Below are 138023 nucleotides of genomic sequence, written 5' to 3'. Positions count from 1 at the left end.
CAGAGAATGAAGAGACAGTAAGGAAGAGCTGCCAGCTCCAACCACGGGCTGCTCAAACCCCTTCTCAATGATTTACTTTAATTAACCAATGCCAATGAACAAATCCAAACACTGATACGGTTTTATTCTTTTTAATCGAGTTCTAGAGGAATACTGCAGGTTATAAAAGAACATTTTTAACCCCAAAACTCTTCTAGGAGATACACAGGGCAGGGCTGCACTGCATCCCCAAACTGAGAATTGGGAGAATTGGAAGAAAAGACAAATCCAGACTGACATTCCTGGGAGATTGGTGCAGCTTCTGCCAGCCAGAACAATCCTTGGTCTGAACACACACCTATGAATCCCAGGAACCAGGGACATCATCAAAATCCTCCTGAGCCTTTTCATTAAAAGCAGATTTCCACAGAGAATTAATGAAATACAGAAAATTAAATGGAAAGGAGCATCCCTGCTTTGACATTGTGACCATTTCCTGCATGTTCTCTCCTCTTTGTGTGATGTGTGTGTGACCCAGATCACCAAGAGCTGTGGCAGCCCCGAGCTGGCCCGGTCTGTCCTGAGCCCACTGCCTTCTAAAGACAGATTTCCTCAGAGCACACCTGACACCCAGAGAGAAACCTCTGGGATTCCCTGGGGGAGACATGGATCAGATCCAGGGGAGGACAGAGCTGCCATCTCCCCAGGCTCCCCAGGCAGAGGGGATGCTTGGATGCCCTGATGCTCCTGCTTCTCCCTGGCGTGTCCTCAAAGACACATTCCTTGGGAATGTCACCTCATATTCCCACTTTGTGTCCTAGAGCTGAGTGGCCCCGAGACACGAACATCCCCACCTCCATCCCCAAATTCCACAATGGCTGGGAACCACCCACAGAAATCCCTGGCACAGCTCCGTGGGAAAGAGACATCAGACACTTGCAAGAGGAGCTCAGTCCTGTGTCCCTGGAGATCCTCTCTTCTCTCTCCGCCTTTTCCAGAGGGATGGAGCGGGGGGGGGTGGTGTGTAACAAGTAGTTGGCTCAAAACTCCGTTGGAACTGGTTGGTCCAGTTAAATATGGAAAGCAAATGAGGCTGGAAAAGGGCAGCAATAATCAGCCTCTCCTGATCCAAGGCAGCAGGACCCTTGAATGAGCTCCAGGAACAAAGGCTTCCCTGAAGGACATCCTGAGCAAAAGCTGCCAGGCCATCACTCATCCACCACTGTCCTTCTCCTCTTCTCCCATCGGCTTTACCCCTTCCTGGTAACACTGGCCCCACGTCTGCCTTTCCAGCCCTCCTCAGCCAGTGGATATCCTGACTGGAACTCCTCACTCCAGCATGGCCAGACGGCTGAGCAGACACAGGCTGGGGATGCCTTCCACCACAACATCCCTCTGCGTGGAAATAGGGAATGGACCCACACCCCCAGAGCTTTGGCTCCCACCTCATAACCTCGTGAACCCATGGACAAATACAGTGCCACTGGGAATCCTGGAGAGAACTCCCTGCCACGATTGATAACCACCAAGAGAAGATAAAGATCAGCCCAGGGATTATTCCTGTAGCACTGCAAAAGTGCCCCTGCAGCTCTGCAAGGAAAGGAATCCCAGGTGGTTTCCACCACAGGAGGCAAAAATATTGACAGACTTCATCAGTCCATCCATAGGTCTTGCTCCCCAACATCAGCCCACCAAAGTGACATTAAGGATCAGGTGCCAAAGATGCTGAACTGTGCTTTGGTTCTCCATATGTGTAGAGACGTTGGAATCATGGAATCACAGAATGAACTGGATGGGAAGGACCTTAAAGATCATCCAGTTTCACCCCCTGCCACGACCAGGGACACCTTTCACTATCCCAGAGTGCTCCAAGCCCTGTCCAACCTGGCCTTGGACACTTCCAGGGATGGGGCAGCCACAGCTTCTCTGGGAAACCTGTGCCAGGGCCTCCTCACTCTCACAGGGAACAATTTCTTCCTAATATCCCATCTAAACCCACCCTCTGGCAGTGGGAAGCCATTCCCCCTTGTCCTGTCACTGCAGGCTCTTTCCCCAAGTTCCATTCCTGCTCTCTTGGAACCCCTTTAGGCACTGGAAAGTGCTCTTAGGGCTCTCCAAAGCCTTCTCTTCTCCAGGCTGAATATTCCCAGCTCTCCCAGCCTGTCTGTTTAACAGAAGTGCCCCAGCCCTTGGAGCACTTCCTGGCCCTTCCTGGCCTCCTCTGCATTCGCTTGAGGCTCTCTCCATCCATCCCAAAGCCACCATAGGTTGCACAGACAGAAGTTGCCTACAGGAGGAATCTGCCCTAAGGGAGGGAAGGGCACACAGAAACCTTGCCCTGATAGGAAACAGGGCCAGGGAAGAGCAGCCCGAGCTCCCAGCGCTGCTGGAAAACATTTCAGGTGAGGAAGGAGCCAGCAGCTCCCCCTCTGGTTGCTTTAGACACAACCAAAGGCAAACCCACAGATTAGAGGCTGAATAAAACAATATATTCCAGTCCTGCAGGGAACTGACAGGGTGCCAGGTTCAGATAACTGTTCTTAATGAGACACAATTGTAAAAAATGAGGGAAAACCCCTATTCTTTCTTCAGAAATCTTGGAAACTTCACTTCCAGACCCAGAACCAACCAGGCCACACCTTTGCCTCAGGTTGCTTTGTTGTTTTTTTTTTCTCCCAAGAAAAAGATGGACTTTTCAACAGCCTCAATGCTCCTTTTCCATCACCTGTTACTCTGTGGCACAAAACCTTCATCAAAGTACTTTTAGTTCAGAGGCTCCACCTGCTTCCTTGTCTACAGGAGCTCACACTTTGGAAATTGTCACATCTCCAAGTTCCATCCAACTCTTCCCAAACTCCACATGAATCCTCTGCTGGAGGAAACACAAAGTTTTCAGCTTCTAATCTTTCAAAACTGGAAGTCCAGACCAGCCAAGCACTTGACCATCCAATTTTCTGTAGCCAGCTCTAGTCCAGTAAAACCCCTTCAAGACAGGCTGCTTTTCAATGGCTTTCTGTTCTAATCTAAAGGATTTATAAGCTTTACTACAAAAGAGTTCAAATCCACAGCAAAATACCTAGAATCCAATCATATCACCAAAATAACTTATTTGTCTCATGCACCCCATCCTGGTGGGACCATCAAGTGGTACAGATGCAGCGTGGAGCAGGGAAAGAATCAGGATCATTTCTCCAATTCCAATGTTCTCGGTGAGGTTGGGAAAAGTAAGGAGAATTTAGTTTACACGAGAAGATTGGAGTCTGTTTTTAGTGACTGGCAGACAACACTCACAGGGAAACACTTTCACCTCTCTCAGCACAGGCAAACCATAAATAGCAGGATGGAATCTTGGAACAGAAATTATCAGGTGCTTTTTCCCAAGGTGGTATCTCCCCAGACAGCAGCCAGTGTAAGCACAGCTCGCAGGAGAGGAGGATCTCTCTTCTCCTGGGATAGATGTTGTCCCTGTTTCCCTGCCTTTCACATCCTCAACAGCAAATTTTCCTTACGGGAAACATGTAAGAAAAGAAAAACTCCAAGTGAATTGTTAATTTCCCAGGATGACAGCCCTGGGACAGACATGTTCCCTGCTGTGCTCACATGGCGGGAGAAGAAAAAAGTGAGATCTGCTAAATTTCCCCAAGCCCAGCAACACAACATAAAACAAACGAAAAACCTTTTTCAGGTTGGGTCAAAAAGAACCTTTCATTCCACTTTTTCACCATTTTCAACAATCTACCATATCTATTTTGTCTCTCTTCAAACGAAAAGCCAGTTCAACTTTGAGAACCATATATTCTGGTGTTCAAGCTAACACATAAATGCATTTTTCTTCCCCTGTGCCCCAAACACATCTTAGAATAGAAACATCCAAACTCCCTTTTCCTGGGAACCTGCAGAATTCTGTGTCAGCAGCTCAGCACTGCCTGATCAAAATCCTACAGATTTCCACTGGGTTGTGCCCGCTTGAATTTATAATTCCCCTTCTCCCGGCTCTCCCTGTCCTGGCATCTGGGGCATATGTTTGCACTGGGCAGGACAGAGTTCACACCTCATCTTTCCCTGAGCTGCCATGGGAGCCTTTGGGTCCCTGCAGAGCAGCATTTCCCACCTTCCACCCTTCCAGAGCTCCTCACAGCCCCCAGCAATACCCCTGCCCAAACCCCACAGCTCTGGTTTGCTTCTTTGTTCCCAGCCCCAAGGGATGTCCCTGAAACAAGGGCTGAAAGTCTTCCTCAGAAAGAGGAAAATATTTAAGTGTGTCTAAGCAGCCCCTCAGATTAAATCCTTTCTCTCCCTCCCCTTCGCTCATCTCCTGCCTCACACGGAGCACCGTCCATTCGGGCCGCCACTTTTTCCTACCCAGGGCGCCTGCGCACGATGCCGCCATCTTTGGAAGGCCATTAAGCGGCGTGCCGTACCGCCATCTTTGGTGTGGCATCACATGACTGCTGCCCTTTGCCGCCATCGTGAGTGCTGGCGAAAGCCATTTCCGGCTAAGCCGCCATCTTTGGTGCGGTACAGTAAAGGCCCCCCCACTACTCACACAGGCGTCTGTCTTTCCGGCTGCCTGAAATGCCCCCGCACCCCCCGAACTCCGACGCCGACCCAGCGCTTTCAGCGCGATTTTTCGCGGCGCTTCCCGGTGTGGGGACACGGGTAGTGGCGTCAATGGCGCCGGGCCCTGGCGGGAGCCGCGCGAGCGGCAGCAGGCAGAGAGGGGGACGCTTCTGTCACAGTCCCGCCATTTTGAGCGTGGCTCAGCCCCGACTGGCCATATGTGGTGCTCAGTCACGTGATTGCTGCCACTTTCGCCATCTTGGGAGTGGCAATCTGCAGCTCCCTTTTGGCGCCGCCATGTTAAGAGTGGCACACGGGCAGCTCTATGCGGACTGCGCCCGCCCGGTGTCCCCGGCCCGTGTCGCGGTGCGGCCGCGCCTTTGCCGCCCGGCACAACCGGGGCCACGGCTGTCGTTCTTCTCAGTCACCGCCCCGCACGGCGGCCACTTCTTTTATCGCCGTGGCCCCGCTCCTGGCCGTGACTGTTCGCATTCTCCTTCATCCCTCCACTCTATTTACAGCCATCGCCTCGCTCGGTCCCGGCTCTCGCCCTTCCCTTCTCGCCGCCGGTGCCCGTGTCACCCAGCAGGGGACAGCGGGGAACGGCAGGGAGGGTCAGGGCGCTGTGCCGGGGGCGGCAGTGCCGCTCTCTGTCACCAGGCAGCAGCAGCACCGCACCGCTCAGCCGAGCGCCGCCACGGTTTGGGGCGGAGAGAAAAGCTGGGGTACAGCCCTTTTAATTTCCTTCACCCCCATCATCTTTTCCTATGTTTTCAGGCTCTTGATTGTTTCATTCATATATTAAAAAGTTATGTCATTACTTTCAAACCCTACAGATCTCTGTCCAGAGTTTCTTACATTCCTGTATACAATATAGTAGATAGGGTTTATTTCGAAATTAATTCATGTATATAAATTAGTATTACTTGTCAATATATATAAAAATGAAAAACTTGACAGGTTCTAGTATTCTTCACACACCCCTTCCCTGTGAATTTTCTAGCAGGTTCGGGTCCCTTTGGGGGAGGACACCCTGCACGACCACCCTCATTCCCCACTCCCCTGCTCCTCCACTGCAGCGTGGCTCTTCCAGGGACACTGGGGAGCCCCAAAAGACATCAGAGCCCCCAAGTCTCCACCCCCCTCCCCCAGATTTTTTTCCTCACGCCCAAAGAAGTGTGAGTCAAAACGAGTCAAAGTGCCCTGGACAGCAGCTCACTGCTTTAACAAAGCCGTTTACATGTGTACATCCCCCCGAAAGGGCTCTGCTGCAATAATAAAGGCGGTCAGCCCTCAGAAGGGTTGAAGTTCCTCCCCAGCTCCGGTGCCACAAGGTGGTGGCCGCCCCACCTGAGCGGGCAGGGAAAGCCTGGGCTGCCTTGGTTCGAATCAACCCAAACTCAGGCCCTGTGCTCTGAAGGGGCAGAGAGGTTTCCCCACTATGGGTAACAGGTTGATCTCCATGCAAGAATTAATGCATCACCTGCTCCTGGCTGTGTTCCTTGCCTGTCATACAGCGTTTTCACTGGTCATGAACAAATGCATTTCAAGAGTTTTAAACTATTACTGACCAAGTATTTTTGTTTTGAAAAACAACCAAGAAAATACAACGGACAGGAGACAATTCCATTTGAACAGTCTCTGAATTTCCAGTATTTGAAAGGAGAAGTAATAGGGTAAGTGCAGGAGTACGTAGCCATTACCAAGAGAATCAATAAGTTTCCCAATATTGCTCTTGGTATTTCATGGAAAAAAAACCCCATTCAGCCCAAGATTTCTCATCCTTATGTTCCTTCCCTAACAAACACAATTTCGTAAGAAAATAGCTCAATCTGGGTCACTTTCCTTTAATTTCCACCTGTGTCCACAATCCTGGCAGGAGCCTGGGGAGCAGCAGAGTCACTTTGTCACTCTCTTTAAACAACTTTGGTTGTTTAAATCAGGCCAGTCCCTCTGCCAGTTCACACACGGCAGCTTTGGCCTCCCCTTCCCCAGCAGTGAATCCTCCCCTGGTCTGAGAAGCTGCACCTCCAGCAGAAACAGAAGGATCCACCCAGTGCTGTGCTGGGAAGGCTGAGACCGCTGAGAAGGATGACAGTGTCAGCACTTGAGGTTAAAAATATGAAAAACAAAGTGAGGAAATGACAAAAAGTCCAATTTGACTGGTGTTCCTGCAAGGTGGCATTTCATGGTTCTGCAGTGTGTACTTCCTCTGAGTTCAAAAATAATCTCCTCATAGGACTGTTAACTTCTCCATTAAGCCTCTTTTGTTATTATGATTTAGGGATTTATTACATCCAGCTTTAGTTCCTGTAACCTTCCCAGTTACTCCTCTGTTTCCAAAAAAAGGAGGGGGGTAATAAATAAAGAGACCAACTCAATTATAACCTTTTCCCTGCTTTTTAGTATTTCCTAATACCAAGTACCTCGCACTGGAGAAGAAAGAATAGCTTGTTGCTACACATCCAAATTCCTTCGAGTTTTAGTATCATCTGTTTCCTGGCATTATCAGAAGGGTCTCAGGTACATAGCAAACCGACACCATGGGCCCATCTCTGTAAGGACAAAGCACCTTTGCAGGCACCTGCCTCGTGTGACACCGCTCCCAGCAGAATGGGGAGATCCCCCTGTCCCTCTCAGCCCTCCCTGCCCTGGCTGGGGTGCAGAGTGTCCCCTGTGCCCTTGTCTGGCTGGGACAAACCCATGGAACACTTGCGTTCAACACCGACTGGTCTCCTTCACCTCTTCCTGCCAGGAGACTGAACCAGCAGACTGATGGATTCCAATCCTAAATTAGGTTCTCTGCATTCTTTCTCTGCCCCTTCTCTACAACCTTTTTCTTCAATTTTCTCTTCCAGCCCCCTAGTTCTGTCTCAAACAATACATCTAAACAATAATACAGATAATACATCAAGTTCAGATAAAGGCACTGAAATCGGCAGTTACAATGTTACAACCTTCTTACAGATAACAGAAGTTTCTTAAGAGCTCTCCTGGAACAGGGAAAGAGCAGAAACCACATAGGCTTTCAATGCCATACTCTAAAACCAGGAAGAGATTTAGTATTCTTGTATATTAAGTGTTAAAAAATCACATGCATAATTATAGAATACTTTGCATGCAGTTAAAAAAAAATTCAAAATCTAACCCTGACTGTTTACCTGCAACTGCTGTAAAATATCTACTTCATATCTATCTCTATATGTGTATACATACATACACACACACACGATGATTTTCTGTAATCTTCTTACAGGCATTTTAAGTCTGCTTTTCTTCACAGGTGCTTTTCTGCCAAAGGCATTCCCATCTTTTTTTATCCTAAATAAAGTTTTGGAAAGCCGAGTTTCATGAGAATTGATTCATATTTTGATTATTTGTAACTTGGAGTTTCCCTCGTAACCAAAATCAGTGGGTAAACCCAACATGTCCTTGAAGGGCCGTAAGATCCCAGATATTCAATCCCCAATTCCCTCAGGATTTGTTTATTGAACCTTTTCAGGGTTAATTTAGCAAAATTAAAGTTTTGGTGATTTCATGATCAAAACAACAAGAAATCTTTGAAAAAGAAAATTAACTAAAGCTGGCTAAAAGTGTTCTCTGCTGATGACTAATTAAAACAACTCATTAAAAAGGAGGTAGGGTTGATTCAATACTGACAAACGCATCTTGTCAAGATCAGAGTTCTCTGCCCACCAAGGACCCAGCAACAAGCAGTGACATTTCTCCCACTCTCCAGCAGAGACCTTCTCCCTCCACATCCAGGGAACTGCAGCCACTCAGGGAACACCAGCTTAGACCTGGGCTGGGAACAAGAGAGCGACAAGGAATATTTTTAAGTCATTCCAACCTCAGCGGTGTCCAGACCTGGGAGAAAGCACTTCCCACCACTCTTGGAATCTTCTTCCCTGTCCCTTCCAGCTTTGGAAGGTTTCTGTGGGACCCTGACTTGTGCTGTTCAGAAGCTGTACATCCCTAAAGCATTCCCTTGGAAACATGAAGCTTCCCTCATGCATTTCATTTCTTTATCCTAAATATTCTCCCCAATTATCCACAATCTAGAAAGAAAAGAAGGGAAAGGAAGGAGGACCAATTAATTCTGACACAAAGAATGTTGGTTATCCCAACACACTTCCAGGTGAAAAAACATTTCTGCCACTCTAACAAATCCACTTTATATTGTCTCGATTAAATATTAATCATTTAAATATTGTATTAAGAATCTAAGGGACACAACAGTTGGAATTCTCAAAAGCAGCTCAGCTTTGCTACTTGAAGGACTTTCACACCCAGGGAACTGAGTGGTCCCAGATATAAACACCACATTTGATTCAAATCTGATGTAAATTTGATATTGTTTGGCTACTAAGCTTTCCCAAAAGCTGTGTGGTCAAGGCTGGAAATCCATGTTGAGGCTTTTCCATGTCACATCTGGATTTACCCTGAGGACAACCCCACTCCAAGGACTTGGCTTTAAAGAGGTTGATGTTACAGACACAGAATTCCTTTGGGATTTGGCATTCCCTGCACCTCCAAACACAGTAAAAGAATGAAGTGCAGAGTCCTGAGGCTCAATTATTCCCATTCTCCTCATATCCCTTTTCTGAGCTCCGTGTGGATTTGGATCTCCTCTGAAGGTCTGGAAATGAATTTGGGAATCCCCTTCAGTTGGTTTGGTTTCCAGCTTTTCCTCTGAGGTGGCCCAACAGGGAAAGAAACAAACAAACAATCAAACAAACAAACAAACAAAAAAAAACAACCAAAAACAAACCCCCAAAACAGAACAGCAGAAATTCCCAGCCCCTCCTAAGATGCAGCTCCTCACACCAAACCTTGGGAGAATCCATGGTGGTTCCAACACGGCTCCAATCCCACCCTGAGCTGAGCTTCCAAGGTACTCTGTCTAATCCACATCCAAGATGGGATAGCCCAAAGCCTGCAGGAAAAGGGGAAGCAAAGTGAAGGGGAGAGGGGAAAAAATGAAGTTTTGGGGTTCTCCTCTGTGCACAACAGGATTGAAGGGCAGGATGGAGAGGTTTTATGGAAAAGAAGTACCAAAGGCTGCTTAATTCCCAGCAATTAGTGCTGCTGAGGTTAAATACAAGAGGACAAATCCACTGGGATCAAACAAGAGTGGCTGTCAGAATGGGTTATGACATAGACCTGCAAAGCTGAAGCCTTCTTTCTTCTCCAGGGCTCTCCCAGAAATTCTTCGTGTCCAGATGTACTCTCAGGCTCCCCACTGGGGAGGATGGACTTAGATATCCCAGGTTACTGGTTAGGCTAAAATAATAAAGTTATGCAAAATATTTTTCCCAAGGAAATGACGTATTCACTGAAACTGGGATAACCTATCCCATGGCTTTCCTCAGGAAGAGCCACAGTTGGATATGGTCTCCTATAAAGGATTCCATATGGGCTCACCTTTTTCTTGGAGTTTGGCTGAATTCCTCAGCAATGCCAGGGAATGTAGCCATTTGGGGTTTTGGCAGATTTGGCTCATTTGCCTTTTTAGGCTTTGTTTCTTTCTCTCAGCTTTCCCATTGGATTGTGGTCTCCAAGGAATATGTCAATGCAATTTGATTCCTGTTCTTCTGGACAATTTTTGTGTGATTCCTGTACAAAATTAGTCCCTCTATTAGGATGTTTTCCCCTACCATTCCCCAGCAGTTTTGTCTGCCAGTCCCTTCCCTACAGTACTTGGAGTCTTCCCAGATTTCCAAGCTTCACAAGGCAGGAGATTGACTTGACTTGCCTTGGGAACTAAACACTCCTGAGTAACTGTCTGATAACATCACCATGTTTGACAGCTGATCCTTGTGCTGTCCTTCAGACCATTCCAAGGCTCACTGTTTCCATCTTTTAACAGTCCCCAATCTGGATCTTCTCATGGAGTTTCCCTGCTGGAATCCTTCTCAGGAATCCATGGGTAGAAATTTAGCAATTAATTCTTCTCAACCCTGCCCAGTTCTAATTCCAAAGGATTTGGTGTCTGCCCTACCCAGCTGTAGTCTGTTCTTACTGCTTCTTCTGCTTTCCATTTCCTAGGAATTCCACAAATGGAAGGACAGCATTTTTCACATCCTCCAGGATTCCCTCTCTTGGGTTTGGTTGCTGGAAGAATATCAAAACCTGGGCCCCCAGAGCTTTACTCTCAGGAATTACATCCCCGGATTTGTTCATTTCCAAATATTATTTCTTCCCAACAAGGCACTGGGCATCCAAGGAATACAGAAATGGATGTTCTAACCACTGGTTACTCCTCTGGAATGTCAGAGCTTGAAAAAATGGGCAGTTTGGGCTTTTCCTGGTGGTACCCATGATGTGTATTTTACCTAAGAGCCCCTTCCCAGGTCTTCCCCTGTATCCACCAAAAATCCACCTGTTCGTTCCCCAGCTGCTTCCTCCTTCTTTTCCTTTATCCAATAGAATTTTAACAGGTGAATATTCCCCTCTGGAATAGCACCTTTCATTCCAAACCTAAAAACAAATGAATCATTTCCTTTGACCTTCATTATTAGGATTTCACCAAGAGTTGGTGGATGGAAAACGATCCTCTCCTGCTCCCTGCTGGATTGCTGGATTACTGCTCCTTGATGGAGCCTATCAAGTAGCAGTCACCATCGCTTATGGAGTAACATTAGTCCTAAACAGGAAAAAAATAAGGCGAGCTTTAGTGGCATGATGAAGAACCCACCTAATCTTTATTCATTTTCATATTCAAGTAATTTATGCCACTGGTGGGGCTAATTGCTATCATTGACAGCAGATCTCTGAGATGAATATCTCACTGATTCAAGACCAATCAGAATTTCACCTGGTACTCACACAGAAGTTCTTAACATGGAAAGAGCCTTTGTGCCAAGAGCCAGAGATGTGGATAAGGAATAATTATGCATTTCCATTTTATTTTTTCCTGAGACTAATTCAGGAATCTGATCCACTCCAATTCTTGAGCTGCTTTCAAAAACACCCTGGAAGGTGTTCATTCAGCATTGAAAAGCATATGGGTGATGGAAATTCAGGACAACCATTTGCTGAGGGGCAGTTTCCAACAGTGCAGCAGATCACCAGGAGTATTCAGTGTCTGTGGTGAACATATTAGTGTGGATGCCACCAGATTTTCACTGGAACACAGAAACCACTTCAAATCCAAAGGAGCCAAAGGGCACAGAGGATGAGGCCACTACTTGAAGGCAAGTGAGAGTTAGAAGAGGTTTCCTTTTATCCCAACAGACTCTGTAACCTTGTCATTGCAATGGCACATAAAGAGAATAATGAAAAGTCAGATGGCCCTGACCCATGCTTTACTGTTCTTGGAAAGCCTGGTCATAAATCTCTCGGAATGGGTACAAATAAAGATAAAAATAGAACATCAGCGAATGTTGCTTGTGTCAATATGAAAGAGACTAAATATGAAGAGACTCCACCTTCCAAAAAGACATTTTTATAAAGCAATAAACCAGTCTGTCAATAGAAATGAGCTTTTCTACAAGAGAAGGGTAAGACAACAAGAGAAGGAAAAATGCCATCACAAATACGTTTTGGCCAAGGGGAATTTTGCAAGTAATTTAAGCAAAGAGACACTAATTTACGCAAATAATGAGGTTTCACTCACAGTGGTCTCGTGGAAGACCATGAGGTCAGGAAAGGCTCAATTATAGTTTGCATTGTGCTGAAAACTCATTACTAGGGCTGTGGTTTCAGACTTTGTAGACTCCTGTACAAAAACTTATGTGACATAGCAGACAAGCTCTTGAGTAATTCAGATTTTTGTTCCTTCAACAAAGCAAACTCTATTTCCCCCAGGCAATTGTAAGGCTGCAGAAACTGTACAAGCAATGATGCATCATTTTCATTCTACCTTGACAGAGCAAAAACCTGAAGCAGATAACACCTAACAGATGTCTCTGTGAAAACAGGTTCAAGAACTGATGCAAAGGCTGAGAACTGAGGTCTGCAGCAACAAAGACTGAAAGGTTGCCAAAAGAAAAAAAATGAGCTGTGCAGGTGCAGTGGTAACTGCATTATTAATCAGGGTTTGAACACCAAAAGCAATGCATCCAGTGCTCAAAATCACAAGCAAGAAGGAAACAGAAAAAAGGTTACCAAACAATGTTCCCTGGAGTTCAGAAATTTGGGATGTAGCCGTATTGTTACCAGATTAGTGGGCTTAATTGTGGTTGCATTATTGCCCATAGATTGTCAACTAATCTAGCAGAAGAATACCAGCAAGGAAGTAACAGGAAGCTGCAGTGCTGGCAAAGCAGGTCCCACTGCCTTTGAGTTGTCTTATTAGGGGTCCCATCATAGCACTTATCAAACATTTTCCAAAAGATGTCAATATCCACCAAAAAAAAGCTGAAGAACCAGATTCATACAAATCAGAACCTGAAAGGCAGAAGCCCAAAAAAGACACGTCCAGTGCTGCATTAATGCTAATGTGGAAGTTAATAAAAATAGAAGAGTTTTTTTCTTTGCAAAATAGAAGGTCTGGAAATCCAGTTGCTGATGAAACAACCCAAAATACTGGCAAAAACCCACTAGGGGACAAACTAGGTTATCTGAGTAATCCTGTGAAGCATCATAGAATCATAGAATATCCTGAGTTCGAAGGGACCTGTCGGGATCATCGAGTCCAACACCTGGCCCTGCACAGACACTCCAATAACCCCACCCTGTGCCTGAGAGTGTTGTCCAAACACTTCCTGAGCTCTCATAGCCTTGGGGTTGTGACCATTTCACTGGGAAGCCTGTTCCAGTGCCCTTTTCCTAATATCCACCCTAACTAACAGGAAGAAAGATGTACAGAAAAATACATTACTTTAGCTCAGCACAAAGGTGGTGGAAAATTATTTTATATAATTCACTAGGTCTAATTTTAAAGGCAACAAATATATTTGATTTTAACATTTATTGCATTAATTAAGATGTTTACATTCAGAAATGTTTCTGAAACATTCTAACAGCAGTTTCATGTAACAAAGAAATATTCACATTTTAAATATTCTGAGTTGTTCATTAACATTTTTACCCATGTTGCTGATTTTCTATGGGTTCCAAGTACCCAACTCACAGACTCATTGAATCACAAAGATTGCTCCTTGAACAGTTAATCTAGTCCAAGAAACTACTTTACCAGAAATACTGAAACAGTGAATTTAGAAGACATGATAGAGGTCTACAGGATGTGATCTTCTTGAATGAAGAAATATACTTACAGGCTACAAGATTTCATATAAAATCCTGTCTGCTTGTGCAAGAAATCTTTAAATATTAAAGCAAGAAAGGCATTTATTTAGAAATGTACTAGAAAGCATAACGAAAATGACAGGGGTAAATACCAGTAAATAATTGTTCCCCTTCATCAAGATTTATGTCTATGTACTTTGCAGCTGATCCTGGCCAGTCATCTGTGCTGTTTTATGAACATTTGCACAGGCAGGAGATAAACGTTAAGGTTACAAAGAAGGCCACTGAATTGACAACTCACACCTTTCTGTTCCTTACAGCCTATTGAATGTGTATTTGCCCCCGTTTGAGCATGTCTCCATTAGCATTCCATCTGGAATGACTCTCCACCTTCACAGGGAAGAATCTTTTCCTAATACCCAACCTAACCCTCCCCTCTGTCAGTGTGATGCCATTGCTCCTGGTCTTGTCACTCCAGGCTCTTGTAAAGAATCTCTCTCCACCTTTCCTGTGGGTTCCCTTCAGGTGCTGCAAGGCCACAATGAGGTCACCCCAAAGCCTTCTCCTCTCCAGGCTGAACAATCCCAATTATCCCAGCCTTTCCTTGTAGCAGAGATGCTCCATCCCTCTGATCATATTGGTGAGACCCTGGCACAGGTTTCTCAGAGAAGCTGGGAAGCGGCTGCCCTATCCCTGGAAGAGTCCAAGGCCAGTCTGGATGGGGTTCTGAGCAAGCTGGGATAGTGGAAGGTGTCCCCGCCTATGGCACAAGATGATTTTAGGTCCCTTCCAACCTATTCTATGATCCTATGACTCTGTTGAGTTCAGTAAACAAACTGACCCTCTGCACCCTAAAGGTCACCGTGACAGACCTGGGGCCATAGTGGGTCCATATGGACAGGTTAGAGCTGTCAGGAGTCCATAGGAACATCCAGCTGGAGTGGTTAGGAAAGAACATAACAACCACAAAGTGAGTACTGGAGGCAGAGGGAATCAAGCTTATTTTAATATCTGGTAATGGACATTGAACTCCTGCCTAAAGTGCGAACATTCACTGTGGGAGTTCAGAGATCTCCCACGGAACAAACACAGACTTTCCCATTGCTGCCATCAGCTGCTTGGACTTGTGATTATGGCAGGAGCTGCTGAGTGCACCACTGACAGAATAGAAAACTGTGTTAAAGAAAACATTGACACCAAAATTATTGCTCCTGGACTCTGTGGAAATAAGTCTCTGAAATTAGACTGTTGTTTTTCTCTGTAACTGGGTAAAAAAGTGCTGCCACCCATATAGCAGGTGGGGTGTAGGATTCCTGTCATCTCTCTCTAGCCAGATTTTAAGGTTCCTTGCAAGGGCCTTGGAATTGATTGTTCTTATCGGGGGGTGAAGGATTTTTCCTCAATGGCTTTTGATGACCTTGTGAACAGACAAGTAGGGAAAAGAATTAGTAGCCAAGGCAAGTAAAAGAGACTATGTCTAATAATTTGCAAGAGTTATTGTCAATATCTGTGTATGTGGTGGGGTTTTTTGCCCGTTCTTCACGCTGCTTTCTGTGATTTATCTCATCACTTGAATTCTTTTCCACTTACTTGCCTAGTGTTTTCTTCCTACTACTGTCAAAATTTTTGAATATCCAGTATTGGTACAATTCTGTGTCCCTAGAAGCCAGCAAGAGGAACTTTAATCTTTACTAATGTCAGGGAGTCAAGACCTTGCTCAAACTGCGTAACTACATGTAAATTGCGGAGGGGTGGAAGGGTGCGTGCTGCCTTGCTCTGTTGGAAACAGTGTTCAGCCTGAGTGTCATCAGGCCGTATCTCCAGGCACAGCTGATGGTCTCCAGCTGAAGCTTCAGAGACTCACATTTTCAATCAAGGTATAAATCAGCTGGTAGACTTTTACCATGAGTGCTGGGGGATTTATTTGTGTGCCTCAGGTTGCAGCAGCAGCAAACCTGAATTTGGAAGTCCCAGCTGAGCTCCAGCTGTTACAGTGGTGCTTAAAACACATCTATCTGATTCACTGTCCTCAATCAGCCTGAAGATTCCTTTGTAAAATAAATGATTTCCAGGTTTTGCTTTCCCACTGAGGATATTATTTAGGATTATATTTCCCCAAGTATGTTAGCATGCATTTTCCAGGCTGAATCCTGTTTTATTTTCGGCCCACATTTCAAATGCCTCCGTGTTATTTCTCTGTCATCTTTCATTTGCAGTTCTTCATCTCATATGTATATTTTCTTAAACTTTAGTTTGTATATAAATGGATTTAAAACATTACTGCACACCTTCCCAAGTTTAGCATGTTCTTGGCTAACACTCCTGTTTGTAGGCACAGAATCCAAGAAGATAAATTTACAGGAGACCTGAAGAGATCTCCTGGTCTATTCCCCTGCTCCACCATAGCATCAGCACCACCTAAAATGTTCCTATCAAGCATTAGTCTGGTCTTTGCTTAGAATTCTCCAAAATTAGAAATTCCATTATTTCTCTAGACAATTTATTCTGAAAAAGTGTTGCAGTGTTTAGTTTAGCTTTCTCCTGAAAAATTTTAAATAGCTGAAGAATCACTTTGATCCTTTGTCTTAAGCAGTTTTCATTCCAGTGTCTTCCTTCAGGCTGAACCTAAAGTCTGTGTTTCTGACTAATTATCAGTGAGAGTGGAAACCAGGAATATTTCCCATTCCTTTACAGTCTCATTATTGCTTTTTGTTATTGTTGTTCTGGTTTCCCAGTTTAACTTAAGAGATGTTCATAACAGGAAAGTTCTCAAGGAAACACTCTGACTTGCCATTTAAAATTTTTCACAGCACATCAACTACAATAACTAATAGCCACACAAAGACATCTTGGGAAACATTTTACACAAAACTCACAGTGAGAGCAGATTCTAAGAAATCTCAGTTATGTTTGGCAGTGTAGTAGTTACAGGTCAATTCTTGGATTTTTATTTTAAAGCAGCAGTTCAGTGCTGGTAAAGGGAGTCAGCCTGACCAGCACAGTGACTCCAGCCTGCAGCTCCCTGGATCTTTTGGGAAACAGAACGGGGTTTCTGTCTCACTGTTCCTCCAGACCCCTTGGTGGGAGCAGGTGTGGACTGATAAATTCATTATTGTTGCCTTCATGCCTTCTCCTCCCTGATCTTCTGACCTCAGACCACTCTGAAGAATGAAAAATGTTTTGTGTCTGCAGCCATTGGTCACTGAACATGTTACTGCAACCATCTTTTTGCTTAATGTGAGCCTCTGAATAGTCATTGGTTGGTAGCAACTTCTGGTAACTATGGGCCTCAATTGGATCTCATCCAGTCCCTCGCAGACCAATTCAACACTCACACAGAGAAATCTTTCCATTGACTTGAAAATGCATTAGCTCAGGCCTCTCCATGGATTTCACCTTCTATCACAGTATTCTGAGCCTCTGAGCTGTTGCTTGCGGCCTTCTAGAGTTTATCACTTAGCCACAAGTAGAGCTAAAGACTTCCTCTCAAAACGTCTGAAAATTGCATTTTAATTTTATTTTAATCCATAAATATTTCACACCAGTGTGTTGCTGAAGACAGCCAGGCCCCAGAGAGCCAGAAGGTTTCAGCAGGATTACATTAGCACAGGTCAAAGATGACCCCTGGAGGACTAATAAATGCTGGCAGAGTGGTGTGCTGGGGGTATGGTTGTGCTGGGTCCTTAAGGAGAGATTTCACTGCCTTAAACCAATTGTTTTGTAAGTTTAGATTACTGAATGTTTTTTAGGAGTTCATGAACTGGGAACCGGGGTTAGCAGAGGGCTGGTGAAAGGCAGGATGGTTTCCCTGCTCACCTCTTTCTCTGTTTAAACCACTTTCAAATCTCCCTCTGGACAGTGGGGAATGGCAGGCATCAGCTGATTTTGGAATGACCATGTTCTGTCTGTGCTCTTCTGCTATTTGTTAACTCCCTTTTCTCACTTTTTTTTTTTTTTTTCCCCCATTTCAGGCCATTCTTTTCCCCTGTCTTTTCTGCTCCTTCACATTCTTTCACCCATATCTCTTTTTATGCCCATCTGCACTCTTCCACCAGCTGATTTGGTTGGTTTGTGTAAGTTGTTTACCATTATTATTTCCACTGCAGTAGCAGCAACAGGCCTGAACTGAGCTCCAATTGAGCAGTTTAAATGTAGAGTAAGGAACAGTCATCACCCTCAGGAGTTTATACTATGAATGGGCAAGAAAACAGAAGCAATTTGAGTTTCCCAGGTCCTGCAGCAGTTCAGCAGTGGAGCAGAAGTTAGTGCTGAAGTCTCTCAGCCTGGTCTCCTGAGAGACAAGCCTAGTCCTTGTCTATCTGTCATCATTCTTCCTCTTTTGTGGGTGAAAGTGCATAATTTGTTCCTGGCAGTCTTGATCATCTGTCCATGCAGGACCAGCCTGGGGAATTTTGTTGTTTTTTTGCTGTTTTCATGGTGTTGTTTTCCCAGAGTTTTTTCCCAGTGTTGAGACACCCTCCAGGATTTGCATACAAAAATGTTACACTGTGTGTGCTCCAAAGTCTTACAAGCTTTCAGCAGTCTATGGAGGAGCAGAATTGGAATAGTTTCTGCTCCTTAAGGTGTGTTATAGCTCCTCTGTCCAAGGCATGGGACACAGGGATAAGCAGGAATAACACAACCAAGGCTATTACATATATTGGATTCAAACCACAGAGTAGACAATCTATGCTTTTGTTACAATTAGTCTCGTAGATAAAAAGCCACTGAGCCAGGCCTGCTTAATGCTGCTTCTCACCTCTACAATATAGGTTTAACACCAGCTATTCCTCCACTTGTTACAGCAGCTGGGAAAGTCAGGAATTAACACATTTCTAGAAAGAGTTGTTTCCGAGCTGTGTTTCCCTTTGAGAATGAGGGATGACATTATCTTGTTAACCACTTTCACCATGCCCTTGCCACATTTGCCACCTTTGCCAGCTCAGCTTTTGGTGGAAACTCTGCAAATGTACTTCCAAGAGCTCCTGTGTGTCATAAGTAGGGAGGTCCATGCAAAAAAAGTAGCCCCAGAAGATTAATTCTGAGAGATTTTCCCCTTTCCCCCTTCCTTTTTCCTAGATATTCTCCCCACTATATCCAAACATTGATACAATTGCACCAACAGTCACGAGGTTAAAAAAAAGCCTGTATTTTCAGTCACTTGAACAAGTGTTTGTATAATTATTTTTTTTCCAGCCTTGTGGTAAAAAATCTGAATTTCTAATTACTATCTTTGTCAGTCAGTCTGGGCCATATTAGCATCTAGGAAAGCAAAACAAAGACAAACCCCAACCCCAGGACACAAGCTCACCTAAGAGGCAAACAGAAGGCATAAAATTAAGAAAAAAAATTTGTGTGGACAATCTCCTCTCCACAGAAAATCCTGATCTTGGAGCCATTTTGACAAGCCAAATGCCAGAGTTACATGATTTATAGGTGCTGCTGTCAGTAGATTTATTTTGTGGGTCTCTTCTGAGATTATCTCCAGTTCCGTGGTTTTGTATCCTGATGCAGGGCGCGTTTGGTACTTTGATTGTCTGTGTGCTGGAGATGTTCATTAGGCTTTCAGAGGGATATTCCATAGCTGTAAGCCTTTTAAATCACATACAATGCGTTTCTTATTTCCCTATGGCATTCTGCTTGCATCTGCTTGGTATGTGGGACGTCCAGGCCAGCCGCATTTCAGTGGCCTGTTTGTCTCCCAGGGATGGAGCACGTGGCCGATAATACAGGGACATGTAAGCATTCATGGTCCTTTTCTTTCAAAAGCACGTGCCCAGTGTCTAATACAGTCAATACTTTTAGGGACAAAAACAAGACAGGATTGTCCCCTGTGCCCAAGAAGGCAGCAAAATACTGGAGCATTTGCACTTGTGGAAACTTTGCATTTAAGGTTCACAGAAAACAGGCTAGAAATTCATCCTCCTAAGGAAAGGATGAGGATTCATAAAGAATGTTGATCATGTTCATGAGTTTATTTGCTTGCAAAAATCCTGAATATGTCTCAGAGGCTATGAAATCACTGCATTGCTGTTTTACAATAAAATTGTTTAGTGAGGGCTACAGCAGACGAGAAGGGTGATGCCTGAGGAATGCTGAAAGAATATCTGAGGGAGAAATCCTCCTGCTCCTTTTTTTTTTTTTTCTTTTCACTCATTGCAAAAGAGCAAGGAGAAAAGCCTAGGACATGGGCTGGAATTCCTTAAATTCCACAAACACCATGCAGCTGCCTAAGTGCCCTTGCCTCTCCCAAGTGTTTTCCCACAGGTCACTAAGCATCCGAACATCTGCTGCTGGATAGATGTACTTCCCTCCACTCCCTGGCCAGGGTGAGTGCATTGAACCCTGGTTAAGCTCTGTTAGTCTCTGCAGGAGCTCTCCGTGTAGTTCAGCTGCGGAGTTGAGTCTAATCCATGTTTTCAGAGCACACTTCCTACTAGGTGAGACTCCCCACAGAGGAGGAGTTTCTTTCCTTGCCTCCTGCTGGGCACTTGGATAAAGTAGTTAACATCCCGAGTAGTTAAAATCTCTCTTCAGCCCAAGCACGTGTGTTGGAAAACAGGTGGTGAATACTCAGGACAACAACTTCGGAAAAAAAGACTTTCTAGGTGCCTTCCTTGGTTAAGGATTCTGACTTTGGGAATATTAAAAAGCTGAGAAGCTTGTCATGGATCTAGCATGGAAAGCATCCCTACTGGAGTGGTAGTCTTGCCGGAAGAACTCACAGAGTTATTGGGACAGCTGTTCTCCCTGGCTTTCCTTTTCAGCAGTTCCCAGTTTTATGTAAAAGGGATGTTGGGTGTATATTCTGCTGTTTCCAAAATGAAGATATTTAGGGAGACAGAGACTCAGCTGCATTAAGCCATAGTACTTTGTAAAACTTTGGGAGTGTCAGTTCATATTCACTAAGGAACTGCCATGGGTTTTAGCCTTTTTACTGCTTATTAGTGTTATTCAAAGATCAAAAAATCTCCATATCATGCTTTTTAATGGAGAAAACTGTAGTGTTTTAGTAACTCAGAACATTAACAAGATATAACTGTGCCCATTTTGTTTCCCCACTTAAAATTTTGCACGGCCTGACGGAGCAGGAGGCGCCATCAAATGGGTTCAGTATCCCCTTTCACAAATAAAGCATGTACAAAGTGTGTCAGCATTTCAACTGGGGCCCTTCTCCTGAAGGCCTTTAATTAGCGCAGAACGCAGACTTCAGTTCTTTTGCCAGGGTAGATGAAAATGATTTTGGAAGACAGCCCAGACAGAGGAATTTGTCATAGGTTAGAACTGTTCCAACTCTAAGAACCAAGTGTACAGCTTATGCAAATCACTTCGCTAAACACAGATTCTGTGTTAATTTTTTTAAGGCTTTTTCTTTGACTAGCAACAAGAGCTCACTTGCCAGATCTTGTCTGAAATCAAAAAGAAGTGATTCCTTCTCTACACCCAGAAAAAAAAAATGTTTCTAGTCTAAAACATGCCGAGAAGGAGCTGGCATGCAAGAATAAGGCGAATGTTCATAGGAAGTAGAAATGGAAAAGTCGGATGACATCACCACTCCATCTGCCCAGAGCCCTTGGATTCCTCAGGACAATGTGCTCCACAGTCCATTGGGGATGAGGCTGGATGGAGCACTGAGCAGTGTCTGAACTGAAGAAATGGGCCTACAAATGGAATGTCAGACTGTTTTCCTAAAAACTGGCAGGTGCTGTCACCATTGCCCCCCACAGCCCTATTCATCGTGCAGGTAGGTCTGGCATCTGCTTCAAAGTATTAATGCCAAATTACATCAACTGGTATCAAGTTTTTTTGGTGCTTTAAAATCTGCCAAACCAATATTTGAAAAATCAACAAAATCAACAAGAAAGCAAAGCTTGACTGGGAATTGCCCAGTTTCAAGTTTTCCAAATGTGGGTGCATGCTTATACCAGAGACGAAATTCAGCTTCAAAACAAGACCTCACATACACCTTGTTCAACCACACCACTATTATACCTCCTTTTAGTAGTTCCTGAAAATGCCCCAAAATTGCAATTCTCCGCAGGGATTGGCCATCACCAGTGTTCAGCTCAGTACAGGGCATCAGAGAGACTTGCGACATTGTAACTTCCAGTAGAAAGCTTCTGCTCATCTGGTTCAGATGACATGTGCGATCAGAGGTCAGTGACTTTGTCACCCCAGAGTGATGCTCATTCAATTTATTTTGTGGTGATATTTCCACTGTACCACCTTAAAACTGCTTTTGAACCCTGAAGGTGGGTAAATTCATTTTGGATCCATAGAAAAAAAGAAATCATCTCTCTCCTTGGTGAAGCTGGAGATTCAAATGGGAAGTTGTCCTCAAAATATAACAGGTTTATATATATTTAAGGTTTACTGTGTGAATCACCTATCATAAGGATTTAAACAATTCTTGATTTATGACAAAACATAAAATACAGAGTAAAGATAGCTAGTAAAATTTTAAAGTTACTAAGAAATATTTATGCCATGATGTTTGGGAGTTAAGCTTTGACTATCCCATGTGATTATATTATACATATATAGTATATGCAAATATACAAAATATATGTAATACACAAATGTATTATATGTACTATATATTAAATACATATTTAATATGCACATTCTTGTATGTATTTTAATAATTATTTTAAAATTATGAGGGATACCACACAAAAATAAAAGGTATTTTATACCTTCTCCTAGTTTTACATTCCCAACAGCCTTGTGAATCTAATTTCTATAGTAATTCCCAGATTTACTGACTACTGTAATTTCCAGTTACAAGATTATATTTAAGACTGAAAATAAAACTTTTAAATTTTATAATTTAAAAATTATAAAAACATCTTTTCCAATTTGAGTCCCTGTTCCTGTGGTTCTCAGCTTGTTAAAATCTTGCTCTGAGATCTACAGAAAAAGAGTTTGGTTATATTGTCACAGAGTGATCCCTCTTTCCTGAATCTTACACAAATTAAGGAAGTGCTTCAGTCTTTCTTTGAGGCTGTTCTTCATCTCAGTCTTTTCCATTTAAACTCAGTGGCCTCCTTCACAAATAAAATCCATTTCTACAGTGCCTGGACTATAGGACTCAAGTTGATAGAATCATAGAAACATAGAACATAGGGTTCTTTGGGTTGAAAGGGTCCTCCAAAGGTCATCTAGTCCAATCCCCCTGCAGTGAACAGGGACATCTTCAACAGACCAGGTTGCTCAGAGCCTCCTCCGACCTCCCCTTAAATATTTCCAGGGATGGGCATCCATCACCTCTCTGGACAACCTGTTGTAGTGTTTCATTACCCTCGCCATAAAAAATTGACTTCCTTATATCTAGTCTGAATTTGTCTTCTCTCAGTTTAAAACCTTGTCCTATCACCTTCATTAATATGCTTAGTCTCAGCATCAAACTGTACAGAAGAATTTAGTTGCCTCCCCAAACCCAGGCAGGACCCAGGACTGCAGGGAATTTCTGAGGTCTGGTGAATTCCAGGTGTGAAAAAATAAAAATAATAACAAAAAAAAAGTAGCCATATGAGTCAAACTGGGAATATTTGGTACATTTATAGATGCAAGGACTGAGATCCTCACACAGGAGAAAAGGGTGAGAGAATTGGGATTGTTCAGCCTCGAGAAGAGAAGGCTCTAGGGTGACCTAATTGTGAGATCCCAGTGCCTGAAGGGAACCCACAGGAAAGATGGAGAGAGACCCTCGACACAGGCCTGGAGTGACAGGACAAGGAGGAATGGCTTCCCACTGACAGAGAATGGGTTTAGATTGGGTATTAGGAAAAGATTCTTCTCTGTGAGGGTGGTGAAGCCCTGGTACAGATTGCCCAGAGAAGCTGTGGCTGCCCCATCCCTGGCAGTGTCCAAAGCCGGGTTGGATGGGGTTTGGAGCAACCTGGATAGTGGAAGGTGTCTTTGCCCATGGCAGGGTGGGTAGAATGAGATGGTCTTTAAGGTCCCTTCCAACCCAACCCATTTTGTGATTCTCTGATTCTGTATTTAGTGGTTGCAGTGACAAATGTCCCAGCAGATGGTGCCAGCACTTCCCTCAATGAAAGAAATTAAACAAAGTTCCAAAACAAGGCACTGAGTGTTCATCAAAGAGAAAGTGGATAAATGCTTTAGGTTTTGTGGTCTGTCTGGTTCAGAGAAGCCATGCAGTAATGACATTGGTGCATATAATGGCAGGGTAAAACAAGAAAGATACATTCTTTTAAAAAATTTAAATAATTTCAGAAATATATTTGGGTCTGGGCTGTTTTTAAAACAGTTTCTTATTTTATCTTCCTTTAATCCACAGAATTTTGCTCAGAAAACTGCTGAGTTCAGTGAAAGGAGATGACAGAATTGGCTTTGAAGCAGAGGTATTGCTACTGAAAGTAGGATTGTCACCACAAGCAGTGTGCCATAAACACATCAAGGCTTAGGCCAAAAAAAAAAAAATAAAAATCACTGGTTGAGGTTAAACCTTAGACTTAACCACGACAAAAAAGTGGGTTTAAAGTTGATACTTTCACACTAGAAGCTGGTTAGCATTTAAAGCTCTATTAAGTAACAGTGCTTAACTATTGCAGGGGTTTATTTGTTTGGTTTTTGTCAAGTCCAACACCATCAAAACTTCAGAGCTACCATTTTTATACTCCAGTAAAAGCAGTGGGAGGATAAGAACTTTATTCACATTTAACCACAACTCTGAAATGGGACTTTAGAGGAATGTTACATTCCTTTCTCTGCTTCCCATGGTGTTTCCTACCAGAAGGGTTAAGTATTTCCTTTTTTCCTGCTCCATCCTTCTCAGATCAGCAGAGATCTGAAACAGAACCTCCAGTTACATCAGTGAGACTACAGTTTGTCTCAAGATCCTCTTAGAATGCCATGTGAACTTGCCCCATCCCTTACTGCACATAAACCATTTCAGCTGATTGAACCTACAGGCATGTCAGTAGAAGAAAACATAGGTACTGACTGCTGTTGGAGACTAAAAAAAACCCCAAAGCACACCAGTTTTGTCTTTTGCAAAGGAAACGTGTTGGCCAGAGAATAAGCTGCATTCCCAGTAGGATCTTTGAAACTGACACAAAGCATTTCTAGGAATTATGCATGTTTCTTTCGATGGCAATTCAATGCATTTTTCTCCCTCTCTCCCCCACCTGCCCAAATCTTTAGCTTCAGTTCGCCAGAGTGGCTGAGAACAGCGGCTGACACCCTTCCCCAGACATATAAATGTAAGGAAAACCCCAAGGCCTGATTGTATCTGTCATTTGTACCAACAGTTGTGGGCTGCGACGGCTGAAAACAATCGTCCCCCCTCCTGTGCCAGGGCCGCGCAGTTATTGTTGTTCCCACTGTTTTGTCCTGCGGCTGTGACCCCGGGATCCCCGGCACAGAGCGTGGAGAGACAGGGAGCAAAACCCAGGGCAAACCGTGAACCGCTTCCAAAGGGGTTCAGTAGATAAACAAGAGGGGGATGATATTTGTTGTCCCCATTTTGCAGTCAGACAAGCAAGAGCCGGGTCAGTGACACCAAAGGAAGCCAGAAAACCTCTGGCTTGTAGGTCTCAGCCATCTCCTTTGGTCAAGGGTATCGCTGGTTTATCCCAAAACATCTGCTGCCCCTCCAGGATGGCTGCTGCTCCCAGTTAGCACCTCCCAAGGCCTCAGGCCTGGTGGGTAAAGAGTGCAAAGTCACAAAATCATGGAATCATAGAATAGAATCACAGAATCAGAGACTCACAGAATGGTTTGGTTTGGAAGGCACCTTAAAGATCATCTCATTCCATCCCCTGCCATGGGCAGGGACACCTTCCACTATCCCAGCTTGCTCAGAGCCCCATCCAGCCTGTCTTTGGACACTTCCAGGGACGGGGCAGCCACTTCTCTGGGCAACCTGTGCCAGGGCCTCGCCACCCTCACAGGGAAAAATTTATTCCTAATACCCAATCTAACCCTCCTCTCTGTCAGTGTGATGCCATTGCCCCTGGTCTTGTCACTCCAGGCCCCTGTAAAGAGTCTCTCTCCATCTTTCCTGTGGGTTCCCTTCAGGTACTGGAAAGCCACAATGAGGTCACCCCAAAGCCTTCTTTTCTCCAGCCTGAGCAATATTAATTCTCTCAGCCTCTCCTTACAGCAGAGCTGCTCCATCCCTCTGATCAGCTTCGTCTCCCTCCCCTAGCCTTGCTCCAGAATCCATGCCTTGTACTCCTTGCCTTGTTCATGACTGCAGTTCTCCATGGCTGCAGTGGGAGCATTTCTGCCCTGCCCCATGACCACTCACATCTGTGCCTCCATCTCTACTCTGGTCTCATTTTTCCACATATTAGCCATGCCTTCCCTTTTTATCTCATTTTCTTCTCTGCTCTTTTCAACTTTCTGTCTTGTGTGTATCTGATACTTTTATTAGTCTCTTTTATTTTCTATTTCTGATCTATGTGCCATTTAATTCCTATTGTGACTATTTGGTTCCTACTAAAAGTGAAGTTTATTGTTGGGACTGATCCAAACCTGGAAGGAAAATATCATCATTTTTCCCTCCCCATCAAAATTTGAGGTTTCACATTCAGCTGTCTGAGAGGGTGAGGGTTTTGCTATTTTCGGAAACATTTCAGTCAAAATCTCCTGTTGTCAAACAAAATCTGAAATCGTGCTGAAAGTTTTCACTGAAGCTCTGAGTTCCAGCCAACTTTGTCCCACTGCTGGAGCTCTACTATAATGACACTTTGTGGCCATGTTCTAATAAACAGCTGCCAGTATGGGGGGAAAACAGCCTATTCTCATGAAAAGGATTCCTTACCCTGCAGAGTCCATCTCACAAAATAATAAGACACTTAGAAGAAATCGGAGAGATGCCCCAGCTTCAAGAGACCCAAATTTTGAAGGGCATTTCTAGTTTGTCAACAGAGAGAAAAAGGCTCTTTGCAAACAGAGTTTATTCTGCTTCCTGTCATGGCCAACTCTGCACATTTAGCACAGGAAAACACTGATATGTCAACTTGAAAGATGAAGCAGGACTTCTAAAAGGTACCAACAGCAAAAGCAGCATGAGTTCAGAGCGGGTTCACAGCTCATACCATGGGTTAAACCTGTATTTTCTGCTGTATTCCTATCCTTGCTTCATTACAGGGTGGCTGAGATACCCAGAAAATGGTTGGGAAGGTATTTCCCAGGATTTGGGAGGATCACTTAGGGGTGTACCACAGTTGGCTCTGGTGAGTTTTGTTACCTCCTGGCTGCACCTCCCTGAACTGTGTTGCAGCTCTCACTTCCATGGTTCAGAAATGAGTATCCCATGTGGCAGTGTACAGGATGATGTTCCTGGTAGACACCAACACACAGGCATTGCACAGTGGATCATTTGAAGAAGTGTGTTCCTTTGTACCCTATTTCCAAGCAGTCCAGAAGAAATGAGAACCTTGGTTACATCTGGTGTAATATCAGGTTAATACCAGATATTAAGGTAAGGAGTGACAAGCATGTAAAGTATGATGCTCTCAGTGCTTTTCCTTGTGGAAAAAACAATGTGTGTGATACTGCTTACCTATATAATGCTGAAGAGATCTGACCACAGCAGCAATGAAGGACTCAGCGCAGCACTTAAGCACACACTAAATTTCATGAAGTTCCTTAATTGTTTTCTGCTGGCTGGATTATGTTTTTCAGACCTCTGGATCGCTCTGCCAAATGGAGGGACTCAAACCACACCACTGAGGTATCCAGAACAGAGACAACAAGAGCACAGTCCCACTATTCCTGTCTATAGAGAAATGGCTGGAAGGGAAACAAACCCAGTGGCTGTCATTGTCATGCGAGGCTCTCTCTGGGCACAGCAACGTCCCAGCTCTGCATTCTGCACGCGGCTCTCAGGGCAGCTGCTCACAACAATGGGGCCTCTATTCCTTCTGGCCCAGGCAGGGAAACAGAAGCATGGTGAAAACATAAGCTACTCAGACAAGATTAAATGCAACCCATGTAGTGATGAATCCCACGAGAAGCATTTAGGTTTCCATCCTCGGGTCTGTGCACTACTGCCTTGAGTACATGCCTCTCCAGTGCTCACCTCCACCTCTATCTCCATTTGTGTTTTCACTGTCCCCAGGACAGACATGGAAATGCTGGAGTCCTATTTGAGCTCAGCTAGCAGAAACTCCTTAGTAAGTCTGTGAGCAGTTTTGCAACTGAATGCAAAGACAATGTTTCCACCACTACTATCATAAAAGAAGTCTCCAGGACAGACCCCAGTACAGGTCCCAGAGCTCTGCCAGTTCATACCATCTAACTATGCTTTCTTCTCCATGAGAAGACAAACCAGAGGGGCAAGAGGAAAAAAATCCAACAAGGTAGAAATTTTCAGAGTATTTCGTATTCCAGCTTTTGTGCAGATACAGTTAACAAGCAAATACGAATGTTGTATGTCTGATCCTGGAAAATTCTGTCCCAAATCAGCACAGCACTGTGATTAACTGAATGGGTTACACTGCATAGTCTGTCTTGTAACAGTTGGAAGAACAGTCTTTTCCCTTGATAATGCCTGAGTGTCAGGTTCAGGGAGCCGGTGTAGATTTGGTGGCCATGCCTTCTCCCCTGACTGAGATTAGCCACCATCTGGTAGTGCTTCAGAGAAGAACCTTTCCCCATTGTCACTTCCTTTGTCTGATGGTCTGTAACATCTGACCTCTGCTTCACAGGTCGTGGCCTTCACCTCCTTTCTTTCCAACAGGAATAACGACAGCAGGGTTAAGTTTATATGATACCTCTGGTAAGTGCTACTTCTGAGCACTGGGCTTTCGCAGCACTCCTCCTTTCTTTGATGCTAAAGTTTCTGTTTTGACCTCCGTGCAACATTAAATCAGTCTGCCCTATCTGCCACCAATCTGGCTCCTTGGTTGCAGGGCTCTGCACTCCTGTTTTGCTCTTCTGGCTCATGGTCTGTGGAGAGCTTATAAGGTGTGTGCCAGTTGTCTTTGCAAAGGTAAACATATTTTTTTTCTTTTCCCATAATCAGAGACTTAAATTCTCTCTCTCGTTCAATTATATAGCTTTTATTCTTGTTGCATGACGGAGTAAAGGTCCATCAACTATCAAAGCAAGAGACAATCTTGCCCCAAAGTGCTTCCTCTTGATGTCAAACAGGAGACATTTTACATTTTTCTTTATTAAAGGACTGAATTCCATGGCAAGACTCCCATGAGCTGCTCTGAAAGCAGGATTCCATGTTAAGTGATTTCCTTAAATTCATGACAGAATGTTCTGGCAAGACAAGTATGGAGCCCTAAATTCCTGAATGTTGAATCCTATGCCACACCACTAACAAGAAGAGCACTGAGGGCTTCAGTGATAAAAGGACACCATGATCTTCCAGATGTGTGACTCTTCCTACCTCTGTGGAGTGTCTTCCCATTCTCATTCCCCAGACTGAGAGATTCAGGCTGACAAGTAAGTGAATTTAGATTCCATATAAATGACAAACTTGACAACCTTGGAAATAAACAATTAGCCACATTAGCCTGCCGATTCCTGGGCTTGGGATGGAAGCTCTCTCTGTACAATAAATAGTACTTTCCCTGAACATTCAGACACATGTTTTTGAATAATTTGGACAAATGCTGGTGCTTTGCCCTCTTGGAAAACAGTTCAGGTCAGATACTTGATTACTTTTAGGTCCCCTAACTGCCATGAGAGTGTCAAGAAGAGATGCTGAATGCATGGGCAGGTTGGTGATGCACCTGGCTGTGTCCTGTGTGAGGCCCACAGCCAGTCCCTGCCACTGCCTGGGACCACCAACCAAAAGCCACCTTTGGTTCACAGGCTCTGCAAGCACGTGGTTTCACAGCATGACCAGCAGCAAGAATGTGATTGCATGGGGGCAGCTGAACAATCTGAACCCTTTGCTCTGGGAAGAGGCAAGGAAGGACAGATCACCCTGGGAACAAGTCACAGGTCCAGCCAGACTTGCCTCAGCCCATGATGGAACAGGAACCCTCAGGAATCCCTTCTGTACCTCTGTGTCTGATCGTGCCCCAGGGCACCTCTTCCCTGGCTCTCCAAGGTGTAGTTTGCTATGACGTTTTCAGGCACACATAGATATTGATGTGCAGTTCCTGGCTGGGAAAGGCTTGAAATTCCTGAGATACAATTCACCTCAAAGATGCATTTCAGACATAGGGCCAGAAAATACCATCACCGTGATCAGGGACTGCTTTGGGTGCAATTTCATTTGTAGGTGCTTTTCAGTCTGGTTCCTCTGACAGTCATGGAAGTGACATACAGGCAATTTAGAAAGGGGTTGTCACCACTACTGTTTATCCAGAAAGGCCTGGAGTGATAGGACAAAGGGCAGTGTCTTCAAACTGACAGAGAGTAGGTTTAGCTTGGATACTAGGAAGAATTTTTTCCTGTGAGAGTGGCGAGGCCCTGGCACAGGTTGCCCAGAGAAGCTGCAGCTGCCCCATCCCTGGAAGGGTCCAAGGCCAGGCTGGATGGGGCTCTGAGCAAGCTGGGATAGTGGGAGGTGTCTCTGTCCACGGCAAGGGGGTTGAAACTGGGGGTCTAAGGTCCCTTCCAACCCAGGCTATACCTTGATTCCAAGATTTTTCCAACTCCTCCAGAAGGCTCCGGGCGCAGCTGCTGGCGGTGCCGGCAGGGGCCGCGCGCGGGCCGCGGTGCCGGAGCGGATCCCGTGCCCCGCATCCCCAAGCGCTGCGGTTGGCGCTGGCACCCGGCTGCTGCTCCAGCAACAAAAATTAGCAACAACCCGTGGCTGAGGCTTTTCAAAACGCGAGTTTTCGATGTTCTTTTTTACATCGGGTTTTGCTCCTTCTCCTCTTTCACTTAACTGTTGAAGCTTGAGCTGCTGGGATGGATACTCCCCTGCAACCACTCTCCGTTCGGCAGAAGATGCCGGCACAAAATACCCTGCCTTTCCTGGAGGGCTTCTCTCTGGACTTGGAGAACCTCAACTGAGAGTGAAAGCCCTTGTTTTACGGTTTCTTCAGCCCGATGTCTCAGAGTAATGGCCAACATAGACATGCAGAACTGCTGGAATTGTGTGCAGGTAACAGAAGGCATTCAAAGATTCGCTTGTCGTCATTCCTAGGGGATGCCCACTTAAGAATAATTATGTACATTGTACTCAAGATGCTTTTTCTTTTTCTTCTAGACTGAATAATGAGACGTTTTCTTTGCACATCGAAGGAAGGCACATGACGTGCTTCTTGGACTCGATGGGACTCATCCCTTCCAACTCAGCATATTCTGTAGTTCTAAGAACCTGGAAAACCTAGGGAAAGATATTCCAGAGCATCTCACTTTGGATTTGGCATTGACGGTAGCACTCAGAAGTTAACCACACAGCTAATACGAGAATGTGCAGTGATTAATTTTTAATTATTGTTTCCTGGGTGTGGCAAGTGGTTTTGTTGCTTTAAATTCTTATGCAAATAAAATCAGGTTAATCTTCTTAAATAGGTAGCTGTAGCTGTGTCAGCCTATTCCGAGCTGGCAGGAGTGCTGCACAATACTTGGAATTCTCTAAATTGTTCATGTCAGTGGGATATCAACTATCAGCACAATAATAATGATAATAGGCATGTGTTTGCTTGCAAAGAAGTTATTGCATAATTAAGGACCTCATTAAGGCTTTTCAGTACCTCAGAAGAATGCCCCTAACTTTCTGGTTGTTTTCATCCTATTAATACCAACATCACACAAGCCACTCCCCAAATGACTTGTTTTAATCACTGGTCAGCTGGGAAATTCAGATGCAGCAACATATCTGAAATGAATTAACGGTGCAATTGTGGCCAAAGTGCTTTCATTAAAAGGGGTGGGTGCCTGCTTTTGAGACTGCCATCTCTCCAAAGTGATGCTCTCACATTCTGGCTTTCTTGGATCGTGCAACCACGCTCCTAATCTGATTCCAGTCATCCCACATAAGTGGTATGAGAACAGTAATTATTAAATGTAAACCTTCTACTATTTTCAATCCCACTAATAAAGAGGGAACTGTACCAACCATACCCCACCCCAGCAACACAGAAAATCAAATGACAGTGCTGTGCCACCCAGAAAAGGTCACCCACATCCTCAACTCCAGGGCATTGCAATCATAAGCATCCTGCAGGCTGACAAGTTCCAGGGAGCATCCATATCCCAGTCCTCATCACAAGGTGCTCCGTCACCCAAAACAATCTGAAAACCTGCTGCACCACAGGGAAAGAACCAAGAGAGAGTTCCAGCATGCCCAGATTTCCAAACTGCACACACCCAGGGATTCTGTTAGATGGAGATGTCCAGACCACAGGGCATTCTGAAGGATGCTGAGAGCCCTGAGGATGCCTTGTGCTGGAGTCTCTGCACAGGGGCCCAAAGTGGCTGCAGTCACTCTCTGAGGCAGGCCTGAGACCTGCAGGGTTGGATCTACAATTCCACCTGTGGACTTAAAGCCTGGGTCATTAGCATTTCTTAAGATGGCAATAGATAATCTAGGAAGCCAACCACAACCCACACAGCAAAGCAAGGGAAACAAAAACAACACAATCATCCCTGCCAATGTGACCTAGGGCAAAATTCCTTCCTGACCCTAGATCTGGCGATTGGTTTAACCCAAGTATGTGAGCCACACCTGCCCACAGGTACTTGAGAAATTTTCCAATACCACTACAAGCATAAGCATGCTTGTCCAGCCTCCTTTTTTTTTCTGCCAGGGCAGTGCCGGTACTTCAAAAGTGAAATTAAACTTTACGGTGTGGGTGATAAATCATAGGAGTTGTGAAGACTGTTTTCTTCCTAGTCCTCGGGCAGCCAGTAGAGCATGAAATCTGTGACTAGCACTAGATAAATACAGTACAGAAAATGGCATCTGAGTCACCTTCAAACTCTTTTTGCTAATCCTCATTACATCCTTGAGAATAACAATACATCAACCCCAGCATAAACTTCAGCTTTGTATGCGAAAGTGACTCTAATGGTACAAAATCCTCAAAACAGTCTTTAGCACAAATACTTCTGGTAAAAAAAAAAAATCTTCAACCACACAAATACTTCTGGTAAAAAATACCAGCCTACCTAAGCTTTTACCTCTCCTGCTGTGGGATGGAAGGCAGCTCCCTTTTTCCCTCTGAAATTAGAATGGGTCTATGGATTTTAGCATAAAACAGTGCACAACAGACAAGGAAATCACAGCACTTTGTGATAATTGGAAGGTCTGTGTTCTGCATTTTAACCCTGTCAAACTGTACTAAAAAGAAAAGAAAACTGGCTGCACCTTTGTTTTTAAACTACTATTCTGACAGCCTAAGATAAGGTCAGGGCTGGAAGTAAGAGCAAGGCTGGGGAAAGAATTATGGTTAAGGATAAACACACCCAGGACTTCAGAAGTGAGGCAAAATGAGCATGTGCAGTTCTTCGGTTTTCCTGAATCCTGGTAGTCCTGAATACACAAAAGAGATCAGGTTGCCAGCAAATAGAAATTGGATCACATTATTTATGAAGCCATAATTTTCACATGTCTTACAAACCTGGTTGTGTGTTATAGCAACAGGCAGGAAAATCATAACCTGATCAGTGCAAGGTGGGCTGGGGAGCAGCTTCACCCTGATTCTTACAAGGAAGGTGTGAGGTATTTGGACTAAGTTCCAGCCTGGGCATAGACTTGCTGCAGGAACTCCATCAAATCCCTCATTCATGCTTCTGCTTCCCCCTCACCTTTGGTTTGGTGTTATTTAGTCTAAAAACACATGTTTTCTTCAGTGCCTGGCATGACAGAAGCTGATTTCACAAGACTTTCCATCCTACAGAAAAGAGACAAAAGCTGCACTAAAAGAATGTTGTTTACACTGTGATTATCTGTAACACTGTGGTCCAGCAGTTAAAAAAAAAAAAAAAAAAAAAAAAAAAGTGGTGAAACTCATCTGCCAGGCAAGAAAGGGGACAGACTCTGCCTCATCTAGGAAAATATTAAATCCCCTGCCCTTTCCATGGCTTGGACAATCAGGATGTGTCATTTCCTCACTTTTAGACACACGGCTGTGCCAGTTCAGCAAGCCTGGTTTTGCACCTGTTTCCCTCAGATTTATTTAGAGATAAAACCCTACAAGAACTGTTATGTGAGAATCCTCAGACTCATCAACCTTGCCAGGGAAGAGTTTTTTACCCAGAATACCTAGAACTGCAACATGCACCCCTAGGGCTTTGTCTTCAGGCCTGTACTCAGTCTCAGCAGAAATTCTGGGAGCTCAGGAACGGTATCTTCACACACTGTCAGTGGGCCTGCGGTGAAAAATAAAGGCCAGGTGCCTCTGTAAGAAGCTACCACCATATATTCCCAAAGGAACACTGGTCTGAAGTGACATTTCGTGGGGGGGCCTCAAGTGTCCATGTCCAGTGGTATTGTGGAGATTTTCCTAACAATCACAGGGAAAGAGCAAAAGGATTTTTAAAGCGATATCAGCAGTTAAATCTATCTGGAGTTTCTTAGGAGACAACAGGTTTTCCCATGTCTAAACTTGCTGTGGGTACATTTCAAAGGTACACCATAACAGAGGAAAGCACAGATAGGGGTCATCATTGCTCCATCCTGTAACCTCAGCAACAACACCAGCAGAAGACAGATCCAGCAAGGTCAACAGACCTGACTTGGAGCTAACAGGGCTACTCTGTTGACAGCAGTGGAGTTATTTCCATGTGAGAGGAGAAACCAGGCAGTGTTTTGTCCTGTGGAGCTGAGGCACCACCACCACCACCACCACCACTGTTGTCTCCTGCTTTTTCTGCAGGACCACAGGTGACATTGCAGTGGCAACAGCTGAAACTGAACCCAAATACTTAAAATTTGACAGCAGAATGAAACGTGTCTGAAAGAAGGCTCCAGCAAGTCAGTCTTTCAGGCACTGCAGGAGTAACAAGCCATCGAGGCAGTGCCTTAACATACCGAGATGTTTCTGAGATAATGGCTTCTGAGAAAGAGATCAAATGAGAATTTTGCATGGCTGTGTTTTGCACCACTGCCTCCAGAATTGTGCAGCTCTTCTTTCCTTTTGCTCCAGATTGTACCAAGAGTGTCCCGCATCAGGTGCTTCTTAGAAGCCCTTTCAATAGGAGCAGGATAATTGAGGCATCAAATTGCATCCTGTGGGAGTTTCAGGATTAGGCCATAGAGCAGGTCATGTTATATGTTCAAAAGGACAAAGAGCATTTTATGTTTTGTCTGTTCACTTAGCTATGAAATGGTGAATTTTGGCTTGAAATACCTATAATTTGCCTTAATCTTATTCTCCTAGACTGCCACACCCCAAGTGGTTTTTGCTAGGATGCTATATTAAACTCAACATCTCCTGATGCAATTGAATCACAGAGTGGTTTGGGTTGGAGGGGACCTCAAAAATCATCTCTTTCCAACCTCCTGCCATGGGCAGGGACACCTTCCACTAGCCCAGGTTGCTCAGAGCCCCATCCCACCTGGCCTTAAACACTCCCAGCTTTTGTGGGAGCAAGAGCCTGGCATAAGGAACTAAACATCAAGGATTCAGTGTCTGGTCTTTTCAAATTCTAGGCCTGAATACTCAGTGGGTTGGCTCTGGACTTCACTCTTTCCTTTGCACACAGTTCAAAGCAGGAAAACCACGATCTCTTTGGACCACTACAGGACTGCCCTGGAGAATTTCTATTTTCCTCTTATGCAGCAAGTTAAACTTCTGCCTTTTACCCTGCCAGACCAGAGGCTGGTGGATAGTTATGGTAATTTTTGTGGCTGGTGAATTATCCTGTGGAAGAATTCTTGTACTGTTGCTATTATTTAGTATTTGCTGAGTGTTGGCAACATGCTTCCATGCCGAAAGAGAGACTTTAGGCAGGGAAACTTTTTTTATCTGCATGTGCACAAGTACATGAATATGTCCTCACTTCTGCCCTTGATCCTTCTGGACTCGGGAGCCACAGCCTGAAAGCTCTGGGGCATCTCCCTTTAAACTCAAACTAGAATCCAATATGAGCATGAAAAATACAAGCTGCGCATTAGCCTCTATTGTTTATTTTGATATTGAGGAACATTTATCTTAGCCTTTCCCTAAACATCCTCAGCAGTCTTCCGCTGAAGTGGGAAGAGCAGCACAAGGAATACCACAAATACCAAGGTAATGTTATCTGTTTTTTCTACAGCAAACTTGGCAGATTTTGAAAGGATACCCACTGTGGCAAATTCAAGGCTTCAATAAAACCTTTTGATAATGAAAATAAGGAATGTAAGATATCAATATCGAGGCCAGATTCTATGTTTTGTGGTGGCCTTTTCAGACTAGGGCAGAAAAGGATCCATTCAGCTTTGCAGCAATGGAGTGTGAGAGAGACGCTCAGGGATGTGCCCTCCCCTAAAGCATCTGGAATAAGGGACTCACCGGGGAGATACAGGGATGTGCTGGGAACACATAGCTCCAGCTGGTAAAACAGCACGGAAGGCCGGGTCAAACTGGCTAGGGAGGCATCAATAAATGTTCAAGGACAGATTTGATGGGGCTTTGAGCAATCTGGAATAGTGGAAGGTGTCCCTGCCCATGGCAGGAAGCTGGAATGAGAGAGATGGTCTTAAAGGCTCCTTCCAACCCAAACCATGCTATGATTTATGAGTAATATTTTCTTTTTACATCTCTTTGCGCCTCAACCAACCCAATAATTTCTAACTGAACCATATGTGGACATTGGGCTGTATGGAGAATCTGGCCGTTGAACTGGTATCTAAACATTTCAGGAAACTTTAAACTTTGTTCACTCTGCCATTTACTGTCATCATAGGGTTGCTTGTGAACACTTGCTCCCTCCTCTTTGCGTAAGCAGATGCATATTCAGCACGTTATCAAAACAGAGACAACTTAAGGGAGAACACTGAGGAAAATATGATGATGATGATGAGACATATTTGCCTGCTGAGTAGCATCAGTGTTTAAAGAAGATGCTGTATTTGAAGCACTGAGGACTTCAACGGTTTAAACCCTAGATCCCACATGTGGATGGTCATGCCATATGCCCTAGCAAATTTTTCTCTCCCTGAATGTGCAATGTAGATAGCTCTGAGGAAGAAACCTCTATCTCTGTTCCCTTTTGTAGGAGGACTTTGTATCCAGGCAGGAAGTAGGCTCTGTTTGTGTTGGCTGGAGATGAAGCAGTCCCATTGCATCCATCGGTGTGCTTGTTTTCACCTCTACCCATACCCGGGTACCACAGCGAATGTTTCAAAACAGCACATTTATCAGAAAGCACGAGGTGCAGCTGCAGCCAGATTGTGGTTTCTTCTCTCTCTCTTTGAGGCAGAGAGCATTTGTAACCACTTTCCTGTCTTCACAGAGCTGCTGATGATCGCATCTTCTTGGAATTTGCTGCTTGTGCTGGCGCACAGCACAGCAGAACCACGGCGGCCGCCGGGGGCTCGCTGATTGTCTCTCTTCTCCTGGGGCTTGCCGGGGTCACTCCAGTTCCTGCTTCCAGGGAAGGGGAGCCCGGAGGGGGCGGTGTGTGATTCGGCTCCAGCTAAATTCACGGAGGAGAGCAAAGTCGGGGTGAAAGGAAATGGAAGTGAAGAGGGATTAACTCCGCTGGAGGAGATGAAACCCTACAAGGTGCTGAGACCTGCAGCGGCAGCTGATGGGCGACAGGGCGGGTGTGGGACATTTGGTCGTTACCTCTCCACATCAAAGCTCCTGAGGGAAAAAAAAACACCCCAGCATTCTGTGAAAAAGGGAGGGCAATTCACCAGTGTGACAGTGCCTCTCCTAGGGAGAGCCGGCACTTCTAACAAAAGGCAGCTGATCAGGTCAGCGGGGACTGAATGCAGTTTAGGGAAGATGTCTTGGCGTTGAACTTCTGATGAAATCTTTGTGTGGCCTCAGAGGACCATGGCCCCCTGACCTCTCCCTGCGCAGGGGTTGATCATGGGCTCAGACAGAAGCAGCAGCAGCAGCAGCAGCAGAACACCCATGTAAAGTTTGTATCTTGCCATAAGCATACCAGGTCGGGTCTCAACTGGGATGAATCCTTAGCCCCACTGGTGGGAGAGCTTTCCCATTTCTCCAGGTGAGGATTTAACTCACCTCCTGTGGTAACCATTCAGCAAAGCCACATAGCCAGTATTTGGAAAATAAAACTCTGAGGAGTTTCCCCATTTTTGATGAAATCTCTCTGCCTATAATCTGTCTCCCTAATCTTGCCTGCCAGGATGTATCTTTCTATCACTCCATTTAAAACTGGAAGCTGCTCATCCTTTTTTTTTTTTTTTTAATCCCTTTTTTCCTTTTTGCATTTTTTTGCTGCCCAATTTAGTTACTTCCAGTCAGGAACATGTGTGCTTGCACTAGTGCTGCTCCCTCTTGGGAAGCTGCTGCGGGGTGCAGACTTGATACTCGGAGCAGAAATGAGGAGGTTGGACCCTGTGGACCACCTTTTGCAGCTCCTTCTGCCCAGGCTGCCTGTGTGACCTCCTCGTGGGCTCTGCCATGACTTGTGCAACACACGGTCTCTGAAGAGCAGCTGCTTGAGGGAGGCAAGTGACTACTCAGTTTTGCCCAGACCTGCTCAGGCTTTAAAGTATGTTTTGCTTGTTTGCAGCCTCTTTAAGCACACGCAGCAGGGTGGGTGCCAGCCTCCTCGTGCTGATCCATCAGCTGTTTTGGCCTGATGCTTCCAGGGAGGGAGTGCTGGAAATTATGTGGATCTCCCCATCCCTCTGGCAGATGACATCCCCTCCCCTGTGCCAGCATCCTTGCTTGAAAAGCTGTGTGACTGTCAGATTTGGGACCCAGTGAATTGACAGATAAACCTGGGATAGTAAATTATTTGTTTTCAGCCAGTTTAGCTCCCCCATTCCCCTGACCCTGTCACAGCCTGAGATCCCACAGAGTTACAGCACAGTGGACATAAGCAGCCGGAGCAAAGGAAAGAAAGAGGGTGCCATCACTTTTAATGGCTTCCCAGTTAAAAGTCATTTTATCTCGGCTGAGAAAACCACATCCTTGCTATTGCCTTCATTCTGAATATCCTGAGTCCTAAATCCTGCTCCCAACTGCTTTCCAACTGTCCTCTCCTATCCAGCTGTGCTAGATGCATCACTCTCCCCCAGGTCTGGATCTTCTGCTTCCTCACCTCAGACCTTCTGATGTGCACTTCTCAGCCTTTCCCCAGTGATTTGCTCCCTGATGGTTGATTATCACCATGGCTGACACAATTAATTGAAGCTGCACTGGCCAAATCTTCTACCAAAACCATCCCCACGCTTTCAGAACAAGAGAACACTTGGTCCTACTGCACCAAGCAGAGGACAGTATGAGCAATTAATGACAAGAAACAAAACAGGAGGCTAAAAAACCTGACCCAAACCCCAGAATACTGGGGTGAACACAGATCTGCTACATCAACAGTGTCTGTGTTTCTATCAAAATCCAGGGATGACATATATTGTTGAGAAGGGCAATGGGGAAATCAAGATGTAGCCCTAAACAGCTCTTGGGAACTCCCTCCTGGAGGAAAAGGGGAGGCAGAACTAGGGGAAAAATTATTCTCATGCTTCAAGAATTTTTTCTGGATTCCTTGGGGTGTGTCAGGCTCACAGCATGCCAGCAGCTGGAAAGTGCACACTCTGAGTTCTCTCCTTTGCCATAAACTCCCATTGCTAATCGGACAAATTAAGGACCTTCACTTCATCTGACTTACTCTGTAGCGCTATTGGAATATCCCTCCTAAATTGTAAAATCACTGCCCAAAGGGCTCTCAGCCTGGAGAAAAAGGGTGTTGTCCACTAGATCAAAACACTGGGATTTCTTTTAGAGGAGTACATTTGGGTCTTGAGAACAGGAATGACTGAAGGAGGCATTCACTGCTCTTCCTCTTTTGATTCCATTTCAGCCTTAATTCAGAATGATGGCAATGTGTCTGCCTGACTTAGGGGCAGAGCCCAAGTCTGGATACTCACAGAAAATCCTCAAATTGGCTGCCTGCTGGCACTGGAAAACTTGAGATTTTTGTTAGAACACATGATCTCTAGCACAAGCAGCAAAAGCAAATTGAAAAAAAAAAAAAACCAAACCCCACAACCAAAACCACATTTAGTTTAAGAACTAAACAGATAAATACAGAGCAGATTAAATGTAAAAAATGTGCCAGGTTGAAATATCAGACAGATCTATGTCCTTTGCACATCAAAGACTGTAATACCCTGAAAGGCAACAGTCACTCCAATTCTATTTAACCTCAGTAGTGAGGAGAGGAATTCAGGTGTGACTCACGCACGTGAGTTAAACCACAAACCAAGAGCTGTTCCACATTTGGAATAAAGTGATTAGTAAAGACTCAAGTGCTGGAGGAGGGGCACACAGACACCACAGGGGTTTCAGAGGTGGGTGCTGGTTCTTTTTGAAGTCCACGATCACTTGGAGCAATGACAAGAGGCTGGGAACACTGATTGCATTCTTGAATCCTCCTAAAAAGACTTGCCTCCTCAGGATTGCTCTAATCTATAGCCAGAGCACAGGAGGTATAGCTGAAGGATGCTAAAGGATGCTCAGGACAGATAAATGGAGGAATTTCAGTTCAGGAATTTATAAACAGAGAGCTGAGAAACAGCTAAACATAAAGCAGAATGAGACTGAGCTCCTCCACAACTGCCTGCGTGTGAGCAGGAGGCACTCAGGGTCACCACTCTCATTAGGGGTGCTTGGCACCTTCTGTGTTTGTTCCTGTGTCTGTCCTTCCATGCACACCTTCCAATTTAAGAGAAAGACCTCGTGCTAACACAAGCTCAATCCCACCAGACCACGGCACTTCTGCCAACCCCAGCACCTACTCTGCGAGAGGGACCAGAGAAATGACGAGGCAGCAGAACCTGAGGCTGCGACTGCCAAAGTGACACTGTTGGGGTGTGTAATGGGCTGCACATATGTTGTCTGCTTTGTGTGTTTGTGTGAGTGGGCATAAGACATGCCTCAGCCTTCATGGTTTTGTATGACTTTTTTTTGCTTTGGGCAGCATGGGAAGGCTGCCTCCCACTGCTCACCACAGCCTCTCCCCCCTCCCTGGCTGCTGCAAACCTTTCAGCTGCATCCATCGAACCCATGCGAATATTAAAGCTGTTAAATTGATGGGCTGAGTAAATAGGATTAGCTCCGTGTGCCCAAGGGGGGAGGCCGCTGCTTGCACAGACTGATAGGGAGACAGGGGGGAAGGCTGAGGAGGAGAGGGTTGCTTTCAAGCCGACAAGAATATGCTATCTGGGAGGTACACGGATAGCTTCCAATCTGCCCCTGATTGGATTAGACATGCTCCTAAATGTGAAGTGCCTATACAAGTCTGGGGCTTAGCTGGTGCCGGGCTGCTGAGAACCTGCCGAGGTGCTCCCCAAGGATTGCTGCCACCCCAGCAGGCCCTGGAGACGTCTGACTGTCAGGGGGCAGAAAGCCCCTGCTGCTGGGCCCTGTCTCACCCACCGTCCCAGGCGTCGGATCTTTAACCCGCTCCCGTGAAAGCTGAGATCCTTTGCCTCCATCTGTTCACATGGGATGGCTTTACAATTCCCCTCTAACCTACCAAAGGGAAGCGTGAAGTGATCTCTCACTGCCTGGTGGAAGGAAATCTCTCCCTCCCGCCATCTCCCCCTCCTCTTTTTTCTCTTCCAGATGAAGAATTTGAATGTCTTCATGGTCTGTTTAAAATATAAAGTGAGTTCTTGACATTTTTTTTGAAGCTGTGCTTGTCTGGGCATTGATTATTGTCACTAACAGCGATGTGAGCCAAATGCTTTCCTTTTCCCCCAAGCTTTGATAATATTTCCAAGAACTTTGGCTGCTTTTTTGCAAAGTTAGTTCCAGAACCAAAATACTAATAAAGAAGTTTACACCTAGCCTGTTGTGTAGGATAGCAGGGAATGGCAGTGGCTTAGTTAGACCTTTCTTGGGTTTATAGAAGAATAGCTTCAAATGTTTTTAATTGGAACAGAAAAAATCTGAGCAAAAATATTGTAGTTGCTGAACAGAGGAAACTGTACAACTGTGATAACTGGGGTTTATTCCATGGATATTATCCTTTACTTATTTTCTAGTCACAGGGAAAATAATGGCAAGGAAAATCTTTGTTTAACACCTATTTTGACAGTGGTTAGGCAGCACTCTAATGTCTATGCACTCATTCTAAATTAAACACTGTCATTGTTTTTGAAACAGATGCTTGCCCTGATATTCTATAGAGGTAAAAGGTATCCATATTTATTTTCTTTTTTTCCTTATTTTTGCTTATTCTGGCTGGAAATAACAGTAACTCACCTGTGATGTCTAAGCTGCAAAAATAATTTAGATTAATAGGAATAGCTGAGGAAAATACAGGAAGGACCATGAGCTCTGTACCCTGATGCAAAAACTATTCCCATTTTATCCAGGGAGATAAAAAGGAACGAGGAAGTAATTTCACTCCAAGAAGTGAGTTGTGGAGCCAGAATTCAGGTCCTGGTGCTGGTACTTACTCCTAACCTGCTGCTCTTGTTACTTACCCTGATAAAGGCAGGTAAAAGTGTGAGGCAGGAAAAGAGCATTGGGAACATCCAGAATGGAATTGCAGCATTTATCTCTGCAGGAAAGGTCTAGGGTTCCTTATCATCATCCAAAAGCTGACTGAGAAATGCATCTAAATTTCAGGGAGACATTTGTGTCAGAATAATACCAGTATGAATACAGCTGTGACACACCACATAGGTACTCTTAGTAAATTATAGTAAATGATGTCATCAATAGGACGCAAGAACATCCATCATTGTTAGACACTCTGTTTTCCCCCAGCCCTGCCCACACGAACACCTGAGAACATGAATTATCTCCCCATTAATTTAGGAGTTGTGGTGACAACATGTTTGGTTGTGCTGTTTTCCCATTGGGCTTGGGGGTATCTTGAGTGGGCCTGATCACATTACCTTGTGTTGGAAATTGAATTGCTGTGTCCAGTGCCCTTGAACTACTGTGTAAATCAAAATTTCTGTCTAACAGGCAATGGGATCCTTCGCCTTCCTCTGGAATAAGTGGATATTAACATACACTCTTCATAGGAGATGAAATTCCCCTTCTTTCCCATCTTTGTATCAGGTTTAATTTTAACTGATAAATTAATAAAAGTGCATGCAGAAAATTGATGCTTTCTGTACAAATGTGTGCTCGTCAGCCACCCCAACCCTCCCTGGCCAGCATCAGTCTTGGCCAGACCTCTGTGTGGATGTGGCCGTTCCTCTGTGGCCATCCATCCTTCCTTATCTGTGTCACTCCCCTCAGTCCCTCCCCCTGCAACAGACACATCACTCTACAGCAGGCAGAGGTGCATGTCTGCACAACCGGATGTTTGCTTACCCAAATTCCTCTGTGTGTTCCCGACACCATCTAATTTGAAGGCTCCCTGCTGAAACCACTGAATGCTCTGCTAGTTCCAAATCAACCTTCTGACTCCACCCAGCTTCTTCTGTTTTAGCAGTATTCCCATTTATTGGCTTGAATAGCACCAAAAGGACCTTGAAGTTCCCCTGAGCTGATTCCGTTTTTCTTCCTTTTCTGGCCTCATTAAAGCTGTTCTTGATTTTATCACTTCTTCCTGCACTCCTGCACTTGAATGTTGTGTAATTATATCAGATAACCTATTCAAACAAAGGAAGGGGAAATTAGAGATGGAAAGGCTTCTTTAGATTGAGGAGACAAGCTTCACTCCCTAGGGAAAAGGACAAGAAAGGACCATGCACTCCTCACTCACCCAAGTGACATGAGGTTCATGTCTCCCTTGAGATCCAGCTACACTTTCAGACCTCACTGCTAGGAGGAATTTCCTGATCCTTTCCTTAACGGTTCCACTGCTTAATTCCTTGGTCCACACCTAGTTTTGCCCCTCACAACTCAAAATAGTTTCTAAGAGGTTCATTTTTCACATTTTGTAGTTAAGAAAAGTGACACTGAGTAGGGTTAAATGACTGCTGTAGACCCACAGTACTGCAGACAGATAGGGATGTCTTGGACACTTAAATTTGCTCACTGAAATCCCAGAAAACATGTCCTAACATTCATTCCCAAAATTCACCAAGCATCACCTTAATTAAACATCTTAATTAGCCCTTCTGCCCCCATGCCTTTAGTGTGGCTGAGCCCCAAACTGTAGCTCATATGCAGCTGATATAGGGCTTGTCCTGTGTATGAAAGTCACTGGTTTGCTGTGCTGGGTTTCAGGTTTCCTGAATTCAGGTTTGCCATGAATTTGGGGAGGTTTAGGATTTAATCAGCCGTGTCTGCTCTTTACTCAGCCACAATGAGGTGACATTAGGACATGGCACTGCTCTCCATCAGTTGGCCGCAAGGTCCAGCATAGCCTGGCTGAGTCCCTCCTGATTGTTGAGTCACCCTTGGCTTGCTGTGTGGATCCCTGCCAGGGCCACCTGAACTGCTCCTGCTCTCCTGGACAGGCACTGCTGCCTCCTGCTCCTCAGCGTTCACATTCCACACTGCTGCAGGCATGTGAAAAATGCATGGCATCCCTCGGGTTGTTCCCACCCAGCCTCCCTGCTTTTACTGGAAATGAAAGCCTTTCCAGGAGGAAGGAATCCCTTGAGATCCAAGCAGAGGTTCCCTAGGCTGGCTGCTGTTAAGAATAAAAGATCTGAGAGCTATTTCCGTTCCTGGCTGCACAACATAAAGCAAGTCACCTAACCCTTCCATGCCTTATTTTCCCTCTGGATGAACTGAGATGTAGTATCCCACTTTTCTGGGGGGAATGCTCTGGTGTAATAACAGGGCAGGCCTTCAGATGCCTCTGAAGGCTGCAACTGATCCATACATAAGTTGGCTGCCATCCTAGGGGCTACGAAAGACCCACATGAGGGATGAAGCAGCTCTGCTGTGATGAAAAGCTGAGAGGATTGGGACTGTTCAACCTGGAGAGGAGAAGGCTTTGGGGTGACTTCATTGTAGCCTTCAGTACCAGAAGGGAGCCTACAGGAAAGATGGAGAGAGACTATTTACACGGGCCTGGAGTGACAGGACAAGGAGGAATGGCTTCATTCAAAGTAGGTTTAGTTTGGATATAAAGAAGAAATTTTTCCCTGTGAGGGTGGTGAGGCACTGGAACAGGTTTTCCAGAGAAGCTGTGGCTGCCCTGTCCCTGGAAATATCCAAGGACAGGTTGGATGGGGCTCTGAGCAAGCCGGGATAGTGGAAGGTGTCCCTGCCCATGGCAGGGGTTGGAACTGGTCAATCTTTAAGGTTACTTCCAACTCAAACCATTCTATGTTTCTAAGACTGTGTGTCTACTCTGCCCTTATCACCCTGGAGTCTCAGCACTGAACATTTTCCAAATTCCACCCTCCTGCTGAGTAGTTCGATTTCTGAGTATTTTCTCCCAGATGTTTGAGAATCTTATTTTTGTCAAACAGTATTTCCAGCTCCCTCTGTACTGTCTGTCCATCCCCACCACAGTGCAGCTGTATAATATGCCAACATTTTGATCTTCTTACTCATGTCAGCTAGCAATTTCTTGCAGGAGTTTCAGCAGCTCAATCTGTCTCTCTATTTCCATTCTGTACCGTAAGAGCCTTGCAGTACTCTTTAATCCCCCCCCCACCTCTTTACAGATACAGATAAAACCAATTTCAACAGCAGTCTAACTCTGACCTCTATCAGACTCCTGTACACTCTCAGAACTACCCCTTGCACAGCAACTTTCAGTTCCCTCTACATATCTGACTCTCCAGCTGGGCTGAATTTAGTTTTCACAATTCATTTCACGGCTCTGCATCTCCTGCATCTTTGTTCATTAATTAAGTGAACAGGCTTGGACAGGTTTATCTAACAGGCTGAGGCTTTGAAAATTGTCCTTCGATTATGAATTTTGCATGATTTTAAAGCTCACAGGTGAGGCTTTCTTTGGGATTTATCAAAGGAGAAATAAGCCCACACAGAGTTTTCTATAGCCAGCCAAAATGCAGAGGGGCTGGTTTCATGGGTACATATTGTCACTGCAAGAGGCAGCAAGACAGAAAGGGTGTTCACAGAATCATAGAATCATTTAGGCTGGAAAAGATCTTTGAGTACAACCTGTGACCAATCACTACTGTGTCAACCAGATCAGAGCTCTGAGTCTTGAACACCTCCAGGGTGGGCAGCCTGTTCCAATGCATGACATCCCTCTCAGTGAAGAATTTTTTCCTGATATCCAGCCTGAACCTCCCCTGGCACATCTTGAAACCATTTCCCCTTGTCCTGTCCCTTGTTCCCTCGGGGCAGAGCCCAATCCCCCCAGGCTGCACCCTCCTGTGAAGGAGTTGTGGAGAGCCAGAAGGTCCCTCCTGAGCCTCCTTTTCTCCAGGCTGAGCCCCCCCCACCCCAGCTCCCTCAGCTGCTGCTCATATAACTGACTCTCCAGACCCTTTCCCACCTCCATTCCCTTCTCTGGATATTCTCCAGCCCCTCAATATCCTTGTCATGAGAGGCCCAGAACAGGAGACAGGATTTGAGATGTGGCCTCACCAGTGCCCAGGGCAGGGGGACAGTCACTGCTGGCCACACCATTGTTGACCCAGTCCAGGTGCCTTCTTGCCCACTTGGGCACAGCTGCCTGCGTTCAGCTGTTGTTGGGATCCCCCAGGTCACTTTCATCTGAGACAAAGTTCTAGGAAGTATAGCCATGGGATGCATAAGCTTGCAGTGCAACTGCACCTTCCCAGCAAATATACACATCCACGCTTTCTTCACTCCATAAGGAAGAAGCAAAACTGCATTGCCATCCCAGAGGGTGCTCTGGGATAACAGCAGGACACAGCTGATTGCAAGCGGGTGTGATGGAAGCTCATGCTCAACCCTCTCGAGAAGCCCTTCCATCCCTGCAGAAGGTGCTCCTCCGCTGCTCTGCCCCTGGACTGGAGGCACACAAGGCGGTGTCCGGCTGGCTGAGGCTGTGGCAGAGCTCAGGGAGCAGGGACGGTGCCGGTTCCTGCCGTTCGTGGGGATGCTGCGGGAGGCAGTGCCCGGCGGGACGGTACCCAGCAGAGGGCAGCGGTGCCCGCGCTACGGCAGCTGCCCGACCCGCGGCTTTCCCCTACACTAACCCCCCCCAAAAACACCCTGCATTGCCTCTAGGCTGACAAACAGCCCACATGTGTAAACCTGCTCTCCTCCCCTTTGCAGCTGTAATCTCGACCACCCAAGCATCGACATCTGCCAGCGCTTGCTGACCAACCAGCTGGGGTCATGGCTACTGGTTGTTCAATCACAACGTCATGGAATGGCCTGGCTTGGAAGAGACTTTAAAGATCATCTCATTCCAACCGCCTGCCATGGGCAGGGACACCTTCCACTAGACCAAGCTGCTCAGAGCCCCACCTAACCTGGCTTTAGTCCTCCTGTCACTTGAACAGCCATGTATAAGAAAGCTTTGCGATGGAGGAAGATACAGTGGGAGTACTTCTAAACGCCACCCCCCGCTTCTGGGAAAATTTGTTTTCTCAGGGAAAAAAATTAAAACTGTGACCTAGTGGTTAATTTACATGCAGAGGAGTCAGGAGTCAATTCTTATGTGGTTTGAACCGGTTCATTCATATCTAATTAAAACAGTAAGAGGAGGAAGGCTCATTTTATGCTCAGTTAATCAAAAGACTGCAGAAGCTACTTCTTTTCCTCTGGGGATATTGATAACTGCTGGATTCAGCCCTATGGAATTAGCTTGGTTAAACTATTCCTCTCCAAAATCTATGAAGCTTAAATCCACTTGAAGTCTTATTCCAACATGTGGCGTGAAATACAACTGATCTGAAACACATCTGAGCCCGGCCCTCAAACCCATCTCTATTTTGATACATTATAGATGACTGGTCCTGTGCCTACAGGCATATTGTAGAATCAGGGAATAGCCTGGGTTGGAAGGGACCTTAAAGATCATCCAGTTGCCACCACACTGCCATGGGCAGGGACACCTTCCATTATCCCAGGTTGCTCAGAGCCCCATCCAACCTGGTCTTGGACATTTCCAGGGACGGGGCAGCCACAGCTTCTCTGGAAAACCTGTTCCAGGGCCTCACCACCCTCACAGGGAAGAATTTCTTCCTAATATCCAAACTAAACCTACTCTCTATCAGTTTGAAATAGACATATCAATACACATCAATTCAGAAGACAGCTAGAGAAGACCCTGTTTGTTTTTTTTTTTTTAAAGACAGAAATTATCTTGGCTCTGTGTGGGGCTTTGGACTTCACAGATGTCTGTGGACCTCAATTATTCTGTCACCTTCTGAATTTATGGCTCAGATCCTGCTATTCAGGTATATGCTGGATATTCCATGTAGGATGGAGGTGGTGAGAAGGATCTTCAGCCCTTCCTACCCTTTCTGCCCAGTCTCCTCGGACTCAGAGTGTAGTCAAGCAAGCACTGAAACCCACTTCCCTGTTGAACAGCTCTGCATTTTGTGATCCTATTCCAGGACAGGGAACTCAAGGTGCTCCTTCATAAAAGACTGGCATGTTGCTGTTCTTATTCTCCTGGAGCTAGACTCAATGATCCTTGTGAGTCCCTTCCTGTTCAGAATATTCTATGTTTCTGTGATTCTAGTTGAATGGGAATCATATGTCATGTTGGAAATGAGGATCTTGCGGTGTTTCTACAAACCTTCAAGGACCTGCCAGACAGTAATTTCCTATTGACAGAAGCAAAAGAAATCAAGATCTTAGGGTCTTAAAAACACCAACCTGTAATTTCTTTTAAACTATAACATAGATCAATAAATCCTTAATTGCTCTTAAAATTTGTCTTGAGAAAAATGAAAAGGAAAAAACTTTAGGGGTGCCCAACTTGTCTGTTTCTTCCAATGATACCATCTGGACTTATAAAGGGCATTTTCCTTCTCTATAAAACTGACCTCACTTACAAGGACAATCACATGCAAAGCAGCAGAAGCGATCAGTAGACCAAAGTAAACTGATTAACTGACCTGATGAAAAATGGGCTCTAAATTCCACTATATTTTCTTAAAAGCTGCTTCTCTCAGGCATATGCAAACAGCTTAGTAGAAATAGTTATAGAATCACAGGACCTCGTTCTGCTTTCCCATCAGAGCAATTCTGAAGTAATTCCACTGAAGTGAGCAGAGTTACACTGATGTGAGATCACAGTCAGTCAGAAATGGAAAATTCCTAATAGCTTATCCAGTTCATAACCCTAGGGCTAGCGTACAGTTATTCCTTGCACTAAAACCGCATTTAATTCTTCCAAATATGAATAGTGGAAAATGGTGCTTGGGAGGTGTTTTAGTCACTTGGTGGAGTTTCTTTAATTCCTCATCCAATTTCTCTCCTTGGGAAAATCCTTGCTTTTGACTGAAGGCCAAAGCCTCAGCTACATTGCCCAATAAACGAAATATGGAACAAAATGGAAACACCACATTATAAGAGTGTAATTCTGGGTGCCTCATGTGCCCGTCCTCTACCCTTATGCTGGTTGTGGATTCTCATTAGGCTGGTGACACATGGAGGCTTTAGAGAACTTATTGTAAAGACAAAGAAACAGGCCAATGCCAGACACATTGGGGTGTCACCTCCAGGGCTCTCCGGCAGAATTCCTTGTGTATAGCATTGAGTTAACACATGGAATTCCTCGTGTATAGCATTGGGTTAACAAATGGCACAGCATCTATCCTTTTGTCAGAGGCATTTCTGCTTCCCAGTGAAATGTCTAAACATTCTGTAGCAAGATCTTCCCCAGCGAATCCACTCTTCTGTGAGATGTGTTCTGTCCGAAACAGCTTTTCCTGCCGAAGAACAATTTCAATAGAAACATTTTAATCAGACGTCATGGTAAAGAGATTTCAAACAAAAAAGAAAACTCTCTTTTTCTTTATCCTAGTACTGCCTAATTTTATCTGTTTTGTTGTTTTCAGGCACAAGGGCATTTGCTAATGTGTCTGACACAGGAACGCTGAAGTTGGGCAATGTCCCTTAGCATCAGAAGTGTTTTCCAAGAGCCATTTCTGTAGAGGCACCTGGGACAGCCCGTGGTTGGTGTGCATTGCTTCCTGCATATAAAGGGATCCATATCAGCTGCTCTGGAAAAAAGCTGAGATGCTAAACAAGGTTTCAAAAGTAATTTTTTATGAATGAACCATTTGTCTTCCACCTTTAAAAGCTGGGGTCTAAAATCAATCTGCTTGTGCAAGTCCTTGCTGAAGCATGTGAGATAAATGTGACAGTAAATCACACAAGCCACTAAGCAGAGTCTGATACCATTTCCCTGTGAATGAAAAGCAGTAAGAAATCTCACAGCTGCTGTTTCTGCCCTTCAGCAACTTTTAATTTTTATTGATTGACACAACACCTACACGCCACATCATCCGCAAGAGGCATCAGGTCTGTTTCAGGAAAAGCAAATTCTTTGGTATTGTCAACAGCTGGCAGAGGCCACCAGGAACTGCTTCTTCATTCATTTGTTTTTCTCAGACACCTATAAAGAGCTGTCATCACATATCAAAAGAAGCAAGTATCAGACAGCATGTGTGTCTCAATGCTGGCACACAGCCTCCATCGCTGGGAGGCATGAACTGAGGCATGTCAGCCATGGCAAGTGAGCAAAGTGGGGACAAAGTGAGTCCTGGGGCAGTTTGGGGCACTTCAATATAAGAAAAATATAAAGTTATTAAAGAGTGTCCAAGAGAGGGCTACGAAGATGCTGAAGGGTCTGGAGGTGAAGCCACACAAGGAGCAGCTGAAGGCATTTGGTCTGTTCAGCTGGAGAAGAGGAAACTGAGGTCAGAGCTCACAGCAGTTCTGCAGCTTCCTCATGAGGGGAAGAGGAGGGGCAGGCCCTGAGCTCTGCTGTGTGACCAGGGACAGGACCTGAGGGAACGGCTGGAGCTGTGTCAGGGAGGGTTAGGGTGGATATCAGAAAAGGTTCTTCCCCCAGAGGCTGTTGGGCACTGAACAGGCTCCCCAGGGAATGGTCACAGCCCCAAGGCTGCCAGAGCACCAGGAACACTTAGACAGTGGTCTCAGGGATGCACAGAGTGGGATTGTTGAGGTGTCCTGAGCAGGGCCAGGAGTTGGACTGAATGATCCTTGGGAGTCCCTTCCAGTTACGGATATTCTGTGATTCCAAAGTGAGCTCAAGCACAAACTTTGCAGAATTGGTTGCCTTCAAAAATCACTGTTGCTGTGGATGGAATAGCAAGAGGACATGGTGAATAGTTTGGACCTTCTGAGACCAGGAGAAGCCATTTGTGCTGAAGGCTGTTGCCTGAGTGACATTTATCCTTGCACTTCACTGAGAACTGATGGTGTTAAAGGACTTTGCATCATTAAATCAATAGCTACCCCCTTGGTATTATTTGCCCTGAGAAAACCAGGCTGTGAGACATGTCATGGCTCTTTACCTATGCAGATTCTTGATCAACAGCTGTGGAAGCACTGTGCATTTGTGAGCAGGATGAGCAGGATATCCCTTGATAAGCATAAAAGAAGCATATGGAAAAAAAAAAAAGTTCTGCAATGTGTGTGCAAGCCATTTTGACCAATGTTTAAGCCGAAAGGCCACATGAAATACTGCCTATCCTTACTGATGCGTTGTGCTGCAGTAGTGAAGAATGAAGTGTTTCACTGGGGTAACAGAGGGAGCTGGAGGCAAGTGAAATACATTTCCACTGTAATGTGGTCAAGAGAGTGGGTAAATGCCACTGCTGCTGAGGGAGGACCACAGATGTTCTTGAAGAGATGGGTGGTTGGGAGTTTGGTTTCTCAGTTGTGTCCCAAACCCAGCAGCTGGAGCAGCACAGTCCCCCTTAGCACCCCTTGACTCAGCCCTGACTCAGAGGGAAGAATTCTGCCCACTGAGTCACCAGCCCAGCCTCCTCCAGCTCTGCCTCCTTCTCCTGGTGATCCACTCAAGCCCAAACCTGCGCAGCAGATGGGAGCTGATAGGGCTGAGCCCCAAGCAGGATGGGTGGCACAGAACAAAGCCTTGGCAGAGCCAACACGTCCAGACGACCCACAGGAGAACCGTGTTTAGGGGGTCTGCTGTGGGATTTATGGCATGGACACCATGGTCACCTCAAGGAGAGCTCACTCTGCTCTCTGGGGCCTCCACAAACATGGTCCGGGTGCTTTGGACAGATTGCTGAGCCCAAGCTCATGCCCTGCAAGGGCAGGACTGAACAGCCTGAGGAATGTTACTGTCTCCCACCCACCTCCTCTGGAAATATCTGAGCTTCCCAGAAAAGATGAGAAAAAGCACAAAACTCACACTATGCCTGATCTGGACTGTGCTTGGCCTATCTCTTTTCCTAGAAACTATACTGAACTCATTTTGGGGTGCTGAGAAGGGAGCTTGCATTAGAAATAGAAGATCTATAATTAACACATGGTCCTAACACAAAATAAAATCACAGAGGCCGCTCAAAATTAGTAAACTTTGCTTGGAAGTACATTCCAAGTTTTATCAGATTTCTCTCCTCTGCAGAAACAGAACTTCCTAGATCTGTTGTATTTGCAAGCCCAACAGTATATGTATATGTATTTGTATATGGACCCAAATACATACTTCAGTTTTATGATTAAAAAAATCCACCATATTGTGCACATGTAAGTAATTTGAAGTCTTCAAGTACTAATCCTTCCCACCCTAGAGCAGGGACAAATTTGTCCTCTCTTCTCACAGGCCTCCTACCATTATGCTAGATTTCATTCTGAAACCCAAACTCATGTGAAAAACACCCAGGTTAGTGAATCTGAAACTCAGCCTCCAACCATTGAGCAACCCAAATGAAAATGTTCTGTGTCTCTCAGGGGCAGACTGCTTTTTCTCCCAGCAGCCCAGCTCATCCTGCCATTTATGAAGTTTTCTGCGCGTATACAATAACCTGCACACTTGAACCAGTATAATCTGTATCTTTGCATGTCTCCAAGGAGGAATGTATCTGAAGTTCAGCAAGGGCAAATGCAGGATTCTGCACCTGAGGAGGAATAGCCCCATGCACCAGCACAGGCTGGGGTGACCTGCTGGCCAGCAGCTCTGGTGAGAAGGACCTGGGGGTCCTGGTGAACAACAGGCTCTCCATGAGCCAGCAGTGCCCTGGGGGACAAGAAGGCCAATGGAATCTCGGGGTGCACTGAGAAGAGCAGTGCCAGCAGGTCAGGGAGTGATTCTGCTCCTCTGCCCAGCCCTGGGAGGCACATCTGGAGAGCTGTGTCCAGTCCTGGGCTCCTCAGCACAGGAGGGACAGGGAGCTCCTGGAGCAGGGCCAGCAGAGGCTGCAGAGATGATTTAGGGGCTGGAGCATCTCTGACAGGGAAAGGCTGAGGGAGCTGGGGCTGTCCAGCCTTGAGAGGAGCCCCAGCTGAGAGGGGCCTCAGCCCTGCGTGTCCCTGTCTGCAGGGAGGGCTCCGAGCAGGGCCCGGGCTCTGCTCCGGGGGGGCCCAGCAATGGCAGCAGAGGAACAGGCAGAGACTGATCCAGGAGGTTCCACCTGGACATGAGGCAGAACTTCTGTCCTGGGCAGTGACTGAGGACTGAACAGATTGTCCAGAGAGGGTGTGGAGTCTTCCTCACTGGGGATATTCCAGAACTGTGTGGACACAATCCTGTGCTCTGGGATGGCCCTGCTGGAGCAGGGAGGTGGGACCAGATGACCCTCTGTGGTCCCTTCTAACCCGACCCATCCTGTGAATCTGTAGTTCTGTGGAATGAAGTTTCCTTGATCTTCACAACTGTATTTTCTGTATTTCTCACTGTATGGCCACAAGCAGTGACATCGGATGCTGCAAGTGGTGTTTTCTTACCCAGCTCCCCTCAGGCCCAATGCTTCAGCTGCTGCTGCCTGGTGATCCCCACATGAAAAAGTTTATGGGACAAGTTTCAAGTGATGGAAGACAAAGAATAAAGTAGGGTTGAAGCCTGCAGAAGTCCTGACCACAGAACAGGATGAAAGAAATATCAGATCTATTGAAGAATTAATCAATATTTCTGCCTTTAGTTTTTCCCACATATAAAATTAATAGAATAATATTTACCTTTTGAGCTCTTGTAGTATTGTGATTAAAAACTGCTTATTTTTTTTTAAGCCCAATGGAGTATGTGCTATTCAGAGATACAGGTGGGAAAGACTGCCAACATATATTAATATCCAGAGAGAAGACAAAGAAAAGAAAGCACAGGTATTAAAGGTGCCAGAAAGAATTTAAGATGGAAGCAGGAAGGAACAAAGATTATTAGAGATATCTAACTGCTGCACAAAAAAGGGAGGGGATGAATATGATATGGAAAAGATAAAGGAAAGATAACATCTCATAAAGATAAATGGACGGAAAAAGAACAGTAACAAATAAGGACGAAGAGAAAAACCAGCGAGGGAAAAACTGATGAAGATGAAAGCACTAGTTTCCCTAAGCAGTAAGTACCATCCAGTGGGCTGCACACGCACAAAGACAGGGCAGAAAATAGAAAAATGAAAGAAGGAAAAAAGCAGATTAACAGGGCCTACATCTTAATAATTTTTTAAAATTATTTTGCCAGTAGCTGTGGTTTCCTTTGGGGAACCAATATTAAAAAAAAAAAATCCCAACAAAAATCTTCAGCGTTGGTCAAAAAGAAGAATTTAAAACCTAAGCTTGGTAACCCAAAAGCTCTCTGCATTATACTTAAAACTTCCATGTTTTCAGAGTTTTTTATAAAAACCTGATGTTTCTGTGGGAAAATCATCACTTCCCAGACACATCTATTTTTAGGCCTGTGTTCTCAATTAGCCTGGTACTCATTTGCAGCACCACAGCAATAGGGTGTGTCAAAGGGTTACAAAGGAGCCAGCTTGGCACCAAAAACCCACCCCAGTGACTTTATGGTAGCTGCCAGCCAGCCTTTCTTTTTGTCTCTGCATCTCAGAAGAGAAGTATGAGGTGTCAGATATTGTGGTGAGAACCTCTCATGATGTGAAAGAAAGTGAACTCTAAAAGCACAATGTAAAAGAATTTCAGCATCATGGAATGGGCTGGATTGGAAGGGACCTTAAAAGATCATCCAGATCCAACCCCCTGCCATGGGCAGGGACATGTTCCACTATCTCAGATTGCTTCAAGTCCCATCCAATCCAGCCGTGAACACTTCCTGGCATGGGGCAGCCACAGCTTCTCTGGGTAACCTGTGCCAGGACCTCCCCACCTTGACAGGGAACAATTTCTTCCTAATATCCAATCTAAACCTCCCCTCTCTCAATGTGAAACCATTCCCCCCGTCTTGTCATTCCAGGCCCTTGTCAAGAGTCTCTGTCCATCTTTCCGGTAGGTTCCCTTCAGGAAAGCCACAGGTGGGTCACCCTGAGGCTGAACAATCTCAGTTCTCTCAGCCTTTCCTCACAGCAGAGTTGCTCCATTCCTCTGATCACCTTGGTGTCCCTGCTCTGGACTCATTCCTTAACAAAGCTGAATTCTGAATTGCACTTTGGAGATGTGATTGATCCCAACATCATCTGTAAGTAATCCTTTTGCTTCTGCCTTTACATGTCTGAATCATCAGCTAAACTTGCTCTGGGAGAGAACCTGTAGTGGCTCTGTCAGAACAGACAACTGCAGTGCTAGATGTAAGTCACCTGACCAGAAATTTGTCCTAGTGGCACTGTTCCCATTTACAAGCTTTGTGCTTGAGGGGATGAGAAAAGCTGTCCAGATGATCCTGGGAAAGTTTGTACACACAGCGACTCAGCCAGCAAAGTGCTGGGTGTAGCACACTGCCCACGAGTGGGTGTTCAGCCTCAGAGCAGGTTGGATCCTGGATCCATGGATCTGCTCCAGCACCTGCTTCTCCTTGGTGACCAGAGCAAAGCAGGCCTCCGAGGGGCAGGAGGGCACCATGCAAGAAATGAGCCACCAAAGGGCTCTGGAATGTTTTGGTGGACATATGTATCTCCTTCTGCTGTGTGGCTGAGTGTTTGGAGTCCTGATGGGTCCGGCATCTCTCTCACCCCACTGACTACCTCGAACCTCTCCACTGGGCAGCCCCCAGGCTCTCTGGCACTGCCAGAAGATCACAACCCGGCACCTGTGAGGGAAACCCAGAGACTGCTTCTCTGAGCTTCATCGACCTGGCACAAGGGAGCTCTTGTATTTGTCATCACCAGTGTTGCTATGGCCACGGCACACAGGTATAAACCTTGCCCAGGGGACATTGTTATAGCAGAGCAGGGTGCAGCTCAGGAACCAGTACTGCTTTACTGACATGATTTATCTCTGTGACCTGTCCAGGTCTCTGGAGTTTATCCTTTGAGTTGCTTTTGCAGGAAGTCTCCTTACGATACAGCCCTAGGTGCATTTAGTAATAATATTTTACATCTATATTAGGCTCTGTGCATTCCAAGTGCAATACAAACTCATTCATCTTATCTTTTTATCTCATGACAGTTGCCTGCAGTGCTGAGTTGGTTTGATCCCAGCCTCACAGGCTTTTCAACAGTGGAATTGTTACCTGACTAATTATCCGTCTAAGTCACGATGAGGGACTGGTGGCTGGGCTCCACTCTCAGTTTTAACCAGCAGCTCCTGCCCCTCCCGCGAGAGGGCCCTCGGTCTTTCTCCTGCTGAAGAGAGAGAAAAGAAGATCTTGGAGGCGATTTTCATTTAGTTTGTTTTAGGGTGTTCACTAGGGGCAAAACTGTTTTTCAGAAATAGAAATACGCTTGCCATTGATCCATGGGAAACACAGTCAAGCATCTCTGTTTTAATTTCACCCACATGAAATGAGGCCAACATAGGCCCAGCTTGTATTGCTCCTATCCCTTCTCCATTCACTTCACTAAATGATGCACTAATTCAGTGTGCAGTCTGTGGTCATGCCTTTAGAGATTATTTATATTAAACTCGTAGGTCACTGGTTATAAATAAGGGATAATATTTTCCATAGTAGGCACTCCTTTATGCTGCATGCAGCTCAGGTCACTCAGTCCAATCGTGATGAATCCAGACTGGAGGAGCTGCAAAAAGCATTTTAATGAAGGTGTACAAGGAGTGGCTGCAAAGGATTGGAGAAAACTCAGCAAAATGTTCAAAATTGTCAAAAAGAAGTAGGTTCTAAAAGTTTCAACTATCACGAGGTGATAATTTTCAAAAGCTGAAATGAGTTAGCTCTATCAAAGGAAATTAAGACAAATGGAACAAGTGAACTCACACTAAAAACACAACAGAAAGTGGCTTATTTAGCTTTTTTTTTTAACCTAGGAAAAAAATCTCAGCAGGTATATGACTTTTTCAGGTTAAACATGTGATTTGAAACTTTAGTTTTTAATATTAATGCTGACCACTAGCATGACAGATATGAGTAAAAAGAATGCTCCAAGCTTAAGTTTTCAAAACTTAGTCTACCCTAAGGAATGGGAAAACACACAGGAAGGGTCTCTCACTGGGCATCATCTCTCCCATCATGTTGGCTGCCTTCAGGACTCTGCTTCACTGCAGCAAAATGAAACACATCAGCACCATAGTTACTGCTTTTTAAGGGACTTCCAAGAATTTTCTTATCAGGATTAAAGTGAAGCAAATTACATAAGGCTGTGGAGCCTGGATTCAGCAACTCTTAAGGCTGCCAGAAACATCATCTGTGTAATACAGATGGGTTGTATTAGGTGAGACTAAAACACATTTAGAAAACGCATTAAAGGTTGGGGGTTTTTTTCTGAGAGGGCTCTTCCAACCTGCTACCCCCAGTTTTTGCTACCTCAAGCTTCACTCACAGACTTGGAAAATTGTTCACCAGGAATTTTATATTCAATTAATATATTAAAAGTTCCTTAAAATATGTCAAGCTACTTTTTGCATAGAATCACAGAACTGTCTGGGTTGGAAGGGACTTTAAAGATCATCTCATTCCATCGCCCTGCCACGGTCAGGGACACTTTTCACTATCCCAGGTTTCTCCAAGCCCTATCCAACCTGGCCTTGGACACTTCCAGGGATGGGGCAGCCACAGCTTCTCTGGGCAGCCTATGCCAGGGCCTCCCCACTCTCACAGGGAAGAATTTTTTCCCAATATCCAATCTAAACCGCTCCTATGTCAATTTAAATCCATTACACCTTGTCCTGTCACTACAGCTCCTGATGAAAAGTCCCTCTCCAACTTCCCTATAGCCCTTTCAGATACAGGAAGGTGCTCGGAGGTCTCCATACAACTTTCTCCTCTCCAGGCTGAAGAGCCCCTAGTCTCCAAGCCAATCTCCATAGGGAGGGTTCTCCAGTCCCTTTATTAATTTTGTGGCCTCCTCTGGACTTGCTCCAGCATTTCTGTGTCCTTCCTATGTACATTTATCCAGCACATCATTGTTATTTTGCAGTGGAATGGTAAGTTTGCCACAGAACTTGGTATTTAAGACCGTGTGGGATCTTGCATCCTCTCCTGATGAAGTCCTTGTGACCCAGGGCAAATATATTTTTATGCTACTCTTGCCAGTTCAATATCTCCTGTTTTGTATGTTGTGTCTTCAGCATCTTCTTTGTGGATCTCTTCCTTCCTCCAACTGAAAACCTGATCTGTGGAGAGGAACTCCAGCACCAACACCGCACTCCCAACTTCAAGGATTTGTTTGACCTACCTACTCAAAATAATATTGTCTTTCTGGCCTTCACTGAGTAATTCCATGACAGAGCACAATCTAAAGCCACGTTTGCTGCATTGTGTAAGACAATTTGTCAGGTGCATGTAGCCCTAGTTCTTTGGAGACAAGTATGGACAAATTCAGTGAGCTGGAAAAAACCCATTTCATGCAGCCAACAAAGGCTGCAGTGATTCAATACCTCTATCTCTTCTCAAGAGAGGCACTGTTTCTTTGTCCAAGTTTTTGATTCAAGTCAATTCTATGTGTGGGAGTTCTCCCCTAGAATCATCTGGAAACCAACCCTATAGCTTCAACACTGTGCTCGAGGAAGCTTGAAGTTTGAAATGGTCACCTCTGCTAAAACACAAATGTGACTGTTTCCAAGTCCCATCCTTCTGTCACCACTAGACATTACTGTTTTAACACCCATAAAGAGGATTGTCCTCACTGCCATTCGCTTTCAGCCTGAGTTGGGGCTGATCTGTGAGACTCTTGGTCTCAAAATGATTTTCCCAGTCTGGCAGAGCTGGGTTCGTGACAGCTGAGCTTCTGGTGGCCTGAGGCACATGTTCTGCCTAGGAGCATTCACCAGGTGCCCTGGCTGGAGAGGCAATTCCCTGCCCATCCTGTCCTGGAGAAGGGGCTGGCCCCATGGTTGGGCACCATCTGCTGCAGCCTCTCCTCAGCGGCCAGTGCTGTTTGGGTGCCTGTGGGGATGTGAAACTGCTGTTTGCCCACGAGGTGTAACTGTTTGTCAGCCCAGTCTACCACGTCCTTGTTTCTCCCTCAGCACAGTTATTGCTGTCCCAGCCTTTGATAAGGCAAGGGCTGAGATAGCTACTGTACTTTCAGGCAAGGCTCCAAGTCAGCGGCTACCTTTCATCTTCCTTTTATTGCCAAGGACAGGGACAGACAGGCCAGACCACTAGCTAGCTAATAAGTAATAGGGAGCTTTGCTGAGTCCCACAGGCCTCCTCATCAGGTGGTACATTTTTTATCCATATAGATTTATATACATTTTTCGGATATCTACAGCTCCCACAGCGTGAGGAACAGGAAAGGGCCAGCTCACAGTGTGTGTGTGTAGGTCAGTGGAAATGCACGTCTGCAAAGGGATTTAGCTGTAATTGGGTAACTTGACAGGTAGAACAAACTTTTGCAGCCCTTTGCTCTTTTCAGTCCCCAAATATGACAGCTTAATCATTTCCTAGATGCAAAATGTCACAGAGATAAAGCAAAGTTTATAAAGGACGGCTGGTCACATCACAGAAAAATCTGGTGATATATAAAAGCAAAGAAACTCAAAGTTCAGGAAGCATTTGTTTTCCTCTGAACTTCCCTGTTTCTTCTCTCTCAGCACTCACAAAGCTGGAAATTTGGCCTGAAGGTTCCTTAAACAAATATAGCTCTGTCCTTTGCATCACCATACGGTTCACCATCAATGCCACATTAGGTAAACTGTGAAAGTTGAAACTCAGTTGCTTTGTTCCAGGCCTTCAAATGTACAGAGGTGCTGAAATTTTGCTAAAATAACTGAAATAGGAGTTTCCTGTAATAATTACCTTGTAGCTTTATGTGTCTTATAGTATAATCAAACACATTCAAATTTAGACATGATTTTCTCCCCACCAAAGTGGGAGCATCTTGGTGCTTTCAAAGGCATATTTCAGCTGACAGGAGAAACACTTTCTCACCATGAGGGATGGGGTCACAGCCTTTCACCTCCTTTCCAGGGACATCACTTACAACTCCATGGAGGCTCATCACCCTACCTTGCTCAGATTCCCAGCCCACTAATCTCGGTTGTATCACTAAATTTCAGCTTAAAGGGCAGGGTCTGCTTTTGCCTTTGTGTGTGTAGCATGGCTGAAACCCTCCACATGAAATGACATCACACAAAAATCAGCATGGGCAGGGGGTAATTTGGATCTTTCACTTTTTGGTTTCTGCTCTTTGAGTTTTGTTTTTTTGGGGGGGTTTGGGGTTTTTTTTTGTTTTGTTTTGTTGTTTTTGGTTTTGGTTTTTTGTTGCTTGTCTAACTATTTTACCAGGTGTTGGCAAAAAATACATGAGTAGGAAAAGGAGCCCAAGAAGGAGAAGTTTGTTTTTCCAAGCACCTAATACCATTAGCACAGCAGATATTATTTACCTTGAGAGGATAAGGGTTGGTTTTTGTGAGATGTATAAATGCATGTGTTGACTGCACAGGACTGTCCCTGAGCTCCAGCATGATTAGTCATTGATGATTAGTCAGGTGGTTTCTTGTAAGTGCTTTTTGGGTGCCTGGATGAATCACCCCAGTTTGATGTTTGTCAAATTTTGGTATTTTGGCAACACATCTTAGCCAGCAGAATGATTATCCATATTTGCTTTTGATTTGACATTCCTTTACAAGAAGAGCTTGGGGAGGTTGGTGGCTTTCTGCAGCTCACAGTCTGAATGGCAAGATGGGGCTCACTCACTGTTTTTATTTGTAATGTCTTAGCAACCGTAAAAACACCCTGGGGCCTTCACAGACATGCTGGAGGATGTAGTCCTACCCCTGGGCAACTTTCATTCTCCATCAAGAGCCACAGGGTGTGGAAAAGCCGTAAGAAAACCCCTGAGAACAAGAATAAATTTGACCCCATCAGCTGTGGCTTTCCAGAAGGTTGTAGATACAACAGAATCATGGAATGGCGTGGGTTGGGAGGAACCTTAAAGATCATCTCATTTTAACCTACCTGCCTTGGGCAGGGACACCTGCCCCTATCCCAGGTTGCTCCAAACCCTGTCCAACCTGGCCTTGGATACCTTCAGGGATGGGGCAGCCGCACTTCTCCGGGCAACCTGCTGTGCCAGGGCCTGACCACCCACACAGGGAACAATTTCTTTCTCATATCCAATCTAAACCTCCTCTTTGTCAGTGTGAAGCCATTCCCACTTGTCCTGTCACTCCAGGCCCTTGTCAAGAGTCTCTCTCCATCTTTCCTGTGGGCTCCCTTCAGGCACTGCAAGGCCACAATGAGGTCCCCCCAAAGTCTTCTCTTCGCCAGGCTGAACAATCCCAATTCCCTCAGCCTTTCAGCAGAGCTGCTCCATTCCTCTGATGCCCTTGGTGTCCCTGCTCTGTCCTGGCTCCAGCAGCTCCCTGTCCTTGCTGTGCTGGGCCCAGGGCTGGAGGCAGCCCTGCAGGGGGGTCTCAGCAGAGCTGTAGCCATTGTCTTTTATTTAAAGTGGATCAAATCAGGACAAGTAGTGAGATATCACTGGATGGTGAAACACTGTATTTAGGGTTTGAAATTTCTATAAAAATAAAATATGCTTGGTTCAGAGAAGTCCAGTTTACGCAGTATGTATTGCAGCCACAGAGGCAGTCCTTTCCTTTAAAATCCTAATTTGAAGCTACCAAACGTGCTCTCCACTTGGATTATTCTGAATGCAGCTGTGACAGTATGCAGGACTTGGCCAGTCAGCCACTGACTTTCACCTCTGGATGCTTTCCTGATCTCTTATAACTCACTGCTGACAACATTATTTTGCCTTTCTTTTTTTCTTTTCAGGAGTGTGGGTGCACATTAGCTGTTAAAAAGCAATTTACATACCTTAGCTGTACTCAGCCAAGAAGCAGCCACAAAACCCAACTCAATAAATCACAACAAGAGGAAAACAAAGAGAAGGTGCAGAACAAGGGTGGCAGGACACTCATAGTTTCAGCCCAAAGGAAGGGGAGATGAGTGTTTCCAGCAGTTTCCAAGAAACAGTTCTCCCTTATTCAAACTGTCACAGTTCACTGATGTAGTTTCTGTTATCTGGCCACCTCTCATCAGTAGTTTCTTCTGAAACGATGAGAAACCACACAGAACATCTAGCTAAGATGACAGAAAACTCTTCGATTACTTTTTAGAAGGGTTTGCTGCAGGTTTAATAGGATGGATTTACCTTGTGGATTACAGGAAGGTAGTGAGAAGGGGTAAGGTTCAGATCAGCTGCAGTCACTGTGGAAGCTCAGCTACAACCTGAGCCCACAGCACACTCTAAACAAATAATGTCACTCAGGATTCACCCCCTTCATGCTGAGGGGAATGTTGGCTCTGGAACTGTGTGGTAGTAACACAGATAAGCTATCTGGCTGCTGGGAGCTTTATTACAAGCATCCATCTAATAGAATAATCCCAAATTCAAGCAGCTCTCCCCCCGGTCAGAAGCCACAACTATGCTCAGCCCATACAGAAGAACCACAGGTTTTCTCCACAACAGCTTCCTGTAAAAATCACACACTTGTCAATATAAAAATCTGCTGGATATTTGAAACAGAGAATCTGGAGAGAGTATGACATGGAACATAATTTAAAACAAATAACACAGGGACTACCACCAAGTGTAATATTGGCATTTATATACAGCTGAGTGAAACCCACTGGAGTTTTCCTGTTTAAAAGAAGCTGCCACATAATTTTGAGATTGTAATTCCAGTGCCACATATTTTAGGAATGTCAGAAGAGACTTTGCCTCTATTTTGGCAGAGATCACTTATGAGCTTACTGAAAACCCGAATTCAAACACAGAAATGAACTTGATTAAATACAAAGGAAAAATGACAAATAACTTAAGCCCAAATATTACTTGAGGGCAACCAGTGATAAGAAAATGGAAAGTGAGGGGCAGATACCCAATTAATAAAATGTCTTCTTGAAATGCTCTGAGTTGTACAACAGAAGTCTTTCAAAGAAGTATTAGAAACAAAGCAGAAGCCAACTGGAAACAGCAAGTGATGTTTTGCTTGCTTCACTTTCACTGAGCAAAAGAGAAGAAAGTAAACAAAAAGTTCACGGAGAAAATGCAAAGGTTAGTTCAAAATCCTTTTAAATTTAAAATTTCAGCAACACACTGGCCGGAAGCTTCAACTCTCTGTGTCTCTCTGAGTGGTACAAAATTCTGTCTCTATTTCCATCAGTGCTTTGTGGGTTGTTCTGACTCTTTGTTCAGCATGCACTTGCCTTTCTAACAAGCCAGAGCAGCTAGAGGATGCAGTCCTTGGTAATATTTAAAGAGCAGAAAACCACTCCAGAAACACGTGGCAGGGATGAGTAAGCAAAGCCTTCCTGGTTGTTGATCAGTGACAGACTCAGCAACTCCAGCAGAGGAAATATTTATCTTAGAAGGGTGCACAGCTTCCGTTAGGTTTTCACTCCAGCACTAAAATCTGGTGCTGAAAGCTTTCATGATCAGATGATTTTATTTCTTTCTTCCTTTGAGTCACAGCAGTGCCTTTTGCTGTGCGCTGTACCTGCTTAAGCAAACACCCAGTGCTGTTTGGTGAACTTTGGGGGCCAGGCAGGAAATTTCTCGCAATGGTGCAGTGACAGAGCAAAACATTCACCTCCACTGCAAGTTAGCAACACAGATAAATAGCAGAGCAGATTGGCTGGGTCACAGGTAGGAGACCTCCCTTCCTCCAATAAAAGCTGCCTTCCGAGGCTGGGTCCCTGGAATCCTAACAGTGCTGTTAGGCCAAGAGCAGAGATCCTCATGCCTGTGGTATTTGCTCAGAGGGCATGACCACTTTGGGCAAGTCTTTCATGTGAGTCAGCTTTAGCTGATCCATGGGAAAATTCCTTTGTGTTGTCAGGCAGGGTTTGCTCACAGTTTCAAAGGATAATCCGACTGAAAGGAAAATACATCTAAATTTTAGCATATTTTGGTCAGGTCTTTGACTAAACATGGTGCAAAGCAAAGGATGCTCAGGTTTTTTGACGGCCACTTATAGTGAGGAAAGCCCTCCATAAGGAAGATGCAGAAATACTCCACCCTGTCTCTGGATTCTACATCATCTCTGACCACACCAAATATCATATGTGCAAATACTGATGAAATAGATTCAGGTGAAACGTGTAAGTTCCAGTAATGATGCCTGGAGAAAGTAAGGAGCTAATCCTGCAAGCATTTATTTGTTTGGTTACCCTGTGTCTTGTCAGGTTCCTCAGTCACTCAAGAAGGGGCAGCAGGTTCAGGGCAAAAGCAGGGCAGAGCATCTTCCAGCCCCCTTCTGTGTCTCTGTGTGAGGAGCATCCAGAAAACTCCACTGCCCCACTGCAGTGGAAGACCTGTTCATTCACAACTGAACAGGGGCACTGGAAATCTTTGTGTCATTTCATTGCCACATGGCTGTGACAATCAGGCCTCTGTCAGCTGAATCCACTGCCAATAATGTGCAGCATTAATGAGATGGCAGAACGCAGGTCTGCCTTCTTCCAAAGTCTTCCTGTACCTGAAGGGATTCTGCAAGAAAAGTGGGAAGAGACTTTTTGCATGGGCATGGAATGACAGGACAAGGTGTGATGGATTTAAACTGACAGAGAGTAGGTTTAGATGGGATACTGGGAAGAAATTCCTCTCTGTGATGGTGGGGAGGCCCTGCAACAGGCTGCCCAGAGAAACTGTGGCTGCCCCATCCCTAGCAGTGTCCAAGGCCAGGCTGGATGGGGCTCTGAGCAGCCTGGGATAGTGGAAGGTGTCCCTGCCCATGGCAGGGGGTTGGAACTGGGTGATCTTTAAGATCACTTCCAACTCAATCCATGATTCTGTGATTCCATAACACACACACACACCTCCCTTGCTCATCCTTGGTGTCTTACTGCCATGTAAACAAATTATGGTCTCTGTAAGATGGTGATCATGTCCTGAGCTTTCAGAGCCATGCTGTACCTGCAACCTGGCTGAATTCTCCTCTGGTTCAGGTATTGCTTCCCTAAAAAAGCCAGTTTCCATGATGCCTCAAAGACAAGTTCAGTGACTAGAAGGGATTCTTCATATGTTGGCCAGCGAGAAATCCTGCTCTTCTAGCACAAACAACTTGAGGACAGTTGCAGGGAACGAAGAGCTTGCAAACTGGATGCATGGACACACTACTTTAGTCACAGACCCCTGGCTAATGTAAATTCTCATAGCCTTTTGCCTTCAGTGGATGAAACTGTTGTTCTTCACCAGCTGAAAAGGGCAATACAATGCATTGTAATCACTCAGCCATCAGTAGTGTCAAGAAAGAAGTTGCTAATCACACTTTTGGTTTTTTCCAGTGTAAGTTGCCAGTCCTTTTTTTATGAAGATAACCTTCAAAATGCCTTCAACCTCACTGCTGCTGAAAGTCTGTCAAGGTGAGCTCTCTGACAGAAATCAGATTAGTCACTGCTCTTGCCTTTACTCACAGCAGGCTGTGAATCTTCAGAAAGTATAAACACATGATCCATAGCCTGAATCACAGTCCAGCCCCAGCACCCTCATGAAGTGAAGGATCTGGGTGCTGCCCTGAAGATGTGTCACAGGTGAGGTGAACCCTGTGAGGAGATTTCTGGTGGCTTGCAAATGCAGAGAGAGTAGAGATCCCACTAGATGTCCCTCTGCCCCTTTATGCTCTTCCAGAGCACTGGCATTATGAACTGTCCCAGCTGTGATCAGGTGCTGGACCTGGAAAATGGGATGGATAGATCCCTGTTACATGGAGCTTAAGAAGCAATGCATAAAACAGCTGGGGGATGCTTGGATACTGCAGCAATGGAATTCATAAACATTCCTGAATGCACCCAATGTCTGATGGCTGCCCGTGCAAATAACTACACATTACTCACTTTTTGCTCACAAGAGTCTTACAAAGAAGGAGGAGGAGCCTCTAGTCCTCTGTAGAGGATTTCCTGGTGGGTACTGAAACTCTTCGTATGATGCAGCCCTTCTGGGGATACATGCTGACTAAAAGGGCTTCAGTGACTGCTGATATTTTCACCATTTAACAAAGGCTTTATGAAAATCTGTTTCAGCTTCTTGGCTGTTTATGAAGAATTTGTTGTGGCTACAATTTGCATATTTGGTGTCCCCACAGATGTTTGCAAAGACCTTGTGAGAGTGTGTGTGTGTGTGTATGTTACTTGCTACAACATGAAGAGCTCGAAAAGTAAATACAGTGAGAAACTTCAGTACATAACATTCCTCAACACAAGCCACTGGAAAATTGTTTGGAGTCTGTGTGCCATGTACTCAGAGGTTTCCACAGGTGTTCCCCATGAACTTGATTGAAAGTCCATGTTTTACAAAGGCTCCTGTACAACTAGTCTCAAGTCCCATGTGCTCAGACCCTCATAGTTGCATGAGGCCAATCAGGATATTTATTTCAGCACTGAATTTTAGAAGATGACTCAATCAGTCTGAAAGGTCACAGGCATCTAAACCCCATTGAAAATACTGACAATTAGACACTTAACCACTCTAAAGAGTTGGGGGTTTGGATACTGTGTCAGGTGGAAGGGGACACAATATTCACACTCACAAACAGTAAAATACAAATGACAGCTGACATGTTTTTACCCTAGAATTGGGAACAAAATAATTTGCAAAACAGCTGGGACAAAACCCCCAAACTAATAAATAATGTTTGAATCAGATACACCCCACTCTGCTGAGACCCTCCTGCAGGGCTGCATCCCGCCCTGGGCCCAGCACAGCAAGGACAGGGAGCTGCTGGAGCCAGGCCAGAGCAGGGACACCAAGGGCATCAGAGGAATGGAGCAGCTCTGCTGGGAGGAAAGGCTGAGGGAATTGGGATTGTTCAGCCTGGAGAGGAGAAGGCTTTGGGGGGACCTCATTGTGGCCTTGCAGTGCCTGAAGGGAGCCCACAGGAAAGATGGAGAGAGACTCTTGACAAGGGCCTGGAGTGACAAGACAAGGGGCAATGGCTTCACACTGACAGAGGGCAGGTTTAGATTGGACATGAGAAAGAAATTGTTCCCTGTGAGGGTGGGGAGGCTCTGGCACAGGTTGCTCAGAGAAGCAACCATCTTTTCAATGTGATGCAGCCTTTAGACAAGATGTTTTCTGTGATAATCATTGCTCACTTAATTAATTACTGAAGGGACCGTTCTCTTCCTGGAAACTTTAAGCCACCTGTTGTGTTTTCAGTAACTGTTGAAAAATATTTGGAAGTGACCATAGTGTCATTATGAAAACACAATAACTCGGCTACTAATACTGCAAAAAAGGCTGTGTTACATGTACTGTTCATCTGGGGAAAAGGAGACTGAGGTCAGAGCTCACAGCAGTTCTGCAGCTTCCTCATGAGAGGAAGAGGAGGGGCAGGCCCTGAGCTCTGCTGTGTGACCAGGGACAGGACCTGAGGGAACGGCTGGAGCTGTGTCAGGGGAGGGTTAGGGTGGATATCAGGAAAAGGTTCTTCCCCCAGAGGGTGCTGGGGCTCTGAACAGGCTCCCCAGGGAATGGTCACAGCCCCAAGTCTGCCAGAGCACCAGGAGCATTTGGACAATGCAGGGATTCACAGGGTGGGATTGTTGGGGTGTCCTGAGCAGGGCCAGGAGTTGGACTGGATGATCCTGGTGTGCCCCTGCCAACTCAGAATATTCTACAATTCTCTGATTCCACTGATTTCTGTGTGACATTGTCAGCCTTAGAAACTCTTAGTAGTGCACTAAGTCAGGTAACCCAAGCCCCTTTCACAAGTGTACTCAGTGTAGTTAAAGCTAATGAGTGTTTATAGGTACATGCTTACTAGTACTTTTGATACCAGGGCTAAGAATAATTTGCATATGGGATAGAATCCAGTACTCAAGTTAAGGCCTGTAGAGCACATGACTTTTCCTTCAGTTTTGAAAGCAGAGATTGCTTTCTGAGGTACCAGGATTATTTGCACAGAGGGTTTCTTGAAACTAAAAAAGCCACCTGACTGCTAAGGCCCAGCCTCTTTTTGAGACACTGTTTGCACACAGAACTGCCCAAGGGCTTTGCTATGGGGCAGAGCCTTGGGTTCCTGGACCCAGCAGTGAAAATGAGACATGGGAGGCCGGGCAGGTAGCTGGCAGGCCAGAGAATCACAGGGTAGGGAAAAGGACACCATCTCAGCATCTCTGAAGGAGGTGGAGAAGAAAGAAGCAATGGCATCAGGAGTCCCCATTGCTGAAGAGCTGTAGACAGAGTCCTGAGCTTGCCATGCAGCTTTTGGCATAGCTTTCTGTTCCTCAAAAACTCCACAGAACAGCTGTATCCAGCCACTAAGGTACCTAATTAGAGAGTACTGTGCCCTCTGCAAGGTCCCTGACCCCACAAAAGCATGTCCTTGCAAACAGGCGCCATTCCACCTGAGCAGAAGAACATAGGGAGAAGACAAACTTCTGGCACTAATAAAGAGCATTCTGGAAATCTGTAGCATTTTTCTTTCCCCTTTGCTTTTCACTTAGGTCACAGCTTGGGCTTTTCTAGCAATGGCAGGGAGCCAAATTCCCTAAAACTGCTAGAAAGGCAGTTCCCATACTATTTACAGCATAACTGGAAGCCAGAATTAGCAGATATCTCATGAGTAAGCTCATTCTCATGAGATTTCTGGTCCAACTTTGCACAAAGGGGGAGACAGAAGTGTTATGGCAGGACCCTCTTAAGCTTCATACAAATATTACACACCCAGATGGGTGCACTGTGCTTTAAACTGAAGTATTTTAATCAAAGGTGTGCCAACACTCCAGAAACAGAAAAAGGAAGTTCCCTAATGACACATTTATCTCATATTCTGGCAGGGAGAGCTTTTCAAAGCCTCTGGTCTGTGTGCTACACACAGATGGGGCCAGGAAACAAGATGTTTACTGGCTGGTTTTGGCGGGGCTGTCCCTTTTCATGAGCTTTGGATTTCTCCCACTTTTCCCCAAATAGACCTTCTCCTTTCTCGAGATGAATCGTTAATTATTGGGCTATGAGGAAAAAGAAGACACATCCCAGAAAAGTCAGGCTCTTGGGCTTCTGAGGATCCTTCTGGTTTGGACTCAAGAGTAGAACAAGTTGGGGTGAGAAGCTCCAGGATGTGGGCGTTTGCTGCATGTCTCCTACTGTAAAAACGCCAGTGCCAAGGGAACTTCAACCAAGCAATGCACCTGGAGTGTTCAGGCGCACTAGAAATGAGTATTTCAGAGCTTCAGGGTGCCTCGTGTTGCACTTGAGGAGCAAATAAACACATATCATGGGTTTGGACCAATGTGATTGTCCCTCTTCTAGTTTCTGGATTTGCAGATTGGTGTCTGCATTTAGTTTCAATTTATTGCCAGGTAGCAAAAGTGAAAACGACACAATTATTCTAGGTAAACTCCCCATCTATATTATCACTTCCTTTACTCTGAAAACACAAGGTAAACCTCAATTCATAGGAGCATCTTCTTGCTAAGCAGCTATTTATTTGATGATTCAACAACACTTGAGGTTCTCATGTCAAACTTTAAAGCAATTAGAAATGATGATGTATGAAATAAAGTTGTACAGAAACCATATGTCAAGAGACACATGGAGCTTCATGGGTCTTCCTCAAGAGCACCAGCAGGACTTCAATTTATTTCAGTGTGTTCAGATGTTAGATTTAGCTTTTAAATTGGGTTCATTGACAAGTCCTTTTCTGTTACTGTTTCTGTTAGAAAGGAAGATCTGTTCCTATGCATACTAGAGGCAAGACCAAATTCTTTTTTTAATATATATTTAAGAGCAGGATCAAACCACTATTTATTTATACACCAATTAAGAAGTTCCATCCTTCCAGCTGGGAAAATGCTGTCAGACCACGTTTGTTACGTACTGTACATTTTATTTTTGGAGCAGAGAGCTAACAGTAAGTTGAGATTTTTTTTTCCCAGCAGAAAAGATACAGTGAATGTTTTCAGGCATTCCTGGAATTAGATCAAGTTTTGAACTGGAGGCAAAATCAGTGGCTCACATCATAAAAAACAATTTAAAAACCCCCAAAAGAACAGAAAAGAGGAAAAAAAATCAAAACCCATGTAATTATATTAGTTAGACTAGTATTAACAGCAATTAATGTCACTGTTATTTATTGATCAATGCCTATTGCAATTGGCATTTAGGAATCAATTCCCAGAGAAGCTGTGGTTGCTCTATCCCTCGAAGTGTCCAAGGCCAGGTTGGATGGGGCTCTGAGCAAGCTGGGATAGTGGCAGGTGTCCCTGCCCATGGCAGGGGAGTGGAACTGGATGATCCTTAAGGTCCTTTCCAACCAAAGCCATTCCATGATTCCATGATAGCTGTGGTTCCAGGAAAATTGTGGTAATTTTTCAGCAAATTCTCATTCACTGTTTCCAGCACATCAGTCCCACTTCTCCATCCTGCTCATGCTTGGTCTTCACCGCAAACAGCCCAGTGAACTTTTTATGGAAAAGCTTTTCTGCTTCAGGGTAAATTCTACCTAAATCCTCCAGAACAGCTCCATGAAGCAGCTGGAATGAACATTTGTGATTTGCTTTAGAAACCTAACTGCAGAATTTACATTCCTCAGGGAACAGGGACATTAGCTCTGATGACATTTTTTCCAGTAAACTGGCTGGAACTTCAAATATTTGCAGCAAAATATTTCTGTTGACCACTGAGATATGTGTATGGATCACAACAGCAACACAAATAAATTTTAAATAGGTCAATGAGATAATTTCTAGGGCTAGTCAGGAAAGAAGGATTCCATTCCACACCTAAGAAAAAACTGACACCACTGAGAAATGTATTACTCAACAAAAGCCAAAATTTCACGAAGTTCTATGATCACCATTTGCAAGTCAATTGAATGAAGGTTCATCAATCAAATTATTTGTTTTATCTCAGTCTTACTGAATATAACACTCAAATCATGTTTTTAAATCACATTCTGGAAGAAGTTTTCTCCATCTGAAACAGCTGCCTCTCACAGCAGATCTCCCTTGAGCTCAGAACATAAAGAGAAGAGGGGTCGCTCAAGAAATTATTCTTACCGACTATTTTCTGTAATTATGCAGAATAATACAGAAAGCATTCTTTTTCTTTGAAAGAAAAACAATCAAAAAGCAAACAGTTATTTAATTTTCTAGTTTTCTCATATAGAAAAACCCCAAACAACCAAAACCCCAAAGAAATGGTCAAAACAGTTTGATCTAGAAACTCCAAAAACTTTTTGTACCATGGGATCAATGCACCATCCAAAAGGATTTGGCACCAAGAGAATCCCATGGTTTGGGAATACCTGATGCATGAGCAAGTGCTCAGAGGGAGGGATGCCTAAAGCTTTTTATAATATCTACAATAAACCCATGTAAACTCATTCCTCTGGCTCTGATTTCATTGGTACATTGGGCCATCATATAAACAACCTGATGCTGTAAAATTCTGAGGAACTCCCAAATTACTGGCTGGGACCTGCTAGAACTGGTGGAACTTGACAAAAATAAGAACATCTTTCATTTTCCTCAGGAACTGATGCTGAGAAGGCAAAACTTTTAGCCAAGGACAGGCAGCAGGACTCTTCAGATCATCTTGTGCTCCACCAAAAACAAGTCCTGCAGGAAGATTTGTGTGTATGACACTGTGCTAGTAGCAGGTTAGTAAAAAGAAGACAGTACACCTGAAAATGTCTGCATTATGAAATATTTTGCATCTTGGCTAGTTTTTGCTATTCCCACAGCAAAAGCAGTTCATTCTGTCTTTTTCATTCAAGAAGGAAATTTTTTTTTTTTGGTGCAAAAGCTTCTTACAAAATTACATGTTTGGGATTTGAAACTTCTAGAAATTCACCTTTTTCCAGACTAAGATGGGAAAATATCCTTCTCAGAAAAAAAAAAAAAAAAGGTGCTTTGAAAAGCTGTAAGCATCTGAAATCAACATCTTTTAACAGATAATAATTTTTAATGTCAGCAGACCCAAAAGAGGCTGGCAACAATCAGGATGAAAGAACAGTGCAATGCAGGTTTACTCTAGCAGACTTTTTTCCTTTTTAAAATCTCCACAAGTTGCTTACTTTGGCATCTGAGAAAGGCCTTATGGCACACATATCCTAGCTCCTGAGACTTTTTTCCAAAATATTAAATTTCTTTTATAGGAAGCATGAGCTGCTGGTGTGAGAAGGAGGAGGAAGGTAAGCAGGTCTGATTGGGTTCTGTCCATGTCATTTGTGCTCTTAAGTTCTGGTCAGTTTTGGATGTTATCTCGTTTTGTCAGTGCCAGACATCTCTGTTTATCAGTTTGATCGAAATTAACCTGTGTGGTCCTTAATCTACCCAATACCTCTGTGCTGGAGTCCAGGGACAGAGAGAAACCCAAAATGCTCAAAAACTTGCTCATTAACTTCTCTCAAAGCTGAGCTCTGCTCTGAGCAGGAGTTTGGTTCTGCTGCTTTGCTGGGAAAGACAAGGATGTCTAGTTTGTGATCTGATATCTCATAAGGAAGCAGCAGAGGAGTTGCTTAAATATCCCAGCCTGTAATGTGTTGAATGGGCACCGAGGCTGCTCATTCCCTGCCATCTGTTCCGTGAGGAGTCAGAGCACTATGGAGTTCTTCTTTCAGCCTGACAGATCCAAAGACACTTTTATCTGGGAGAAAAGTGCCCTCAAGGGGGAAACGGAAGGAGATAAACCTTCTGCTAAGACTGTGCTTGCTGGCATCGTGGCCATCATTCAGAAGCACTGAAGAGAAGTGGGATTAGAGTAAAAACTGCTGACATGTTTGAATGAGACCTATGCAAGCCTGTTGGTCAAGTGGTTCCCTAAATCTGCATCTATTCCAGGTGCATGCCATGATTGGTCTCCACAGGGGGTAGGGATGAGCCAAAGGGAAGCAGATCACAGAGTCTGATTTTGGCATCCTTGCATTTTGGTTGCACAGCCACACACGAGCATGACCTTAGGCTGCCATATGGATGGGGCATCCTTGTGAGGCAGATTTTTTGCAGCCTGGGTGGGCAAACGGAGCACCAGGAAAGAATGCCAGCGCAGGAAGCCAAGGGCTTGCTCAGCCCAGAGTGTCTATAGGGGTGGCTGCTTCCATTGTAAAGCTCTGGCCAGAGAAGACAAACACTGGGCAAGCAAAGCATTGCTGAAACTGCCTGGGAGACAGAATGGGTTCCTTGTGTCCATCCCACCATTTCCAGTGAAGGGCTGTGGGAGCAGCAGAACAGTGTCACCTCTGCACCCATCCAGCTGCTTGCTAGACCCCAATGCACACCCCTGGGGTTCAGCTGCCTGTGTCCCAGCCCAGCTGTGGTGCAGCTGTGTGATCTGACTGCTGGGAAAGAGCTGAGAAAAGCCTCACTGGGAGACTCTCCTCTTCTCTTGGGAGCCACCGTTAAGGCCCTCAGCCTTGATGTTTGCATGAGCTACAAAGCAGCTGTGCCTGTGCCTGGCCATGCACCTCACTGATCCATACTGGGGGTCCTGCCTCATTCCTCCAAATTTTCCTGGCCATCACTGACCACATGGCTGCTCCTGCTCACTGGCATTCAGGTCCTGTGACACAACTTGCATTCAGGTGCTGCAGGGCTGCACCCTGGTTGGTGAGACACCACCCTGGCCACCCTCTTGGTTCCCAGATTACCTTCCAATGGGGAGCATCATTCAACTCCCAGCTGTAGTTGCCTACTCCATCACACCAGTCAATGGTAGCCACTCAGGGGAGGGAGAATAGCTAAGCCATGGCTATTTATCACTGATTTAAATCAACTGAATTTAGGGACCTGTTTCTGATGCTTGGTAACCAGAAGAGAACCACTTCATTAAGGGTGGAAAGGCTTGTGCATTTGTTTTTGCTGTCAGGAAAATATTGTCCCCTGTAATCTCCAGGGGACAATGTGTCCTGCTTATCTTCACATGACTGAGAAACTGGAAAATTCATCATTTCCTACAAAGACTATCATACAACCTGAAAAATTCTTAGCATTAGGAAATACTAAGAAAGAAAGCATCTTCTGGGAGAAAAAACTTTTAATCAGAGGTCTGTGAATTGAGCCACTGACCAAGTAGCAGATTCTGTGCTTAGCTCGGAAATATTTTCTACCTTTGAAAGCCATGGACCACTGGAAGTGAGACCCACAAAAGTCCCAGAGAAACCAGACAACCTACATGTTCCAGGGACCAGCTTTCCCAGTGCCAAAAGCACAAGGACCACCAAAAGTCAGAGTAACTGGGACATCTGAGTTGACACATCTTACATTCTCACCCAATGGAAAACTCCCCATGGCTCCTGAGCAGCCTGGGGATCCCCATGGATCTACCTGTTGCCTCGTGGTTCATTGCAATTACAGTAAAGCTGCCAGGGAAGATTCCATGACTGTTCACAAAGATAGTCGGCTGTTTATAGAGAACTATCTTCATGCAATTCATGGAGACCTGATCTCCAATGATTTTTTTCCTGTGGGTTGACCTGTATAAAAGGTCACTATAATATAAAAAAATAAAGTTCCACGTGTACGGAAAATCACGCTACGAAAAGCCAGTGTCCATAAAGGAGACAAAGGAGTCCTGCAACTTTATTCGAATAAAGAGAGCGAGTCCACTGGAGCACGGACCCACGGTGTTTTCTCTCTCGAGGTTTCGGAGGGTGCAGCCTTCTTTTATCCTGAACTCCCGGCCGCATGTTGCCCTCTTCCTTTCCCCACTGGCTGAGGTACTGGGAAGGTACATCCTTTCTGAACCACCTGCCACATATCCCCCCCTTGAACCTGTCATTTTATCCCAGAGCGCAGAAATTCCGCCTTGTGCGGCCCCATTTGTCTGCTTCAGGAGTCCAACTGTCCGCGTTCTGAAACAAACCTGCGGCTTGAAGTTGGTAGAGACATTAAGACCCATTTCAAAGACGTTAACACCCATACCTTCACCCATGGAATTGCTTGTCAAGACATTACCACACCTTTCCTTTCATATGGAACCACTTGTTGTTGTCTCTTTTCAGTGACCACCCCAACCTGACATGGTTGTCCTAGAATATCCTTCCCCTTTCAAGGCTATAGATTTATTATCTCCTACTGGCACAGTATTTTTTAAGCAGTATTGCTGGAAGAAGCAGGGAGAAAGAATATTTATTTTAAAGGCAGTGCAGTGCCTGCCTGAAAACCCCTTTCCCAATCCCGATCCAAGTGTGGGAGGGTATGTTTCTTTAAGGCTGGTTATGTGTTCATGTAACAAGGCAAGTGCATACGTGAAACGAGCTTCTGCTGAAGCTTTAAGTCTGCAGGGAATTTTCTAATGATCGTTTTTAGTTAATAGGCACAAGTTGTTAGCCTGAGCTGGGAAAGCCTTTTTTTGTGTGAGCCAGTTCCACCCTCTCTTTTCCCTCTCTCTCTCTCTCTCTTTTTTTTTTTTTTTTTTTTCATGGATTTAGTTCCCACAGCTAATGTACCTAATAATGAGACTGGGCAAGCGAATGCCAGCGTAATGATATGGAGCTTGTTTGGCCCTGACAAAGAACGCAGAGCGGCTGGATGGCCTAAACCACAGGCCAAGGGCTCTATTCATCCCGAAGGATCTCTCGCCTTGCGGCCACGGCATCGCACAGAAGGAAGGCCGCACCTCAGGGCGGGCGAGGGTCCGGCAGCCCCACAGTGCCCCCCACGCCGCCCCCTGAGCCCCCGGCGCGGGGCCGCCACTAAATGGGGCGTGAAACACAGAAACAGTCAAGGGTTAGGCCCTTGGCTGAATATTTTAATTGCTGTTTCCTAACACACATACGCACCAGCCAGTTAGAGAGAGGGAAAACATCCTTTAAAACTTACCAGACAGGTTACAAGGACCTCGCTCAGCCCCAGCTCCCCGAACTCCGGTGGACAGCAGGGGGTGGTGGTCTGTCTTTTTAACCGGCATTTTCCCCTCAGCAGTTTTCCTCTGCCCTTCCCCTCCTCTTGCAAGCTGAGTTAATAAACACCTAGCAGCTTACTCCGTGGCGTCTGTGTGCAAACAGCTCCCACTGAGCCAGTGAAAACTGTCCCTGCAGGAATTCCATTAGAGCCTTTTCCACCTTGGCCTCCCAGAGCACTGCACAAAGGAAGGTGGTGGTCCTGCATTGAGTCCATGGGACGCAGCAGGCCAGCCCAGATCCCTTCCCACCGTTCGTGTCCCGCCAGTTCAGTCACTCTATTTCTGTGGCTAGGCTGCAGTTTTCCACTTGTCAAATCCTCCTCAACTCAGGAAGTACCGAGCATGAGAGAGAAGCAGGTTAAAATCACTGCGGGCATGAGAGACATTGGGGTGGGATAGGGCTTGCATCAGATGGAAGCTCAGTGGTGTTCTAGAAGATCCCACTAGGACTCCTCTTTAATGCGGATCAAACCAGAGGAAAAGATGGGCTAAGCCTTGAGGGTTGTCTTAGATTACAAAGATCTCTTTTTAAGTAGCTGTATAGGTAAATAATTTGAGAGAAACCATTTACTTTAATGTATTTTTACCTCTTACAGAATTTCTGCCAGCAAATTATCAGATTCTCACTACTCTACAAAAATATTCAGTACTGAGGAGATTTTTTTATAATTCACATAATATTGCATTATTTAAAACAGATTTCTCTCTTTTCTAGAGGAAATAATTTGCTTTGGTGTAGCTGAGTCTGTGACATGTTCTCTGTCCTGAGCTGGATGACCATGAACTCCAGTATCTATATGTGGAAATACTGACCCATCCAAGGCTGAAATGTGTATAGACCGGTTGTTGGTGATAAATAAACTGTGAATGCTTACAGAAAGCTGAACTGAGGGGGGCATTAGTATGGCTGGAGCAAATTCCTGTATGGATTTTAAGGAACTCTCATGGAGAAATGTTTGCAGAACCAGTTTGATCTGAAAGTGTCTAAAGAGATGCTTCTATATACAGTCAGTACTTGAGATATTGGCAGGATGTCCATAAAAAGGCCTTCCACACTCTTTATGATCTTGTTATCAAGCACAGGGGAGATGCCATTACACAGATACATCTTCTTTGCTTCCCTCTAAAGAAAATTACTAATCTGGCTTTGCCTGAGGTTATGATAGGCAGGGAAATGGCACGTGAGGTTATGGATTCTGCTTTGCTACTGCAGGCTCTAGAAGGAAACTCTCAAGAAGCAATAGTTTGGGTTAGAGGTAGCATTGAGGTGTACATTATTATTTTTTTTAATCAGAGCCTTTTACTGTACACTATAAAAACCCCCATTAGCATTTTCTTTTCAGATGCTCTGCTGCACCACAGCTGCTGTGACTCTGCAGTCAGGAAAGCAGAACTGGTGTGACTGCAATTCAGGAAAGAAGCTGAAAAGAGAGAAGAAAGAAAAAAAATAAGGCTTTCTAAGACAGCTTGAAGAAAGCATGCCAATTAAATTTTTAAAGAGAGACAGAGGGTAGGAAAAAAAAAAGAGCTAAAAATCTGGAGGAACCTGAGAAAAGTTGGGGAGGGGAGAGGGGAAGGAGCACAAGAGAACCATAGAAATGAGAAATGGGATGAAGGATGAAGTGAGGAAAGTTAAGGCATTGTACAGTAGTAGCTCACAGATTGAAGCTAATTACTGAGTGAGAAGAAGGAAAGGAGGACCAGAAGAGGACATATGACGAAACAAGGAAAGAAGTCCTTGCAAGAAAAGAAGGGAATCCACACAGAAACAAGAGAGAAAGCAAAGAGGAATATGACCAGGACAAGAAACCTTTCTTAGAGCAGTGCTGTGTGACTAAGCAGGAAGGCAGGGAACAAGTGAAACAGGATGTGTGTACAAACATATTTTCCCATTGTTCCCTCCTGCAAGCATTTGAATTTTGCTGCAAGCAGTGGCTTTGCACTTGGTGGGGAACCTCAAGTGTCACATCCCACTGGTGGGGGTAGAAACAGCTGTTCACCAGCTCAGGTGAGTGAGGAACCCTCTGGCACCATCATGGAACCTACAAGGAAAAGTGTCTCCAGGTGGGGTGGGGTCAGCCTGCAAGCCTTGGATGTTCACTGCACCTCTCATTGCTGTGCTGTGTGTTCCACATGGGGGTGATACCATCCAGCTCCTCAGAGAGTAATTCTTACCACACTGGCTGTGCTGTGACATCTTTTAAAGCCCAGGATTTAAGTTGTGTTTCCTACAAATGGTATTTCTGAGGCTCCTTTGCATTTCTCACCCCGCTCAGTTTGATCACATCCTGGGATAAGAGAAAGGAGAGCAGCTTCTGTGTTCCCTGTGCCTCTCTCAGGGATCCTCTGTGTCACAGCTGCTCTGAAAACATCTCTTCCAGCCAGAGAAAAAGTCTTAGGAACAGGTTGAAGGTGGGCACCTAAAGGCACTGCCAAACACCCACAGAATTTTTCAGGAACACCTCAGCTGCCTCGGTGCTTTCCTGGTGCCTGTCATCATCCTAAGGTGCCTACACGCCTTTGAAAAGTTGGCCTTTAGCCCCTTATAAAAGTATTTCCCCTGGAATAAATGACAGGCAATTAGTTTAAGAATGAGGCACTCCCTTTTAAATCCAGTACAAATAGTGAGAGTAGATAAATCACAAGACCAGTGACTCCAGATAGATATTTCACCAAAGTAAATCATAAGACTGTAATTTTTAAGCTGCCTACATTAATGCATGGATAAAATGTTTAAATCCTGGTACAGAAGTTTTTTAAATATAGTTCTCACTTAGCAACTATGTTCCAAAATAAAGGTACTAAGGTCAGAATTAAGGTGTGTTGAAAAAGAGGTTTTCTGAAATCTGATTATGCGTCCTGAGATGCAGATGTGAATGCACAATACATGTTAAAAATACTAAAAATCTTATATTTTTTTTAAAAACCAAACACAAAATCTATCAACTAGCTAGGCCAAGGAAGAAAATTCCTTCACAGGTACAATGGTGCAAAGTTTTTCATTATAAAGTGCTTGACCAACCACTATCAAAGATATGAAAACAGCGACATAAAATGTGATATTACCCACAGAGATGATTCTCATGTCTTTCTCAATGCATTCATGTCTCTTAATGCTGATTGACAAAGATTCTCAGTGACCACCAGTTATAGAAAAAACCTTTCCAGCTAATTCAGGCATTCAGGGTTGAATAACTGATGGGTAGGAATGAAATCCATTAAGAAATGAGGACAAGAAGGAGGAAGTTCAAAAGAGCAACAGTGAACTCCTTCTCAAAATGTTTCATCAGAACAATACAGAGTTCTCTGAGAAGGAACGAGTATCCTGTGAATATAAACTGTTGGTAAATGGCAGGAAAGAGACCTCCTGGCACTTGTGAACATGCAAGAAACATCTGGTGCTGGCCACAGTCATCCCAAACCTCAGCTGACACACGGAGCATAGTGACACCCTGCACTTCAGATGGCAAGTAGCCAGGGGGCATTTCAAAATCAGAGGATGAGAGGTTGCAGGAGATGTCTCTGGATTTTAGTCTCTAATGTGCTTATCCAGCAAAATAATAAAAATCAATCCATCAAATCTTCAATTTTGCTGAAAATCGAATGGGTTTGACTAGACAGAAAACCGACTGAAATCTGTTGAGATTTATTTACTTTGTTGTAATTTTAATCTCTTTGGCTGTAAAAAAAACCAAACCAAAACAAAACAAACAAAAAAAAACCCAAAACAAACAAAAAAACCCACAAAAAACCCTGATGCTGATTTACATCTTCTGAGGTACCAGCTCCATTTCTAGAAGGTGTTCCAAAAAATAGCAAAATGCTAAGCATGGGAGGAGTCTAATGGGTTGATTTGGGTTTGGTTACATTTCAGGAGTGCCCAAGGGGGCTGAGGAGGAAAACTGATGCTGTAGTATGAGTTGTGAGTCTCTCCACACTAGGAGAAGAAGGGATGAATAACAGAGGAGAGAGGGAACTAGTCGAAAGAGGCAGTGCCATTGAAAATAGAAAGGAAATAAAATAACTTTGTTTAGAAACATGTTTTCTTCAATCAAGCCCTTTCCACATTTTATTTTGACTGATTACATTACGGCACACCATACAATGATCACAATAGTATCTTCTGACCTTGTATCATGACTGTAAGACTTTTAGCCCTGTTGCTGGGAATGACATCCTCAGGTGACAATCCCTGACAACCACACTTCCCAGACCCACACACTGAAAGCTCTTGTGAAGGAACAGAAAACTGGGATATCTCCCAGAAGAGACCTCCTCTGAGAATACCTATACCATAAACTTCTTGGTAGGTGCAGAAGACACAAAGGCAAGGGCTGAAAGACAAAGACACCGTGATTGGTGGCACAGCTTTCAGCTCCCTGTAGTGACACCATGGCTCTACCTATTGAAATTACTGCGGTTTAAGCAGTTAGGACTCTCAAAAGAACATTCCTTCCCATTCCTCAAGCTGTTGCCAAGATCTTCTTCCTGCTATTGGAAAGGCAAGGAGCATCACCAGTGTGAAGCATGTGCCAAGCGAGAAACCAGAGTTCTTAGGTTCAGTCTTTGCACTCAGAAAATAGGACAGCTGCAGAGGCTCAGCAGTAAGATGTGGTGTGAGCAGTGGTGGCCCCAAGCCACAGGGGCTGGTGACAGAGTCACACATCAATGTAGAACAAAGCATGGGTGAAGAATTTTCACACTGGAAATGTGCTTCAACCTCATAACAAAACAATAACCTTTTGTGAAACCCAAATATAGGTTTGAACTTGCTGTTCCTGCAGAGCATGGGTATGTTCAGTGAGCTCCCTATTTCATTTTGGTATCATTGTCTGGCTAACAAGCACTGGAAAGGAGTATACGTTTATGTAAATACCTGGGCTGCTTCTCTGATCCTGTCTTATGAAGAATCCCAGTTTATTAATTCATTTTTGTGGGTGAGAAAATGTGTCCCCAAGCATCCTCATATTCTTTAGGAACACTGGCTCAGTTCTGCCTCACCTGCCAGCAAGCACATTTGGCTTCCACATTGCAGCTGCAACATTTATTCTTATTCTGTGGTTGTCTTCTTACCAATTTAGCCCAAAGTATGATATTCCTTTGCATTTGTACCATGTTTCTGGCACAAACACCATGGCCACCAGCAGAGTCGTGATCCAGAGCTCTGGAGACACAGATCCTCATCAGTCAGGCTGGGGAATAATCATAGAATCATGGAATGGTTTGGGTTGGAAGGGACCTTAAAGACCATCTTGTTCCCTCCCACTGCTATGGGCAGGAACTTCTTCCACTATCCCAGGTTGCTCAGAGCCCATGGACACTTCCAGGGATGGGGCAGCCACAGCTTCTCTGGAGAACCTGTTTCACGGTCTTCCCGCCCTCACAGGGAAGAATTTCTTTCCAGTATCTTGCCTTAACATACTCTCTTTCTGCTTGAAGCCATTCTCCCTTGTCCTGTCATTATAGTTGCAGATGAAGAGTCCCTCTCCAGGAATAACAATAACAACAACAATAACAATTAATAATAATAATGGACGGGCTTGCATCCATGTACACTTCTTACACATAGCAGTGCCTTGTAAGAGATTTTCAGACCAGGAAGTTCCATTATGATCATCTAAGGCTTCAGAATCCAGGCAATAATGTCAGTATTAAGGCCAGAGTTCTGACTAAGATCAAAACATTTACAATACTCCAAAGAGGCAATGAATACCCCCCTCAATGCTCCCCTGAGAAGCCATGCCAACATTTCCTGCCCCTCCTTCTTATTTCAGACATGAGCTATCTGGGGAGCTTTATGACTGGATTTTACTATGTTTTTGTCTACACAAATAAATGGTTCCTGTTCAGCTGTAATTATCCCCTCACATGGAGGCACTCTCAAAGAGATCACAACTCCACCTGCAGCAGGTGGCTTGAGGGTTTGACCAGCCCAGATCACATGCTGGCACCAGCACCTGTGACTGTTGATTATCTCACCTGAAGCACCTTTTTCCTGGGCTTTCCCTGCCAACACTCCAGCTGTCCAGCAGTGCCCAGGCCCTAAACAGTGCCATGCTCCGGACATGGCTGCGGCTCAATGGGCAGAAAGACGCATGAGTGTGTGTGTGTGTGTGTGTGTGTGTGTGTGTCCATGGGATCTGCTGCTTAAATGTTTTCCTTTCCCAGGGGATATATTTGACATCAAGATAAAGGGGCAGCGTAGAAAACAAACTTACTTTCCACTCCCCCCGCTTGGAGTCTGGTATTGTAAAACAAGCTGCGCTAGCTGGGATTCCTTTTGAAAGCTCCCGGTTATCTTAGCAGCTGTAATATAAACCACAGTCTCCTTGAAGTATATCCCTGCCACAGATCCCTTCCTGGTGCGGGCTGGAGGGGCAATACATACCATAGTATTCACAGGGAATAATGCTTTTTTTTTTTTAGAAGGTCAATCATTTTCTGAAGCTGGCTAATGCAACGCCTTATGTTTTCTCTGAGAGTTCTGCTAAACCCGCTCATTACAGATGTGCAAAGTGTGATAGCGTCCATCCCCCTGCACCTCGTTAACGCTATCTCCCTTGCCTTTTGTTTTGGCCAGTATGAACTGGAGTGGGAAGTAAAAGGGGTGATGGTTATGAAGTGTGCGTGTGAAGAGCATAATCAGAGTGGTTGTGCCCTGAGTGTTGCTTGTTTTGGTGTTACGGGTGTTTGAGGTGCCTCCTGCTGAACCGTGTCCCATGCAAGCCAGCTCACGTCTGTGTGCTGCAGAGGAAACATTCCTGTCATTCTGACACCCTGCAAGGAGCATGCCTGGAGTACAAGCACCTGTATGGTTGGCAGTCACAAGACTTTCAGCTGGTACCTCTTGTGGTTGCCCAAAGGGACCTTTCCTCCTCTTGCAGCCTCTGACCTTTGGAGGCGCGGGGCCTGGCCCCGTGGGGAGGCTCTGGGAGGTGTCTGGGCTAGGCACTGATGTCCACACTCGTGTTCCTTAACCCACTTAATTTTCCTCCTCTCCTTCTCAGTTTCCTTCTGTGCAGGTGTGAAAATGACTGGAGAGAAAAGAGGAAACGGGAGGTGCCAGGCTGGAGAAGACATGGGCTCCCTCTTCTGCAGCTGATTTGCCACTACAAGCAGTAGCCAAAACTTTCCCCCTCCTCTGGAAGCCCCGGGCTCCGTGCAAGGCTGAGCACGATGTTCCCAGCGATGCAGCCGTGGGAGCCCTGAGCCGGGTCAAGCCAAAGGCTCAGCAATAAAGGAGGAGGAGGTCACGGAAACCTGTTTCCATTATGGTCCTTGTAAATAGCCTTCCAGATTATCTTCTTGATTATCGTGCCCTACCTGTGCTGTTTCCACCTCCGAGGAGCCGAGTGCTTTTAAACCTTGCAGCCCCACCCATGTGGCACAAAGTACCTGCAGGGGCAGAGGGCGAGCAGGAACCCGGCTCGAGGGTTTCGGTGCCTCTGGAAGAGGGTTTCTGCCCCTCTCAGGCAATGCCTGACTTCCTAAGAGCACTACACGAAGGACGGAGGACAGACCTGGAGACTACACCTCAATCGTGTGTGTTGTTGGTTATCCTCTTGAAAGCTATCTCTGTGTTATCCCATCTCCACCTTAAACTGTGTCCTGCAATTGAAACTCTTTTTCTCTGGAAAACAAATCTGTCACTCATTCAGTTCCTTCAGAGAAGGAAATAAGCGAGTAATGCTTTCAAAGCTACCCAATTAACTCAGGAACTCGTGTCCCATTGTTAGCAATTCTGATTGATTTTTTTTTTTTTTTAAACTTGGCTCAAAATCTAATTTCCCAAAATAATGAAGGCACTTTGGAGCCACAAAGTCTAACTGTAAATTGAATTTGGTTTCAAAAGTCACCTGCATGCTTTGGAAATGCTAACCTTGATGTTCATACAAACCCAGTATGACTGCCAGCACTTGTTACACATTGTTGCGTCCTTCACATAATTCAAGGATGGGGCTGAAGGGCTCAAACAACACCAGATTAAAGCACCCCAGCTGAACCAAGGTAGCTGGGTAGGTGCATATGCTCTTACTGCTCAGTCAGTATGAGCTGAAAAGTCCTTAACTTCTGCCACTTTCTTCTGAGGTTTCACATAACCTTGTTTTCCTCACTTCTGCCATCGGCTGAGCGTGCACACAGACACCACTGAGCAGAAGACAGCCATAAGTCATCAAGCACCAGTGACTGCCATGTTCTTCCCGTCCAGTCTGATCCTTGGGCTGGGTCCCTCTAGCCCTGTGGAACTCAACTCCAATGATCTGCTGGGACTGCTTCTTCTGGCCTCAGCCAATACATCATGCATGGGTGTGTATGCATTTCAGTAATGAAAAGCAAAAACCCTTTTGTCAGCTCCTCAAACCCAGGCTCTTTTTGGTGGTGCCAACCACTAGGACAAGAGGAATGGGCAGGAACTGATGTGCATGAAGTTCCACCTGGATATGAGGAAGAACTTTTTAAAATTCTCCCTCCCTCAGTTAATACTTTAAAATTAGAAGTGTGAAAAAGAGGTTGGAGAAGACCTCTAAGACCAGCAAGTCCAATTTTGATTAATGCCCACATTATCTGTCATCCAGACCTGAGCACTGAGTACCACATCCAGTCATTCCTTTAATACCTCCAGGGACGGTGACTTTGCCATCACCTCTGCCACTCAGGAGTGATAACACTACTTAGGATTTATTTTACACAAAATAATCATGATTGTCAACACTCTAAACCCAAAATCTTTTATGGAAATGCCAGTTCTGACAAAACCGTGGGAATGGTTTCTAAGGTCCTGGATGGAGCCCATTGCAGCAAGACAGACCCAGGGCAAGAGTGGGCAGAGCTCTTGTGCTGTTCTTCTCCCCTCCCAGAGAGCCATGAAATCCCACTTTTTCTGGCAGTGCCTCTTCTCCTGAGCTACCCACTTCCCTCTCAACTTTCAGCTGAAGCACCTCCACAGATATCTGCAGACTGAGGAAGCCAGGTGACCCTCTTGACAAATGGTGACTTTAAGTTTCTGCCATTAAGACCAAGCAAATTAAGAAGTGAGATCATTTTTAGTACAGGGAATGATTGGTAATTGCTTTTTTCTCACTTCAAAACTAAACCTTTCACCTTGCATTGAGTAAAGCGTTCCAGGCTTGAAACAGGAGGTTCTCTCTTTCCAGTTAGAACAAAGCCAAACCTAACCAAGTCAAACCAAACCAAACCAGGGCAAACCAAACCTAACAAAAAACAACCCCCCCAAAAAAATCAAAGACAAAAATAGATAAAATTATTAGTGAAGGCCACTGATCCTGGAGAGAAGGTAGTAATGTCCCCTCTTTCCCAGTTCTGAGTGATGGGGCTCGTTTAGAGCACTCCTTTTGCCTTAGGAGACTCCCCTCAGGGAAGTGACATCACTACCTCAGTGCTTTCACCAGGAGAGGAGGAATCAAAGCTGCTCTCAAACCCTTGGCTGACCTGAGTCTCCTTTGCCTGAGCAAATACGCAAGAGATTAGATCCTCTGACTCAGATGCTCCTTCTCTTTGGTAAATGTCTTGTGCACAGACTGGCCATCACTTTTTTCTCATTTCCAGCCCTCCCTCCCTGCCCCTGCTTGGTAAATATTTGAGTATTCCATGAAGAATTGGATGCCTCCCTTAGAAGAGGCCATGAACATCACCAATCAAAATAGCCCAAACATGATGGAAAGGTAAGATCATGTCACCTCAGGAAAAAAAGAGGATGGAATTTGTCTATCCCACATCCTTGATGCTAAGAGAAAAAAAGGGACACATTTTTTTTCCCTTTGGTTTTGTCAGTATGCCTTAATGCATTTTTTATCCAAACAACTTTTCAATTATTACCAAATTTGTGAACAGTTTCTAGATAATAAAACCAGCATTTTTCTCAGCAAAATTCCCATTTGCCACCAAGAGGAAAGAAAAATCACCCAGCTCTGCCTCACTACATGTAGGTGAGCTATGTTCCATGTGAACTCAAATCCTAGCCTGACAAAAAGCTGCAATGTACCAAGACCAACACATACACTTGACCTCAGCACCATGGTCTGACTGTCCCTACACACAAATCTCATATTGAACATTTCCTGGGACAAAAGGTGGGGATTCAGGGCAAGGGAGAGAGTTGTGTCCCTGCCATTTCCTGGAGATGTGAACAGCACCTCCCTTGCACATCCCCATGTATTATATTCTACTTGTCCCTGTCACGCTCTAGATAATGTTGATTCTGTGCTGTGAAGGGTGTCTGGCTCTCCCCTTGACTAATCCCTGGGTACTGGAGGGTCCTCTCTGGAGCTTGAGAACTTGACCTCTGCTGACACAAGTTTGACAGGGATGCAGATCCACGTGACTGTCCTCACTCATCCCCACTCACCCCAGGAGTTCTCCCCTGATGCCCTGTCAGCACAGGCTTTCAGACAAAAGATACGGGTGAAATCAACAACGCCAAAGGAATGTGGCCTTCTGGCCTTTGATTGATACTCCTTATTTCAACAAAACCTTAACTCAGTTGAAAATATACTGAACAACCTGTTATGGCATTTCCAGACAGGACATGTCTGCAGAACTTGCAGGGTCACTGAGGCAATATGTTTCAAAACAAATAATGGGTCTCGCTTTCAAAATCACAAGGTCACTTTATCTGTACTTCATTCTGCAGTCTGCCGAGCTGCTGCTCTCAAACATAATCAGCCCTTAGTTACTACCTGCCTTACAATGATGCCTAGAAATTAAGAGTTTCCTGATGCCAGATGCATAATGGGACACATCTCCTGCCTTACAGAGCTTCCCATCCCACCGGGCTGTTTGCAGACAGGGATTTGGGGAGAGCTGAAACTGCAGAAGCAAAAGCTCAGCACAGAAGCCTGCTTTGAGAGCCATGCCCCTCGCACATCCCTCTCCAAAACAGGAGCCCATTTTCCCAGACAGTGACCCTCTCAGTGCCTTCCTGCTGGGAGCTTTCTGCCCATCAGCTTGGAGCATCCTGACCACCATGCCCAGTCTCTCAGAAAGGGGAAAGCAGCACCAGCTAGAAAAGTCAGGAAAGCAACTGTGATGTCAGACAGACATCATACCCTTCACAGAACGACCCTTTGAAGGGTGCCTTCACATACTCTTCCTGCTGTCCACAGGGAATTTCATGGTCACTCCACCTCTAAGAAAAATTGCAACTCTCTCACATAAAATTGGAAACATTTAAATGCTCAGGCTAAGGCTGGAATCTACTCTGGGCCAAATTTTGATCCCTTTAATGGAGAAGGGAGAGAATTTCCACAAGGGATAGGGAGTCAGGAGAGATTCCACATTCAGAGACCTCTGTCTTAACAACAATATTTTACTGAAATATTAACTATAACATCGAGGTATTTTATAGCTCCACCCTTTGGAAATGATTTTCTTAGAGAGGAGGAAAAATGTTTAAAGCCCCAGTTTTCTCAGAGCTATTCAGCCCCCACTTGCAAAAAAAATTTTCAAAATATTTTTCTTTCCTATCACACCCTCTTAATTTCTTTGGGTGTCAGCAACTTCTTCCCTCTGATGCAGCGGCCCTGCCTTCCACCAGCAGGCCTGGCTCCTGCTGCTCTCACATTAGGAAGGAATCATTTGTTGTCCTTTGCAAAGCTGCCAGGTACTCCTACATGACAAAAAGCCCCAACTGTGCTTTAGGCAGAGCAGCCACCCCCCTCCTGCTCAGTTCTAGCTGGTTAATGAATAGAGTGATCCCAGGATATCCCAATATTTGAAAAAGACACTTCCAAAAACAACAGACAAGTGCAGTGAAATGTGGTTGCAAATCAGGAAGGTGGAGCAGGTTTCCTTGCAAGTCTGTTTTTAGTCCATCCTGACAGACACCCTCTCTGCAACCTACAAAATGCAGGCTGCTGACAACCTCACACAAGCAGAACGTAGGCCTTTACCTCTGCAAACGCTGACACATTCACAGAACCACACAGAATCACAGAATCATTTAGGTTGGAAAAGACCTCCAAGATCGAGTGCAGTCTTTGACTGATCACCAGCTTGTCAATTACCTATGGCATTGAGTGCCACATCCAGTTGTTTTTTGAACAAAGGACTGTGACTCCATCACCTCCCTGGGTAGCCTGTTCCTATGCCTGCCACCCTTTCCATGAAAAAAGTCCTCCTGATGTCCAGCCTGGGCCTACCCTGGCTCAAACTGAGGCCATTTCCAAAAAGGAACACCAATAAATACTGAAGTAATGAACTTAACTTGTCTTTACAAGACTGCATCTGCTCAGCTGCCCATAACATGTTTTAGCACTGGGGGTTTTTAGCTGGCAGGACCTTTTGCCCACTTTGGTACCACTAAACATAACCAAATTGTCTCAGCTTTCCTTTGAATAAATCAGACTTGCTCTTCTCAAGTATAAACATTACAACAGATAGAAGGAATTGTAACATTCATTAAGGCACATTAAATACATTGTTTGCACTGATGATAGTCCTGTGTGAGACTTTGGAGAAGACAACAGAATTTACATGTGAGAAATATATCAAATGAGGCAAAAGCTGCAGTTCAGTAACAGCAACCTGGAAGTTTCTGCGATTTAAGATCAGTGAAGATGTGAGATCTTCAGGCAGCACAAACTACTACTAATGGGGCTAAAGCAATTTGTATAGTTTGAAAATGATCTGGCCCAAGGTAGACATCATATTTTAGCAATTCTAACATTTCAAAAAAAACCAACACCTTATTAGCCAAGCTACTCCTCAAACATACTACTAAAAACGAAGCCTGTATTTACCTTCGATGAACTGATCTTTATAGCAGTTTCAGGGCACAAAAATGGCCTTCTGCTCAGTGTAACCTGAGTATAAATACCCTCATATTTTACTCTTCCCCAACAGGTAACTAATTATTAAGTGAAATACACTGCCCCACAGCCTGGGAACCAAAAAACAGAGGACACAGCCCCAGGATCATTATTCTGGGATGAGCACACCCAAAATCAGTGCAACCTCAGGTTATTTTGTATGTAGAATATCAGGGTCTTTTAAAATTACAGCCACATTGAATATAAGAGAACAACACTCTACATTCCTCCTCTCAAGGTGCTTAAGGACGGGTGTGATGTATTTTTTCACATCTATTTACCTTCTCTGCCTTGACTGTATTCAGAGAGCTGTGCCAGCAGTCAGTACCAGGCCATATCTCACTGGAAGATCTACTTTGCTATCAGGGCTACTTATTGTCCAACACCCTTCTCCCTCCAGAGCTCCGCAGATGAGATATGACTGCCCTGTGCTCAGCAGACTTCCGTTATTGGAGCCCCATCTCTGATCAGATGGCATTTCACTAGCTGCCTTCTTCTGATTGCCTGTGCTACACAGATCTCATTGCTTCCTTGAGGCTGTGGGAGATGGAGAATTGTCCACTCTGCTCAGCTGAAAGCCTCTGGACACAAACCAGCTGCATGGAGAACCATCACTTTTACAGAGATAGATGGTCAGAAGCTGCTGGAGGCTGGAGTCCAGAACCACTTTGTTACCAGTGATTTATGTGACATCCATAATTTCTAAAAGCCAGCTGCTTCTAAAACCAGCTACAGACAAAGAGGCTAGGCTCTAATCTTTGTTATGTCAGTTTATCTCTGCAGTTACTCCCACTTTACACCAGGTAAGCAGAGATCAGAATCTCGCTCCGCTCGCTTTGCCTGGGCCATAAATAAACCCATTAGGGTTTGTCCTGATGATGTAATGCAATACCCCACATCTATTTGTGTCACTGGAGTTGCTGTGGGGGCAGCCAGAGCTGGGATTAGATAATTCTCATGGTTTTAGCACAGGGAAAATTATACATTTATTCCTAGCCCCCATCCCAGCACCTCAGTGTCTCTTAACTCCCAGCTCCAGACAGTTGCTAGACTGTTGCTCCAAATGTGGTGTTAGGGGCAAATAGCTGGGATACATACTGCCCCACTGAGCCTGGAAAATCCCAGAAGGAGACAGCATGGACAATGACCATTCTCTTCAGTTGAAAAGCCAGCTACCTTCAGTCTCTATCAATCTTTAGGACTAGGAGAAGGAACACCTGCTGGAGGGAATCTACATAATACCTATATGTAGAGGTCCTTGATTTATATCCAAACACTAAATACTTTTGCTTCCCATCATATACTTGTAAATCAGAGTAGTGTTTACGGAATTTTTATCTGAAGTTCTTTTATCTGATTGTTGTAAACTAGTGTGAATCTCAGCTCTCATATTCCAAGATAATAATATTCTGTCCCTCAGCTGCAGAGAGATGCTTGAAGACTGAGTGAAGACTGCTATTGCAAAAGAGTAAAAAAAGGAAATAAGAACCCAAAATTTGATCAGTGCAGGATTTGGGAAACCCTTGGAACTGGAAGCAGTGTCCATGCAACCTCTGTCATTCCCATATGCACTCATATTCACCTCCCCCCATTGGGGCACAGCAGCTCTTTGCCACCCAGTGCTAATGTGGGGAGATGCATGAAACTGAGGTGCACCAAGAGACTCAGCAGCTCTTTGGAGGCTGCAGCCCTCACCAGGTTTGCACCAACACTTGCAGCTTTCAGTGAATCAGCCACCAGTAACTGTGCTAGAGAACCCAGAACAAAGTTTTGCAACCACCCTGGGAAGAATGTTTGCAATGGTTTCAGAGAAGGAACAAAACAACCCTTCCTAGCCCGGCCCCTGTGGGCAGCCCATACAAGAGCCATAAAAGAGGTATCCTGTTGGGATGCTTCCATCCCAGTGTCTTGCCTGCAGGCCAGTGCCCTGTGTTCTTGTTCTACAGCTATGGCTGGTACCGTGCCAGCTGCAGGGAGGGCCCCACTCCCTCTCAGGGTCTTCTGATCCCAATTCTCCAGCTCACGGCTCTCCCGCTCTCATGCACAGGTGGCTGCTGCCGCTGTTCCACTGCCTCTGCTCCCCTGCACTTCCCACTGACTGGGGCCCCTTCTGCCTGGAGATAGCTGGGAATTGGTCAGCAGGAGCAATTTGGAGCTGGAAGACTGGCAGAGATTCAGTTCTAGGCTGCTGGAATATTCCCACTGGACATGGGAGAAACAGTTTCACGTCTTTCCTGTAAAACTGCCCAAATTGCAGAGCCCAAATGAGTCCTTCTCACCTCATGCACACATTCACAGATCATGGAATCACAAAATCAAAGAATGGTTTGGGTTGGAAGCTCATTCAGTTCCAATCCCCTGCCATGTACAGGGACACCTCTCACTGTCTCAGGTTGCTCTGAGCCTCATCAACCTGATCTTGAACTCTTCCAGGGATGGGGCAGCCACAGCTTCTCTGGAAAACCTGTGCCAGGGCCTCCCCACCCTCACAGGGAAGAATTTCTTCCTCCAATCCAATCTAATCCCGCTCTCTGTCAGTGTGAAGTCATTCCCCCTTGTCCTGTCACTCCAGGCCCTGTCAAGAGTCTCTCTCCATCTTTCCTGTGGATTCCTTTTGGGCAGTGGAAGGCCACAATGAGGTCACCTCAAAGCCTTCTCTTCTCCAGGCTGAACAATCCCAATTCCTTTCCTCCCAGCAGAGCTGCTCCATCCCTCTGATGCCCTTGGTGTCCCTGCTCTGGTCTGGCTCCAGCAGCTCCCTGTCCTTCCTGCGCTGGGCCCAGGGCTGGATGCAGCTCAGTAGGTGGGATCCCACAAGGATTTCTCAGCCTTGTCCTTGAGGGTGACTGTCCCGCTTTATGAATGAATAATGTCACTGTTAGATTGAATCATAGGAAGCTGATTGAAACTGTTGTCATTTGTTAAATGCCAGTCCTTTCTGATCATCTCACAGCAATTAGAGCTACCCTTCATTTACACATCAGCTGGTTCATAACACCATTGAAGTGGAATGCCAAGGATGTAACATTTTTAGTTAATTCAAATGCTTGGGTGGAACTCATGACTATTTCTTGGGAATGCAGTGTGATTTTAAAGTAGACGTTCCTTGAAATAAGAAGAGTGTGTCAGAAAGAACACCATCACAACTCTACAGCATTGGCCCATTTCAGCCATCAAAACAAAATCCCTCTCACAATCCTATGACAGAGCTTTATACATTGCATAACTGAATAGTCTTGTAAGCTCATAGAGGATGCAGTTTCCTGGCACTGATGAATCACCACAAAAGCCAGGAATATACTTCCAACAAAGAGGAACACCTTTCTTCACAGGGACTGTTTACAGATCAAGTGGCTGGTCCATGTGAGCTTAAGAGCAGAACCAGATACCTTCAGGTAACCTTTAATGTTAAATTCAGAAATCTGAGGCTGAGGGAAGCATTTGAAGAGCTATTGTCCAGTCATACCACATTACAGGTGTTTGCAATGCAGGGCTCAATTTTCTTTCTATTTTCACTGCTGTAAAAATAACTCTCATTCCAAGGTCTTTGGAAAACTGTAATTTGCAATGTAAAGGCAAACTGGTCCCATGTCAGTCACTAGTTTGGATACCTTTGTCAAATCCATGAGTAAAACCTTATCCTGACAAGTGACCATCCCTGACCCCAAGGAAAATCCCCTTAATGGTCATTAATATGACCTTAATTCCTAGAGATGGAGTATTATATTCCATAGCAATTGACACCTAGCTAAACTCTAAATATCAAGAAAATGTTTCACTTTATTTTCTCCATGTATTCTGTATTTCTTTTGCCCAATTCAAATGCTTTAGCATTACATCTAAATTTAATTCAGAAGTGTTTCATTTGCAGGCCTGTTCTTCCTGCCCTTCTGTCACATAACTACAAACCTTCTGCCATCTTGTGTGACCGAGAGGCAGCTGAGTCCAACAGTTCCTATGGATGTTTTGCCTTTGCACGAAACAACAACCAAAATACTTTTCAAAAATACTTTTCAAACTCATAACAACTCCTCCCAAGAACATTAGGAAATCAAAAAAAATCTACCTGTGAGTTACAGTGATAATTCACCCCTGAGGATCCAGGTGGTGTTCAAATAGCTGAACTCAAGAAAGCTCCATGTGTGAAGCATGCATCAAAAAATTTCTACTGGGCAGGGGAAAAGAGTTTGGAAACATTTTTAAATTAATTCATATATTTGGTTAAACTGTTTTTTATGGATAAATCAATTTTAGTCACACTTTGACAGGCAATATTCAAATATTTTTTGCTAATCACAGAAGAAGATCGGATTTATTATTAAATCTGCCAGAATGTTTGTGTTGCTCCACAATTTTTCTCAGTACTGCCATTTGATAATTTGAGCATGAATCCAACAGGAAAAGGTGTTCATTACTCCTGGAGTTCCAAGGGTGTCCCCACCTGCCTCACATGGAATCCCCCACCTCATGCCACTGCCCTCCAAATCAGCACTTGAGGCTTGAATGGCTCTCCTGGCAGATTGCTGGGAGCCTTCCCTTTGGATCCCCAAGTGTCCAGCAGCCAACTGGCCTGCGAGCAGCAGCAGAAAATGGTTGAGATAAAACAAGCCCCCCCAAAGTTTGGATGCCCATCTGAATGCTGGCTGCTTCCATGAGGAATAATGCTTTGTGCAGGGAGAGAGCTGGTGCTAATGACCCCTGCTCAGGAGAGCATTTAAACAGAGGCTTAACTCTGTCTCTATTCAGGCTGGCACTTATGTCTCAGTTTAAGTGCTGTGCTGAATAGACTTTTTTCCCCTGAATCAGGGCCAATTTCAGTTCATCATCCCTGAGGAACAGATGCATTCTTTTCCCCCTTTCCGACAAAATGTGGCAAAACGTGTAGCTAATATTTAACGTGGCAGAGGGGACGTTCTGAGTTAAAAAGAGGAAGCTCCTGGCTTCCTATCAGCACACCTGTGTTCCCCCAAATCTCAGTGGTACTCACTTCTCACAGATGGATGGTGGAAGTCACAATCCACTACCTTGTGAAGCAAAAGGATGTGTCACATCAGGCTGGGTTAATGGGGGACACCTCCTCCTAAATCCATGTTTGCATTAGTAGGGAGCAGAAATTTGTTTTTTTCAAAATACTTTAAGACTCAGGGGGGAAAGAGCTCCAAAAAGCAAAATATTATTAGCCATAATTCAATGAGTCATGCCTAATTACCCCACATGGACACAGTGGAAAGAACATATCTCAACTCCTAAGGCTCAACCACAGCCTTTAGAAATAGGGGATGGGAGGAGATGCAGGAGCTTTACTCATCATAGAATCACAGAATGGCTGGGGTTGGAAGGGACCTTAAAAGCTCATGCAGTTCCAAACCCCTGCCATGGGCAAGGACACCTTCCACTGTCCCAGGTTCCTACAAGCCCCTTCCAACATGGCCCGGAACACTTCCAGGGATGGGGCAGCCACAGCTTCTCTGGGCAACCTGTGCCAGGGCATCAGCATCCTCACAGGGAACAATTTCTTCCTAATATCCAGTCTAAACTCACTCTACACCTGGGCATGAGAATAGGCATATTTCTGTCTGAGTTCATCCCAAGGAAATAAAAGGGACACTGAGACTTCTGACTTTGTGGGGGCATTGGTGATGCTTCCACAATACACGCTGCAGCTTGTACTGTCCTGGCAAATCAAATGCTTTTTATATTCAGCACAAAGCAGGGGAGGAAGGAAACAGGAAGACTAATTAAAAGTTTTCTTGGTGGTAAACATGATGACTAGAATCCATGGAGCAGCTGTCTGTCCTGCTGGAAAAATGGTATCCTGATGTCTTTAGCCCCAGTACGACTCATAAGCACTCCTGTCACTAAAATGCCAAAACCAGGTTAAAATTTCATTGAGCTCATTATTCACATGGGAAGGAAGAAGAAGGGGAACATGAGGATGGTGCCCCTAAGGTCCCTGGAAGTGTAGTGCTAGAAAAGCTTTGGAATCTGTTGTGGGGAGCCTGGAAAACTGAAATCCATATTGAACAATGACAATGTTCTCATTACAATCAACATATTTCACAAGGTTCAGCTATGTAAATACAGCGAGTGCTTTTTTTCCTCCACACAGGGTGCAGCTTGCAAAGAATAAGGAATTTCTCGTTTCATTTTCTCATATATAATCTTGCAGCCTTCCTTTCTCTTTCATATTATAAACATATTATTACAAACAGGCAGTGAATAGACCTTTTTTTTTTTCTTGCATTACATTTTAAAAAAATGAATTGTTATCAGATTTAATGATATGATAAGCTTTAAAGTTCCCCTGGGAAGCTACCACAGCTATACTGATTTACATAAGCATTTTCCTACACATAATACAGCATGCAAGCTCTCTGATCTCATTATTCATTAGAAAATTAATGATAACTCTCAAATGTGAAAGCAGAGCAGTTCTGCAGAGAGTGCTGGAAATTGGCTAGTTCTCGACGCGGTAGTCATTTTCAATTTACTGCCTTGAAAAAAAGATGCTTTTAAGCAAATAAAAGGGTGCTGACATCAAACAGATACTTGTCTTGCTGCCAGGGAACGAGATGCCTTTTAAGGCAGGAAGGTGGGACTTGAGTGATGTGAATAGGAAGAAAAGAAAACAAGCCAGTCAGAGTTAAGCAGCTCTAACCCATTCATGAAAAATGTCTAGGCTCATTTCCTCATTGCCAGAGGTCTTTTTTGCTTAAATTCTAAAGCCTGTGCTCTGTTCTTGCCAATAATAAATAGCAGCCTGTTGTTAGAAAAAGTGCAAACTATGGAGGTTTTTTTAAGTGCTTTTCCCCAAGCTACACAAATTGTGACATCCCATAGACCAAGGGACAATGTTAATAAACCCCTCAAAACTTTGCTAATAACCATATCCTGAAATTGAGATTGTTGTGGAATGAACTACGCCATATTCACTGCTGGGGAACAAGAGCTGATAATCAAGGATGGCGTGGATTGCCATATGACTGAGCAGATTAAGATCTGATTTTTATCCTGGATCTATTTAGATGATGGGAGCAGCAATGGGAAAGAATAACTCTGCTCTTCAAGTCTGAGTTTTGGATATGACTAACAAACAGAATGATTGTTTCTGTCACTGTAGTTGCATAACTGTCAGGGCACTGGGAGGCAAGGGGGGCTCTCACTGCACCATGTCTCAAACTGCAACACCTTTGTGTTCATCTGTTCCAGCAAGATGGATGAAACCTGTGCCTGCTGCTTGTTGAAGTAGATATAATCTTTCTTTGTGAGATTTGATAGCTGCTTTTTAATGTAATTCATAGCTCAGATAGCAACAGAAATTGCTCTGGGGTGTGGTAGAAAAGGGATATTAGACATGCACTGCAACATCCTGTTTTGGAACTAGTTTAGTATGAGGCTCACAGGCTCAGCATTACAAAATTCTGCACTCAAGCTGTCACTTGCCAAATTTTTTGCACATTAGTTTTGTTTTTTTCTTTCCTGTGATCGGTAGCAACATAAAAGGAAACATCTGGTTCTGCAGGGTCCAAATTAGGGGATGCCATAGGAAAAACACTCCAAAGCAACATCACATTTGAAATAACCAGGCAGCATGAGAATTTGTGCCATTTGCAAACTCTTCCAGTAGGGAAACAGAAACCTGGGAATTCCACCAGTACAGAAAGAGCACCACCACTGTATTGATGTTTTGACCACATCTTCAACCATTATAATTTCCAACAAATAGATGATGAAAAATAATTAGACAAAATAAAAATCATCCAGTTATAGGTGTCACCTGAGTGTCAGCTGCAGTTTGGAGGACAAGACTTTCACACCTTTTCTGAATTGAGTAAAATGTCCCCCAGGGGAAGGGACGGTTCTGTCAGACAACATCACTATGGAGGTCTGATCACAGAATCACTGAATGGTTTGGGTTGGAAGAGACCTTAAAGATCATCCAATCACACCCCCTGCCATGGGCAGGGACACATTCCACTATCCCAGGCTGCTCAGAGCCCCATCCAAGCCTGGCCTTAGCCATTTCCACAGATGGGACATCCACAGCTTCTCCAGGCAACCTGTGCCAGGGCCTCACTGCCCGCAGAGGGAAGAATTTCATCTTAACGAGGATATATGTTTGGGGTTTAGATTAAAATCTCTCATGGGTCTTTGTTAATAATGAGACCTATTTGGCTGAAATATCAAGACATGTTTGCAGAGAGAAGAGATTTCCAGTCTGGAAGGAAAGGAATACCTTACTTGTCCTTATGTCCTTATCAGCTGCAAGACTGTTGTATGGAACCCCTCAAATCTGCACTAGAAATTATTAAACACAAAATAAATTCCTCTTATTCACAGCATAAATCTGTGCAGCCTCCTATCTTGCAGCCAAGAACAATGTGATCAACACCTACAAATATCTTTATGATCCAGAAAAGCAAAGGAAGTGTCCCGACAAAAAGCATTGCATACAGAAAGCCAGGATAGCCAGAAGATGCAAAGGAATTTTGCAATGTTTTACAATAATAAATTTCCAATAATTTGCAGCACTTGATACAAATATTTTTCTTAAATTTGCACTTCTACAAATCCTTGAAGCTGACAACACTGAAAGCACCAGATCTGATCTCCTGTACCGCTCCTCCCTTCTGCTAGCATGGGTTTTTCTGCAGCCAGGTGAAATGTCCTGGGGAACTGAAAAAAAATACTATTTTTCTTTAATGTGTTTAAGTCATTTTTCCCCCTACTAATCCAGACCAGAGAAAAAGAGGGGGCAGCAGACACCAAGCAAGAGTGGGGCTGTTCCTCTAGGCAGCAGTGCTAGGTGATTTTAAATGTCTGTCAAATCAAACACTGCCTGGGCAGCTGTTGGGTCTCTAATGGGAGCAGTCAAACAATGGGGATACCCCTAAAGGGAGCATTATAGGTAAAGACGCTCCCAGGACTAGTGAAATGAAGGGTTTCCTCTAGAAATCTCACTGAGTAACCACAAATTGGAAATGGCAATTGTGGGTTCCTGGATAAAGAGGGAGAAAAAGTGCTCCAGTGAATGGAGTAGGGTACAGAAAAGGTGTAAGTAGCCTCAGAGAGCCTCACTTGTGCCCAGCAGACCTAAAGCTTAGCTGTGCAAGATAACCTTTAAGATATGACATGACCCTGGGTGGATGACGTGGAGATTTCTACAGATGAGGAAAATCTCAGTGAGAACTCACTCCACAAAGTGGCCCAATGAAGATGGGTCCTTGCAGTCTGCAGAAAATCCTAGAGGACAACTAAGGTCATGAATTGAGTCAGGGATGCTCTGAAATTGGAATCATGTCTTTTTTCTAGGAGTTTCAAAATGCTCCAAAGCTCTAATCAAGTGCCAGATGTGGGTTTCCTACAATGGGCTTCTCTCTGTTCCTTGTGGGTGGCATTTGCAGCTAATGCCGAGGGATCTGGTAAATCCAAAATACCTCTAATTAGTATGGCTTGCCCAGTAAACATGAACAAATCCTTGGGTGACCACAGCTTAAAGCAAGATGGAAAATTGAAGGTAGTGGGGTAAATTTCTCACCAAACTACAGCCATCAGTTTGAGAGCTGATATTGCCTCATCCCAGTTTTTGTGGAGACATTTTTTTATGGAAGTGTGTAAAGTCTTGGCAGTAGGTGAGCCATGGAGAGACACTGACACAGGACAAACACACAGTGTCATCCTCCTAGCTCAGCCCTCAGGTCGGGAGTCTGGGTAGCAATGCATTGCTGTGGGCTGCACTTCTAAGATGGGTGCCTAAATCCACAATTCTGCTTCTAAAAGCAGGTACTTAGGAATCTAAAAATAGGTCTGCATAATTATCCTTTGGAAAGCAGTTTTTAAACTGTGCAGCTGACACTTGGGAATTCCAAGTGGCTGACCAAACTGAATAGAAAACTGTAGCTATAAAGTGAATGAGCCACCAGACTATATTGAAAAGACCAGCTTATTATGACGAGAAAAGCCAGTAGCACTTTTCCCATGATCACCAGCATTCTCATTTCCACAGCACTAAGTCCAATGAAGATGAGAAATTAGTCCAATATCTCACATCTAGGTAGTGCCCCATTCTGTATTTTCCTTTGCGTTTTTATCAGACTTGATTTTTATTTCAGTGGGACATTGTCTTTGATTTGTAAAGTGTGTAAGGCAGACTGTGTATCCAGGAAGCTATTAACCACAAATCTCTGATTCCGGGAGAGAAGAGAGCACAAAATTCCTGGAAATCAAGATTTAGAAGAAAAACAATGTAGGTATTAGTTGAAGAAAGGGAAAGGTATTGCTATAGGAATCACACTGAACAGAATAAAACTCTGGGTGTGGAAGTTTATATTCAGGAATCTCACAGAAATCTCTTTCTTTCAAGGCAGATGCACCTGATACTTGCAAAATAAGTGCCACACAAACAGCAAAAGTTGAACTGTAACATTAGAACCATAGAGTTGCTTAAAAAACCAACAAAAACCCAATATCAGGTTTAGTGTTGCCATGCCTGATGGGATCACTGCTTTAAGAAGCTTCTTGCCTGGAGTATTGTTGCAGAGCCATCACAGGTGCATGGTCTAACACAAAGCTGGACAGCAGCAATGCACAACACCTTATACAACATAAACCCTGCTGATACAGGACTGACCTCTCACAGCTTTGAACCAATGAGATGAAATGACACAACACTGACCTTGGCATCCTGTTGGAGGGATATTTGTGATCTGATGTCACAAATCCTAAAGCAAGATTCCTTGTAGTGTTAAACTACAACCAGAAATTTGTAATTTCAGATGAATTGAATAATGGGGACCGGTTTTCTTTTCAGAGCAAGAACATCAAAGAGAGATCAGAACACACAAACTAGAAGTCCATGTTTGTGTCCATTGACTGGTGACCCTGTCCATGGCAGGGGATTGGAATGGGATGATCTTTAAAATTCTTTCCAACCCAGACCACTCTGTGATTCTGTGATTTGGTGGCTCCAAGGGAAGCCTACACAGCAAGCCCATGAAGATGCATAAAGACAGGCAAGACCACTGTCATTCCCACTATTTCCTTTAGGCATCCATAGCCCCAATGTTCAGTCTCACCTGGACACCTGACGGTAGGTGAGCTGAATCCTGACTTGAATTTTCAGAGAGATGTGAAATTGTATAAGACTTTTTTTGCAAATCACATAAACTTCTCCTTCCTTGGCTCCTGGAAGGTTTTTCTTCCAGCTGTGACTGCTGGTACCAGGCAGCTTGGGGTAGAGATATTCCAAACAGGAAAGAATGCCTGATCCAATGGTCCTAGTCTGCTGTGCATCCCATAGTAATTAGATTATGAACTAGACCTAAAGTTCATCTTTTGGAACAGAGAAGATGAAGAAAATTTATGGACTTCTTCGCCAGATCTGTGCAGGAGGTGAAGAATAAAAGGTGCCTTACCCTTTTCTTCTCCTCCTCTCTGCAACCTAAGAAACACCCAGTATTTTTATTTCACTAAACATTATATATAGTTTATATAATTCAAAATGTACCTATGATATATTTAGATGCATATTCTATTCTTTTTATGAAATACTTTTCACATTTCACAGTGAAAGTTTATGCTGTGTAGCAAGATGGAATTCACTATGACTGCTCATTTCATGTGACCAGTAAATAATGTATATGGACACAAGCACACAGCAATGGGAAAATATTAAATGCAATGCAAAGTGATAGATCTCAAAAAAAAAAAAAAAAGAGTCTTGGAGTGTTTTAACAAGATTAAACACCTTTTGTACTGGAACAAATGCTATTTTTTTCCTTTAAAAAGAGTTTTCTTTTTGTCATTTAGAGAAGCATATAAAAAGCAAATGCTTTTTTTCTGATTCCTTAAAGTTCTAATAACTCAAAAATATACTTTTAAGATTAGTCTGTTTCAAAAGACTTCCTTTTTTACAGCATGGAGATCAATCAAACATTCAGCGCAAAGTTGCCATGTCCTCAGTGATGGAGGTTATGGAGTCTGACCAGCAGCTCTTCCAGGACAATATGGAACACCAGAACCACACAGCTCTCCCTCTTTTCACATCATGTGCTTCTCCTCACTGGTTTTAAGGACTTATTCTATTAGGTGAAACTTAAAGAAAGTGCTTGGAGGCCAGAAAACCTGGAAAACCTCAGAGTCAACAGTCAGGGCATATCTGTGTCAGCTCTGTGCCTACAGGATTTCATGGCATCAGATTCCCGAACATACCCGTGGAAAAGGCCACTTTCTCTGAAAAATGCTCTTTCTCTGAAAACTTCTTCTCTTTGGAGAGGACTCCTGAGCTTGCCTTTTCCTCGAGAGCCAGTCACAGCTGCGAGTATGTTGAACAGCACCACAGCCCAGCAGACTCTGTGTCCAAGCAGGGCACTGATGGCAAACCAGGACGACACCAGCAGAGCACACCCGGCTGCTGGCCCCTGACCAAGAACTAATCCCACCCTGAAAGTGCACAATGACAAAATGCCCTGCCTTTCAAAAGGGCCCTCTACACAGCGCTGGGCCGGGCCATATGGACATCATCAAAGCAGCCTGGGGGGCTCTTAGGGGTCCCAAAGCAGCCTACCTGTCACAGCACTCAGCCAATACAACTTGCACATCAGAGACATTCACTCACCGAGCAGAGTTGCTAGAACTGAAGGGGAAGCTGAAATTCCCCTTTTTCTAGAGAATTAGTCATATGTAGAGCAGCCGAAGGGGCTGGGGGTATATAGGGCAGAAAAAAGGAGGTTTAGGGGAGACCTTCCCACTCTCCACAACTTCCTGACAAGAGGATCTAGCCAGGTGGGGATCAGGCTCTGCTCCCAGGAATCTGGCAGCAGGACAAGGGGAAATGGCCTCAAGCTGCACCAGAGGAGGTTCAGGTTGGACATCAGAAAGAATTTCTTCACTGAAACGGTTGTTAAACTTTGGAAGGCGCTGCCTAGGGAGGTGGTGGAGTCACTATGCCTAGAGGTGTTCAAGACATGACAGGCTGTAGCACTGAGTGCTCGAGTCTAGTTGACATAGTGGTGATCAGACAGCTGGACTCCATGATCCTAAAGATCTTTTCAAAACTAAATGATTTTGTGATTGTGTTTTACGGTTCCTTAGGATCTAAACCTTGCGTGACACCTGTGCTCTCTTATCTCAGTGTGATACACCTCCACAGCACTTCATCCCTTGATGCTGGCCTTTCCAAGACTCCTGTGTCAGGATGAAGAGCACTACAGCACCATCACCACCCAGGCACTTTGGCACAAAGAGCTGCAAAGCCAAAGCAGTAGGACTTGTCACATAGAATACAGGTGACTGCATTGCATTCCTTTTTACCTCTCTACAGCTCACCTTTTTGATGAAAACTCTTACCAAGCCCATGGCAAACATTCACTATGATTTGCATAGTGCCCTTGTAAAACCCTTTTTGTGCAGAGTGGAGTTTATTGGTTTCAGCTGCAGTAGCAATAAAACCTACACACTTTTACATAATGCCACTGGTGTACATCACATAGTTAACACTAATTGTGTTTTTAAGCATCAGGAGGACAAAATCTTACAACAGGTGGTAATTAGTGGGGGTTAGACCATGCCTTAATTTGTTGCTTTGTGCTTCCATGAAACTGGTTCCTTGGGACAGATAAGAGAAGAAGAGAAGTAACTGGGAAAGATGTATCCAAAACTTTTATTCCTGTGATTATTGGCTAAAGCCAATGAAAATACCCACATAAATAGCAGACTTGTGAAATAGGTTTCTTCCTTTTGATTAAATTACACAGTTAGGAAGGTGAGTTACACAATGATAATCTTGATTCTCCAAAAGCAGCCACTTCTCCTCAGTACTTCTCATCTTGGCTATTTTCACAAGGTTTCTTATCTCCACAGCAAGCAGTAGGAGCTGGGAACAAAGACAGCCAGGCAAGCTGGTGGTACTGTTGTTTGCCACTCTGAAAGCTCAGCTGATAGCTCAGAGCACATCGCCTCGGAACAAGACCGGCAAGCCTGGGAGTGTTTGCCTCCACTGCAATTCAATCAGGATGCCTTGCAGCTCGAATTGCTACTATTTTGTGGGTCACTACCTCCTCCAATATTCTGTGTGCCCTCTCTTGTTTTCTTTTCATTTGCTATGCAGGCTCGCAGACCTTCCTGCTAGGTTTCACTTGGGAGGCCCAGAACCCCTGTTCTGCAAATCCTAACAGGACCTTGATGGATGTTAATGTCTCTGCCTTTCATATCGTTTTACCAGTGAAACCTTTGATCTATCAGCAGTCTTTATATCAATGCAGTCATTGCATAAAACAGAGAATATGACAAAAAATATCTGTTGTGCTAGCGTTAGCAGGGTATTTCTCCCACCCCTCATAAAAATAGAGTGCTGGGGAATTTAGTTTAACCTCCAGCAGCCAGATGTGCCACAAGGGTAGAACTGGGAGCAAAAACTTTTTTTCTTTTTTTTTTTTTTCTTTTTTTCTTTCTTTTTTTTTTTTTTTAAGCAGTCTGGTAAAGGAAGTTGTAAAGCAACAAGTACTGTACATTATGATTCAGAGCAGCAAGGGACAGCTGGAGAGACTTGATTGGCTCCAGCCCAATGAAACAGAGGCTTCTTGTGACCAGCTGCTGTGCTGCAGCATGAATGACAAGGGTAATAATTGATTACTAACTGGCAGCTCAAAAGGAAGAAAGAATTAACAAGAGTGATGAGGTGCTTTACAGCTTGGTAACTGTAAAATCAGTGGAACAATTAGGGGGAAAAGAAAGGGGTTTCACTTCTTACCTTAGCGTTACAAGGACAGTGCTAGTTAGTGTAAATCGCATGACAAGCAAGCCAGAGGGGCAGGTCAGCGAGGAATATGGGGGCTTTGCACACCCACAGGTCCCATAGAATCATTCAGCAGATTTGCTGGGGAGCAGCTAAAACCCCATCAAACGCATCCAGGCTATGCCAATTACATTGGTAGCAAAGCAAGGTCTCTGAGGCACCAGCCATAATATCATAGAGGGGCTGAAACCTCCAGCAAATGGTGAATTGTGGCAGACCAACCTTTTGCCTTTCAGTGGGTGCTCGATGGCACATACACTCGTTCTGCCCTGAGAATAAATGCATGCCTTTTTCTTTTCTTTTTTCTTTTTTTTTTTTTTCCCTATTCTTGTAAATGGCTTTTGTGTTTACCAGTAAATGCACTGGATGCATTGTCGCTACACCTTTCTTCAAGGGGCTTGCACTGACCTCATGCTCTGGGCCATGTAAAACCTTCTGGCCACAGAGAGCCAGGCACTGCCCCTTTTTCATGCAGAGTAGCACCTCACTTTGGGCCAGATCATGGCCAGCATGCCAATGCAAGGAGTAAGGGGCCATAACGTGTCCCGTGTCTTGCTTCTCACACACAGGGGAATAATAGCCTTGTGCGGACTATGCCCTTTCCTTAGCCCAAGTGGGAAGAAGGGAGAACTTGATGGATCCTTCATTTCCTTTCCCAAGGCATCTGGCAGCGAGAAGCATGTGCTGTGCCAGCTCCAGACCCGTCACGCTTTGCTCCCTTCCCAGAGCAGCAAGGAGACAGGTCTGTCCCAGCGGTAGCTCAGCAGTGGGTGGCTCCTTTCCTGGGGCTGAAGCACGAGGTCTGGTCTAGCTCCCTGTGAGCAGAGCTGAGAAAATCAATGGGACTAATCATGGGGAAAGGTAGCATTCAGCAGGAGCAAAGCTGGCAGCCTCTGCTCTGACATATGGAAAATGCTCTTCTAGCTGGTTGAAGCCTCTTCATCTCAGCCCACCCTCAACCCCCCTTCCACTCCAGAATCTGCCCTCCTTATGCTTATGAAGTAGCTCTTTACCCCTGGCAAGGTCTGGCACCTTCCAACTCACAGTTAATAAGATTTATCTCTCCTATCTTTACCTCTCTAAAAGCTAAACAACTCATCCAAATTGGGGATTTAGCCATCTTCTATGGCCACTAAAATGAAAGCTCTCCTGCCAGAGCTGCATTCTTACTACCTGCCTCAAGTGACTGCTCGAGGATGGTGCATCATCCACTTCTCACACTGGCCTATCAGCTTGCCTCAACAACTATTTAGGAGCTGATTTAAAATTTTTTTGAATAACAAAGACAGAGAAGAGACATTGCCATGGCCTGTTCAGGGTCTTGCTCTGATCTTTGGGACCGGTGAAGTAAAGAAGCAATGCATGAAGGCGACTGGCATCAGTTCTACTCTGCAATCAGAAGCACACCACCTTGGGCTGTGTGGCAGGGAGGGCAATGGGCTCAGCTTGCTGCTGTGGCATTCCACCAACAAGAAAAACTGCCATGACAGAGGGGAGCCGGGCTACTCCAGGACAGGGGGAACTGGGGCTGTCCTTGCTCCCACTGAGTGGAGCAATAATGGAACAAGTTTCAGACAGAGGAGAAGGCAGTGGAGCTCAAGATGTAAAAATGCAAATAGTATCAGAGGTATGTCTTCATCAGCTCACCCTCAAAGACTCCCCTAAGGACTGTGGAGGGAACTTTACTAGAAAGTCTACCAAAAATTCAAGGCCTGGGGGTGGGTTGGCAGGTCTGGGGTTTTTGTTATTATATACACAGTGCAAAAATGTGCTTGACTAATCTAAACCTTGTGTTGCTTTCTTATACTGCTAGAGCAATTATAGCTGAGAAAAAACCCCACACATCACCCAATATGGAAATACGTTTTTTTCATGTTTGACATTTTTACATTTTTACTGACAGGGCAAAGCCTGTGATTTAATCGGTCTCCATTTCCCATAACTTCTGAGAAGGGACTGGCCCCTCTTCCACATTTCTCAAAGGACTTATGATTAGAAAGAAGGCCATGGAAAACCCAAAGGAGCTGACCCAATCTATCATGTAACACTGTTGAATGAGAGAGAGAAAAAAAAAGGAAGAAAAGAAATACTTTCTCCCAAAACTCCTGGTGTGTGCACTGCAGTGCACATAGGGATTGTGAGTCTCTGTGCAGAAATGGGAGGATTTTGAAGAAACAAGGTATTTTTGCTACTTTTTGGGAAGACAAGAAGCTTTTCTGCATTTCTTTTACTGAAGCACATTTCTTCCACATCTCCCTGTTTGTTTTAATGTTCATTGCTCTTTGCAGTAGGAATGTAGGAATGCCACAGCCTTCTGAGAAGGAAGGAAGGAAGGAAGGAAGGAAGGAAGGAAGGAAGGAAGGAAGGAAGGAAGGAAGGAAGGAAGGAAGGAAGGAAGGAAGGAAGGAAGGAAGGAAGGAAGGAAGGAAGGCTCAGCTCTGCTCTTGTCAAAGATGATGGACCCTCCTTAGAGTGTCAAACAAACTGATTTCAGTATATACCAAATGAGACACAAAGTACCAGCATCCTGGCCCAAGAAAAGAGAAGTAGCAGCTGTTTCCTCCACAAAAGGAGGAGAGATGTAGCTGCAAGCAATAAAGAGCAAATAATCAGGTGGTCACAGGGACAATAAGAACTGTAAGCTGAGCACAATTTGTGTCATTGTTCCTGATGAAGCTTTTAGAGCTTGGAAAGAATTAAAGATTAAAAACATTCAAAATAGAAGATATTGATCTTCTCAAATCTGTAATTGTACAATTAACTTCTTCTTTCAGCCCTCCTGGATGCATGCTGGCACTGTCCCCTCATGATGGGAATGGGAGGCTGACACGGGTGACCAGAGGAGATCTCACCCTGTGGAAATATGGCATAAAGTGCTCTGAGCATCTGGGGGCAGCCATAAGTGAGATACACACTTCCTCTGCAGTCAGAAAAGTGACTTCTTGTAAGTGCTCCTAACAGATAAGACCTTGCTTTCAGTGAATTATCACTTTTCCGCATTACTAGGTTGATGTGTTACCTGTGCAAGACCTTTGCCCACAGTAGAAAAGGACATTCTGATGTTAAACTGTAGGTTTGGTTTTCCCCTAGACATTAGCAAAAAAGAGTTTAGATGATTATAAGGACAAAGAGGTGAAAAGACAGATTGTCTCAACCATGCCTGAAAAAAAAGTATCTCTGTGGTGACTTCTGATGTGACACTTCCAAGTCTAAATTCAAATCCTCAAAACCCACACCTTGAACCTGGGACACAAAGAGAACAGAAGGTCCTCCTCAAGTCTCACCAGGAGAACAGGAACAAACCCCAGCTTTCCCCGGGGCTGCCTCTGCTGACCAACCAGAGCCATGCCGAGGTAAACCGAGGGCTGTTCCCAGGGGCAGCTCAGAGGTCTGGCTGCCACTGCAGCACAGGGGGAAACAGAGAGCCGTGGTCAGGAGACCAAGAAAGAGGCAGTAGGAGTCAACCAGACAAGATAAAGACTGGAACAAAAAGTCAGAGTTAGTTATGGGGACAGAGTGAGGAGTAAATAGAGAGGACTGGAGCTGTGTCTTGTTGAAGCTGGCCTGAAGGTTCAGCTTCCTCAGGAGAGGAAGAAGAGGGGCAGGCACTGAGCTCTGCTCTGTGTGACCAGGGACAGGACCTGAGGGAACAGCCTGAGCTGTGTCAGGGGAGGGTTAGGGTGGATATCAGGAAAAGATTCTTCCCCCAGAGGGTGCAGGGGCACAGAACAGGCTCCCCAAGAAATGGTCACGGCCCCAAGGCTTCCAGAGCTCCAGGAGCTCTCTTAGGCACAGGGTGATTCTTGGGGCTGGTGCTGAGCAGGGCCAGGAGCTGGACTTGATCTTTGTGGGTGCCTTCCAATTCAGTATATTCTATGATTCTGTGATCATTAGGAACTAGGAATTTGCTCACAAAGGTGTGGAATGCAGTGGGTAGGTGCCTTGTGAGATCGTAATCAGATTAAAATTACTTGTGATTCAAATTGAAAGTAAAAGGCACTGATGCGCTCAGTGCCTGCAAGTAAAGGGGGGGGTTAGACAAAGTGTGGGAGAATAAACACCTATTCTCTGATTGCACATTCTCATTTCTTCACCTACACATATGCAGGGCTTCCCCTCTGCTGCTGTCACATTTTCAGAAGAAAAATGTCATTATTTTTAAACCAACTCTGTTACAGTAAAAGCCAGCAACACATAGTGCGAGGCCCTGGGAAAACTGTTCTGAGAAGAGCCTCGGTTTTATGGTAAAGCACCAGACAGAGACTTCTATAAAAGGGAGAGCTCCTGGGTCCTCAAGGTTTCCTGTGTCAGATAAGTCATTCAGTGCTTCTGTGCTTCAGTTCCCAGCCGTCGGGAGGGGGTGATTCCACAGTGATTGATCTCACACTCAGTGTCACGGGACTGTGCCAAGGGTGTCTTTTGGAGGTTGGGTTTGAGATTTCAATTCTGCTTGGTCTCTGTTCTTTGTGATCACCTATTTGCCTCATTCAGCACCAAGGGGGGTTCAGGTGAGCACACAGAGCCTCTTGCCCTGTGACTGCCCCTCATACACAGTGCACTTGTTCCTTTCCTGCACCTCCCTGGAGCACCAGATTCACCACTCATGTGCAGAACAAATTCATGGCAAAAGTACCGTGGCTCTGCCTGCTGGTGCTGAACCCCACATACCAAAGGAGATTCCCAATTCTGGAACAGGAGCACATGGAGGGGGAAAGTTCAAGAATTTGGGTACACAGCAGGATAAAGGGTGTGTCTTTAGTCTTGTGTATTTTTACATTGAATCATCACAGTAAAATACAGGAACAGTTTAGGGAGGTGACGTGCAAAAAAAACTTTGAATTTTGGTACCTTGTGATAGCCAAGCAGGCAGGACATGAGGTCATACTAAGGAGACTTGACCTCCTAAATGTGATGTTGACCTGGTTCCTTTTTTGTAAAGTGCTTTCTAAATAGGCTGTATACGATCATTTCATAGCTCCTACCTTTCAGAGCTTGCAACCCTTCCAGTGTTTCAGCTGAGCTTCCCAGCACACATTTCTGCTACTGTCTCATTAAGGCCAGGGAGAAAGAATTATAGAAAGGCCTGGGTTGGAAGGGACTTTAAAAGATCATCTCATTCCAACACCCTGGTGTGGGCAGGGATACCTGCCACTATCCCAGGTTGCTCCAAACCCCATCCAACCTGGCCTTGGACACTTCCAGGGATTGGGCAGCCACAGCTTCTCTGGAAAACCTGTGCCAGGGCCTCATCACCCTCACAGGGAACAATTTCTTCCCAGTATCCAACCTAAACCTATCCTCTGTCAGTTTAAATCCATTCACCCTTGTTCTGTCACCCCAGGCCCTTGTCAAGAGTCTCTCTCCATCTTCCCTGTGGGCTCCCTTCAGGCACTGCAAGGCCACAATAAGATCACCCCAAAGCCTTCTCATCCCCAGGCTGAACAATCCCAATTCCCTCAGCCTTTCCTCTCAGCAGAGCTGCTCCATCCCTCTGATGCCCTTGGTGTCCCTGCTCTGGCCTGGCTCCAGCAGCTCCCTGTCCTTCCTGTGCTGATCTCCAGGAGAAGATGGATGCCATGGATCTGCAGAACAGTTACATCAGGGAACTGTGTGTGATGGGAGAAACCCAACAGGAAGGATATGATCTTGCAGGATATGTTTGTCACACTACTTGAAGTTCTTATGATTACAAGGGGAAAAGCAGCTCTTTCACTCAGACTCCAAGCCTGGGGACTTCCCACTGAATCAGAAGAGCAGTGCAAGCACAAAAGTGTTTCAGAGCACTAAGAAAAGTGCCACTTTCTAAAAGTGATGAGAGATGCAATGAGTGAGCACAGAGCAAAGCTCTCTCAGTTCATTTAAATGTAAGGCTTAGAGCTTAGGAAAGGGGAGGTTTGAACCAAACCTATGGAAAACTCCTGTGGAATTTAAGAGGAAAAAAATTATTACAGATTTTGAAAGCTTATTGGGAATATATGTTCCCCTAAAAAGGTTTGGGGGGTTTTTCATTCGTCTCCTTGAAATCTGTCCTCACATACTTCTGTGGATCCTCCTGGATTCATACCTATTACATTTTCCTAGACTTTTCCATGCAGACATGCAAACTGAAACCACAGAAAATATTTTCATGCACCCTCCACCCTCCAGAGCAAACCCACCACATTCTCACTGACTCCAGCAAGGTGTGACGTGGCAGCCTCCTCAGAGGTGCCAGCCAGCTGCAACAGGCAGAGGCAGCACAACCTGGATGGAGGAAAAGAAACCCAGCTTTTAGGGGGAAATCCTGTGTTCACTCCCTTTTCCCTTCTTTCTTTTGCAGCACAGCACTAAATTGATAGATCCACGAACCTGAGGAAGTTTATAAGCCACTCTGAGCAGACACTGGTGACAATCCTAAATCTAAATCTAAATCTAAATCTAAACCTAAATCTAAATCTAAATCTAAATCTAAATCTAAGTCATCTAAATCTATACTAAGTCATCTAAATCTAAATCTAAGTCTAAATCATCTAAATCTAAATAATCTAAATCTAAATCACCTAAATGAGGTGTCCACAAGCTGGCAGATTCAGCTCTGGTGAAAGTAAATGCATCTCCTATTGGGACCAGAGGAAACTGCTCCCAGTTACATTAATGTTGAATATGGCCCCTTCAGTGACTTATTTTTGATTGTTGGACATTGTTTAAAAAAAAAAAAAGAAACTGGGAAAATGTGCATTCTATCAAATGTTGTGAAACTGTGTGGGCTGGAGAAGGCTCAATTTTTAATAAAGGAAACATTCATTGCATCCCATTTCAAGGACTTCCATTAGATAGAAAGGAGACAGGAAGCTGAAGCTTTGCTCTTGGTAGTTCTCCTTTTGCTACCAAACAGCACTACTTTAAATGAAAAAGTAAAGAAATAAAAGGGAACTGTGTAACTGTGGAGGCCAGAGAGGTTTCCTTACCTTTGCCAAGGTCAAAGCCTGGCATAACATAGAGTGTAAGACTGTTGGGTGCTAAGTTGGCACTGTGGGGATCCTTACTGTGTCCCATTCACAGGAGAAGGTGTCAGACTAGCCTTTTCCAGATGCTCTCAGGTTAATTTTTGAAAGGTTCCTCCTATGGAATGAAAAAAAAAAAAAAAGTATTTTAGAGGCAGATTTAAACAAACCTGAAAATTCAGCATATGCTCAGGCACACCCACAGACTTCAATCCTGTTACAGTCCTATTGCATTTCCAAAGGCATTTCCCACCAGGATGGTAAAAGCCTCTTGAGTTTTAGGTGTCGTTCATTCTTCCTAGCTTCCCTCTGCTCTGCTTCTTCCTTATTGTTTTCATCAGCCTGTCCATCCCAGCCTGATTTGTCATAATTTCATGTTGACATACTGTAGTAAGACAATTGCAGCTGCTCCCTCTGAAGAATGCAAACAGGGATCTGTCATCTCCTCTCCCCTCCTGCCCTCCCCCTCCCGGGAGGGATGGATTTCACCGGGAATGAGGGACCATGGCCACCAAGAAGTGGCCGTGGTCTGTCTGAGCAGAGGGCTGGCAGATGAATCCCCTGTCCCTGAGATCTTTTGGATATCCCAGTTTCTACTTAGGCTAAATGCTCCCCCATTCAAGTGTGTGTGTTTATGCAGCAAGCTCCGGGATGCAAACGGCATTCCTCTTATCATACGGAGAGAGGATATGAGCTCATTCATAAGGAATCCCAGCTCTGGGGTGCCCCACTCACTTAATCCAAGCATCCCTTGCATGCTCCTTCTTCTGAGAGGGTGGAAGAAAAGCAAAGCATAGTGCTATTGGCTTCTAATAAGTGGGATAATATATTTCAGAGAGGAGCTCAGACAGGAGAGGAAATGAACTTGGCTAGACAGTCACTTAAAATATATAAAAAAGGGGGGGGGGAATTTGCAAAACTCATTCCATTATTTCATGTAAATATACTTGACTGGCTTAAGACAGGCTGATACAATCATAAGATACTGAGTAAGACAGATTTAGCAGTGCAGCACCATTTATTAGCCTGCTTGATAAAGAAATGAACAGATTCCAGGCCTGGCCATTGCTGGCTGTCAAAATAAGGAAAAGTCTAAAATGTTTGAGCCTCTGATGCTGGAAAAAGCCCTGGGAGTGTTATAGCACCCAAATGGACTCCCCTCGGTGGATGATCTGCTGGTGTGGCGAGCTTTGAGCATCTGGGCTCAACACATCAGCAATGTCTGTCAGTGTCTGACGGGAGGACATGGTGCTACTGTTTGGGCTCATTCTGAGGACATTAAAAAGCTAGGAATGGTTCAGAAAGGAGCTGCCATGATCCTGAAAACCTGCTGTGAGACCAGAGGTGACTGTCACCATAGGCAAAACAGGAGGGTACCACCTGAGAGGGCTGACAGCCCAGGCTCACACAAGAAGCCTGTGGAATGCAAAGCACACAAATCACCACCCAAGTCTGGAGTCAGAATTCAACCCACGACACACACATTTCAATCGGGATTTTTGTCAGAAAACCATGCTTGAGATGATAGAATCACAGAATATCCTGGGTTGGAAAGGACCTACAAGGATTATCAAGTCCTCCTGGCCCTGCTCAGGACACCCCAACAATCCCACCCTGTGCCTGGGAGTTTTGTCCAAAAGCTCCTGGTGCTCTGGCAGCCTTGGGGCTGTGACCATTCCCTGGGGAGCCTGTTCAGTGCCCCAGCACCCTTTGGGGGAAGAACATTTTCCTGATATCCAATCTAACCCTCCCCTGACACAGCTCCATGCCTTTCCCCATGTTCCCATCTTGCTCCTGCACAGCTCTGTAATCTCTTGTTAGCAGGAACAGGATGATCTCTGTACAGTACTGAGTCAAATTTTTAAAAACAGACAGGTACAGTGAATTAACTTTGTCGACGCATGGGGTTTATCATGGCTCCATGATACTCTTCTGTTTAAATATCCAGCTCCTGGAGAAATGTGGTGACATAAGCAACTCACTCAAATTCTTTCAGTGAAACATTTGTGCTTGCTGTTGATGAGAAATCTTAGAAATGTAACAGGAGATGAATGAAAACTGAAAAATGTGAACAGAACTTGAACTACTTCCTAAATCTCATTTTTCAGCCACTCCCGTAAATATTTGCAACCTGAACTTTTGGCACTGGCAATATTTCTTATGTTTTAAAGTGTAGGGTGCAGATCACAGCTTGACAAAATAAATGCAAATTTACTGGCAGAAATATGCCAAATTTAAGACTTGCTGTTTTGTAAGTGGTTTATAATTCTCAAAAATTAATTTTAAAAACTTTTTTTTTAAAATCTCATGATTCTATGGAGCTGTCTCCATTTTTTACTAAAGCTTTCAGCCACATGACACCTGATAAAATTGTTATTAAAGAATTTGAAGGGAAAACAAATTGAAAATTAGGATGACTGCAGATTTTTTAAAATCTTTATTGATATTTCAATTCTGCATACTGTTTTCAAGACCTAATCTTGAATTAATTGAAAGGAGCCCCATTGTCAGAAGAATTTGGTTTTTCAGCTGTGAATGTTCAGCACACAGAAAACCAAGTCCCTCTGAGGTATCACATTATGAACAGCTGGAAGCGAGGCACAGAAGTTGACCAGTTGAAAAACTCTGACCCATAATGAATTGTTGTTATACTCTTTGAAGTGCAGAGGGCTGAATATATTGATCCTGTATGGCTTTTTCTATGTATGCAGCTCCTTCAGTTCAAGCCAGGTTTAAATCCAAAAGGATTCCACATGTCTGGAGACATGTCTTTGTAACTTCAGCTCTGAGGCAGAAAATGCCTGTGGTGGTAGATGCCTTTTCCTGGAGGTATTACCGTCAGTATTTGTGAAGTACTCAAGGGACAGGGATGTGACAGGCAACCACAGGAAGGTGGCAATTGTCTCTCCTCACAGCAGGGTTCAGATGTGGATGATGAGTTACAGGGCTGCACACTGACCCTGAGGATAAAACAAAAAGCAGGACCCTTAGGGTTGGAAAAGACCCCCAAGATCAGCAGCTCCAACCTCTGGCCTCTCACCACCTTGACATCCAGCCCAAAACACTGAGTGCAATGTCCTGACATTTCCTGAACACCTCCAGGGGTGGGGACTCATGAGAAAATCCTGCCTGTCTGCCCACTGAACTAGCATGTAGGGATGGAACTGGAGGTTCTTGTCTCTAGTCGCTTCCCAGCCCTCCGTGTGCCTGCACTCAGCCACAACAGCATTGCTTTCCCCATAAAGCCTGTGGCTTATATGTGGCTGGGAAAATCTACTTCCTCCTTTAAAAATAATACATATACTGATAAAATGAGCATTTCTCCTCTTCATTTAAAAAAGTAGCCTTTAGTGTTCTCATTTTCATTTTTTAAAAAGTAAGGCTCACTCAAAGAAACATCCCCTTTGGTTTGGAAGGAAAAACTCATAAGCTTTCTAGACACAAATGTTGTACCCAACCTTGTACAGAATTAATAAGCTCTGTCAAATACATAAAAAAAAGAAATCCACTATTTCCTTGATAAGCACTGGTACACAAAATTGCATGCCTATTTCTTTCCATTTTTATTCAGTTGACTTGTAAAGGCTCACAGCCACTTCTGTGAATGAGGAGAAAGAGCAGTGCATCCATTTTACAGATGTGCAGCAAGATTAATCAGATTTACTCAAGGACACACAAGAAGTCTGTGCAACATCTGGGAAGAAAACCCCAAGTCCTAGTCATATGCTCTAGCCACAGAATGATCCTTACTCTTGGAAAAGCAGAGGGGTGCTTTTGTGGAAAACAATGAGTTGTAAAGCCTGAGGAAAATAAACTCTCCCAGGCTTTTTCTTAAGTAGGGCTGAAGAAAGATTTTGGCGTGGAGGGCTGCTTGTAGGGACGTTTAAATGCGGGTTTTGGTCCTATTTGTAGCCTGGCTTGCTTTAGTAAATAAATATGTACATATGTTTAGGTGGGTTTGGATAAACCTCCACCAGTGAAAGAGTCCTTCACAAAACCAGTGGAGCAGAGAGGAGCCCAGCTCCCCCCACCCGCTTGCATGCGACTCCACGCCTGTGCCACCCCACTGATGTCAGAAATGCTAAATTCTTTCATCGTTGTTTGAAACAAGACCTCCATTATAAGCCAAATTTTGACTCCCTCTCTAGAGGAAAAATAATCAGCCTGAACTTTCACAGGCCTGATATTAACTCAGGGTAGAATGTCCTTTTAGGAAACTGGAGGCTGACTGAAAAGAGTGTTCAAGAGATTTGGGGTGAGGGAAGCAGGGGGTGGGGGTGATAAGGAAATATACAAAATTGAGCTGCTTTTTTAGTTTCCTAGTTTACTGTTTAGGGAAAACAAGCTTTTAGTCAGGAATAGCCAGGGGGACTAGGCAAGTTTTCTTTTCCTCATGATATCATGAGATGCACACACTGAGCAAGCAACCCCCGGAGCAGCAACATGGGGTAGAAAGTGGCTCTGGAGAAGCTGGAACAGCCTGCACGAACTTTGAGACTTTAACACTGTTTTGACTGAAAAATTCAGGTGGTGAAGCACCCCTGAAGTCCGTAGTCCAACCCCTTGTTCACAGCAGGGCTAATTCCAAAGCTAGCTGAGATCCCACAAGGCCTTATCCAGTCAAGCTTGGACATTTTCCAAGCATGAGTATCCCTCATCTTCCTCGGCTCCTGCTTCTGTGCTGCACCACCACACAGGGAAGAATTTTTCCCAATCAAAAATCAGAATTTTTCTGGTTGCAACATGAGCCACTTGCCTCTGGTTCCTTCTCCATGCACCTCTGAGGAGAATCCAGCTCTGCCTTTTCTAAATTTCCCCTTTAGCCAGAAGTCTGCACCAACCCACCTGAGTCTTGTCCAGGTAGAACAAACCCAGAGCCTTAGCCTCCCTTCATACAGAAACACAGATTGAGGTTGAGGTTGGAAGGGACCACACCGAGTTATTTGGTCTCACAACTCTGCTCAAGGAAGGCTATTCCAGAGCCCATGGCACAGGATTTCTGGGAAGCAGCTCTGGTGAAAAGGACCTGGGGGTCCTGGTGGACAGCAGGCTCTCCATGAGCCAGCAGTGCCCTGGAGGACAAGAAGGCCAATGGAATCTCGGGGTGCACTGGGAAGAGCAGTGCCAGCAGGTCAGGGAGTGATCCTGCTCCTCTGCCCAGCCCTGGGAGGCACATCTGGAGAGCTGTGTCCAGTCCTGGGCTCCTCAGCACAGGAGGGACAGGGAGCTCCTGGAGCGGGGCCAGCAGAAGCTGCAGAGATGATTTAGGGCCCGGAGCATCTCTGACAGGGAAAGGCTGAGGGAGCTGGGGCTGTCCAGCCTTGAGAGGAGCCCCAGCTGAGAGGGGCCTCAGCCCTGGGTGTCCCTGTGAGCAGGGAGGGCTCCAAGCAGGGCCCGGGCTCTGCTCCGGGGGGGCCCAGCAATGGCACCAGTGGAACGGGCAGGGACTGATCCCAGGAGGTTCCACCTGGACATGAGGCAGAACTTCTGTCCTGGGCAGTGACCAGGACAGAACAGATTGTCCTGAGAGGGTGTGGAGTCTTTCTCACTGGGGATATTCCAGAACCATCTAGACACAATCCTGTGCTCTGTGATGGCCCTGCTGGAGCAGGGAGGTGGGACCAGATGACCCTCTGTGGTTCCTTCTAACCTGACCCATCCTATGATCCCTCCTTCCTTTCCTGGCATCTCCACAGCCACCAGAGATTCCCAGCTCCAGAGGCAGACACTGGTGTTTTGAGTATGTGAGGTATCTGAAGTGCTCATTCAAGAATTTTTCCAGGTAATGGGCACAGTTTCCAGCTCGTCCAGTTCCATTGTGGTCCACTAAAGACCTCAGCTTTTCCTCAGCGTCTGCACAGAAAGTGCAGTGAACAGTCGAGACAGCACAGCTGAAGTGGGCATTTGCACAGCTCTGGGAACTGGCTGCTCCACACCAGAGGAGAGGACTGGGGGATTGAGGGTTGAAGTTGTGTCAGACAACAGCCCAGTGATACCACATTATCTACATGATCCAGCCTGGAGGGAGTTATGGCGAATAAAGGTGGCCATGTTCATAGAATTATAGAATCACAGAATATGCTGAGTTGGAAGGACTGTCAAACCCAACTCCTGGCACTGCACAGACAACCCAACAATCCCACCCTGTGCCTGACAGCACTGTCCAAATGCTCCTGGAGCTCAGGCAGTCTTGGGGCCTTGACCATTCCCTGGGCAGCCTGTGTGTCCCCACCACCCTCTGGGGGAAGAACCTTCTCCTGGTATCCAGCCTAACCCTCCTCTGAGCCAGCTTGCTCATGTTGTTCAGTTCCTCCTCACAGCAGCAGGGTGAAAGGAAAGGGAGGCATGATCAAGATGTCCATGGATGACAGTCAGGCCTTCCTGACAGAATGACATTCTGGACTCATTCATAGCTGGAATAATGACTGACTTCATAGGAGCTGTCTGGTCCTGGATCTTAGAAGACAAGGAATTTAATGTCTTTTTTTGTGGCGCTTTTCCCCTCTATAATACAGGCTGTAGGCTCTGACTGTAGGTGAGGACTCGGGCTTTGATGTCTTCTAGAATCCTCTGCTTTTCTTAAATAATTCAAGCAAATGTTATTAACACAAGTTTTTGCAAGGAAATTGAAACCTAAGTTATGTCTGGTATGTGGTAGAGATAATCAGAGGAATACTAAAGCAACAAATGACAAATTTTGTCTTCCACGCATCTTTGCCTGACTCTCCAGCATTTTGCTGTCTAATCTGTCCTGCACAGGACCTCTGCCAAATATCTGGGTGGCTTCATGGTGCCATTTTTGAAAAAAAAAAAAAAACAAAAACAAAACAAAAACAAAACAAAAAAAAAACCCCAAACCACAAACTTGTCAGGGGAATATTTTTCCATTTCTTTCAAAAATACAACATTCCCTCCCCCTAAAAGACACAGCAGCTAAGTTCTAAGCCCAGTGGCAAACTGAAGACCTGATGTGCTGAGGCAGATGATGAAAGAAGTCAGAGCTTGCTACTGCTGAAAACAGGAAATTTCCAGACCACCAGCAGAGCCTGTGTAATTTTCTGCCATGTCCAGAATACCCACTGACACCAGGCTTCTTAAAGCATGATTTGATTCAGGTAGAAAATCTATTTTGCTTTTACCTTCTGACAGACAACACTGGTAATATTTTTGTCCTCCTGAGGTTTATCTAGTAATTATCCCTGGTAATTAAAGAAACTTGTCTTTCCAAGGAATAGGTCCTCTAAAATCTCTACTGTTTCATAAGCTTTTTAAAAACTCTTTTTGAAACCTTTTCTTTAATAAACAAAAACGTTGCTGACATGACCTTAAAGAAGCACTAGCATTTGTACAGAGCAAATCCATACATCAGCTGCATGCCTTCAGCATCCATGAGTAATGAGGCATCTCCAGCTCCACAATAAGAGTTTGATGCCAGACACCACTGTCATGTATTTTCTCGCTCTCAAATATATGCATCTGTGTGTGAGAAAACCCCACCTTCAAATATGGTATGTCTTTTTAGAGACATTTTCACATGAGAGAGGGAGGCTGAGGTAATCTTATTATCACCAAAACATTGTAAAAACAGCAGAGCATTGGAGAACTTTAATCCTTTTCTAAATTATGGACTGAGAACATTACAATCGTGCTGGGCACAAAGGCAGAGCTGTAACTTGACAGGCTTGTATAATTTACAGCCTCCATAGTAAAAGAGGTGTTTTTATTAAATGACTGCCTGAATTTCTACAGCCACTTCAGACTGATGATACTGGGGAGGCTTGCATTCTGCTGCCATCATTCAAATCCCTCCCTTTCACCACAAGAATATGGCTGGGATTCCAGTCCAAACCCCATATCCAGTTATTTATCTATTACTTCTCGTCAATTCAGAGGTGAGGCTATTTGTGCTGGTACCTCACTTCACACACCTTAAATAGCTTTTGTTTCTCATTTTATAAAGCTTTCCTTTATCAAATAAGCATAAAACATTAACTAAACAATAGCCAAAATCCATTTATCACCAGGAAAATGCCCCTTGCATAGAAGGCCTGTGTTTTATGGTCATGTATTCAAATTTCTGTTTAAACTAAACTAAAATCTGACAAAGAGCTGATGCTTTTTTACTGACTGCAGTAAAGTATCTAACATTATTTTTCCCTTCTGTACTGTACAGAAAAGGAGAGCACTTGTACAGTGAAATACTTTTATCAGACTCCACTAAGGAATATTTTTGCACTGATAAAATAAGAGAAGGCAAATAGGGAAAGCGACTTCAATCTCAACATTGCTGTGCAGACTCTAGAAGGATGTTTACACTGCTGGAATGAAAACAATTCATAACCAAGCTTTTAACTTAAAATAAGTAATATAAATATTTATCAGAGTAGTGTTTTAAGGCCTGTATTACTAAACTATTCCTGTATTATATTGGGAGTGACAGCTATTGTTAAAATTGAAATGCTTTCATAGCAGAAAATTAACTGAAATCCATTTAGCCAGCATGGAATTTTGCATTAGTATCCATTTACTAGGCTTAGAAAACTCAGGTCAGAATTACGGACAGATAGACCTTATCCTGGGAATGTGTTTTGTCTTAGCTTGACCTCTTCTGTGGATCCCACTGATATTTAGTAGAGTGTCTACATCCTTTCCTCTTTTAAGGCAGGTCCTTGAGGATGAATTCTGAATATCATTCCACAGTACATAAGCAGCTGCTGAGCCTGGGAATGCCACCACTGACTCCAAATGCAAGCAGATACACAACTAAATTTTCCTAAATGCTCTTCCCTGAGGGAGAGGCGCAGCCTTCAAACCCTTGCAATGCCAAGGCTTCATGGTCACCTTTGGATATCCATCCTCACTCTCAGGAAGCAGCATATGGCCTTTCTTAAGCACCTTTGACTTACATCAACAGTCTTTAAAGTTAATTTTTTAATCTGCCTGCCTAGCGCTCTGTTGAAGGAACCTGAGGTGGAGCAGAACAGCTCCAGCCCAAATTCACAAGTGAAAATGCATCAATTCACATAGACACTCTCTCCTCCCCTCCCACAGCTACCCGCTAGACACACCTCCCACACACTGCTGTGGGGACCTGAACCCTGCTCAGAAAGCCAGTGGTGCTCCATTATTTGTTTGGAAGAATCAATTAATTCCCTTTCCACCTTCCCAGCTCTCCCAAGACAGCCCCACATGCCTTGCCTAGAGCTACTGCTGCCATCTCCACACCCATGGCAGCTCCCACTGTGTCAACACCAAGGTCCAAAGAATCACAGAACCATTAAAGTTGGAAAAAATCAAAAAGGTCATCAATTCCAAACATTAACCCAGAACCCACCATGTTCACTACTAAAACATGTCCCCAAGTGCCACATCCACACATTTTTGAACACTTCCGGGGACAGTGATCCCACCACTTCCCCAGGCAACCTGTTCCAGTGCCTAACAAGCCTTTCAGTAAAGAATTTTTTCCTAATACCCAATCTAAACCTCTACTGGTACAACTTGGGGTCATTTATTCTTGTCCTGTCACCGGTTGCCTGGGAGCAGAGCCTGACCCCCACATGGCTGCACCCTCATGTCAAGGAGTTGTGGAGAGTGAGAAGGTCCCCACTGAGCCTCCTTTTCTCCAGGTTCAGCACCCCACTGCAGCTCCCTCCCATAGGATTTGTGCTCCAGACTCTTCACCAGCTCTCTGCCCAGCTGAGAAACCTTTAAACCACATCAGCCTTAAATCTGCCCCATTCGATGTGCAAACCTTTATTAAGTTGGTTTTCTTCCTCCAGTTCCACTAAGTCTGCTGCAGGAGTAAATTGTACTCAGAAATGTTGTTTTGGGAACAGGGGATTGAGGAAGAGACATGTCAGAGAAAAAAAAAAAGGGTGTTTTGCCAGAAAAGGCACAGATCAGAATGAAGAACACACCTCCAAAGGGTTCCAGATCAATGCTTCTGCATCTACAGCACCAGCAGCACCAGCAAGAAATGACTGCTGTGAAACCCAAGGTTTACCAGTTAAAGATGGGTGCAGTTATGCCTATCCCTGTCAGCAAGAGCTGTGTGCACTCCCACAGTGTGTGTGATATGCTCAACAACTCAATAACACAAGGTTGGTGTTGCTCAGTTACACCATGGATAATGGCTGCAAGTGCAAGGAAATCCAATTTCAGTTTTAAATCAACTGTTAAACCATAAAAACTCAGCATCCAGGAAGATTACCTTTTAAAATTGACTATATATTTCTATATAGATGTAGTCCACCAAAAAAAAAAAAAATCCATGTGTAGATGCATGTATGAATTTAAACCCAGAAGGGGTTGAATTTCACACGGCATCTGATTTCAAAGATTTTCTAAGAGCCTTAAAAGAAGAAAGAAAAAAACCTCAAAAAATCCAAACTGCAAAACAAATGTCAAAGGGCATTAAAAATAAGCTTACATGAAATCTCACACCAATTGACCACCTAGATTAACCAAGGAATTTATGTTCCACTTTCATGACATCATTATAGCTTCAGAGTAATTTCAAGGTGCTGCTTTCATGTATTTGAACAGAGGGAGCTGGATTTGCCCACAGAAAGCCACATTCTTGATTGCTTTTCCAGGTGGCAACTCAGATATTGTGTCCGACTGTGTTCCAACTTTCAGCGGACTTTTAGGACTCTTTCTATATTTGAGAGCTCTGATGTTTAATAAAAGTTGACAATTTTGCTTCATTTACTGTTATTGTCACACCTGAGCATTTCATGATGGTTAATGAAGTACAAAAAAAAAAAGTATGGAGAATTATAAAAATCAGGTTGGAAATTCTTTAAAACACATTTTTTCAGACAAAGGACTAAGAGCCCAAGAGAAGTCTGGACTTTGCCAACCTTTCAGAAGTCTGATTAGGCATCCAGAGCTATTAATTAAAAAAAAAAATCCACTATCCATATGATTTTGGGAAGGGGAAAAATCAACTGATTTTGTTGCTTTGTGTCTCACCCATGAAAAATAAGAATTGTTATATTTGTCACTCAAGTTTCATCTTTTTAGTCCTCTTAATGTGTATGTTGTTCAGAATGAGGATTTTTCTCTCCATCTCTAATAGTTATGAATCTAGTAATAATTACTAATAATGAGAAGATGGTTCTGTAATCACCATGCCCTCAGTAGGAAGAGTGAGGGACAAATTAATCCAGGCTAGAAACAAGACTGTTATCAGTGCAAGGAAAGATGGCAAAGCTGCAGTGAATGCTGTGGATCCATTTCCTGCTCTTTGATATCCCAACAGTTGGGGTTTATGTGGAGATAAGTAATTTTTGAGTCAACCACAACAAACTCCACTGCACACTTTAGTTCTTTCTGGGTGAAATGTCTGTTGTACTCGAAGTGGACTCAACTGCACAGAATATCCTGAGCTGGAAGGGGCCCATGAGGATCATCAAGTCCAACTCCTGACTTCACACAGGACAGTTTAAAAATTAACCTGTGTATCAAAGAATGTTGTCCAAGCGCTCCTTGCACACCATGAGGCTTGGTGCCACTTCCCTGGGCAGCTTTCACTGCCAGATCACCTTCTCAGGGAAGAACATTTCCCTGACAACCAGCCTGAACCTCCCCTAATGCAGCTTTAAGCCAGTCCCTTGCACCAGAGAGAAAAGATCAGCACAGCCCTCTCCTCCCCATGTCATAAAGAGGACAAAGGATAAGGCTCATCTGAATTTGTAGCTGTTCAAAGACAGTTCAGATATGTTATATGGAGGAAGATGTGCACTGCTTAGTTTACATCTTAATACTGGATGTTACTAATTTTTCTGACTCAGACTTGTAGCTGCTGCCACACTGTTTTTTACCATGATTCTCTAAGTCAGCCTATACAGAAACTGAGTAGGTTTGGGATTGCTGGTCATATAGGTAACCTGACAGTGGGGAAAGCCATGTTTTAAAGAAAAATTTAAGGAAGAAATTTAAGGTAGCTGGCCTACCCTGCCCTGTAAGATCTTTGTACTTTTATCATTCTTTCACTTTCCCCACTGTTAAGGTGGTAGAAGTAGAGGTTGGGATAAAGCATTCATAGAAAGTATTTTGCAGTCAGATTTGATGTCTCAGGCTGGCACAGACACATTGATTTCATGATCAATATCTCTAACCAGAGAAAAGAAATCCCCATGTCTCTCCAAATCTTTCTGTTTCTTTCTGGAGCAGAAAGAAAAGTTAAGTCCAGCACACCAGGCCACTCCTGATCCCACTGCACATGGGAGCTGTAGCCACCAAGTGCTTCCGCCGCGGCAGAGTGTCAAATGTTGAGTTTTTAATGACACCTACTGCACACAAAGAGCCATGGAAACTGCCCTGGGCCATCCAGCACACACACAGACTGTGCACAAGTGCCTCTTACCCCCTGGGTGCTGGGAAAGGGCAGCAGGACACATCTCTCCTCACAGCTGTGGCGCAGCTTCAGTGCCACTCAGTCTGGCCCCACAGGCATTTCGCTGGGTGTAAAACACCAGCATGGATGCATGGATTCATTTTCATTTTTAATGCCAGCAGTATGTTGCCTTCAGGAGCCAAAGTGCAATAGAAAATTAATCCAGGTTTAAGCAGCAAAGAGGACTGCAATGGACAACAGACTGTTAATAACAGCCCCAAAAGGCAGGGGCAGGGCAGGCCTGGCCCTTACCTGGGATGTGCCGGCCGCAGTCTGTCCTTCCTCTCCTTCCAGCCACAAGCTCAAGGCAAGCACCTGATCGGCCAAATGCTTTGGGGTTTTCCACAGGCCATCAGGGCTGTTCAAAGGTTAACTGGGCTCATTAAAGCCCGTAATTTCACAGCTCACATGCAGAGGTGCTTCATTAAACTGTCCCAGGAAAGCCCTCAGGACCAGCATAGGCTGGAGGCAGGGAAAGGCCTCGGCCTACTTGCCAAGGTCTATGTGCCACAAGCTCTGGAGCTCAGCTGACCTCCCAAGGAGCTAATCCGGGGGAGAGAGGACACACATGACCTAAAGTGCTGCCAAAGTAGTGTATCTGCCGCAACTGAACAGCTTCCTGCCACGTCAGGCCTTGGTGCTGGCTCTCTTCCTGACACAGGAGTTTCACCACTGGCACAGGAGAAGACTGAAAGGGCATCCAATCAAAACATCCAAGTATCTTGCACATGGGTTTTGAGATGGTGCCAGGATCTTTTCTGTGGTGCCCAGGGACAGGATGAAGAGCAACGGACATAAACTAAACACAAGAAGTTCCACCTCAGTGTGAAGAAGAACTTCTGTACACTATGGGTGTCAAAGCCCTGGAACAGCTGCCCTGGGAGGGCCTGGAGTCTCCCTCTCTGAGGCCATTCCAAACCCAACTGGACATGCACCTGTGTCACCTGCTCCACGTGTCTGTAGATAGAACATAATGTCAGGCAGAATCATAAAGTTTCAGATCAGTTGTTGTCTTGCTTTCTCTGAAATTCCTGCAGGTGCTGGTTGATCACTGAGAAGGAAAAAGAAAACCAACAAAGGTTAAAATACATTTACCTTAGTGATGGCAAAGAACAGGGGAAAATCATGCTGGAAATCCAGTGGTTTATCCCTGGGGACTCTGCTTTGCTAATGCACCAAACTGGAGATGAAGAAGAAACTAGTTTAGACAACAGAGCTTTGGATCTGCTGCATAAACATCTCAATCTAGTAAAAGTGTAGAGGAAGTGCAGTAAAAATTCTACAAATGTATTTTCTATATAAACCTACAAGCATCCATGAGTTCTTAAGATTATGAAGTATATATCCCCAAAATGAGATGAAGAAGTATAGCTCTATTTATAGCCAGGCTACAGTGACTTTTCCCAGAAAATATCTATTGGTTGAGCAGTGCAATCCCCCGTGAAAGGCAAACTTAGGCTACAAGGTATTGATTGTGTATCAGCTTTAACCCAGTAGCCAACAGTGTATTTGTCCAGGTGCGGCTTTTAGGGGTTGGTACTCAAAAAATATCAAGACATGTTTCCTTTTGAGCTGGGTCAGTACCCACCAGCCCTTTTCAGAGTGGTGCCTGAATGCTGCTTTGTGGGAAGTGACAGTGGAGGAGCTCACAATCTTCTTCATCACTACAGGCCACCCATCCCTGGTGTCCTGCCACCTTGCTTAAAGGGAAAACTCCACTACGTAGCTGGAATTCCCAGTCTGAGAAATTCCAGCCTCAGGATTGCAACTCTGCTTCCCAGGAAGCAAACATGCTCCACAGTTTCATGTGGAGTCTCTGCCAGTCAAAGTATCTGGGGCCATCTCAAAATCACACTCACCTGAAACACAGCACTGCTGGAAAGCCTGCTGCAAAGTTTAAGACAGTTTTGAAAATCTCAGCAAGATTTATTCCCCCCCTTACTCCCCCCCCGGAATAAAAGAAATATTTTGTGGTCATTGAACTGCTCTCAAGTTGATGCAATGCAAGTAGCTCTGTTGGAATACCCACACACATGGAGAAAATTCATGGTACAAAATGCCAGATGTATGATCATTTGGTTTGCATTGTTTTCTCTCCCAGATGGTTTTATATCACACCCCTGACCCCGATTTAAAAGGCAACAAAAATTTAGCTTTAAAAAATTAATTTATTATTTTCAAACTCTCATTTTACTGCTTGGATTGCTTTTGGTTGTGGTAGCTCCTTGTTAAAGTTCATTCTCTCCTTCCATACAAACTTTTCTGTTCCTCAGCACCTGCAGTACTGCACATTCACCCTTTCAATTCAAACACATGTATCTTCATTATGGGCTCACAAGGATGTCCTTCCTCCCACTGCAGTGGCCCTTTTCCTAAACAGCCCTTTTAAGTGAGGGATAACTCAGAGCCTGGTCACTCCAACACATCTACTTCCAAAGAATTATGGAATGACTTGGGTTGGAAGGGACCTTAAAGATCATCAAATTCCAATCCCTGCTGTGGGCAAGGACACCTTCCACTATCCCAGGTTGTTCAGAGCCCCATCGAGCCTGGCCTTGGACACTTTCAGGGATGAGGCAACCACAGCTTCTTTGGAAGACCTGTGCCAGGGCCTCACCACCCTCACGAGGAACAATTTCTTCCTAATATCCAATCCAAACCTATTCTCCATCAGCGTGAAAGTTCCTGTCACTGTTGTTCCCACTGAAAAGGTCCTTTCAGACAGCAGAAGGCTTCTGTGAGGTCTCCACACAACCTTCTCTTCTCCAGGCTGAACTTTCTCAGCCTGTTTGTATAGGGGAAATGTTCCAGTCCCCTTATCAATTTTGTGACCTCCTCTGGACTGGCTCCAGCAGTTCCCTGTCCTTCCTGTGGTGGGTCCAGGGCTGGATGCAGCCCTGCAGGGGAGTCTTAGCAGAGTGGGGCAGAATCCCCCCTCCCCTGCTGCACTGGGGCCTTGGATGAGATATCCAGGGTTTTCCAAGGGATTTTTAGGTGTAAGAGTTTAAACAGCAGACTATCAGCCTATCCAACACTGATGGCTGATTCATTTCAGACCATTAGTGAGACACCCAAATGTCCAAGAAATCCATGATTTTGTTTGCTTTCCTCTGACTGCTTAAGAGTTGGTGCCTAGTCTTTTCAAAGTGCCCTTTGGACCACGGACTAAGGATGACACCATGTGAAAGCACTCCCAGTCACGGCTGATTTGGCAGGGAACTGTTTCATCTGGTTATGCATCATGGAACACACCCTTCCCAGTAGCATTCCTCCTTCCCAGGACAGCTCAGCATAAAACAGGGTGGCCCCCTCATGCCATAAGCCCAGCTTCTATCCAAAATACAGCATGGAAACAAAAATGGTGTGGTGTGATGGGGTGGTACATCTTTAGATATCTCCAGGGTAAGTGAATCATGAGGAACAGGCAGCAAGAAGTTCAGAAAACTGGGTTTTGCCAGATAATTTTGATTAATTTGCGGATGGATTACACAATTAGGGGGTGAAGGGAATACAAGAGGCTACAATATGCTTGAATTTTACCAAAATATTTGATCTTGTGTCCTATGAAACCAACAGCAGAGAAATTAGTCCAAATTGGCTTGAGAAAAAAACAAACCAAAACAACTAACATGTGGGCAGCAAACAGGCTGGAACAACAGAAACAAAGGGAATTGACAAAAAACAATGAATCATATTGGAAAGGCTTTGTTTGTTTCATTCCTGAGGTGTGAAAATGACCAGTGTTAGTTCCGGTGTTATTAAATTGCATTCAAGAATGGATGAATGATCTGTGCATGAATGAAAGTTACAGCTGATAATAAATTGGGAATAAATACAAACACAAGTTAAAAAAAAAAAAAAAGGCAGAGGTATTTGGGAGTTTCCAGAAGGACCTGGAAAATAAGGGATGGAAGAACAATCAGGTGGGGATCTGGAATAGAGCAGCAAAAACTGAGGAGGATAACAGTCTTGAAGTGGTGAGTTAAAAGCAGACCTCATCCCAGGGGTGCAATTCAGAAAAATCCCTGAGCAGGTGCTTAACTTCAGGCATGTAAATTGCTACTGAGTCACTGAGAATGAAACTCAGCCTGTTAAAAGCTGTGCTGAACTGACACCAGATTGCTCAGCACCTTGACTGAGCCCATCTATTCCCCACATCTCTCCACAAATTTCCCCCATGATGCATCCTTGATCTACTTTGGACTCATGGATGCACCAAGGGCTCTTATGGAAACATATCCAGCAGCTCTGTGTAGATTCTACTCGCACAAAAGTATTTTGGAAGCCCAAATTCAGCTCAGCTTCAAACAGAGAGGAGACAGAAAATTCCACATTTCTCCATGGATGAAAATTACAGCAGCAATGGTAAAGTTCTTCAGAACAGTCCCGAGCATTTGGTTTCTACTCAGATTTTTTTTTTTTTTGACAGATGGGTCACCCAAACTCAATATAAAGTCTCACTGAAAGAGTTTATTCAAAGAGAAAAATGGCACTATTTTATTTAAGAATGAGACTGGGCCTTTTCTGGAGTTTTCCTATACAGGATTTCAGAGAAACTGAAACCAGCTTAGAAAAGAACTCAACATTTTAAAGGATTGCTATTTTCTAATGAAAACTGTCCGATCTATCCTTCTCTCCTTGTATTCATCCTTTTATCTTTGTGATAACAAATACTGATATCGTATTACTGATATGATTGTCTGCATTCCTGGTACAAGAAAGTCTCATTTTTTATTCTTGCCAGCAATTCCCGTGCTACCTTCTGGGACTTTGATGATCCTTGTGGGTCCTTTCTAGCTCAGAATATTCTGATACTCAGTGCATACTGCTCCTACTGCTCTCCAAGACACTTGCAAATAGCCTTTCCCTTTCCATCTAATCAGAAACTTCCCCTCCTGCTCTGCTTGACAGTGAAAACTCTTTATTCATCACCTTTTTCTGAATATTTCTGCTGGGTCAATCCTTTGTGGGAAGAAATAAACCAACAAAACACCACAAAACAACAAACACAACAAAACACACAAACAAACAAAACCAACAAACCAGAAAGTTGGGAAGTTTTTGGTGAAGAATCACTTTTAAGGAACAACTTTTTACAAAAGTAAAACTCCCTGTTAGTGCAGGAGCTGACCATCCCAGCAAGGTCCTTGATCTATCCACTTTCCCATGACACAGTTCTCCCATGCCTTACTGGGGGAATGTTCATGAAGGATTTTCTTATGCAGTGCTGAAAAATCTCCTGAGTTCTGATGGGTTGTTGGAAATAAATGGTGGATGAAGCCCTTTGAGCTCAGTACCTTTGCGCAGTGGTCTGAGATTTGCAGAGGACTTGCCTCGGGGACGAGGACGATCCCTTCTAATCCCATGCTAGTTTTTAGAGCAAAATTTTTGTTTTTATTGTTTTGTTTTGGTTTTATTGTTTACAAAGTACTGTCCCCATTAGTGAGTTTTTATAGATAGTAATAATTCCTCAGTGCAAAATATTAAGCCACTGTGTGAACAATCCCTTCAAGACACATTGTTTTAAGTCTTTAGCTAAAAGCCTTTATTGCAGTTGGGTCTGATACTGTGTTCCTTCTCCTCAGCTCCTGGGTTTGCTCATATTACTGCCAGATTTCTTAATTCCCCCTTGTGCCAGCTGAGATGGTGCAGTATCTCTGGGCCAGTACCACACTGCAGCCTGTCAAAATGTGATGGGAGATGGCCCTGAAGCCTCCCTGACTTAAACTGCAGCTGTCATTTTCCATCAGTCCCCACTGCTGGAGCTTAGCTCCTACTGGCACAGCACCCTAGGCACAGTTTAAGCCCTGCTTTTGCCTGCAGGTCTCCACTTTTCACACAACTGACACATTTTACTCTTTCCCCCTTCTCCCCCCCCCCCCCCCCCCCCCCCCCCCGAAAAAGCTTCCTCTTGTTCCTCTGACTTTTTTTCTCTGGCCCTGTTCCTTCTGTGCCTGAGGTCCCTTATGCTTCCTTCCCCTCCCTCACACCCCATCCACGCTTCCACCACGGTATTAAGCCATAATTACTAGAAACCGAAAACAAAAAGCTTCTAAGGAACCCCTTCCTCCATTCTCGGTGTCAGATGAAGCATATTTCAATAAGTTAGGGTAAGCAATATGTTCCCAGCATGAGACCCCACTCTTAGGATGACACTTCATCCACACTGCCTGGAGACCTCTGTCCCTGTGGGGCTGGAAACCACAGCCCAGGCTCCCATTGTGTGCCTGGCCACACAGGCAGCAGGACAATGAGGGGCAGCAGGTGGGGCTGCAGTGGAGGGCAGGGAGCCCAGGGAAGAGATGAGCTGGGACAATCCAGCATGCTGAGCAGCAATCACAGGACACCGGGGGCATCGCCACTGCCAAGTCTGTGGACGGGCCGAGGGAGACAAGAGCAGCATGGAAAGGTTTGCAGGATGGTGAAGAGGCTCAGCACCTTCCTGTGCAAAGATTAGTACAAGGAAATGGGCACATTTGTTGGAAAGCGTCAAAAGTGGACCAGTTGTATCCCAAATACCACTTATCCCTTCACGATTCTCTTCCTCAACCCATTCAGTTACAGGTTCTGAACAGAAGAAGATAGAGAATATTTTTTCCAGAGCAGAAACTGAGAGACTGGCTTTGTTGCAGTTCATACGAGAGCTAACTCACCCAGACTATTGCATTTTTACCAGCTGACCACAGGATGAACCTTCCACAAATCTGACTCCTCTCCACAAGGCCGTAGTGCTCACAGGCCTGCCCCAATAGAGCAGTGTGTCTGGGCAGGGTGACATTTACCCAGGGCAGGCCATGCTGTCTAAAGCTGTTAAAAATCATGTCATGCTTTCGCTCTGCCCTTCTACCACCTGTAGGAGGGAGAATGCCGTGGAAGCCTTCACAGATTTCACCACAGGTGTGTAATACAGGCTGCCCTCAGAGAAGTGGAGACGAGCCTGGGTCTCCTTGCTGGCACATGGACAGTTTCCTCAGGTGTCTGACTGTGCCCAAACACAAATCAATGGCCCTAACTTTTAACCTTGCAGTGCTTCACCTAAGACAAGAGACAGATGAAGCAAAGTGGGAAAACAAATAGACATAGCTGAGCCAGTTCAGCCTAAGGATACACCTAACCCTGTATTTTGTCTCCAGCTATTCTCAGATTTCTTTTATTGTTTTCTTTTTGTGATCCAGTGTCAGGCATGGGTTTGGTGCTTCCCCTGCCTCTCCCCGTGTTCACCCCAGAGCCCACCCCTGGCAGTGTCCCAAGCAGCTGTGACACAGGGAGGCTGAGCAGAGCTGGCCATAACTCTTCTATCCTTCCTTGTCCATCTGTCTGTATTTGTCTCCCCCATCCTGAGCCCACACTCCACACACAAATGTCCATGCTGGCAAAGCCCCTTGGCAGAGGGGGCAAAGGGCGGCCAGCTCCGTGCCAAAGCCATCGTTGAACACCCCGGCCTCTCCTTTCCCTGCTTAGAAAACCCTCCTGTACTTTGCTTGGGGTGAGCTGGCCAGAGAATTCTCTGTGATGCCCCTTCCCATTACACCAGGATCTGTCTCTGTCCTTGTCCCACTGTGTGGAAGAATGGACACTGGATGGTGGCAGCCAAATGGGTCAGTCACTGCCGATTTGCAAATGGTTTTTTTTCATGTAAGTGGAACAATTCCTTGAAGAATGGAAAATGAAGCTAAGGACACAGGAAAAACAAATAAAGCTGCTCTCCCTAGGGTCCTCAGGCAGAACCCAAAGGAAATGTGAGAGAGCTGCAGGAACTGGACAAATGTACATTCAACTTCCCCACACACGCTCCCGTTCCCATCCCCTCGGGACACAATGGCAGCCACTGTGCCCAGCTGGGCCCAGCAGCTGAACAGCTGGCAAAATGCAGAGTCCAGCCTCAGAGCAGGGCTGAGATGGACATCCATCCAGAGAAGTGGATCCGCTTCCCTCGGAGGCAGAGGGAAGCTCTGGGATTTGCACGTGCCCCATCTAGAACTCCCGGGAAAGGCCAGATCTGCCCTGAAGCTCTAAAAACAGGGGCTCCCCTCAGAGGGCCACGTCCAAGTCAAATGGCAAATATAAAGGCAAGCATTAGGCTGGTAGATAGCACTTCCCTTTCTGTCACATGAAAGATGAGTCCATTAGGGAACATCCTCTCTGGAGCCTGTAGGGAAAAGCTTGGAGGCTCACAGATAAAACAGCTTGAGTTATGTCTTCCTTGGCTTTCAGTGAGGACAAGTACAAGGATTTCCATTGTCCACACCGTTAGCAACATTGCATCGTCCAAAAGACCTTGTTCATTTATCAGTTTCCTTTAAAATCTTTTGTTCACAAGCCTGCTTGTGTGTGAACACAGGAAAAAAAAAATACAGCTCTATCTAGTATCAGCCTGCAGCTGTTCACTGACAGAAGGACTCAAAAGCTACAGATATGAACATGGGAAAATCCACCCAAAGCAGAAGGAAGACACAGTAAGCAACAGCTGCATGACAAGAATATGCTGTTTCTGTAGTGTGAGGGGGAAAAAAAAAGCTACAGTTACAGCAAGCATCAGAAAGTTGTCTGCAAACATTTTAATTGCTATTCAGCTTGGAAGATAAACCAAATTATCTCTACTTCTAACTTTTGCTTGGTTTCTGAGACTCTTCTGGACATATGTGCTCTGATTACCAGCAGGGTTTGGAAATTCCAAGCCAACTTTGAACCATCTTATAAGTGCTGGTGTCAGCAGATTTCAATCTGACTTTCACAGGAAAAAGGACATAATGAAAAAAAAAAAACCAACCCCAAACCTCTGTCCCCCAAACTTGCTGCGTCCTCTCAAAACCCTACATATAACATTTTGATTATTCATAACAGGGTTTTGTGTGGGATAGAGCAGATGGTTTTTATGCCACTTTAAACCAAACAGATCCTAGGAACAGGAGTTTTCTAAGTGCGTTCTCAGGACATAGCTCCTCCCTTGAGTGCCTCCTTCCTGAGACCCCCACAGCCAGAAACAGAGATTAGTAGCGGCTTTCACAGCTCTCCAGGAGTTCCAACTTATGTTTCTGTTTGCATCCCACCCTTGCAGGCTGTCTACTTTATAATTTACCACCTCAGGGATAAATAACTATTAAAATACATAGCAAAGCGATTGTGTAATGTTTGTAAAAATAATCACGCTTTACTTGAGATGTGCAAGAAAATCTATAGAGCCAAATAATGCAACAGCACAGCCTATCTGCACTTGCCTGCTTCTGGTTCTTCACTGTCTTCTGTCAGCCCTTTCCAAATCCTCTTAGGAGGACCTTTTTTCACTCCTGGGCAGGGTGTTGCCACATCAAATTGAAGCCTTTCCTCTTTAGCTCCCCTTCACAGGTACCTGACTCATCAAAAAGGGTTCTCTTTTGCAGAGGTGTGTTCCCTTCTTGATTTTTTTACCTTCCCAGGCTTTCTTTGCAAATTGCTTCTTAGCCCTGCTTCTAAGGGAATGCTTGTGCCTCAATTCCCAGAGAATCTGCATAACCTGACCTTCTCCAGGATGGAGCAATTCCTTTGTTATCTGAAGATAACAAGCCCATTCAGGTGCCAACAGTCTCTAATAGTCCATCTATTCATAGACAGAGAAATCAGTTCCCCTCCCTTCTTTCCAGTGCAACATTTGTGAGATAGGGAACAAGAGAAGGTGGTGCTAGGACACAAATGTGGATACCATCTGTAAAACGAACCTTACTCTCTGATGAGCGAGGTGTTTCTGTCCAGGAACTGCTGGGACACTGGAAAAGGACTGCCACTGCACGATGTGCCATGGTGCTTATGTAAGATGTTGCTCTACAGCACAGAGCCTCAGATATTTGTAAAACACAAATGGTGCTTTCCTGACCTGTGGGAAGCCTCTGAGGATGGTGATTGGCATCAATGAATCTTATCAATAAAAATTTGAAACCCAAAAAAGGAACAGTTAATGTCTGGGCATGAGAACCCACTCAGGCAAATGGGCTCCCAGCCCAGCCAGCAGACAATACCTCGGGAAGAGCTGAAGGACAGGACGAGAAGCTACCAATATCACTCCAGGAACCTGCTCCAGGTTATTGCAATGTCAGGATGAGGTGAAAGCCCAGGTGAGAGTTTCAGCACACAGAGAAATCAGATAACAGCACAACAGAGTTTTGCTTGGGGTACAGATTTGCACCACAAGGGATGAAGAAAGACCAAGAATGGAGCCAAGGGAGGAGACAGTGAAGGAGATCTGGAGGTTTCAATAAAGGAGAGCAGTGTGGGACATGTGTTAGTGATTTTTTTCAGTTACTAAGGCAGTTTAGTTCCATTCACCAATAAAAGCCACACTACAGAATCCTGCATGCTACACCCTGAGTTATGTATATGGAGTTATGCCAGTGGCCAGCAAGCACTCACCACTGCTTCCTTCTGCTTTTCAGATACTCAGGAGACTTGAAGAGGATGGACAAGAATTACAGCCAGGCAAACTCTGACCAGGCACAGGGATTCTTAACAAAGAAACAGAAGTTCTTAACCCTTCTTAACAAAGGTCTTTTATGAGGTTCTTCCACCTGACGCTGGTGCAGCACTGAGGCATTACCGAGAGAGAGATTGTAGGATCTTCATCCTTGAGTATTTTGGCTGCACAAGGCCCTGAGCAGCCTAAACCTGGACTAGATGACTTCCAACCTAACTCTTTATAAGAGCAATGTTTCCCTCAGACCTGGTATATTTACTTGCTGTAAAACTTCTGGAAGGCAGCATAAGGTCCTGCATGGAAGCTGTGTCTGCCTGTTAACTCCAACTCCAGATTCAGGGAAAACAGCAGTGGAGCAAGAGGGTTTCTTAGCTGAGAGTAAAAAGCCAAATGCTACCAAGGTGAGGTAGCAGAGCTGCAGAGAGGGGCGGACATTTCCTCGGACACCCCTGAGGAGACGCAGCCCTTGACAAATCGCTCACCATTGCCCAGCTGCTGCTAAAGTGTTCTGCCCCTGTGGAGTGATGGAAGAGCTTTGGGAGCTCTCCAGAGGCAGCAGCAGTGGATTTCACAGAGACCTGTGAGAATTTCTTTCTATTTCACCAGGAGGGCAGCTATCACTTCACCAGCCTTCCCGTCTCTGCCCAAATGACCCTGTCATTCACATCAGGAGCTTTGCCCAGACCAAACAAGAACCTCCTCAGACTTTGGATGGAACTCAGACAAAGCAGACATGACTTTGACCATGCCTAGCAAGACACCTCAGTCAGCCAAAACCTGACTGTATGTAAATGCTGGGAGCTGAAGTCTGAAATATCTGAGGGCTGAGCTTGGAACAAAGATGTTTGTCACCCACCTGCACAAAGGGACAGTCCCTGAGCTCCTGTTTGCCCATCACTTACCAAAATGCCCAGCAAAACCTCACCACAGGCAGCAGTGCTGAGCAGAAGGATTTGGGGAAGCCAGGGATGCTGAGGAGCTCATGGGTGAGAGAGTTTTCTCACTGCCCACACTGTCTGCACTCTCAAGAAAGCCATTTATTCAAAAGCCATGTGGCACCTGGTCAGTGACTGAAGGCTCTGGCTGTAAGTGCCACTGTGAAAAGGGGCAACACCTTTCAAAATGTTTCAATGTGACCACTATAAAATGCATCGTTTTGGAGCATACTAGTGCTGGAACACTCCATTATAGGACTAAAGTGCTCCATTCCCAAAAGAGAAGGAGAGAAAAAAGAAGCAATTGACAGCACTGTATTCAGGTGGTCATTAATATTATATGCAATGTAGTATTTTAGGCTATTAATATTTTAAAAGTAATTAATTTTCCCAGGTGTTGGTGTAATCAACACAGAGCCAAGTAGTAAAATATCCTGACTGTTTATCCATGGGAATAGCTTTTAATTCAGCAGCTTTGGTGGAGGAGATTACAAGTAAAATAGTTTACCTCAGTAGAGAGAATTTATTTACAGTTTTATTTTATGATACTATTGTTTTGGGGGTTTTATGTGTTTTTCTCTTTGTCAGGCAATAAAAGTTTATTCTGTTTGTTTGTCTGATCATGTTAAAAAGACAAAAATCAACACATCTAGAGTTCCATTGTCCCTGGAATGCAAAGGGGATATCCAAAATACTGGTTGAGAGCCTTATATTTCTTTATGAACAATTTTGATGCTTTCACAGAGGTAACAAGACAAGCCATTCTTCCCTTTAAAAATCCACCTGTTTTCAGAATTTGGATGTGCTCTACACATCTGCACACCATGAGAGGTCCAGCTTATCCCCATCCCACAGTCATTCACGTGGATTCCAAACCAAAATCCCACCCTGATGAAGCTCCATATAAAATATCTCGCTCTTTGTCAGGCAAGACATGCCTCATGTTTCAGCAAACTGTTCAGTGTGGGACCCTGTGTCAGGATAATTCTTTCACTGCAGATTAACAGAATCATTGCACTTACCTTTCAAATACAGCTGCTCTCCTGGGAGTAAATACCATGATTATTTAGCAGTTCACAGCACTGTTAAGACAACTAAAATATGCCCTTCCCAAATCCCCATAAAAGGAGCAATTTCTTCTTAACATCTTCCTTTCCTATTCCTTGTTTTTATAAACTTGGGCATGCTACACATGTGTATGAAATGTAAAATATTTGCCTCAGTGTAGAGAGAAAGCAACTAAAATGGAATTGAAGCAGAACCACCTGACAGACCACAGAGAGAAGACTGAGCATTGCTTTTGAAGGAAGGAAGCTATGTCACAGCAAGATGCTCTGAAAATTGGTGATCAGCTGCAGGTTTGGGGACAGAAAGTCTTTTATTGGTAACTCTCAACAGTCTAAAAAGAAAAAAATCTTGTGCATTTAATGTTGAAGCCATTCTTGAACTAAGGACCGATACTAACATGCCAGCAGGTAGGGAATGCAAGAGGTTAACAGCAAAGCCATTTTAAGCAGAAAAGGAAGCTGATTCATAGGCAGTGAGGAGAAAAGAAAAAAAAAGGAGAGGGAGGGGGATTGTCACCTTCAGATTCTATCATATCATTAAATGATGAAGTAGGTATCAGTGGTTCATACCTGTAATTCATCAGAATTGTGCTTGCTCTTTCAAATATCTGCACCAAAAGAAAAGAAAAAAGAACAAACCAACCAAAAAACTCAAACCCAAGAAAAGAATGATGGCATTTCTGTACAGTTCTGCATGTCAGGGTAAAAAATGTCACTTTCCATTGACATTTCTCCCTGGCGCGTGGGAGGCACCTGTTCCCTGCTCCTTGTCCGAGTAAACGAACGCAGCCTTATCACCCTGCTCCCCCAGGAGAGGAGAGCGGCGGCTGCAAAGGACACAGCACCCCTGCCAGATAAGGCAGTAATGTCAGCCTGGGAATTCTTTGGGCTAAATGTGATGAATTTATCGAGTCTTCCAGCACAAAACATCAATCCCAGGTACATGACCATCCTTGTACCTTTTTTTTTCACTCCTTTCCGAACTCACCTAATAAAGAAATCTGACTGGAGTCGTGCACTCTTTGCACAAACAAAGTTTCTAACTACTGCTCTGAAAAAAGTTTAAACTATGGAATGAGAAAGATTAAAGGAGAAACTTTACACAAAACAGCAAGGAGCAATTCATTAAAAATATATTAACCAATCACACAGAATCCATTAGTTAATGCTGTTAGCTATTGAGCCTGCATAAAATCACCCTTTAAAGGTGAGAATAGTTTTATTACAGGGTATGTTTCAGCTGCTCAGTACTTACATTGTCTGATATGGTTTAATCATAAAGTTGCCACCACACAGTTATTTGAAGTTGAAAACTACCTGTATTATTAAGATACTCCTTGAAAATACATGGATGATACACAGAAGATCCTGTGCTATTTGCATCCTTTCCCAGTTTTTCATCAAAAACTAGAGGAAATAAAAGATAATTTTAATCATGTTTTTCCTGTTGAATGCACAGCATGGAATTATGCAATTTACCTTTGAACTGTGAAAATATCAGATAAATTTAAAAAAAAAAAAAAAAAAAAAAAAAAAGAAAACCCAAAACAAACAAAACCAAAAACCCAAACCACCAAACTAGACTGCTTCCAGTAAACTGAGGCTGGAATAATTTTATTTCAGATCTATTGCGCATTTTATTATTCATGGTGTTTGTTTGCTTTCGGGGCTTTCCTCAGCTTGGACAGTGGAAACACATTCATCTGTTCCTTTTTTGGCTTCCAGTCGGTTTCACTTTCAGATTCTCATGTTTCACACTCCAGTCTTCAGGTTTCAAGCACTGCAAAGGAATACTTATTCCATTTAAACAAACAAAAACCCGCGGCCGCCGGGCGCACTCACACCGTGTCTATTGCTCTGCAAAGCTTGAGCCCATTCTGTCCCCTGAAGCATCTTCCTGATGGTTGTCTGATATTTGCTGGGAAAAGAAATTAAATAAATAGGAGTGATGACGAATTTAGGATTTATTAAAAAAATAAGTGCTTTGCAGCGCTCTCCAACGGAGCCCCATAAAATATCATTACATATTATCGATTACACCATAACCGCACGTCGGGTTCGTGATGAGCAGCCGTGACACAGGACTTGGTGCCCTGCAGAAGTGTCCCAACACCTAAATAATGCCGGCGGTCTTGCCACCCGGCGGCTGTGGTGGGGTTGGGAGCAGCACAGCCCCCTTCCCTCGGAGCTGCAGGGCTGGGAAGGAGGAGCGGCTGTCCCGGGAGCGCGGTTCCCCCGCGGCCGCGGCGGCAGCGGCAGCTCCGCGGGAGCGCCCGCCCGGGGCTGCGCGCACATCCCCGCGATGTTTGATTTAATCATTTATGCTTTGAATGGGTGAGGCAGCTCAGCAAAAGAAGGGGAGCGAGTGCGAAAAGGGTGGGGTTTGCTGTTGTACTATTTTTTGTTATTATTTTTTGCTCTTTTTTGGGGAGGGGAGGTGGGGTGGTTTTTTGTGGTTTTGTTTTTGTTTTGGGGTTTTTTTTCCTTCTTTTTTTTCCGGAGGAAGGGTGGTATTTAACATATGGCACTCGGTAATCTCTACACGGAGGCTGTTAAAACATCTGCTGCCTCCAAACGCATGCGGCAGCGCCCGTGGGCACGGGGACAAGGCGAAGGGGCAGCTCGGGCACGCT

General features: G+C 44.7%; 1 long non-coding RNA gene across 2 annotated transcripts; it reads right to left on the bottom strand.

Annotated features, from left to right (window-relative positions):
* Positions 1 to 42813: 42813 nt before the first annotated feature.
* On the bottom strand, positions 42814 to 110882 carry LOC136289723 (uncharacterized). Of its 2 annotated transcripts, none has more exons than XR_010720851.1 (4): positions 110745 to 110882; positions 110506 to 110659; positions 56203 to 56314; positions 42814 to 43372 (listed from the first exon to the last, which is right to left on the bottom strand). It is a non-coding gene; the product is annotated as an uncharacterized lncRNA (long non-coding RNA). The 2 variants fall into 2 exon arrangements; XR_010720850.1 differs by lacking the exon at positions 42814 to 43372 and adding an exon at positions 49138 to 49513.
* Between the last annotated feature and the right edge of the window lie 27141 nt (positions 110883 to 138023).

The sequence above is a fragment of the Chamaea fasciata genome, unplaced genomic scaffold (assembly GCF_029207755.1).
Source record: "Chamaea fasciata isolate MVZ Bird 193981 ecotype frontalis unplaced genomic scaffold, bChaFas1.0.hap1 SCAF_5, whole genome shotgun sequence".
Lineage (NCBI taxonomy): Eukaryota > Metazoa > Chordata > Aves > Passeriformes > Sylviidae > Chamaea > Chamaea fasciata.
This window is presented reverse-complemented; position numbering and strand designations above follow the sequence as displayed.